This window comes from Chelonia mydas, chromosome 24 (assembly GCF_015237465.2).
Source record: "Chelonia mydas isolate rCheMyd1 chromosome 24, rCheMyd1.pri.v2, whole genome shotgun sequence".
Taxonomy (NCBI): domain Eukaryota; kingdom Metazoa; phylum Chordata; order Testudines; family Cheloniidae; genus Chelonia; species Chelonia mydas.
In genome coordinates this window covers 10,394,880-10,532,108 of record NC_051264.2, presented here as the reverse complement: position 1 = coordinate 10,532,108, position 137,229 = coordinate 10,394,880, and the positions used below count along the sequence as shown (strand labels likewise).

Below are 137,229 nucleotides of genomic sequence, written 5' to 3'. Positions count from 1 at the left end.
CATGGCTTTCCATGAAAATGTTGAACTAGTCTCTGTAGACACGGGAATTACATATCTGATTCCCCACAGGGAATTCCCCTCTTAACTTCATTATGTTTGCCCCTCCCTCAGTGTGGAGTGGACATGCACTCGTCTTTGTAAACTGAGCCGAGATTTTCCAAGCACTTCAACCAAAACCCACTGTTTTAAGTCAAATATAAAACAGGATTATTAACTACAGAAAGATCGATTTTAAGTGATTATAAGTCACAAGTGTAGAGATCAAAGTTGGTTATTTAAGAAATAAAAATAAATTCACAATCTGAGGTCTACAAACTAAGCAGGATTTGAATCAAGCAGTGTCTCACCCAGACAGATGTTACAAACAGGTCATGGATCCTCAGTACACTGGCTGGGACTCTTTCCCGACTCAGAACCACCCTCCTCCACTTCAAAGTCTTTGTCCTCCAGATGTGTTTCCAGGTGTTGAATTGTGGGGGGAGTGACTCCAAGTGATGATGTCACTTCCCCTCTTCTATAGTTTCTTCGCTGTGAGGTGGGTTAGTCCACCCCCAGGGCCTACACGACTCCTCCGAGAAGTCTCAAGGATAGTGGATTCTTTTCTTGATGGGTACTGATGAGTCATTAATCTACCCCATTGTTGTACCTAAAAGGCTGGTTGTGGGTTTTCCCAATCTCACAACTGTGATGGGGCAAGGTCAGATGGCTATAGAAAAGTAGTGGGAGATAGATATATTAGCTCCAGGCTAAACAAATCCCTGGTACCAGGTTAAGTGAAATGGAAGCTGCTCCAGGTCAATTAAGACACCTGGGGCCAATTAAGAACTTTCCAGAAGACAGGGAGAAGGCTAGGTTGATTGGGACACCTGAAGCCAATCAGGGGCTGGCTGAAACTAGTTGAAAGCCTCCCAGTTAGTCAGGTGGGTGTGCATGTCAGGAGCTGTGGGAGGAAGTTGCGCTGTTGGAGAGGCTGAGTAGTACACACCATATCAGGCACAAGGAAGGAGAACCTGAGGTAAGGGTGAAGTGGAGCTTGAGGAAGTGAGGGCTGCTGTGGGGGAAGTAGCCCAGGGAATTGTACATGTCATGTTTCTAAAAGGTCAGCTACCATAGCTGATACTATTAGGGTTCCTGGGCTGGAGCCCGGAGTAGAGGGTGGGCCTGGGCTCCGCCCCCGCACCTTTGCCCCCTGATTAATTACTGAGACTGGGAGACAACAGAGACTGTGCAAGGAAGGATAACTTCTCCTCACCTCCCTCGCTGGCTTATGATGAAAATGGCTCAGTAGACTGTGACCTTGTCTCGAGAGAGAGAAGGGTTACGTGCAGGGTCACAGTGAGCCTCTGAGGCAAGCGAAATCCACCAGGAAACGTGGGACCCACGGAGGCAAGGACAGAGGTTTGTCACAACTGGTGTTAGAAGTGGGGTTTCGTTCCCAGCGTGGCGGAAGAAAGAGATTTTAAAAAAAAAAAGTGCACTGGGGTTTTGGATTTTTGTTTTTTTGTTTTTGTTTGTTTGCTTTGTACCACTGTGGAGGAGGTGGTCAGAGCTCTGGTACAAGCCACAGCAGCCCAGCAGGAGGCCACCCGGGTTCAGGCAATGGCGCAACAGGAGTCTATGCGGCTACAGCAGGAAACCAATCAATTATTGATGAGCCAGGTGACCCAAGATCGTGCCCTCTTGAGAGAGGCGGTGGACCAGCTGAAGATCCTCACCATTCAGGCCCGGGGTCTGACGGGACACGAACCCTGAGGGCCACTGGTTGTCTGCCAAAGATGACGTCAGGAGATGACGTAGAGGCATATCTCCTCTCATGTGAAAGGACAGCTCAGCGTGAGGTGTGGCCCCAGGAGCAGTGGGCCAGCATTCTCGCCCCTTTTTTGTGTGGAGAGGCCCAGAAGGCCTACTTTGACTTGTCTGCCACGGATGCCACTGACTATACCCGGCTGAAGGCAGAGATCCTAGCATGATCAGGGGTAACGGCAGCGGTAAGGGCCCAGAGGTTCCATGAGTGGAAATACCAGGAGAACAAACCCCCAAGGTCCCAGCTATTCGACCTCATACACCTCGCGCGGAAGTGGTTACAGCCCGAGGTGTGCAGGCCAAAGGAGATTTTGTAGACCCTGGTCATAGACCATTACATGAGGGGACTGCCGCCAGATCTCCGCAAATGGGTAGGCCAGAACAATCTGTCCACAGACGATGAGATGATCATACTGGTAGAAAGATGGATGACAGCCAGGGAACTGACCCGACTACCCAAGGAAGGCCCCTTTCGAAGCAAGCACCCGATCCCAACCCTGGAAGGTTGGGCAGCCAAACCCCAGGGGAGTCCTAGGTGGAAGAAGGGGGGGGCCAAAAACCAGCAGGGACCCCAGAAGGAAGGGATTGGCCTGAGTGGGGGGAACCCCGGGACTAAACCCCCTAAACCCCGGGATAGGGGAGTGATTAAAAGCAATTATAGATGTTATGCATGTGGGGAGTGGGGACACATAGCAGCACAGTGTCCCAGCACCGAGGAGCTTATGCAATGTAACTTGGGGGATTGGGAGGTCCCATGCTCCCTTATCCACCTCGCGGAGGTCGCATTAGCCCCACATAATTACACCAGGCCAGTGAGGATAAATGGCGTGGAGACTACAGCGCTTCTGGACTCTGGGAGTGCTATCACCCTCATATCGGGTAAGCTGGTAAAAAGTAGTCAGCTGCTACAAGCCAAAGATGTAGCAGTGATGTGCATGCATGGGGCTGTGAGCCGTTACCTCACCATCCCAGTGGAGACAGAGGTTCAGGGAAACCCCATTGAGGTGACCGTGGGTGTAGTTCCTAAACTCCCATATTCTATAGTCATTGGGAGGGACTATCCAGGGTTTGATAATTTACTCCCCACGGAGAGGCTGGAGGGAAGTGGGGACCCTGAGGACAGCGACTCGTCACCGGGGGAATGTTAACCTCCAATGTTCGCTGAGATTTCTCAGGATCTGTTCTCAGCCCCCTGAAAGACCCGGAAGACAAAAAAAGAGAGGAAGGCCGCAAAGGCCTTGGGAACCCGGATCCTGACCCAGTGCCAGAAGACCTCCCTAGTAGGCAGATGGACACGAGCAGCCAACAGAGAAACTTCCACCGCAAAAGGTGAGCCAGAGGCTACCCCAGTCATGATGGCGGCGAGCTGTTGGAAGAAGCAAAAGCCGGCCCCTGGGAGCTTGGGCAGGTTAGTCCTGGGAGAGAGACTTTTGGGCGGGACCAGGCAGATGACCCCCGGTATGATAACGCCAGGAAAGAGGTGGCCGAGATCGATGGGATACCCGTGGATGGGAAGGTCCGGCGTCCCGGACCTTACTTTATAGTGAAGAAAGATCTCCTGTACCGTGTGGTGCAAATGCAGGAGCAAGAGATACAACAACTTCTGGTGCCACGAAAACATCAAAAAGCCATATTGAGTCTCGCCCACAGTCACCTGTTTGGAGGACACCTAGGGGTAGAGAAAACCCAGGCACAGATCCTGCGGAGGTTCTTCTGGCCAGGAGTACATGAAGATGTCCGGCGATACTGCACCTCTTGTCCAGAATGTCAGTTACATAGCCCTCATCCACACTTGCAGGCTCCTTTGATACCTCTTCCAATAATAGAGGTTCCTTTCGAACGGATAGCCATGGATCTGGTAGGGCCCTTAGAGAAGACAGCTCAGGGCCACCAACATGTGCTTGTTGTACTGGACTATGCAACCTGGTACCCGGAAGCTGTCCCCCTACGCAACACAGCTTCCAAGGCAATAGCTAAGGAGCTAGTACAGATCTTTGCCCGGGTTGGGCTACCCAAGGAGATATTGACTGATCAAGGGACACCTTTCATGTCCAAGTTGATGAAAGATCTCTGTTCATTGCTCCATGTACAAGCCCTACGGACCTCTGCACATCACCCACAAACAGACGGCCTTGTGGAAAGGTTCAGTAGGACCCTCAAGGACATGATCAGGAAAGTGGTTAGCCGGGATGGGGAGCCTTACCTCGAGTTCGCCATCTGGGAGGTTCCGCAAGCCTCCACAGGTTTCTCTCCATTCGAACTACTATATGGGATATAGTCAGAGAAGCCGGGGAAGAGGAGCCAAATCCCAGAAGGAACATAGCTGAGCATGTACTGCAGATGAGAGATCAGATAGCCCGAATTAGGCCCATTGTATGGGAACACTTGGAGAGAGCACAGGAGACCCAATGAACCCATTATAAACACCAAGCGAAGCTTCGATGGTTCCATCCAGGGGATCAGTTGATGGTACTGGTGCCCACAGCAGAAAATAAACTGTTGGCCCAGTGGCAGGGACCCTACGAAGTAATCGAAGCCATGGGAGAGGTGAACTATAAGGTGCGGCAGCCAGGCCACCGGAAATCGGAGCAAATTTACCACATCAATCTTCTAAAACCTTGGCATGATAAAGAGGCATGCTTAGTCATGCAGGAGACCCTTCCCCAGGAGGATAACTTACACGACCAAGTGAGGATATCATCCGACTTGACGCCGATCCAAAAGATCGAGGCAGCCGACATGATTAATCGCAACCGAGATGTGTTCTCTACAAAACTAGGGCGGATGGCTGAGACCTATCACCATATCCGCACGATCCCCGGAGCCAAGGTAACACTGAGACCCTACCGAATCCCAGCAGCCAAAAGAGAAGAAATCAAGGCCGAAGTAAAGAAAATGTTAGAATTAGGGTTTACTGAAGAATCTTACAGTCAGTGGTCCAGTCCAATTGTTCTAGTGCCTAAACCTGACGGTACCATGAGATTCTGTAATGACTTTCGCCGACTGAATGAAATATCCCAGTTTGATGCATACCCCATACCACGCATCGATGAACTGGTTGACCGACTGGGTAGTGCCCGATTCTTGACTACACTGGATCTGACAAAAGGGTACTGGCAGATTCCTCTGACCAAAGAAGCTAAAGAAAAGACAGCATTCTCCACCCCAGATGGGCTATTCCAGTACACCGTCCTCCCTTTTGGGCTACATGGGGCCCCAGCCACATTCCAGCGCCTCATGGATAAGCTGCTGTGCCTCCATACTAGTTATGCAGCTGCATACCTAGATGATGTCATCATCCATACGCCAGACTGGGGAACCCACTTGGAGAAAGTTGAGGCAGTTCTGCGCACCTTAAGGCAGGTTGGCCTCACTGCTAATCCCGCTAAATGCGCAATAGGGCTAGCAGAGGCTAGGTACCTGGAATATATTGTGGGAAGGGGCATAGTGAAGCCCCAAATGAATAAGCTAGAGGCAATTCAAAACTGGCCCCGGCTGACCCGAAAGAAGCAGGTCTGTGCGTTCCTAGGCATGGTAGGCTACTACCAACGTTTTATTCCCCACTTCGCCACTAGAGCAAGTCCCCTAATGGACCTGGTGAAGGCCCAAGGTCCAGACATGGTAAAGTGGACCAACGCAGCAGAAGGGGCATTCACAGACCTTCGGACGGCCCTCTGTAATGACCCTGTACTCATAGCTCCAGAGTTTAACAGGGAATTTATTTTACAAACAGACACTTCCGAGATGGGGTTGGTTGCAGTTCTGTTGCAAATGGTGGGAGAAGAGGAACACCCGATTCTCTACCTAAGCAGAAAGCTGCTCCCAAGAGAACAGAAATACCCAGTAGTCGAGAGAGAATGCCTTGCTGTCAAATGGGCCATGGAGACACTGCGTTATTACCTCTTAGGCCGGCGATTTACTTTTGTGATGGACCATGCACCCCTCCAGATTTCGCTAGCGTCAGAGGCTCACTGTGACCCTGCACATAACCCTTCTCTCTCTCGAGACAAGGTCACAGTCTACTGAGCCATTTTCATCATAAGCCAGCGAGGGAGGTGAGGAGAAGTTATCCTTCCTTGCACAGTCTCTGTTGTCTCCCAGTCTCAGTAATTAATCAGGGGGCAAAGGTGGGGGGGTGGAGCCCGGGCCCACCCTCTACTCCGGGCTCCAGCCCAGGAACCCTAATAGTATCAGCTATGGTAGCTGACCTTTTAGAAACATGACATGTACAATTCCCTGGGCTACTTCCTCCACAGCAGCCCTCACTTCCTCAAGCTTCACTTCACCCTTACCTCAGGTTCTCCTTCCTTGTGCCTGATATGGTGTGTAGTACTCAGCCTCTCCAACAGCGCAACTTCCTCCCACAGCTCCTGACATGCACCCTCACCTGACTAACTGGGAGGCTTTCAACTAGTTTCAGCCAGCCCCTGATTGGCTTCAGGTGTCCCAATCAACCTAGCCTTCTCCCTGCCTTCTGGAAAGTTCTTAATTGGCCCCAGGTGTCTTAATTGACCTGGAGCAGCTGCCATTTCACTTATCCTGGTACCAGGGATTTGTTTAGCCTGGAGCTAATATATCTATCTCCCATTACTTTTCTATAGCCATCTGGCCTTGCCCCATGACACCTAGGACCTTACACTGGAATAGCTACATATTCTCTCACACCCCTGAGAGACGGAGCTACAGCGACCTAACCCCTGGAGAGAAAAGTGCTAGGTCGACAGAAGAATTCCTCCATCAACCTAGCTATCACCTTTGGGGAGCTGGATTACCTACACCGACAGGAGAACCGCTCCCATCTACGTAGGTAGTGTTTACACTGAAGCACAGCAGTGGTGCTGTAGCATTGTAAGTGCAGACATACCCCAAGAAAGGCAAGGGTGGTGATAGGAGGCTGCTAACCTGCCTCTGGGGTGCTGCGGGGGGTGTTCATTAATATCAGGAAGTTGAGCTATGATCACTCATTGACAGAGTCAGCGTCCAGGGAGAGGTGCGGAAAAAGCAGCATATTTAAGAGAACGGAGGAGGCTTGCAAAGGATTTATATGGCAGCCCCAGCCCTCTACACCCAGTTCACCCAAACTCCAACCTGGTCCTATCCACCAGGGCTGTGCTGAGTATGACTCGGTGGCTGAGCCCCACAGGTCTTTGGGGTACAGGACCGTGGAGGTCCTCGGCCCCCTTCAGGATGGAGTGGGAAGGTTCCCTACCTGCCTGGCCTTGGTGGGGGATGGGTGGTTAATGCTGGCTGCTGCGGTTTGGCGCATCGGCGCCCCCTACGTGAGACACCGAGAAGTGAAGTGACTGAACCCGCTGCCAGGCCGTGAGCCAATGGCAGAGCCAGGCACTGACCCCAGGAGTCCTGGCTCCCCGCTGTCTGTTCTTACTAATACCTATCGCCCAACCCAGACCCTGCCACCACCTCTGGTCCTCTGCATCCGCCCCTCCCACCTCCTGCTCCTTCCAACAACATGGCCCCTGACTCTTCCCCCTCCCCTGCCACCTGTCACCATCCTCCCCCCACCCCATCCTCCCTCCTCTCTAACATTGACTTCTGGCTCTCTTGGCCTCAGCCCCTCCCAGCTACTAGCCTCTCTCTGCCCCTCTCCTTTCATCGGCTGCTGCCTTTTGGCCTGTTTCCCTCACAGCAAGAGTGTGCTTTGTTCTCCCCACCTTAACAGCCCCCGCACGCCACCCCTGCAGTTACCGGTCCGTCCTCCTTTGCTTCACCGTTAAACACTGAACACCACAGGTACAACCGCTGCCTGGAGCTCCTCTCCTGCACCTCCACCTCCTGCCCCCTCAGCTGCCTTCCACCCCCTCTGCTCCACTGGACCTGCTCTCCCCACGGCCTCCAACAGCCGCTCCTGGCCAAACCTCAGGACCTGGGCACACCCTGCTGGGCACACCAGGCTCTGCTGCTTTGGACGAGGACTCCCTCTTGCTGGAATTCTTACTCTTCCTGGTCTTCCCTGCCTCTTTCTTCCCTGCCGCTTTGACTGGAGCATCATCGTCTCATTTGGTGCATGGCTATGCCTCCTTCTTACCCGTCTCTGGGAGACTGGCACAGGGCTCCAAGCCAGCTCCCATCTCTTCTTCCCCCTCACCCTTTCTCTGGGTGTTCTGGTCTTCTCACACGATTCCATCTAGCTCCTATGTGCTAATGAACCCCTGCTCTGACTTTCCACGACTCACTCCATCGCAGGCTGACTCTGACCTCACTCCCAGGAGATCTTGCTATCAGCTTCACCGTAACATGGCCTCAACTGAACTTCTGCTCTTTCCTCTCCAATCTCCTGGATCTCTTCCAACTTGTCCTAGCTGAGAACATCACTCTCCTCCTTGTCTCCCGTTAGCTCCTCCCTCTCTCTTGTCCCATCCATCCCAGTGTGTCTGAAGCTTGGTGCTTCTCCCTCCAGAACATTTCTAAGATTTCTCCTTTTCTTTCAGACAGCCAAACCCATCATCCACTCCTGCGCCAGAGCCTGGCTGGTTTGTTATCAGAACATAGGAATGGCCATACTGGGTCAGACCAATGGTCCATCTAGCTCAGTATCCTGTCTTCCAACAGCAGCCAACGCCAGGTGCTTCAGAGGGAATGAAGAGACCAGGGAATCATCTATCTATAACCGCCTCCTCTCCCTAAGTCCCACATCGCCCCATTTCAACCAATTCAAAACATAGCTGCTGTGATCGCCTGCCTGCTTTCTGCTCTGACCCCCTCTTTGAATATATCAACACCACGTTTCATTGCAGTCAAAATCCAGATGTCATGCGCTCGTCTTCAAGGCCCTTTGCAGACCTATGTGTTCGCTCTTGTCTCTTCTCGCAGTACCTCTGGCCTCCTCTGCTTTGCCTATGGGGCTGGGTCCATCCATCTTGTTCCCAGCTCTTTGCACAAATGTTTCCATACCTTCTGCAGAGATGCCCTGTAGGCCCGGATTACTTTCCCTGAGCAAACGTGGAAAGTCACTAATGTCTCCTTTAAATCCCTCCCACAGGCACCCCTCCCACTACACCTACAAAAAATCAGTGAGGCTGAGTAGAGTGACACATGAGGGGAGGTAGCACTTAGTTAATACAGTAATAATAATGATAATTAGTGGTATCATTGCGGATTGTGGCAGCGGAGAGAAGCTCTAGTCATGGAGCAGGACTGTATTGTACAAACACAGAACAGAAAGACAGTCCCTGCCCCAAAGACCTTGCAATCTAACAGCTTGTCTACATGGGGTGGGGTGGGGTTATGAGACAAGAGGGCAATACAAATTATGAGAGACAGAGGAGCACAAATGAGCATGACCTGTCAGCGTGACAGGCCGCAGTCTCATTCATGCGATGATGCTGGAATTAAAAGTAATATTGTCAAATGAAAGTTGATATACAGCTGCAATGGATGTGCGTTACTGTGTCACTCAACCTTTGCTACCCTCGCTGCCTTAGACTGTAAACTCTTTGGGACAGGGATGTGTCTTCATATGTGTTTGTACAGTATCTAGCTGAAGGAGGAAGGTTCCTGATGGGACCTCTGGGAGCTATTGCACTATACAAATAACACACTCCTCCTCCCTGGTATCCTTCCAGGACCAGGTACTCCTAATAATGATGCACTAGTACATTTCTTGAATGCCTTTTATTCCAAAGATCTTGACATACCACGTTCTTATAGGCCCCCGGACATGCAGTCACCTCGGGGGTGGAGGGTGTCAACTGAGAGCAGCACAGCATGCTGCAAATCAGGGGGGAAGGGAAACTTTCCCCAAGGACAGAAGGGCTAGCACAGCTCCTCTTACACAAAAGAGCCAGGGGAGCTGTCATGTCCATGCAGAGCAGCGAGGCCTGGGACAGACTAAGATGAGTTGGTGGCCAGAGTATGAACCTGCGATTCCAGAGGATCTCGGAGTTTAGATCACTAAACCATCCTCTCCCATTTCAGCAAAGAGCATCAGATGGAAGGAAACCTTGCTCTGTCTCTTAATGAATGCATCTGAAAGCTTGGACCAGTAAATAGCAGAGGTTGAAGTTCATTTTAAAGAGGGAGGGGTGATTCACCCCGAGGAAAATCACCCATCCAAAATATCCTTCTTGAGGGCACTGAAGAGTTGCTTTTAATTGACAGTCAGGAGGAATTTCCTGGCCTGCTTCATGTGACTATACTCAGCTGCAGAGCAACAAAATTGACCAACATGCCAGGGCCAGAATGAGACAGGAAATCGTGGTCACTTTGCCTGCTCAAAGCTCTCTTCCGGCTTTTTCACTGAAGCCTATTTCAGGCCCTGCATTACTTTTATTTCCCCTTCATTTCTGATAACATTACAGGAACAGGATGTTTGGCTCGGAGCTGTCAAACCAAATGCAGACCAGTGGTAATCACGAAAGACTCAGCCAGCCTGGGAAAGGCTTGGCATCCTAGGTCCATTCGTCTTCTCCCCGCTGCCTTTCTCCAGCCTTGCAGAGCTGCTGAGTCAGAGTAGCAGCTCCCACAGGCAGCACATCTGTCAGCCAGACTCCAGAGAACTTGCTTAGCATGTTGAGCCAGGACTGAGCGCCCATGCGCAGGGACCATTTGGCTGGTCAAGGACTAAGGGTCCAATCCTGTTGCCATTAAAGTCCATGGGAACTTTGGCACTGACTTCAAGATGAGCCAAATCAGTCCCTTAAAGAGGTCCTGCCCCTGTTTGTGCTCACAGCAGTACAGCCTTGGGCTGCAGTCTCATCAGATTTCACCAGCAGAACAAAGTTAATGTGGTGGTGAGACCCCCCCAGGGAAAACCCAGCTGGTACTGGAAACGGAAGGAGTGACTCAGGCTCCTTTCTCTGAGTCACCACTGGAGAAAAGCCCAGCATGCTGTCAGGGTTTGGTGTCATGAACCTAACGGATGAAATCAAGGTCTGGATCACTTGCAATTCCCATTAAAGAGCTAACAGGATTTTTCTCAAGAGGAGGGGATGTGAAGTCAGTGTCCTGGCCGTATTCCACCTTGGGCAATTTGCAATCAGCTTCCTGAAATAGTTTAAATTGGATACAGGATCCATCATCCCTCTCTGTCCTAAGCCATTGTGCAGTGTTGCTTTGTGCTATTAAAAGCTGCTGTGTCCTACCCCAGAGTTTATGCGTGCAATCTGCAAAGTCCTTTCATACCTTTTAGGATGCAAGGTGGTGTATAAATGCAGGATATTGCTGTTAGGGACAAGTTTCAAAAGGATGCACCCCCCACCCCCAACACCCATACCCCTCTGAGTGATCGCCTTTTAGAGGGAACCTTATTAACCCTGGACAGAGCATCCTGCAGGTCCCCAGGCAGATTCATCCTATTCCCCACTGGTACATGAAGTGTGAGCAGAGTGAGGGGAAATGGGAAGTCGGCCCCCTCCCCCTTCTCCTCTTATATGCTCCCCTCTCTAATCTAACCTCCCTCTCCGCGAGTCACTGGGACTCCCCTTGCATTGCGCAGGTCCCTGTCCTGCCCGAGGCTGAGCCCAGTGCTGATGCTCCTGGGGGGAGGGAGGGGTTAACGCCCAGGATGCGCATGTGTGCACTGCTCAGCATAAGGTCTCACAGGTAGTTTAATTACCTCTGGCCTGAGGCCAGGTCTGTCCACAGTTCTTGTCCTGGCACAGTAGAACCTCCGAGTTACGAACACCTGGCGAATGGAGGTGGTTCCTAACTCTGAACAAACCATTGTCGTTATTCTTTCAAAAGTTTACAGCTGAACCGTGACTGCTTCGCAACTTTGCCGTGTGGAAGAAAAATGCTGCTTTCCCTTTTTTTTAAGTAGTTTACTTTTAACACAGGACTGGACTGTACTTGCTGTCCCGGCTGCTGCCTGAGTGCATACTTCCCGTTCCAAATACGGTGTGTGGCTGACCGGTCAGTTCTTAACTCCAGTGTTGGTCACTCTGAGGTTCTACTGTATAACTCTTGGGGTAGAAGCGGCCCGCTCACCAGAAAAGTTATACAGGGACACGCCTAGTATATACTAATGTAAAGGTGCCCTCTAGTGGTCTATTTGATTCCCCTTCCCATATGGGAATAGCTATACGTACCTTTATAGAGGCCCACACTAGGAGGGGTTCATTTGGTGGTTCAAAGGATTGAGACGATTGTGCTTTCGGGTACGTCTTGCTGGGTGATGAATGTTAAAAAGAAAGCACTGAAAGGCAGGGCTCTGGTGCCAATGAAAGAAACGCTAATAAAGAAAAGAAAAGAAAAGAAGAGAAAAGAAAAGAAAAGAAAAGAAAAGAAAAGAAAAGAAAAGGCATTGGACTGTAGGCCAGACTTGACGTGAGCAATTAACGTGGGGGAGGCCTGTAAAACAGGATTAGGGAGGTAAGTAGATCGCCAGCCTGAACACACAATGTCTGTGCCAACTAAGGGCTTGTGTACACTCATGGGTGGCCAGTGGAGCCCCCCTTAGGGGAGGCTAGCCCCCGGCTCTGTCCCTTCCGCCCGGGGCCCTCCCCCGCAGCCGGAGCCCTGAGCCTCCCCCACACTGCCCAGAGGTGCCCCGAGGACCCCCGCCCACCTGCCTGGAGCTGCCCTGGGCCAGCCACAGCCGTGCCACACCTCCCCTCCCCAGAGCGCAAGCCGCTGCAGGAAAAGCCTCTCACTCTTGTCTGAAGAAGCTTTGAGATGCCTCATACAGGTTCTGGGGCAGCTGTGGAGTTGGTATGTGTTACTCAGCTTCTGGGGCTCAGCAGTAATCTCTCTGGAGTCCAGGGAGATGACTGATGAACCCAGGAAACTGAATAGCAGATACTGCCTCCTCAGCCACCCCGGAACCTGCATGTGGCATAATAAAGCAAAAACTCCCCTAACCTATTATACCCGCCACCCATGTGTACACTTCAAATGCTACAGTCGCACAGCTGCACTGCTCAAGTGCTTCAATGTAGACACACCCTATGCCAGCAGGAGGAGGCTTGGTCAATGGCCAGGGCTCCTGGGTGCTACAGTAATACACCTAATAACTAATGTACAGCGCCTAGCTCCATGGGGTCCTGTTCCACGGCTGTGGCTCCTGGGCGCTGCCAGGCATCTTTTCACCATCCAGGGCCTGATTCCCAGTTACACCAAGGCCTCTTTGCAAATGCTCTGGCAGGGGAAAGGAGCCTTGAAGTGGGTCCCCTTTGCAGGAAACAAGTCCCGTGGGGCACAAACCCTGTTTTGCAGGTCACTTTTAATTTCACTTCTAACTCCGTGGTTAGTTAATTAAGGCTCATTAAGAGCTTGCAGACGCTCAGGTGAAATGGACGATTTAAGTGCAGCGTTATGGTTTGAAGGAGAAGAGTCACTAACTGTTTTGTTTGTACCTCCCCTGCTCTGCCCTGTCTTATGCACATATTGGGCGGAGGGATACCCATTTTACGTCGAATGGGCGAAGGGTTACCCTTTATGCAAATCAGTGATGAGTCTGGTGGCACCACAGCCCCTGACATCACATAAGAAGGCACAGTCAGCCAATCAGCATGTGGCTATAAGATGTGATCATATTCTGTGGCAGACACCCCTGGGGCTAAGACGTTGGGGGACCCTCAGGCAGAGCTGGGGACAGAAGCCGGCCCAGTGTGAATGGGAGTAACTTGCCCTAAGGTGCGGGAGGAAGCCTGTTCCCTGCTGGTGTATTAAACAACCCTCGCCAGAACCATTTCTGCACCCAGAGCTCCCTTGGGAGGGCAGGTGGGTGAGGGAACTGAGTGGCTGGGAGTGAGGACACCTGGGTTCGATGTACGGCTCTGGGAGGGGAGTGAGGTCTAGTGGTTAGATCAGGGTGGGACTTTCACCTTTGATAATGTAACTGTCAGAGTAAGGGATCCTCGCTCAGTCCGAGCCTCAGTTTCCATCTTCTCTCAGCCCCACTGGGAGTCACCAACTTCCTCCTTGATGGCTCTGCCCCATTCTGTGGCACTGGCCTTGGTGAAAAGTTCCTCCTTGCTCATTACTTCACATGACCCTTTGGTGCAGCAGAAATGGCTTCACTTCTGCCCTTGCTTCAAGCCCACGCCCTTCCCCCAAGCCAGCCCATGCTGGCATCTGACGTTCTTGGAAGCCAGAGGAGATGGAGGCTGGGAGGGGGGATCCCCGCTGAGCGGAGGTCTGGAAGCGAGGAAGAGGGAGGAGCTGTGATAGCCCAGGCCGGAGGAGATGGAGGCCTGGGTGGGAATCTCAGCTGAGGGGGAGCTGGATTTCTGGGAGATCAGAGGGGTGCCATTGGCTGGGCCAGAGAAGATGGAGGCTGGGATGGGGCTGGGTCTCTGGGAGGAGCTGCCCAGAGCCAAAGACCTAGACGAGGGTTTCAGCGGTTCAGCATTCCCAGGAACTCACACAAGAACTGGCCTTTCCCTCTGTAAGGCAGGGGCTGCAGCAGCTTGCTGGAGCTGACATGGCCTCACAGAGCAGTGAGGGCATCATCAAGCTGTCGAGGGAGGAGCTGGAGGCCCTTAAAGCTGCCTTTGAGGAAGGGAACCTCGCCGGAGTGGCCTCCAGGCTGCAGGAGATGCTGGAGTCGCTGGAGAGCATCCAGCTGGACGTGGGCATCACGGGTGAGACCGGCTCCGGAAAGTCGTCCTTCATCAACGCCCTGCGGGGCCTCGGTGATGAGGATGCAGGTGCCGCCTGCACCGGTGTGGTGGAGACCACCAGGGAGCCGACTCCATACCAGCATCCCCGGTACCCCAACGTGACTATCTGGGACCTGCCAGGGATCGGCACACCCGATTTCCATCCCGACGCCTACCTGGAACAGGTCGGCTTCTCACGCTACGACATCTTCTTCATCATCGCCTCGCAGCGCTTCACCGCCAGCCACGCTGCTCTGGCCCGCCACATCCAGGCCATGGACAAGAGCTTCTACTTTGTCCGCTCCAAGGTGGACGTGGACCTGGATTCCTCCCTCAGGCGCCGGCCATCCAGCTACAGTGAGGTGGGGGTGCTGCAGGAGATCCGGCAGAACTGCCTGGAGGGTCTGCAGGCCCAAGGCATCCGCTCACCCCAGGTCTTCCTCCTCTCAGCCTTTGATCTCAGCAAGTACGACTTCCACCTCCTGGGGGAGACGCTGGAGAGGGAGTTGAGCCACCACAAGCGGCATGCCTTCCTGATGGCCCTGCCCAACATCTCCCTGCACATCCTGGAGAAGAAGAAGGCTGCCATGCTGAAGCAGATGTGGCTGGTCTCCACTGTGGCCTGCGGTGTCCACGCCACGCCCATCCCAGGGCTCCTGATCTCCTGCGATGTGGACGTCCTCGCCAGGACCCTGCAAGGTTACTGCAAGAGCTTCGGCCTGGACGACGACTCTCTGGAGAAGCTGGCGGCAGAGGTGGGGCAGCCGGTGGGACAGATGAAGGCTGTTATCAAGGCACCACTGGCCAAGGAGATCTCCAGCAGCCTGGTGGTGCAACTGCTGATTCAGGCAGGTGGCAAGGTGCCAAAGCTATCCAAGGAGGTGCTGCGCTCTGTCCCTGTGCTGGGCTCCATGGCATCTGGAGCACTGTCTTTTGCCACCACTTACAAGATGCTGAGGAGTTTCATGGATGAGGTGACTGCCAGTGTCCAGAGGGTGCTGATCAAAGCCTTCGAGGTGGATGCTGAGCAATGAGCCAGAGAGGAGGAGAGAGAAAGATCAAGACACCTTCTATGGGGGGAAGTGGAGACAGGACCCCGACATCCCCAGGAAATCCCCTGAGCTTCCTACCAAAAGTCAGAATTTCATTCCCTAGCTGGATAGAAATACAGCAATGAATTTCTAAAGATTCTGTTGCAGTTGTTACTTTGCTTTTTAAACCTCAAATATCAGATCTGGTTCTCCTCTCACTGACACTGGTGCAAACCGTAAATCCATTGTAAATATGTTGTCATAAACTGGGGTATCGCCACTATAAGTAAACACCTAATTGTAAAATGGGCATAACTCTGTTGTAAACACTCCATTGTAAACCAGGAGGAACTCTGGTGTAAACTGGGAAGAACTCCATTGTACATACATAGTTTAAAGCTGTGAGGAGCGCCATTAGAAGAAAACCAGAGACAGATTTTAAGTGAGTACAAGCAGTGAGGCACAAAAGTTAGAAATGGTTACAAGAAAAATAAAGATAAAACACTTACTAGTGTTTAATTTACCAAACTGTATTAGATTCAAGCAAAGTTTCTCGCCACATGCTCCAGCAGATTACTGACCAAACTCTCAGGTCAGGAGCTCTCCTCTGGAGTCCAACAGCTGTTCTCCTTTGTCTTCTTAGATATGATGCCAGAGACAGACAGGGAGAGAGAAGAGGGGTGTCTTGGGGTGCCTGCCCCTTCTTTTTATAGTCCTGCCCCCCCTTTGAGAAGCATTTCCAGCTGGGAGCAAGGCGATAGGCAGGCTGGTGGAGAAAGAAACTTTCATACTGTTTCTTCGCTACGCTACGCAGATTTTTGTCCCTGCCCACTTCCTCGCCAAAGAATGGCCACTTAGAAGGTATGTCCGTCAGCCTTGTTGACAGATGGCTGAGGCGTCAGTTTGCCCTTTGTCTCTGAGGAATTGTTTAGCTGCTCCCCGGACTAATCTGGGAAACACACTTCACTCATGATTTCAGATTACGTCCATAACTTTACATATAATGCTGCCACGTGCATTTTGCCATGACATTACTGATCAGCAAGTTATCAGGTTTTAAATGATACTTCACAAGGCATACCTTGTACTGACACTCTTCCAATAGTCTGTAGGGTGTGAACACTGGCATTTTCTGTCACAATGGGGCACTGACACAACCCACACATTGAGACACATGGGACTAAGGGATGCTGGTGAGTGGACAGTGGGGACTGGAGCAGAAAGGGTCTTGTACGGCAAAGAGGAGGCTGTGTGATCCTGTGGGGAGTGGAAGCTAGGGGGTCTAGGTTCCAATCCCAACTCTACCACTGACCTGCTGGGTGACCACGGGCGAGTCCCTTCCAGTCTTTGTGCCTCAGTTTTTCTCTGTAAATTGGGATAATGATGCTGATTACTTTTGGAAAGCACAGCACTTCTGATCTGGGGATAACACGCGCTGTACAAAAGTGAACCATTCAAACTGAAAGATGAAAAATGACAAATTAAATAAATTCTTCTGATTGTTCTTAGTGGCCGGAGTCATTTCTGAATATCAAGTATGTGATGGTGTGGGAATGGTCCATAATATTTTGTATTAATATTATGTGTGCCTCAGTTTCCCCTATGTGGTGCATGGCTAACTAGGTAGTGGGAAAAGGTTGTTTGCTCTTTGCAGAGACCCAGTGATACAGGCGTGACTGATGTCTAGCTGTTTGGAGCCTGGGGCCCCAAGCCCATTGAGAGTCCAAGAAGACAATGGCCACTCCAATTGCCCAGACATCTGGAACCTAGTAATTAAAAACCATAGATGGCCCACCCTCCACAAGAAGCCAGCCAGGTGTGACCATCTGGAGAACAAAGGGCTAAGGAGGTGAGGTCAGGTGACAATGTTTGCCCAGGAACCAGTGGTGCAAGTAGAAATCATTTCTTGCTGGTATTGCACTCACGGGAGGGACACAAGGGAGGGCACGTGACCTCCCCATGTGACCCTCCATGTGACTCCTCCCCGCCCTGCCCCCATGCTCTCCCCATCCCCTCCGACACCCCCTTTACCTGTCGAAAATTTTACAACTGTATCTCTTAAACAGATGCAGTTGTAAAATGATGCTTTGGGCCCCTGGTCCTACCTGTACTTCCAGGAGTCATTGAGGACCCAGCAGCAACCCAAATTGAAAACTTCTTAAATGAAAGAAGGAAGGACAGTCACCCCACTTTCCCGTAACACACTATCAGTGCCTCCCTTATGTCCAGACTAAGCGTCTGCCAGCTTGCCTTTATCTAAGTCTTGCTCTCCGCCAGGCGCGAGGAAAGCAAAGACGCCGCGCCCTCTGGGTTTGATGGGAAAGAGGCATAGAACTGTGTGTGCCATGTGCAGCGTGATAGTACGACAGCCCACAGTGTTTTATCATTTTCCTCAGCATGACATACAGGAGGGGCAATCAAAATCAGCCTGGCAGAACATGCATGAGAACTGTCTCTGGACAGATAAGCAATTGATCAAAATCACATTCTCTGATCTCTTGGGGCCAAATCCTGTTCCCATTGAGATCAGAAGGAGTTTTGCTATTGAGTTCAATGGGAATAGGCTTTGACAGTTGGAGAGGAAAGAACAAAACCACTCAAGCAAGGGCTATGTTGCTTATACCGCAGGTATCAAAGGCTGCTGACTCATGTGAGAAAGTCAGCAGATATCTGATCTTTGTCCATTGCAAGGGAGAAATCAGCAATCAATCAGGCTAGAACAGTCTCTGTACCATGTCCAACTCATAAATCCTTCTGCAAAGGATCAAGGAGATATGAAGGCTCCAGACTACCTTAAAGTCCTCAGTCCCTTGGTTAGAATGCCCCCATTAGTATATGTTCATAGTCCAGAGGCTGGAGCAGGAAAGAAGCCAGAGCAGGAAAGAGGCAAACTGGATACGTTTCCAGGCCAGGGCCTTATAGTTTCTGCCAAGTGCCAAGTAAAGGGAAATCTGTTCTCACTGTGAAAGATGGTGTTTGGAGTCACATGGGCAAGTTACATGTCCATCACCCCCTCCCATATTCTAGTTAGAACATTCACAAAAAGTCCATTAAGTGTAGACAAGCATTTTCCAGGGTCCATCGTGAGCTAAGTGTTCCTTAATGGGCCATTCAACTTGACTTGTCCCTTCATGTGCTGGCTAAATACCTTGTGGGCGTTACCACAAGAGCAAACACATAGTAAACATCGCTAATATTCATAACTTCAGATACCAAGATGAATATACATGCATAGAAATAACATAATCATAAGTACCAGCTATTTCACCTACATGACTATTCCCAAAAGAGATTCTGAAAAATCACACCACGTATCTGAGAGCCTATGTGCCAGCACCAGCCCCACTCGAGTTTTGTTTTCTGTTATGTTACAACAGAGATGGAGCCAGTGGCATGACTCCATTTGGCTTAAAAGGGCGAAGTTAATTTTTAGCTGTTCAGGTGTGACTGCACCTTTGGTCAGGTTAATGGGCTGCCATGTTCCTTTGCAGTTAACTTTTTAATGTTCATAAACCTGGTATGTGCTGAGGTGGTTTAAAGCATAACACAGGCTTTTAAGTTTGCAAATCTGTGACCCTCTGCCTCTTTGAGATTTTATTAATTATTATTATTATTATTATTTGCTGGTCATAATGTGGGAGGGTCTCCTCTCTGCCCTCTGCTCATGAGGTTATGTATGTGTCTTGTAGCACTTGTCTGAACACCAACTGGAAGGATTTTTTTTTCAGTAAGTGTGGACTGATTCTTTTCTCTTAGAAGCATGTCATTTTTTCAGGTTCACACTGATTAACACAGAAAACAGGTGGGGCTGTTAAACTTTCTTCAAATTCCATAGAAAATTAAGGTCAGCTAAAGGTAAGCCATTGTTTAAGTTTGTTAGCATATGCATTGTGCTGTTAAAGCCGTATAAAGAATGAATGCCCTCTCTAGCCGCATTCTGCTCCTTTAAGGAGCAGAGTGCAGCCCCACCCCTGGAGCCCCAAGTCTTTCCGGTACCCCGTACCCCCTAAAAATCTCTTGCCAGTACTGAGTACTGGAGAGTATCACCCTACTTGCACTACTGCCAGAAACAAAAACAAAGTATAGAAGAGGGGCCCAATGGGGATGTTAAGGGTGGGCTGCTAGAAGCAAGAGATGCTCCTGCACTGGGACTGAAGTGGGGTCCGAGGGCTCTGTGCTTTGGGCTGACCCAGATGGACCGGGCTGTAACTCTCTGTTCTCTGGCTAACCAAGGACTTGCCATGCTATGTTCCAGACAGCTAATAAACCCCGCTGCTTTCACCATGCTGGCTGAGAGTCACTGCACATGCTGAAGGTGGGGGTGCAGTGCTTCCTTTGGGTGTTCAAGTCTCTCTCAGGTGTTCAACTCAGGCGGACTCGCGGAACGGAGCTCACGGTGTAACAGAGGGATGCTCCGAGGTTCGGCCTAAGGTGGCGGTGAAGCCAAGTGGCTTCCCCTAGTGAGAGTGTGTCCCTAAAGTGAGTCTGATGCACTGAAGGAGTCCTTACAGGGACTGTTCCAGAGCTATGACAAAGGGCAGAGACACTGTTTAAATGAAACCTAAATAGCAAAGTTACTGCTTTCACCTGCCTTGTTATTATAGCCGTGGAGGATCTACAGAGCTCCAGCTTCCTTCTTGGCTTCATCAGGAGCATTCAACTCCACCACCTGAATCAACACTCAGCCACAGTATGCAAATAATCAGTAATAATGCGGTAATGTCAGGCCTGTCACGTACTAGTGCATCAACCCGGAGTTTCCTGGCTGGACTGGAAGAGGCTGTTTTGAAGGGCAATACATTAAGGTACCTAAAACATGAACTAGATCTGACCCTGTTTAGTGTTTTTGCTGGAAACCCTCTGCCCAGCTTCTGCCTACGTGGCTGGAGAGTTCTGGTATTTGTAAGTTGTGTTTGCTTTTATTGAGTGGCTTCACTCTGTATAAATATTAGATTTGCGATTGGTGCATCAGAGGAATAGCTCTGTCTCTCTGGTCAGAAGCTTCTGATGCTGAAATCTGCAGTTAGACGCCTCAGCGACACTGGAACGAGGGACCAGGTGAGTCCTGGGCCTTCCCCTTAGTATGTTCCTCAGTGATGTCACATAGCAGTAGTTGCGATATATCAACACGACAAATAGTAGCTTTAAAAAGCCCAAGACGTTGTTGGTTTCTCTACATCTGTAAAATGAGGATAATGCTCCTGAGCTGCTCTGTAAAGTGTTCTGAGATCCACTCATGAACAGCGCTGGGCATTATTATTACACAGCATCAGCATGGCTCCGTCTGGCTCCCCAGCACACATGAGCCTCAGTGGACTTATCCTCAGAGCACCCAGTGAAGAAGGGACAGTTCTCACCCATTTTACAGCTGGGGAGCTGAGCCCAGAGAGAGCCCATCACCTGCCTGAGGAGAGAGTGATAGAAAGGGGAATTGAACCCTCCTGATCTGAGCCTTAACAAGCCCCCCTCTCGCACTGGGTAGCTGTGCGGCAGGGCCCTTTGGCTGGGCTCATGACGGTGTGGCCGGGCTGTGTGCATGCAGCTTCCACAGCATGAGTGAAATGTGCTGGTGCCGGTTCTGCTGCAAAGCAAAGGGAGAGACTCCTAGAAAAAGGTCTGAGATGGGACTTGGGTACTGATCCCCTCGCTTCCCTTCTCTGGACCTGATCCCAGTGCTGACTGGAGCCAGTGTGAGGCATTCCATTGACTTCAATAGGCTTCAGGTCAGGCTCTATCTGCCTCAGTTTTCCCATCTGCAAAATGATATAATGAGACCTGTCCACCCTACAGGGGCGATGCGAGGCTCAGTTAGCAGAGGGAGTGCAGGGTCAGGGCTTGCTCTGTGCACATGATGAGACTTGGATTCCTCCCGGCGCCCCGTGAAGCACTCCCCCGGTGCTCCCCTCGCAGTACGGCTCCCCTGAGCTTCCCACCCCACAAGCCCATCACTGAGCCATCGCTGAGCCCTCAGTGGGTTCTGAAGATGAAAACTGGCAAAACCCCATTGAACTCAACGGCTGCAGGGTGTTAGTGCCATGGGCAGGTTATGCAGAGAGCCAACATTGCCCACAGCCCTGGGAGCAGGAGATTTGGGGAGGAGCCACCCCCGCCCTCTGTTCTGTGACACTAACTAGCACCAGCCTGGCTGTTAACCAGATGATTTACTGTTTCCCCCGCTGCAAAGTCAACAATGAAGCAACTCGCTCTCCTGCTGCTCCTCATCTCAGTGACCAGGGTGGCGCCTTGCTGTAAGTGGCTGTTTAGTTTTCCTCTTCTGGGAAATAATTCTCCCAAACTCTGACCCTGCCTCTCGGATGATACGTGCAGGGAAAGAGCTGGGCGGGGTTGCTACAGGGAAGCCTTTGCTAATACACAATTGAGACAATAACGACCCTAACTGGCAGGCAGCCTCCGTCCACCCCTAGCTCACAAGGAACCTGCTCCAGTGAATTTCTTCTGTCCATATCCTGGAGCCCAGGTTGGCAGAGGAGGGCACATAAAAGGTATTACTTTTATTACTCTGTGTTACGGTTATGCCTAGGTGCCCCAGTCCTGGACCAGGCCCCTGTGGTGCCAGGCGCTGTACAAACCCAGAACAGCCCCTAATGGCTGACAATCTAAGTATAAAATGTTTCGCTCTGAAGCCGTTCTGGCCCCATACATTGTAAGAGAGAAAACTCCTAACTAACCCCAAGTCACCCCCTGTGCAGCCAAGAGCGTGGGTGCTGCTGAACTGAAACTCGCCATCCGTGACCTGCTGGACAACTGGAAAGACACGTCCTGCTCCCAGAGTGGCCAGAGCTACCAGAGCCTGCCCTGCAGCTGCAAGGAAATTAAAGCCACCTGGGACGAGGCTGGAGGTGAGTGCGGAGGTGTCACAAATTATACCTGGTAGGACACGCTCACAAGTGCTACGAATTACACCTGATAGGACACGCACACAAGTGCTACGAATTACACCTGGTAGGACACGCACACAAGTGCTACGAATTACATGGATTCAGTATCTAAGGATTACTCCTCCTGGTGTATGATGTGCTGGCATTTAAACAATGGTGGGCCCCAAACCAAAATGGAGTCACATGTGCTAACTTTTCCTTAACAGAGGCGACATCCCCAGACCTGCAGAAGCTGCTTTGCCTCTGTTGGGTGCCTGCTCCAGACCCAGTGTAAAGGCCACAGCTGGGTCCAGTCAGTTCAGATGCACCCGCGCTGCTCTGTGCTGGGAGCAGGAGCACCTGTCTGCCTGTGGGCACAGTGGGGAACCGCATTACCAGGGCTGGCTGTGAGACACTCCGCTAGCCCTGCCAGCCCCAGTTGCAGCTGACAGCTCCCTCCTGCTCTAGCCTGTCTGCCTTGCCAGCAAACTCCTCAGGGCTCTCCCAGCCTAAACCTCGCCTAGCCGGTAACTCAGTAAACTCCGGCCCCTGAGCTCTGAGGAGACGTCTCTCCGCAGTGCATGGCCCCTAGCACTGCACAGGACAGGAACTATCTTGACTGGAGCTAACAAGCACCTCAGTTCAGTCAAAGCACGGGGCCGGGTTAGATAAACAGTCAAACCAGTTGACTGGAGTAAAGCGAGAGAGGTTTTAAATGAATTCCCGTAGAAGGGCTCCAGACAGAAAGGGCTCCCAACAAACAAAAGTAAAACTACACTTTCTAATGGCAAAGACGTAACTTCACAAGGTTTGTTCCAGGTGTTTCCCGACCAAACTTCCTTTCCCAGCAGTGGTTGGCTACTTCTTAGTCAGGATCCCCACGAGTCCCAGGTTCTGCTTTTCCTTGTCTCCTCAGGTGAAGGAAACTTCACTTTATAGCCCAATAAGCCTTTGAAATGGATCCGGCCAGTGTTCCTGTTCCTGCTGGGGTGGGTGCCAGGCTGTCTTCGCCCCGCTGGTGATTTTTACAATGCAAACGAGTGACACGAGACCTCAGCTCTCTGCCAGCGCCCTGCTGCTTAGGCCCCTGCCATGCACAGCAGCTGCTGGCAGAGAAAAGCTTGTCGGGGCTCCTGCTGCCTTATCGGGGTCCAGCTGGTCTCCCCTGGCAGAGAATTTCAGAGGCACAAGTGGCACAGAGGCACCCAACTCCCATTGCCCAGCGTGTGCCTCTGAAAACCTCCCCTCCCCTCCCCCATGGACCGTGGTGTGAGTCTCAGCTGGAGGAAGGGCGTGCAGGACTCCGACAGGAGGCCAGAGGCTGCTTTTGGGGCTGAGCCCCTCCAGCGCCAGGTGACGTCCAGGCCAGGGCGGGTGCTCAGCCCCTTTGACAGTCCGAGGGTAGCCAGTGGGAGGCAGATTCTTTGCCTGGCTCAGTTCCACCCATCGTGCAGCCCCCAGATCGAGTCACGGCAGGCTCAGGCCCAAAGGAGGGACATAGCGTGGGGACACGGACAGCAGGAGGGGCAGGGGGCTCTGAATGAGGCCTGGGGCCTTTCCTTAGTACAAATTTCCCCCGGGCCTGATTCTCAGTTACACTTAGGCCTGGTCTGCGCATGGCATCTGTCCCGGTGTCACTGTGTCAGGCCGGGGGATGGTTTTTCCTGATATATTGATACCAATCCTGGCCCAGTGTGAACACAGTTATACTGGGAGAAAGATGCCTTAGACATGGATAGGCTATTTCCCTTCCCCTAGCCCAGTATAAACCCCCTTTAAGCCAGTATAAATTGTGTCCACACTAAGGAGTTGTAGCGCTGTAACTACACCGGTATCATGAAAGTGCTACAGCTCGTGTGTGGAAAGGCTCAGGCCCCATCACCCTGTGCTTTTGGAGTCCCTTTAATTTGCATTCACTTCCCGCTGCCAAGGGGGCTTTAGTGCCCCTGGGAATCGGGCCGCTCTGCTCCCGGGTGCAGGGGCACGTCCTGCTCCAGTGACTCCGGGTTTGCGTCCTGCTGCAGTGCACTAGAAGCTCCTCACCTGGGCATGTTTCCCATTTAATGGCTGGCTCCGAGGGGGCCTTTCCCCGGCCCTGGCTGACCAGCTCGGTGCTCCCCCTTCCCACCCCGCTCCCTGCAGATGGGATTTACGCCCTGCGCACCGAGAACGGCGAGACCTACCAGACCTTCTGCGACATGACCACCAAGGGGGGCGGCTGGACCCTGGTGGCCAGCGTGCACGAGAACAACGCCTATGGCAAGTGCACCACGGGCGATCGCTGGTCCAGCCAGCAGGGGAGCAACATCAACTACCCAGAGGGAGAGGGCAACTGGGCCAATTACAACACCTTTGGCTCCGCGGTGGGCTCCACCAGTGATGACTATAAGGTGGGATCCCCTTCTCCATGACCAATAGCTCCCTGCTGGGGAGAGAGGGTGTGTTAGTGGTTGAATGCACATGGGGAGGTGGGGGACACAGGCATGGGGGTTATATGGAGGGATGGCCCAGTGGTCAAGGCACTAGCATAAGGCTTGGTAGCCCTGGGCTCCATCCCCTGCCCTGCCACAGGCTCCCTGTGTGACCTAGGGCAAGTCACCTAGTCTCTGTGCCTCAGTTCTCCCCCGTACAATGGGGGAAGGTGCTTCTTTGCCTCACAGGGCGGGTGTCACAATAAATATACCACAGCTGGTGGTGTGCCCCGGTCATGGGGGTCTGGGTAAGTACCAGGGTTGAGAGGTTTCAACTGGGTCCTCACTTTTCAGAACCCCGGTTATTACGATCTGCAATCCCAGGACCTGTCCGTGTGGCATGTAACCAACAAGACGCCCCTGAAAGAATGGAAGAACAGCTCCATCCTGAGGTACCACACTGAGACTGGCTTCCTGTCCTCAGAGGGGGGAAACCTCTTCAGACTCTACCAGGTGATGGTGCTGGGCTGGGGGCTTTGAAGGGGCGTGTGCAGGAGGGGCTGGGTGGCTCTGCTGGCCCCAGTGTAGATGGAGGAGCTGGGGTGGGCAAACCCTCAACACTCTATAAGCACTCCATGCTGGGGGACTAGGGGCTGATAATGGGACAAGGATCCTTCCCCTCGACACAGGCCTTTGGAATCTGACTGTGACCTTGGTGTGAGATGAGCTGGCTGGTCTCAGACAACTGCTGGTGTTCACGTCTCAAACCCGCCACCCCCTTGGCACTGACGTGCTGACAGACACAGCAGAGAGGCTGAACGGTCCACGGAGACTGACCTCACCTCACACCCTGGAGATGGGGGGCCAGTGAACACAGGTGCTCTGGTGCTAGACCAAGCCCTCGACCCAACCTTGAGCCCTTTGGGGTTCAGGCGTCCTAGCAGTGGTATTTCCTCAGTGCCAGGGTGGTGGGCAATGGGGCTTGACAAATGGTGATTCTCACCTATTATCACTTACTGCCCACATTGTGCCAGCCCCTAGTAGACTCCCCAGAGACCGGGGCCCCACTGTGCTAGGTGCTGCATGGACCCAGAACAGAACAACAGTCCCTGCCCCAAACAGGCTGCGATAAATCCACCCCAAATGGCACCTTGACATGCCAGATTTCCCTGCCCACTGCTGGGATCACTGCTGTGCCCCAGGGCTGGTCCATGTGAGCAGCAGCAGCCGTGACAGAACAAATCACCCAACGAGCATGTGTCAGTCAAGGCTGCCTTGTCTGTGCTGGAGCTGCCCTGACACAGGGATGGAAACTAACACTGGATGCTCACTGAGCAGGGATTTCCCTACACCACCGCTATGGGGGTGTTTACCCCTCCTGAATTTCCCCAACACCCCCCACCCCGCCCCCAGTTTTGTGAACTAGTTACATGCAGTGTTGCCAATTTAGTGATTGTTTGGAAATGTGAATTGAAATTGAAACATTAATACACATTTTAAAAGCATATACAGTGTATGATAAAATACGTGTATCTGAAAAAGTATAATAGATTTGAAATGTATGAACATAGACTAGCTTCCTTATACAGCTGTTGTTTTTATGACCATGTCAGTGCATTCATTTTGGTGATGTTGGCCAACCTAATAATTTCAAATTATGATTTGTAAACAAAGTCTAAATGAGCTCTCCCTGACAGCTAGTGATGAGCTGGGCAGAAAGGCTTCCGGACCAGATTGTATTTACATTCACACTTAACCTACCCAGGTATCCAGCAAATAGAGCTGTGTTGCCCAGGTGATAGATTTTGGCTGGGGTTGGGTTACAAATGACTTGAATGCAGGGGGTAAAGAAATGTTGTTATTCTTATTGTCTGAGTAAAGGGCAGTAGAACTGTACTTAGCCTCTGCCGATTGAGGGCATCAAGAGAGAGGGTGGGGACAGGTGTTTTGCTTGATGGTCTGCCTGAGTCACAAGTACTGTTTGATCTTCCCCTCTCCACTGTTTAAAGACAGAGCTGATTAGGCTCCATAGAGAGTCTTTTGTTCTGTTAAGTGATCACTACAGCTGAAATCACTGAGAATCAGGTCTAAGTGCTTAGACCTGCTGTGGGACAGTGTTTCTGTGGAAGAGATGGCCCAGTCTGCTCTAGCAGAGAGGTTCCCCCACTGAGAGCTCAGCTGAATTCACTGAGAGCTGGGTGGAACCTCAAGAGACCAACTCGCAGAGGTCACAGTGGCAGGTGGCAGCAGAAGGTGATGGTGCAGGGCCATTGGCAACAGAGCGATGGAGCGAACGGTGGCACAACGAACAACAGTGGCCATGGCCAGAGCGAACAGTGAGCAGCTGGAGGAACGAGCAAGGTGCCTTCTTGCCCCCAACCTGGGAGGTGAACTCATGTGAAAGCACCTCTGAATTCTGAGTCTCAACTGACCAAGGACAACACCGGTGAGTGTTAATGAGACTTTTAAGAATGTTGGAGACACAACACAGTTCATGTGAAAAACATGGCCATGGCATCATACTTTCTATTTAGGCAAGAGATACCACACATTGCAAACTGGAGGTCAATGTTAAGTGCATTGTCACTTGTTCATCCTGAAGTTGAACACTGGTTCTGAACAAGACCAGCAAATGCTCACTATCTTTCTGCAAGAAACTCAACAGACTGGCTAGATGCATGTTGTACAACAGTGAAAGACTCAACAGCTGAAAAAGTGAAGAACTCTCTCACCACATTCAAAAAAATTGCATACATGGCTGATGAACGCACCAGTGCAAATGGTCATAAAGTATTAAGTCATTGTGTACGTTATCTTGATGTCAGTCATAGGCCAGTAGATGCATTTCTAGATGTTCAAGTTATAGAAGACAGATTGGGTACATCTGGGACAACCCACATCTTAGAAGAGTTAAATGCTTGTCAATTGGACCCCAAGCAGATGGCTACTTGTGCATTTGATGGAGCTGCAAACTTCTCTGGAAGACATGGTGGAGCACAAGCTTTGCTCAGAGAAAGGTGTAACCCTAGTCTCTCCTGTCCACACTGCAGAGGCCATCTACTCCAAGTAGCGCTAGTACGAGCTGCAGACCCTTCAAAAGACATTAAAAAAAACTATACATTTAATGTCTTTATTATATTCTTTTTTCAGCAAGAGTCCAAAAAGACTGAATATCTTGGAAAATATAGAAGATACACTGGGACTGAAGTTCAAATTAGTCCAACCTGGGAAAACCCTCTGGCTTTCTCATGAGCAATCCTTGACTGTTGTCTTAAAATTACTCCAGCCATTATTACTGGCTTTGGAAAGTATCTACCAAGATTGGGGAAGCGATAGCTCAGTGGTTTGAGCAGTGGCCTGCTAAACCCAGAGTTGTGAATTCAGTCTTTGAGGGGGCCATTTAGGGATCTGGGAAAAAAATTGGGGATTGATCCTGCTTTGAGCAGGGGGTTGAACTAGATGGACCTCCTGAGGTTCCTTCCAACCCTGATACTCTATGGGATGGATCTAAGTAGTGAGGTTGGTGGATTACTTTTGCTTCTACGTTCAGAGAAGACTATTGCCAGTCTCTCTCTTGTAAGTCGACTGTTGAAACCTCTTGGGTCATTAAACAATGCCACCCAGGCATTTGCTACAACAGTAGTAGATCTTTGTCCAGCAATAGAAGCTACATTTGGATCAATCAGAGAGCTATCCATTGAAAAACTACTGGAAGAAGCAAAGACTTCAGTTCAGAAGTTGACTAATGAAGGCATTTATATTGAATCCTTAAGTGAAGAGGACAAGAAGTGTTTGTTAAGACAACTGGAAAAGTACATAGACTTGATTCTTAAAATCTACAACAGCGACTTCTAGATTCTACTCAACCTCTTTGTCGCTTTTACAGATCCCTGTCCTATGAAACACCGACAGTTGAGTGGAGTGAGGCACGACCAGCAGTGGGGCTGCCGTGTGCTCAGGACAGAACAGATAATTTGAACACAGAGTAGAATATCATACGACGAATGAAAGAAGATTTGACATCAACTTTTTTTTTATCATCACTAATGGCTCGACCCGATCTTTATGTTATGTTTCCTGGGCTGAAAGAAGTAGGAATTCATCTCTTGCTACTAGTCACAATGGCTACAGTCGAGCATTCTTTTTCATCATTGAATAGAATTTCGTGTTCTGAAAGAACTCGCCTTCTGCCTGATCACGTGAATGAACTAATGAGCACATCAGCTGAAGGAATGGAAGTACCAGACACAATAGAAGCCACCAAAGATGAATGCATTGCATTCAAGAAGTTCATTAACAGAGTTGTGCAAAATTATAGCAAGAAACCAAGAAGGATGTAGATGTCGTGCTTCATAGAAGGCTTGAGTAGCCAACTTTAATTTGTGTGACGATATTAAAATCTGATAAAATGGTCATGAAACATTTTGTCAGTTTTTACTATGGTGCCATACAGCCCACCTTCACCCTCATGGTCTCACCCCTCATCGGCCCTGACTCCCCCACCCCATACATTTGAAACGCACATCCCTAATTTCAATTCCTGGGGGAAACACTGTCACTGTGTTTGTGTCTTCCAGAAATACCCAGTGAAATACGGCGCTGGTGTCTGCAAGACCAACAATGGCCCCGCCGTGCCCGTCATCTACGACTATGGCGATGCCCAGAAAACTGCCAACTATTACTCTCCAAATGGCCAAAGTAAGTCTGGCAGTGAGCGTGCCTCTCCCGCCGCACAGCCCTGCCCTGGGCTTAAATTCTCACTCCTGGAGGAATTCTGTGCAAAAAATTAAAAATTCCGCACACAATATTTTAAAATTCTGCAAATTTTACTTATCATGCCCGTTTCAATTATTTTGGCAATTTATTTCAAAAAACCTGTCAGCAAGTATGTCTGTAACAATACAGAAACACGAACATTTCCCCCACGAGTAGAGACTCAAAGAAACCCCTATGACAACCCAGATCCTGCTTCTCTACCTCCTGTCCCCCAGAGCCCAACCGGGGGGACAGACAGTCAAAGCCCCTTCCTCCCAGAGCATAGCCGCATGCCCCCCCAGCCAGTATACATGAACCCCCTACCCCTCAGAGCCCAGCTGCAGGGCCCCCCAAGCCCAGGCACCCGCCCCCCTCCTCCTCAGAGCCCAGGGATCCAAAGGGAGACACAAGCTAATGCTGGGTCCCAGGCAGGGCTTGCACAGAGTTTCCTGCGCGCTGCCTCCTTCCCTTAGCTGCTGGGAACCCTCTAGCTCTCTCCCCCTGCCCCGGCAGTGTCTTCTATGTGCCAGCTGGGCTAGGCTGGATCCAGCAGCCCCTACTGGTGGCCAGCAGCACTGCAGCCCATTTCTGTGGGGGAAAGGAATTTTTGCTCAAAAAACATTAATTTCTGCAAAATTCTGCTTTGCACAGTGCCACAGAATTGCCCCAGGAGTATTTCCCGGAGCCTCCCCCACCACATCTCCCCACCCACAACATGCTATAAAAGCTCCAGGGGGGTTGAAAATAATTACCAGGGCTCTGCCCTGGACAGCTCCCTCTGAATTTAAGCCCTGGGCCTGTTGTTCCAGTCTGGATGATCTTCGTTTTAGAGAAGTGATACTCAGACCTCACAGATTCAGGAGTCAATTAGCGATCAACATTACCCAAAAGAGCCACAGGGGTGTGAATTCATTGTTTCCTTTATTATACTACTATTCATATTTCAACAGTATGACAGGCAAAATATTTATATATTATTCTCACAGCAAAGAAGTTAATAACGTAGTGCCAATTGACAACTTAACTGGTTAATAACACAGTAAAAGCCTCCTGACTGGTTAATGACTCAGATGGGTTAATAATTAAATTACACAGCGTTTTAATATCAGGTGCTGCCAAGAGCCACAGGAGATGCGTTAAAGAACCACCGGCCGCTGGCAAGCTGCAGTCTGAGCATCACCAATTTAGAGAAGGGGAAAACAATGAAACAAGAGAGAGCAAATGGAAAATCCCCAGGAGAGAGCACGGTGTGTGTTCCCCACTTTAACATGCTACATGGTAACTGCACATCATCTTAGGAAGGTAAAGATGCCCTGCAAGTGACAGAGCTGTGACCAGCCCGGCTGAGATTGGTAATTCCTGATCATCTCTGGGTCTGGAGTTCCTGATCCTTAGTCCCCAGGCATTCCCAGTTCACACACAGGGACTTACAGAAGGGGACTGACTGAGATTGGCGCACTGTTCCTTCTCTCTGCCTCTCCATAGCAAACAATGGTCCTGACCTGCCCTTTTCTGTCACCAGCTGAATTCAACCCCGGCTACATCCAGTTCCGCGTGTTTAACGCTGAGAAGGCGGCCATGGCTCTGTGTGCTGGGGTGAAAGTCACTGGCTGTAACACCGAGCATGTGAGTATCTGGCCAGCGTGGGGGTTAGCTGGGGAGCAAAGGCCCAGCTGATCAGCCTTGGGGCTGCCTAGGGTCACTGCCAGAGCTGGCCGGCTGCACAAGAACTGCTTTTAGCTCGGCACTGGCGCAGGGTAGGTCCAGTTTGTGCCCCCTGTGCCAGCAGGGACAGCTGTACCCGTGGAGGCAATCATCCCCCAGGACAGGCCAAGGGGGTGGATGATAAATCTCTCCTCTGGGGAGACTTGCTGGGAGGGAACAGCTCACAGGAGCACTGATGTCAGAAGTTGCTGTGGGCACTTTACACCACTGGGAAGTCTTCCCAGGTGTAATTTCTGCCAGCAGGAGGCCTGCAGCCAAAGCATCTGCCATGGGGAGCCAAGAGTGAATCAAACCCACTCACTGTCTGCTCCTGACCTGTTATACCAATAAATTAAAAACCAGCAGGATCTTATTAAAGGGGAAAAGGCAAAATACCACATTTATTGTGAATACAGAAAGAATCATAGTAAGCAGTTAGTTATAGCTATAACATTCCATTCAACCTCATATTTATTCACACATTCATTCATACATACACACAGACACAGACACACACACACAGGTTCTGTAAGGTTGTTATCATAGTTACCAGCCTTAGAGTTGCTCATGCCAAGCCACTGGCCAGGTGGCCTGGACATGAGGAGGGAGCAGGGTCAGATGCACATCTGATGCTCCTGGAAGTTGGTTTGCAGAATCAGAGCTCAAAGTTCTCACTTTCTAGAGTCCATTTTTATAGGCATTTCTTCCTATGCCAGTCTATGGGAATTGCTTCATCATGCTGATGCTGAATCAATCAGCAGATGTCACATTCCTGACGGCTCCGTGCTGCCAGATGTTTTCTTGTTCTTTGGTTCTCCCATTCTTGAGGCTGTTGGGTGGATTCCAGTCTGCCCTCCGGGGGTCCTCTGGTTGTTTCCACTTGACGCCTTCTTCAGCCGATGGACACTGCATTCTTAGGCTGGCACCTCCCTGATCATTCAGTTATTATCCACACCCAAGCATCCATCCACATACATCCTCTATCTCTATTTTAATCACAATTGTTAACAAAGCGAGATGAATACAACAAAAGGGCGGGGAGTCTCTGGGTGCTGTTTCTGTTGTTACACAGTATTGCTTTGAGACTCTCTCTGTGTGAGTGGTTGTTGTTACAAAGAATTGCTTTGAGAACAGACTCTGTCTTAGAATGTACTAACACAATTAGCAGCTTGCAAGTTTAACACATAGAGGGAGAGAAACAGTACCAAAAACTAAGAGACCTCTTAATTAGTAATACCCTGGAATTTAAACTATGGGGAATCAAACTCATTTGTGATTTTAATATAGAACTTCTTTAATATGATCCAACAGACCCACAGAGGTCCATGGGGCTTGGAGGTGTAGCTGGGGCCCTACCAAATTCATGCTCATGAAAAATGCATCATGGACCGTGAAATCTGATCTCCCCCGTGAAAGCTGATCTTGTGTGGGCTTCTACCCTGTACTATGCAGATTTCACGGGGGAGACCAGCATTGCTCAAATTGGGGGTCCAGACCCAAAAAGGGAATTGCAGAGGGTCACAAGGTTATTTAAGGGGGGTCCCAGTCTTGTGCTGTATCTACTCGGCCATGCTGCCTCCCCAGCTCAAGACTTGATTTCTGTTCTAGGGTGTGATACACACCAATGCAGCCCCTTCCCCAGCAGCCCCTTCTCTGGTGCCTTCACAGATCCACTGATACAAGGCCACAAGGGTCAGTATGATGGATCTCCTAGTCTGACCTTCTGCATAGCACATGCCAGAGAACCTCCCGCAGGGATTCTTTCATCAGGCTTTCTGGCCCTTGCCAATCTTCCCAGTGCAGGTCTCCCCGAAACTCCAATGGTAAGGGATAAATTGTGAGCAACTTGGGGAATGGGCCATGTTTTTGTTCTGTGTTTGTACAGCACCTAGCACCAGAGAGCCTACCCAGGACTGGGACTCCGAAGCAGCACTGCAATGCAAATAATAAATAACAACAACAAAACCCAATGGCCTAAACTGGCCCTGCCCCTTGTGCAAATGTTCACACCAGTACAAAGGGAGTGGCAAACGCTGGCATCTGGGAGCACTTTGAACCCACTTTGCACAAGGGTAAATGACTGCACAAGAGTCAGGGCAATGGAGGCTCTGGTCCCAAGAGTTAGGAAGGGATTTAAACCTTCATGCTTCAAGCCATTAGCTGACCTCTGACTGCAGGGAGTCAGGAGGTGACTTTCTCTGTGGGCAGATTATTTGCCAACTGGCTATAGCAGGGTTCCTTGTACCTTCCTCTGAAGCAGCTGGCACTGGCCTGGAGACAGGAGAGCAGCTGGATGGGCCCCTGCTCAGCTCCTGCCTGGCAACTCCTGTTCTTTCCCCAGCACTGCGTGGGTGGAGGAGGGTTCTTCCCAGAAGGGAACCCGGTTCAGTGCGGCGATTTCCCTGCCTTTGACTGGAACGGCTACGGAACCCATCAGCACTGGAGCGTATCCAAGGAGATGATTGAATCCGCAGTGCTGCTGTTCTACCGCTGAGTCCGGAAAGGCTGGCGTGACCCAGTGAAGGACGCTACTTGGCTCCAGCCGAAGCTGCTCCCTGGGAGGAGAATTATGGCCTCAGCTGTAGACATCTGTGATGCAAATAAAGAATGTGAAGTGGGCTGGGGTCTCAGCGTGATTTACTCCCCTTGAGACACAGAGAGGGCTGAGAGGTTCTGAGCTGTCACTCTTCTCGGGGCTGGATTCTGCCATCCCCTGCCTTCAGAGTGGGGCCTGAGGCTGCAATTCACAACAATCAGCTCAGCAGAGTTGAGGTCAGTTCAGCATCTGCGGCCCTGTTCTCTGCCGGGTCATGGCTGGGTTAGGCAGTGACCAGCCAGCTTTCAGAAAGCAAAGTCCCGTTTATTCACAACAAAAGCATTTCCGAGCAAACATCTCTGAACCCAGTAAACAACATATCCGAGGTCTAGCTCAGCTGGTGGTCACCACTGCCCCCAGGGTGACCATGTCAGGTTTTTAAGTACTTCAGATCCTGCCACAGGTCCTGTCTGGTCACCAATTCAAGTCAGTTCTTGGACCCTCCTTTGATCAGGCTGATCTTTTATACAGTATAGTTACTTTTTTTTTCTTATGCCTTTTGAACCAGGTCAGACCAGTCAATGATATTCCCCAGGTGGGCCAAACTTCACAAGCCTTGTTACTGGCATTGTTTCTGTGTTGGAGATTTGTATTAATTACCCACCTGATGTCTTTGTTTCCTTGGGAAAAAACTTTTATTTCATCCATGGAGCCAGGAATACAATCACTAGCCAGCCCCTACATGTACCGATCACACGGATAAAGTTGATACAAAAGTCTTTAATAGTCCCTGTCTTTGTAGGTCTGCATCTGTCACAGACGTAATTTCTCAAGGTCATCCAGCAATCCATTGACAGAGCCAGGAATAGACCGAAAGTCTCCCAGTCCAATGCTCCATCCACTAGGCTATGCTCCCTCCCCTTGCTATAGGTGGGGCTGGTTGCGCACCCAATTATTATTGCCTCACACTGCCCACAACAAGACCCTGTTCTCAGCTCCATCTAACTTTGCCAGACTTCAACCCTTTGGGCTGGAGTTTTCCATGCCAGCTGTCTGCCTCATGGCAGATTTTTTTTTTTAATCATTACTATTTTCAGCCAAATGGTTCAGCGGTTTGTGAGACCAAGAACATTGTTTTCCCCACGTGATGCCATTCTAACAACATTTTAGCTGAACTGCTCTAGCCCGCCACGGCGTGGAGCTGGGATGGTCTTTGGGTCAGGGATGTGCCTTTTGCCAGCCTGGTGAAAATCAGCCCAAAGTCGGCCAGAGTATAAGCCTTTGGGAAAACTGCACTTCACAGGTGCTCAGTAGAAGCTTCTTTGATTGTGGCAACTAAATTCCCTGAAGATTCCCCTGAGGCAATCAGAGTCCAGACACTCCAAGAAGAGAAAAGAAGGTTTCAACTCCCAAAATAAGTAGTTAAATTCCTCTGATTGTATACACTGTTACTAGACTATAAAAACATACCAAGGAAGATGTGACCCGGGGTGCCTAGGGTAGCCCTCACTGAAAATGCCAAGGTCAGGGCAGGCTGCAAAAAGGAGAGCTGATTCTCCCAAAACTGGTGGGTAACACTGTAGTTATATTCACCAACCATCACAAACTGTGCTCCTGATCCCCGCCACTGGTTATCAAGAAGCTGAAAAAGAAATCACACAGCCCCCTTTATTGCATTCCAGTTGTCTGGCTTCCTATCAGCACATGGGTCCAGCACAGTGAGAAGTTATTTCAAACCTCTGCTCACTATACAAAATGTTCTTCTGACCTACAGGGCCAGTCACATTACCAGGTCAATGTTAGTTTGGATCTTACCCAAAATACCACACTGCCAGCCAATCCTTTAGGACCTAGAACTAAAGGTTTATTATAAAGAAAAAAGAAAGAACAGGAAGAGTGTTGTTCAATAGTAAAGCAGTCACATACATACAGAGACGTCAAAGTCCATATATCAGGTTCTTAGCAGTATTGGTGAGTTTGCTGGCTTGAAAGTCCCTCTGGAATCATCCAAAACTTGGATGGGTCATTCAGTCCTTTGTTCGGAGCTTCATTTTGCAGAGAAGTGAGTCCAGAGGTGAGAAGCAGGATTGAAGACAAAATGGAGATGATGCAGCTGCCTTTTTATATCCGTTGCCAGGCGGCTTGTACTTCCTTTGTCTCAAACAACAACTCATAGCACATGACATGGAAAAACCTTGGAGTCCCCTGTGCATAGGCATGCCCCTACAAGTCCTGCTAACTCTAAGGTGTAGCCCCTGCTCCTTTCAATGGGTTCTTTGTACAGCTGATGACCCTTGACGGGCCATTGAACAGGCTAGGCAGTGATGATGCCAATCTGTCTGGGGGTGTCACCCAGAAACACAGCACAAGTTTTGAAATACAGATATACCCTGTATATCTATAACTCACAATGCAAAGGTGATACAAACATATAAACAAGCCTATCATACTTGGCAAATCGCACATTTCCACTGACATCTTACACAGCATATCTGGCATGATTCATTGCAATTTAATAATATTGGTATTAATAATAATATAAAGTGTCTCACATATTCCATACAGCATCACATAAGGTCTTTTATGAAAGCATGTAATGTTCTAAATTCAATAATTATCATGAGATATGTACATAGACTGTGATTCTGAATCAATGTATTTGTGTCCAGAGAAAATTGCTCATAATCTGTGCTATGAATTCAACTACACCTAACAGCAGGTGGGTGAGCAGTCAAACAGGAGGTGTTGATCATCGTAGTAGTGGAAATCTGGCTACAGGTTTTGCATCTGTTGTTTGGGGAGGGGCTGGTGCTGCTTTGAGTTGGGGGGTCCTGGTCTGTGGAGAGTTTGCTTCTGATGATGAGCTTGGCAAAGTTGGGAATTGTTTAAAGGCAGAAGAAGGGGTTGGGAATGATTTCTTTCAGGATGTGCTCCCCATCAAGGACAGGTTGTAACTGTTTGATGATACGCCATATACGTTTCAGTGTAGCGTGGTAGGTGACAACCCAAGGTGTGTAGTCATTGGGGCAGTATTCTGTATTGAAGCAGGTTCTCTCAGGGTAGCTGGATGGTCCATTCCATGATGAGATTGACTTTGCTGGTGGAGTGTCCTTGTTTGGTGAAGGTGGTTTTAAGTGTGTTAAGGTGTCTATGCCGGATGTTCTCTCAGAGCATGTCCTGTGGTGTCTGAGGGCCTTTGGCTTTCTCTGCCTTTGAATCGAGAACTGCCCCCATGAACTGCACTGACTAAGAGGGAACTAAATTTGACTTGTTGAGGTGGAGCCTGAGGCCCGCCAACAAAGGAATCATTTCAAGACTCCCCACAGCTGGCAGCCCAAACATACAGCATGTGCCCAGCTGTATGAGTTGAGCCAACAACCACTTGGATAGTTCCACAGCCCTCATGGTGGCCAGGAAATGCTGCGCTCTTTCAGAAGATCATCCACACAATGAGGTCATGATCAGTCTCAATGATTCGCTGTCACCATGGTGAGGGATCTCTTTAGCACCAGAAAGCCCAGCAGAGAGCAGACCTGAAGACATGAGCCCTGGAAAACAAACCCCAGAAAGGAGAAGGCCCAGCAGGGATCAGATTCCAGGAAGCAGAAAACCAAGGGAGAGTCCAGGAAGGGGAGAGTGCAGCGGAGCCAGAGACAGAAGGGCAAAAAGACCAGAGGAGCTGGAGTCTGGGAAGCAGCACAGAATGAATCCTAGCTTGGTCATTTTCCCATCAAGGACAACCAGATTCACCCTCATGGCTAAGACAGGGGTAGGGCATGGAGACGCTAGCACTGCCATGGAAACAAATACACCGTGATGTCACAGCATGCTGACACTGTGGTGACTGAGTGGTCACGATGCCTGATTACAATCCTGAAAGTTGTGGGTCTGGCACTTGCTCAGTCTCACAATGAAAGGCCACCGCTAGCTCACCCAGCTGCAAAAAGGGTACCCAATCCATCGGGTTAAGGCACCCAAAGGCAGCTGGACTTGATCCTGGCACGTCCCTCTCCTGTGTACCGTTGGCTATGAAACAGAGATGTCACAACTGCACCTGCCTGCTAAGCCATTGGCTTGGGGGAACTTTAATCCTGGGACTGTAACTTCCAGTGCAATACTGACATAAACTCATGGGAAACCCAAGCCCTCGACCGACCAAAATGGAAATGGACCTTGGGGCAAGGACCCCAGTATTTCCAGATCCAACAAAGACAAAAGGCAATGGAGAAAATGAAAAGGAGGAAAGAATGTGTCACAGCCTGACTCAAGAATCCAGATCCACACCTTCCACTGGGAAATGTCTGACCCAATAGTGCAAGAGCTGGGGATCCCAGATCAGTCTCATTAGCCACCTGCGGATCCTCCAGCAACAACTGGCTATCATTTTATGGAAGACAATCATCCTCCAATGCCAAGGGATCTCTGATGGTGACAAATTTGCCTTTCTCACATGGCTCTGCTGGTGACTCAGCCAGCCTTGCCAGACCCTGTTATCACCAAACATGACAGCAGGTGGCGCCACACATCCAACTGAGTTACTTGAGTGCTTTACCTAAGCCACTCTTAGATCAATAATGGAGCACCAGCCAATTTCCAGTTCCCCAGCCTTGCACCCCTGCTGGAGTATACAGCCAGTATTATACTGTCTTGCACTGCACAGGGATCTGTACAACGCAAGCTCATTAATATAGTTCGCTTCCCCCTCAATGTGGGAAAGATATGCACGAAGCCTTTGCTAGCTGAGCTGAGATTTTCCCAAACACTTCACTCAAAATCCCACTGATTCAGATAAAACATAAAACAAGTTCATTAACTACAGAAAGATTTTAAGTGATTAGAAGTGATAACAAACAGATCAAAGCAGATTATCTAGTAATTACCCAGATTACCAGTCCTTTTCATACAAAAATGATGGCAGCCTCTGCCTCTATGTCGATTGCTGAGCCCTAAATCACATAACAGCCCAGAACTGTTACCCACTACCCCTAAACACTGAGTTATTAGACTGCATGGGGGTCACCCACATATTCACTGAACTGAATCTCTGGGGAGTTTACAGTTGTCATAAATGTAAAGGGAAGGGTAACCACCTTTCGTTATACAGTGCTATAAAATCCCTCCTGGCCAGAGGCAAAGTCCTTTTACCCGTAAAGGATTAAGAAGCTCAGGTAACCTGGCTGGCACCTGACCCAAAATGACCAATGAGGGGACAAGATACTTTCAAATCTGGAGAGGGGGAAAAGGCTTTTGTCTGTCTGTGTGATACCTTTGCTGGGAACAGATCAAGGATGCAAGCCCTCCAACTCCTGTAAAGTTAGTAAATAATCTAGCTAGAAAATGCATTAGGTATTCTTTGTTTTGGCTTTTGAAATTCGCTGTGCTGGAGGAAATGTGTATTCCTGGTTTTGTGTCTTTTTGAAACTTAAAGTTTTGCCTAGAGGGATTCTCTATGTTTTGAATCTGACTGCCTGTAAGATTCTCTTCCATTCTGATCTTACAGAGTTGTTCTCTTATCATTTTTTGTTCTTTTAATAAAGTTCTGTTTTTTAAGAATCTGCTTGGGTTTTTTGGGTCTTAAAAATTCAAGGCTGGTTTGTGCTCATCTTGTTTATTCTCAAGCCTCCCCAGGAAAGGGGGTATAAGGGCTTGGGGGGGATATTTTGGGGAAATAGGAACTCCAAGTGGTCCTTTCCCTGTTCTTTGTTTAAATCACTTGGTGGTGGCAGCATACTGTTCAAGGACAAAGCAAAATTTGTGCCTTGGGAAAGTTTTAACCTAAGCTGGTAAAAATAAGCTTAGGGTGTCTTTCATGCGGGTCCCCACATCTGTACCCTAGAGTTCAGAGTGGGCAAGGAACCCTGACAACAGTCTTGTCCATATCCAAGAGGGGGACAAATGGAAAACTGCCTTTCAGACCTGCTATGGCCACTTTGAATATTTAGTCATGCCACTTTGACTGACTAATGCCTCAGCAATGTTCCAGCACTACATTACCAATGTGTAGGGCTGCGATTTTGTCATGGAGGTCATGGAATCCGTGACTCCCAGAGACCTCCGTGACTTGAGCCCCCAGTGCCTGGGAGCTGCAGGGTCCCCCACCACCCATGGTGGCTGGGAACTGTGGGGGCCCCAAGCTCCCATCCACAGAGGGCAGCAGGGGTGCCCCAGAGCTCCCAACCAGGATGAGGGACAGGGGTGCCCCATAGCTCCCAAATGGCAGGGAGACCCTGAGCTCCTGGCCACCATGGGCAGCAGGGCCCCCGGGAGCTCCCAGCCACTGTGGGCAGTGGGAGACCCTGGAGCTCTGAGCCACCACAGGTGGCAGGGGTGTCCTGAGCTGGGAGCCACAGGCAGTGGGGGAATCTTGAAGCTCTGAGCCAGGCCCCGCTGGTGATGTGGGGAGCCAGTAGCTCCCCATTTTGCCATGCATATTTTTAGTAAAAGTCACGAATAGGTCACGGGCTTCCGTGAATTTTTCTTTATTGCCCATGACCTGTCTGTGACATTTACTAAAAATATGCATGACAAAATCTTAGCCTTAATGATGCTCTATAAGACCTACTGGGTCAGTTAGATGATATATTGATCTTCTCAGATGATCTGGTCAACACACCAATCACAGCCTTACAGTTCTGGAGAGACTATGATACCCAGTCTCTATGCTAAACTTGAGAAGTTCACACCCAGTCAGACCTCAGCTGAGTTCCTGGGTATCATCCTGTCCCTGGAAGGAATCAAGATGGATCCATGCAAGGTCCAGGCTGTCTGTGACTGGGCAGCCCCCTGCAATGTGCGTGACCCTACAATGTTTTTTAGGCTTCACAAACTTTTACCGGAGGTTCATCTTGAATTTTTCAAAATAAGCTGAGCCCCTCTCTGCTCTATTCTGGAAGAATTGCCAGTTCCACTGGTTGCCCAAGGCCCAGCACACATTCAAGCAGCTAAAGTTTGCTTTCACTACTTCTCCAGTATTGGTCCACCCAGACATGATGCAAGTTTTCATTGTGGAAGCCAATGCCCCCAGCACAGCTATTTTGGGCAGTCCTCTTCCAGAAGCATGGAAGCAAGCAATGCACCCCATCGCCTACTATTCACCCCTGCTGAATAAAACTATGAGATCTTGGACAAAGAGCTACTGGCAATTAAGACTGCCTTTGAAGAGAGGCAACAGTACTTGGAAGGGGACCATCATCTAGTCCGAGTGTTTACTGATCACAACAAACCAGAGTGTCTGCAAGGCCAAGGCCCTAAACCAACAACAGCTCCTGTGGGCCCTGTTCTTCTCCCCATTCAACTTTATCTTGACCTATCACCCTAGACCTAAAAATGGCAAGCCTGATGTCTCGTCCCAGAGATATGGCTCCAACCCACAAGGCCCCAGACCAGAACTAGCCCACATTCTCAAGTTCCATAATTTCCTCATTGCGACTCACTGCCAGGATCTGCTCACGCTCATCCACTCTGCCTATGTCTCTCGAACTCCATCCAACAAGATGGCCATTATTGACTGAGAACCACACGGCAACCAGGAGCGGATCACATTCATAAGGGACTACATCAGTGTTCCCCCAGGACCTGTGAGAATGGCGACTCTTCAACTCTGCCATGACTCTGCCCTGGCAGGACACTTAAGGCAATACAAAACCCAACAATTAATGTCCCGGTTCTTCTGGTAGTCCCATCTGTGCCCCACAACAGAGACTTCGTCTCTTCCTGCAAGGTTTGTGCCCACATGAAGATCCCATGCCAAAACACCTCTGGTCTCCCCCAACCTCTGGACACCCCATCTCAGTCATGGGAGGCCATTTCCTTGGATTTTGTGGTGGAACTGACAGAATCCAGTGATTTCATGACTATCCTTACAGTGGTGGATTGCTTTTCCAAAAAGACCTACTTCATTCCCTGCCTGGGTTTACCCTCTGCAGAGGAAATGGCCCAGCTCCAGATAAACAATGTAATCTGTCTTCATGGCTTCCCAGATCATGTCACCTCTGACTGGGGTCCCCAGTTTACTGCCCACTTCTGGCATGAGCCCCCTACATATATTAGGAGTTTATGTGTACCTGTCCTCTGCCTACCATCCTCAGTCAAATGGTCAAATGGAAAGAATCAACCAGATCCTAGAGCAATATTTAGGATGTTACACCAACCATCACTAGGGTGGCTGGTCTTCACTGTTACCATACCCCAAATTCTCATATAATAATGCAGACCAGGCATCCACAGGCCATAGCCTCTTCTTTGTCAACTATGGGTACCCCCACTCATTTCACCCATAACTACTCACATCCTCCTCCAATCCATCAGCCTTGGACCTAGTGCACCACATCCAAGAGGAAGTGAAGGAACCCTGGTGAAGGAAAGGAGGACTACAAAAAGCACAGAGACAAGAATATAAAACAAGGCCCCAACTACTCTGTAGGACAATAAAATGGCTTTCTTCTGAACACCTTTGCATGGACAGACCCACTCAGAAACTAGACTGCTGGTTTCTTCGCTCATAGTCGGTTAGTTGAGAAATCAACCTGATCACCTTCGGGCTCCAGCTCCTTCAATCCCTCAGAGTCCACCTTGTATGCCACACTTCATTTCTAAAATCCTACACTGAGAACACATTTCCCCAAAGAGCCCAATCACTGCCCCCATCAGCACAAGTACAAGGTCTGGAGGAATACGTTGTTTGCAAAGTCCTTGGTTCTAAGATCAAAGAGGGCAAATTATGGAACCTGACTGACTGGGAAAGTTACAACCCAGAGGAATACACTTGGAGCCAGCAAAAAAGCGTTCAAGCTCCTCCCATAGGAGCCACTATGAGAAGCCCGGGCCCACATCACTCTGAGGGGAAAGGGAGGAGGTGGTGTCATGACCCAGGGGTCTCAACTCTTGGTCCACAGGAACAGCCTGTGATGGAATACACCTTTGTATTCACACCCTACACACTAGTGTAATCAACTTTGTACAAGGTATAACTTGTAATGTATCATTTGATGTGACTTGTAATGTGCCAGTGGTCAGTATTGTCCGGATAAAATATTTGTGGCAACATTGTATGTGAAGTTAACAGATTCCCCTGTATGGTGTTCAAAACTCAACGTAACACCAAACTGGTCAAACAGGCCTGTCTTGAACAAAGCAGGGTGTGTTTGCCTTAATTTTCATTTAAGCAGTAAACAGAGTCATCAGGGAGGAAGAAATAAAAAAGGAAGCTCAAACAGGTGGAAAAAACAGCAGGCAAAATCCTTCCACATCCTTCTTTCTCTCCTAATTCCCAGCTGGAAATGTTTTTCAAAGGGGTGCTTGAAACTACAAAAAGGAGCAAACACTCCAAGATACCCCTTTCCCTCTCCCTGCCCATCGCATTCTCTGCACCTGAGAAGACAAAAGGAAACAGCCATTGGAGTTTGGGGGAAGGATCCTGACCAGAAGAGTTTTCTCAGTAATCTTGCTGGAAGCCTGTGGTGAGAATTTTTGCTTGGATCTAACATAGTTTGCTAAGTTCGGTACTAGTGAGCATTTTATCTTTATTTTTTTTGTAACCATTTCTGACTTTTATGCCTCAAGTCTTGTACTCACTCAAAATCTGTCTCGTTGTAGTTAAAATATGTCTCGGTGCAAGTGCTGGAGGAACCAACTAGGGGCAGAGCTCTTCTTGACCTGCTGCTCACAAACCGGGAAGAATTAGTAGGGGAAGCTAAAGTGGATGGGAACCTGGGAGGCAGTGACCATGAGATGGTCGAGTTCAGGATCCTGACACAAGGAAGAAAGGAAAGCAGCAGAATACGGACCCTGGACTTCAGAAAAGCAGACTTTGACTTCCTCAGGGAACTGATGGGCAAGATCCCCTGGGAGAATAACATGAGGGGGAAAGGAGTCCAGGAGAGCTGGCTGTATTTTAAAGAATCCTTACTGAGGTTACAGGGACAAACCATCCCGATGCGTAGAAAGAATAGTAAATATGGCAGGCGACCAGCTTGGCTTAACAGTGAAATCCTTGCTGATCTTAAATACAAAAAAGAAGCTTACAAGAAGTGGAAGATTGGACAAATGACCAGGGATGAGTATAAAAATATTGCTCGGGCATGCAGGAGTGATATCAGGAAGTCCAAATCACACTTGGAATTGCAGCTAGCAAGAGATGTTCAGAGTAACAAGAAGGGTTTCTTCAGGTATGTTAGCAACAAGAAGAAAGTCAAGGAAAGTGTGGGCCCCTTACTGAATGAGGGAGGCAACCTAGTGACAGAGGCTGTGGAAAAAGCTAATGTACTCAATGCTTTTTTTGCCTCTGTCTTCACGAACAAGGTCAGCTCCCAGACTCCTGCACTGGGCAGCACAGCATGGGGAGGAGGTGACCAGCCCTCTGTGGAGAAAGAAGTGGTTCGGGACTATTTAGAAAAGCTGGACGAGCACAAGTCCATGGGGCTGGATGGGTTGCATCCGAGAGTGCTAAAGGAGTTGGCGGATGTGATTGCAGAGCCACTGACCATTATCTTTGAAAACTCATGGAGATCGGGGGAAGTCCCGGACAACTGGAAAAAGGCTAATGTAGTGCCCATCTTTAAAAAAGGGAAGAAGGAGGATCCTGGGAACTACAGGCCAGTCAGCCTCACCTCAGTCCCTGGAAAAATCATGGAGCATGTCCTCAAGGAATCAATTCTGAAGCACTTAGAGGAGAGGAAAGTGATCAGGAACAGTCAGCATGGATTCACCAAGGGAAAGTCATGCCTGACTAATCTAATTGCCTTCTATGACAAGATAACTGGTTCTGTGGATGAGGGGAAAGCAGTGGACGTGTTGTTCCTTGACTTTAGCAAAGCTTTTGACACTGTCTCCCACAATATTCTTGCCAGCAAGTTAAAGAAGTATGGGCTGGATGAATGGACGATAAGGTGGATAGAAAGCTGGCTAGATTGTTGGGCTCAACGGGTAGTGATCAATGGCTCCGTGTCTAGTTGGCAGCCGGTATCAAGAGGAGTGCCCCAAGGGTCGGTCCTGGGACCGGTTTTGTTCAATATCTTCATAAATGATCTGGAGGATGTTGTGGATTGCACCCTCAGCAAGTTTGCAGATGACACTAAACTGGGAGGAGAGGTAGATACACTGGAGGGTAGGGATAGGATACAGAGGGACCTAGACAAATTGGAGGATGGGGCCAAAAGAAATCTGATGAGGTTCAACAAGGACAAGTGCAGAGTCCTGCACTTAGGACGGAAGAATCCAATGCACCTAGACCGAATGGCTCGGCAGCAGTTCTGCAGAAAAGGACCTAGGGGTTACAGTGGACAAGAAGCTGGATATGAATCAACAGTGTGCCCTTGTTGCCAAGAAGGCCAATGGCATTTTGGGCTGTATAAGTAGGGGCATTGCCAGCAGATCGAGGGACGTGATCGTTCCCCTCTATTCGACATTGGTGAGGCCTCATCCAGAGTACTGTGTCCAGTTTTGGGCCCCAAACTACAAGAAGGATGTGGAAAAATTGGAAAGAGTCCAGCGGAGGGCAACAAAAATGATTAGGGAACTGGAACACATGAGTTATGAGGAGAGGCTGAGGGAACTGGGGATGTTTAGTCTACAGAAGAGAAGAATGAGGGGGGATTTGATAGCTGCTTTCAACTATCTGAAAGGGGGTTCCAAAGAGGATGGCTCTAGACTGTTCTCAGTGGTAGCTGATGACAGAACAAGGAGTAATGGTCTCAAGTTGCAGTGGGGGAGATTTAGGTTGGATATTAGGAAAAACTTTTTCATTAGGAGGGTGGTGAAACCCTGGAATGCGTTACCTAGGGAGGTGGTGGAATCTCCTTCCTTAGAAGTTTTTAAGGTCAGGCTTGACAAAGCCCTGGCTGGGATGATTTAATTGGGGATCGGTCCTGCTTTGAGCAGGGGGTTGGACTAGATGACCTCCTGAGGTCCCTTCCAACCCTGATATTCTATGATTCTATGATAATAAACTTGTTTTACTATTTTATCTAGTCCAGTGTGTTTAACTTGAAGTGTCTGGGAAACTCTATATAAATGGGTATATTATTCCCTTAAAGGAATACCAGCCTTAATATATTTGTAGTGTCCAGGAGAGGGCTGGGCAGCGCAGGACATACATTTCTAGGGGAAAATCTGGGATTTGGGGCATGTTGGGGCCACCCTGCAGTATAACCGAGGCTGGTGAGAGCGAGGGTGTAGCAGACAGTCAGGCATGGTTTGCATGCTGGAAGGACCAGTTTGAACTATTACAGCAAGGCATTGTAAAGCACCCAAGGTTGCAAGGCAGGGGTGACACAGCCCCCCACTCTAGACTGCACCCTGGTATGTCACACAGCCACACCCTAGCTCTCCACCTGGCCCCACTAAAGTCAGCAGCAGGAACAGGAAGCTGTCTGAACTGGGCTTGTTCCTGCTCCTGGCATCCCGACCCAGCTTGAATCCTAGCCTATGACTTGTGGCTCCCAACCTCCAGTTTGTCCCCTGCCTCTGATCCCCTGGTAGCCTGACCCGGCCTGACTCTGACTCCTGACTCATGGTTCTGATCTCCAGTTTGTCTCCTGCTTCCGAGCTCTTGGCATCCTGATGTAGCTGACTCTGACTCCTGTCTTGTGACTGTGTGCTCTGGCTCTGGCCATTAGGTCTGGCTGCCCACAACTCAGCCATGACAGCCAGACTAGATGATCAGGTCAGGATCGGGAAAACATTTTTGAATTAGTTAAAGTTGGTTATGATTCCCAACCCTCAGGTGACAGAATCTGTGTCTGCCTCTTGTAGGTGTATATCTGGCCTCTATCACTGCAGTATCTGAGCCCTCACCATTTTCAGGATATTTATAATCACAGTCTGCCTGTGAGGTAGGGGAGGGCTATTATAGGTTAGGGGAATGAGGCCCAGAGAGGCTGTGTCTTTGTCTTTTCTGCCAAATGAGGTATTTTTGTTACAGGGCGATAACTAACGAGCCTCAGTTCTCATTGTAAAACCCTAGTGGAGACAAGGCACAGGCAGATTTTACTGTGACATAGCTGGGTGAGGTCAGCACTCCATGCTTCATCTGGGTTCGCCCTTGTGACGGATTGAATCACAGAAACCCCTTTGGGATTGCCACCTGATGTGCCTAGACTACCTCTGAGCCCGTTTTCCCTGCCAGCTTGGGACTTCAGTATCTTGCCTTGTTTGAGCCAGACACATTTGCCTGCCGCAAACACAGATCCAAGTCTGAACCACATCCCCTTACAAGCTGCAGGCTTAACTAAAAACAGCTTAAGAAGTGCTCCTGTCTCCAGCACTCAGATACCCAGCTCCCAATGGTGTCCAAACCCCAAATAAAGCCATTTTACCCTGTATAAAGCGTATACAGAATAAACTCATAAATTGTTCGCCCTCTGTAACATGGATAGAGAAATATGCACAGCTGTTTGCTCCCCCAGGTATTAATATTTGCTCTGGGTTAATTAATAAGTAAAGAGTGATTTTATTAAATATAAAAAATAGGATTTAAGTGGTTCCAAGTAATAACAGACAGAACAAAGTAAATTACCAAGCAAAATAAAATAAAACACGCAAGTCTAAGTCTAATACATTAGAAAACTGAACACAGATAAAATCTCACCCTTAGAGATGTTTCAATAAGCTTCTTTCACAGACTGGATGCCTTCCTAGTCTGGCCCAATCATTTCCCCGGTACAGTCCTTGTTCCAGCTCAGGGGGTAGCTAGGGGATTTCTCATGACTGCAGCCCCTTCTGTTCTGTTCCACCCCCTTATATATCTTTTGCACAAGGCAGGAATCCTTTGTCCCTCTCTCGGTTCCCACCCCTCCTTCTAAATGGAAAAGCACCAGGTTAAAGATGGATTCCAGTTCAGGTGACATGATCACATGTCACTGTAAGACTTCATTACCCACTTGATGAGAGTGAGAATGGCTACCCTACCTCTGCAGCCCAAGAGATGGGTGGAGGTCCCCCCTGGCCTGTCTCTGAGGGAAGTCACACCTAGAGTGATCAATAGATACTTTACCAAGGTGATCAATTTTGGCTGCTTTGGGTTAAAATTCACTCAAATCTTAGGTGCAAGAATAATGAAATGTTGTTATTCTTATTGTATGAGTAAATCAAAACAAAGAGGTAAAGTCCTCATGGATTATTTTGCTTTGAAATGACTTTTTGTTTAGAAATTTATTTTATTATAGTATACATTATTATATCTCTAATAGAACATTCATAACTGAAACAAAACAATTTGATTTTATAGAAATGAAATGTTTCAATTGATCCAAAATGATTTTTTCTTTTTTTGAAAAATTTGGCTCATGGCAAACACTGGAATTGACCAGTTCACCTTGTTCTGGAACAAAACCCAATTTTGAAAGGTCAGAATTTCCTGCAAAACGGGGATTCTGGTTCTTGTGCAGCTCCACATGTTGCAGAATTCGTGGAGATACGGCTAAGTTTGTGCTGCCACCAAGTAGCACTTTTATCACATCCCACTGAACATCAGAGCTGGCTGGGGGTTGAGCTGTTCATAACAAATACCATTTCAAAGTATAATTTATAACCTTCAGCAACTGCTCTGAACAAATGCAACAAGAGAACCCAGATCTAGATCTCAGTTACTCTTGTTTAAATACAGAATGACCCCACTGGAGTCCATGGAATTTTTCTGGATTTATACCTGAGTAACTGAGATCCAAACCTGACCAGCCTTGGGGTGAAAATCCATTAGAGATCGGGGATCATGCAGACAACTTTCCTTCAAAAAGGTTAATTTTTTCACAAAACAAACTTGATTTTGTTTCAACTACCTCTCACTAGTCTGTCGCTCTGTTGATCTATCTAGGAGTATTCAGCTGTGGAGAAGAATGTACCAAGACAGGCTGGGATCTCAGTGACACCAGCGTGAACAGGGGTGATTTCACACCTTTGCACCTGTGTAACTGAAGGCTGGGCAACTCTCAGTTTTTGTATTGATTTAATTCTTTGGTTTAGAAATTGATCAAGTTAAATCTGTGCACCCCCTGGTGCGGAGATGGACAGAGCCGTCTGAAGGTGCTTCCCAGTATGGTTTATTACTCAGAGAAGCTGATGCAAGGGTGTTTATAATGGGGTAACTGCATCCACACCAGGATGCATGCGTTAAATTGCATCTGTTTCTAAATGGAACTAGTTAAAGCGATACAAATGCGGGGTGGAGCCAACTCTGAGGTCAGACACTGGCCCAGAGAGGCTCTGTCTGAGACTTCGCACTTTTGTTCCTGGGTACCTCGTGGAGGGGCTGGGGTCAGACAGCAGAAAGCTGCTCATCTTCCCTTCCAAGGCCCTTCACAGCCACCTACCTGTCGTCTCCCACACACTGTCGAGATACGGTCTCATAGGCTGTGGGTGTAAGAGGCCAGGGGAGACTAAGCCTCCCCAAACAGCCTGCCCACTGCCTTTGGAATGCGCCCCCTCTGAAAGGGTGGGCGCCCTGGCCTTGGCCCCGGCCGCGCTCTGCCCCGAGGCCCTGGTCCTGCTCATCCTCTTCCCCCGAGGCGCCACCTCTTCCTGTGCCTGCTCCGCCCACATGGGAGCCTCATGGCAGCAGGTGAGGAGGTGCATCCGAGTGGTGAGTAACCAGCTGGCCGGCCAACCGGCAGGCAGGGGGGCCTGGGGTATGGGGCAAAGAGGTGTGAGCAGCAGGCGGCAGGGCCAGGGGAGTGGGAAAAGAGGGGCAAGCGATGGGTGGGGGTGAAGAGGTGCGAGTGGCAGGCGGGAGCCTCAGGGAAGGGGACGAATAGGGCCAAAGGCGGCGCATGGGTGGGGCATATGGGGGAGCAGACTGAGTGGGGGTGGGCCTCGGGGCATGGCCACAGTCTCGATGCTCTCAGCCTCCCCAAATGAAGGAGTTACATGCCATCCATGTGTGGACTCCTGCCTCTCATCATCCCGTGCTGCCAGCCTCCAGCGTCCACTGGCTCCATCTTCAAACAAGCCCCTTGGTGCTTTCCCCAGCCTGCCCCTCCTGCTTGAGGGGAGGAGGAGGAGCTCTCTGAGTATCCGCACAGCCCCTTCATCATCCTCGTTCCTCCGCTTTGCCCTGATTCCTGCAGAAATCTCACCAACCCTCAGGCGGCTGGTGAGCGGAGACCGCTGCCCCTCACCATGACCAGTTCTGTGCGCTCCCCCATCTGTCTGTACCTACCTGTCGTCTCTTGCCCTAGACACAGACTGTGCATGGCTCAAGGCAGGGACCATCTCTCTGTTCAGCATTTGTGCAGCAACTGGCACCGTGGGGTCCAGGCCATGACTTGGGCACCTTGGCACTATGGTAATACAACAACAAGAGACTCACATAGGGCAGAAGTCCCCAGACAGACACCTCACATGGGTGGGCTCTGCCCAAGGGACACTGCCAGCTGTTGATTCACTTGGACAGATTGGCGGGCAGGGGGGACATGGGAGCAGAGATCACAGCCCTGGAGCCTCTGAGCTCAGGAGTGAGGTGGGGCAGGGGGAGTTGTATTGGGGAGGGGGTGATTGTTGGGGGACCACCTCCTTCTCAGCTGGGGTTTGTGCAGGGCAGGCTTTGTGCATGCTCACCAGATCCGTCCCCACAGGCAAGGTACAGCCTGGCCTGAGGGTCTCTTCGGCACCTAAGCACTGAACTGCTCAGCTGTGTCAGGGCTGCGGCAGCTGGGTACATGTTCACCCGGTGTCCAGGTCTGAAGGCAGCACTGCCGCCCACCAGCAGCAGCGCAGAAGTAAGGGTAGCTTGATATTGACTGTTGAGGCACAGAAAGGGATTCTGCTTGTACTTCAGAAACTTCAGGGACACATCTTGCAAACACTTTCATGGCTACTTGATGAGCCATCAACCACTGCTGAGAAAGATACGCTCTACAGAGAAACATGCATGAGCCCAACAGGAAGAAGCGCAGTAGGAAAGGGCTGACTGCATGTAAAAAGGTACATTTAAATTTGATTTACATTTATTTTTGAGGCCCTTACACTTGTTATTTATAAATGTTAGTGTGACTGGTTTCCTGGGGTACAACCTGGACTATGAGCCCTCTGTCTTACCAGCCTGGGCTCCCTCTCACACTGTGATGCTGTTGCTAAGTCACAAACCTCTGTCAGGTACTGCCCTTATGCAACCTTTCACAGGCAAGGACACACCCAACAGAATGCTTCTCCCTGCCATTCATGAACCAACAATAGAGAGGCTCCAGCCAATTCCCCCCAGCCTTGCACCCCAGAACTCTACCATCTTGCGCTAATCAGAAGTCTGACCAGTGTAAGTTCATTAAGTTCACCACTTCTACAAAGGAAAGTGGGCGTGCACCAGCCTTTGAAACCTGAGCAGATCCCAAGCACGTCAACCCAAACACACTGTTTTAGGTAAAATATAAAACTAGATTTATTAACTACAAAAAGATAGATTTTAAGTGATCATAAGTAGTGAGCATAGAGATCAGAGTTGGTTACTTAAGAAATAAAATAAATTCCCAGTCTAAGTCCTATAAACTAAACAGGATTTGAATCAAGCAGTGTCTCACCTGGATAGATAGTACAAGCAGGTTACAAATCTTCAGTACACAGCCTGGAACTCTTCTCCACCCGGGATCACCTCCCCAGTTCAAAGTCTTTGTTCTCCAGATGTATTTCCAGGTGTTGAGTTGTGGGGGGAGTGCCAAAGAGCCACAGTAATATGTCAGCAGCCCCCCATAGGCTCCTGCTCCCAGCGCCTCCTGCCCACTGACAGCCCCGCTGATCAGCGCCTCACCCTCCCTCCCCGCATCTCCTGATCAGCTGTTTCATGGTGTGCCGGAGGATCTGGGGGGGAGGGAGAAGAACGAGGGCATGGCAGCTCAAGGGAGGGAGTGGGAAGGGGTGAAGTGGGGGCAGGGCCTGTGGCAGAGGCAGGGGTTGAGCAGTGAGCACCCCCCAGCACATTGGAAAGTTGGCACCTGTAGCTCCAGTCCTGGAGTTGGTGCCTATACATGGAGCTGCATATTAACTTCTGAAGAGCTGCATGTGGCTCCGGAGCCACAGGTTGGCCACCCCTGGTCTAGGTGCTCCCTCTGAGAAGTCTCCATTGTGTACTGTTCCTGGGATAGTCATTGGGAGTGTGGATTCCCTTTCATGGGCCATCAGCACGTCTGGTTCCTCCACTGTTGCACCTCACAGGCTGTTTGTGGGTGTTCCCAACCTCACAATATATTTCACTAACACACACATAGCAAAATATCATAACTCCACATACAGTGATACACATACAATCCAACAGGATATTAATGTTCAACTGATCAAAACTTTTAAAATGATACCTCACAAGTCATACTTTATAAAGAACATAACATAATTGTATGACAGAGGTGAATATGGGGGTTCCAGGGTGCTGCTTCAAGGTACAGATTCCCACAGTTAGATATTCAAAATAGAAAGAAACTGTACAATAGAAACTGTACCCCTCTTCCCGTCAACTTCCCTCCTCCCCCCAGCAGTGTCCTCTATTTGGGAACTTGAAATGTGGTAACCTTAGACAGGGGGATTTCCCAGCATACTCAGCACTGGCCTCACACTGCTTCTTGGAGTATGGTGGGAGGTGGGGGAGGGTGTGGCAAATGCTGGGCACTTTGGGAAATCCCCCATGGAAAGCATGGAGGAGGGGCTGCCTTTTGCATTCCAGCTTTTAATACAAATTGCTGAGAATCCGAGTCTGGATCCAGAGTGCCCCAGCATCTGGGGTATTAGACTTGGGGCATTGGGATGGGGGAGCCCTACTCACATGCAGGCCCTCACTTGGCGTGGAATCACTGAGATACACGCTGCACTGTGTGCGTTAGCTGCAGTAGAGTATCAGCTAGCAGGATAGGGATCTACCTACAGCCCACACCAACGAACGTCACCTGGCCCTGGGGACCAGCCTTCATGGAACTCTGTTTAGGTCAAGGCTGAGAGGGAGGCTGGCCTTGTCCTTGGGGGGGGCTGGGACATGGTAGCCCTGAGGGCAGTGCCCAGCTCTGCCACAGATGCTCTGTGTGACTTTCAGTAATTCACGTGGCCCCACTTCCCCAGCTGCAAAGTCTCTGGTGAGACTGTGAGCTCTTTAGAGAAAGGGAAGGGGAAGTGGTCAGTGGTATGTGGGGGAGAGCCTGGGTTTGAAAGAGATTTTCTGTCAGAATTGCACAGTGAGGAGTGTTGCTAAGTGCTGAAGGCTGGGATGCCATTGTCTCAGTAACACCGTTCAGGCTGCTCAGTGCTTCTGTGCTAACAGCAGCGAAGGCATCCTGCTCATTCAGCAGACCTCGATGCTACTCATAAAGAACGACCAGCAGCACGGTTTAGTGACAAAGGCAGCTGGCCAGGTTTATTGCCCTCAAGGCACAGTCATAGCGCCCTGGCTCCGTGGTTACAGGTGCACTAACACATGAGTGCCCAGTGGCAAGGAGCAGCTCAGTCAGCAGTGGGAGTCTCTGCTGTCCCCTCAGCCACAAGAAGGGTAAAGGTGAGGTACCCCCACATTTATAGACTGAGACAAACAACTCAGATAAACAACTTACTTACCACCTGAAGTATTCCATGACAGCCATTTGTTACCTTCCCTTGTTCCTGATATCTTGGACAAAACGTCCCTATTCAGTATTCTGTCGAACCATCCGATCTTGTACTAGACTGGGGTGACGCTGTACTAGCCAGAATACATTTACATAAATATCTAGTGCATAGTACACTAGCAACAACTTTGTCAAGTTCAAGTGCTGGATGCTCATCTGCTTTAATACATGGCCTGACTTTGGTTCACAGCCTCTGGTTCAGGCCTCAGATCTTGCACCAGGCTCAGTGCTCCAGGCTCGATCTCTCAACTACATCCCCTGCTCTTTGTCTGTTTATGGGAAGGATCTTTACCCATTGTGATGGGTTGTCACCCGCCAGGGTGCAGTCTGGGAGCCGTGGGAACCGCTGTACCCATCTACTCACCCAGTTTTGCTGGCCCTTTTCTCACACTGCTTTGCTGGTGACACAGAGCCAGCCTCTCCAGGTCCTGTTATCACCCAACACGACAGCAGCTGGGGCCACACACCCAATTGAATTACCTGAGTCTAGGGGCTCGGGCCCTCAGGCCGGGCAGAGCACAAACAGTCTGATGTCCTAGCTCTGTCAGATGTCAGACAAACGCAAGCCTCTTGGCCTAAAGTGGGGAGGCTGGCACCCCAGGGGTGGGGTTGGCAGCAGGAGGAAGGGAGACCCAGGCCCAGCCTACTCCACTGGGTCCCAGCCTAGTATCCTAACAGTAGTGGAGTATGCCATTGGCCTTCTTGGCAACAACGGCACACTGCTGACTCATATCCATCTTCTCGTCCTCTGTAATCCCCAGGTCCTTTCCTGCAGAACTGCTGCTTAGCCAGTCAGTCCCCAGCCTGTAGTGGTGCATGGGATTCTTCCTTCCTAAGTGCAGGACTCTGTACTTGTCCTTGTTGAAACTCATCAGATTTCTTTTGGCCCAATCCTCCAATTTGTCTAGGTCACTCTGGACCCTATCCCTACCCTCCAGCGTATCTACCTCTCCCCCCAGTTTAGTGTCATCTGTGAACTTTCTGAGGGTGCAATTAATCCCATCATCCAGATCATTAATGAAGATATTGAACAAAACCAGCCCCAGGACCAACCCCTGGGGCACTCCACTTGATACCGGCTGCCAGCTAGACATCGAGCTGTTGATCACAACCCATTGAGCTTGACAATCTAGCCAGCTTTCTATCCACCTGATAGTCCATTCATCCAATCCATACTTCTTTAACTTGCTGGCAAGAATACTGTGGGAGACCATATCAAAAGCTTTGCTAAAGTCAAGATATATCACATCCACCGCTTACCCCATATCCACAGAGCCAGTTATCTCATCATAGAAGGCAATCAGGTTGGTCAGGCATGACTTGCCCTTGCTGAATCCATGTTGACTGTTCCTGATCACCTTCTCTCCTCCAAGTGCTTAAAATGGTTTCCTTGCGGACCTGCTCCATGATTTTGCTGGGGACTGAAGTGAGGCTGACCGGTCTGTAGTTCCCATGGTTCTCTTTCTTCCCTTTTTTAAATATGGGCACTATATTTGCCTTTTTCCAATCCAACCTCCCCCAGTCGCCACAAATTTTCAAAGATAATGGCCAAAGGCTCTGCAATCACATCAGCCAACTCCCTCAGCACCCTTGCATGCATTAGAACTGGACCCATGGACTTGTTCATGTCCAGCTTTTCTAAATAGACGTTAACCTGTTCTTTCACCTCTGGGGGCTGCTCACCTCCTCCTCATACTGTGTTGCCCAGTGTAGCAGTCTGGGAGCTGATCTTGTCTGTGAAGACCGAGGCAAAAAAAGCATTGAGTACTTCAGCTTTTCCACATCATCTGTCACTATGTTGCCTCCCCCTTTCAGTAAGGGTCCCACACTTTCCCTTACCTCCTTCTTGTTGCTAACATACCTGTAGAAACCCTTCTTGTTACCCTTCACATCCCTTCCTAACTGCAACTCCAGTTGTGCCCTGGCCTTCCTGATTACACCCCTGCATGCTCGAGCAATATTTTTATACTCCTCCCTAGTCATCTGTCCAAATTTCCACTTCTTGTAAGCTTCCTTTTTGAGTTTAAGCTCACCGAAGATTTCACTGTTAAGCCAAGCTGGTCGCCTGCCATATTTGCTATTCTTTTTGCACATTGGGATGGTTTGTTCCTGTGCCCTCAATACGGGTTCTTTAAAATACAGCCAGCTCTCCTGGACTCCTTTCCCCTTCATATTAGTCTCCCAGGGGCTCTTGCATATCAGTTCACTGAGGAAGTCAAAGTCTGCTTTTCTGAAGTCCAGGGTCCGTATTTTGCTACTCTCCTTTCTTCCCTTTTTCAGGATCCTGAACTTGACCATCTCATGGTTACTGCTGCCCAGGTTGCCACCCACTTCTACTTCCCCTACCAATTCTTTCCTGTTTGTGAGCAGCAGGTCAAGAGGAAGATGACCCCTAGTTGGTTCCTCCAGCACTTGTACCAGAAAGTTGTCTCCAACACTCTCCAAAAACTTCCTGAATTTACTTTGCTGAGTCAGCGGCGTATTAACGCCTAGGCCGACAAATTTGCAGGGGCGGCAAATTTATAATAGCAGCCAGAGGCTGCTTCCCCCGGTGCCGGTTTGCGCCCTCCGCCCCCGGCCTCACCCCAACTCCACCCCTTCCCCGCCCCCTCCCTGCCCCTATTGGTCCCCTTCCCCAAATCCCTGCCTTGGCCCCGCCTCCTCTCCTGAGCGCGCCGCGTTCCTCCCCTTCCCCCCTCCTACGCGAAGCTGTTTTGCACACAAGCACTGGCAGGGAGCAGGGGGAAGCAAGACCCGGCGGCGCGCTCAGGGGAGGAGGCGGAGCGGAGGCAAGCTGGGTGGGGGGGGGGGCGGCAATTATTTCTGAGCCTAGGGGTGGCAAAATCATTAATCTGCCACTGTGCTGAGTAATATACATTTAAACAACAGTTAAACCTAGTCCAGCTAGTGGTTTCTATAATATCTCTGTAGATGATTGCATACTCAATTGTCCATATTGGTAGACTGAAATTAGTTGACCCGTCTGTTACATATAAAGCAGTTCATTTTTCTTTCCTGATGCCTGGGCGTTTCTTTATTGTGTACTGATAGCTTCTGGTGTCTGTGGGATGCACCCTTAAACAGCTTATGGTTAACATCATAAAGTTTTTGCTTGTTTGCTTTAATTTCTCTGGTTCTCAATAACCCACATTTGATATACAGATTAATTTAGCTTGTTTACCCTGTAATAGGGACAAAGTCTTCTATAACACAAGCTATGTTTTTGTTCTGATTTTTCCCAATTTTTAGCTCAAATATAATTGTTACAGATGCTTTTGCAGTTTTTGCATAGACATTCATTTTTACTTCCTTACCATGGTGCATTACTTATTTTTATACTAAATGTAGTGCTTAACTACTAAAATAGATGCTTGCACTCTTCTGTGAGAAGGTGTATTGCTTTCCCCTGCTGAGCACTGTTTTAGCAAAACGGTTACTGTAGTAACAGAAGTTTTTACCCAAGCTTTTTAGAGTTAATTTGCTAGTCATACCAATTCAACTTTTGTTAACTGTTTGGAAGCATACTTTAACAACCACTACTTCCATTTAATATAACATAAAAGAAAAAAAGTATAAAAATTAAACCAAAATGAATTTTAAATGCAGGTCTATGCACACACTTTGAGGGTACTAAACTTTCATGGCATTTGGTTTTGTCTGGGAGACAAAACTGGTTGAAACTGTTTGGTTAACTTTAACATTTTGCAACATAACCAAACACAGTATATATATTGTTCTATAACTACATTTTAATATTTAATAAGGGCTCAAACAAGTTTATAAAAACCCTAAAAAGAAACTGACATTTTGTTACTATTAACTTTGCATTAATATTAAGGTTTCCCCTTACATTATTTCCTTTTAAAAAAAGGAGGACTTGTGGCACCTTAGAGATGAACAACTTTATTTGAGCATAAGCTTTCGTGAGCTACAGCTCACTTCATCGGATGCATTCATTTTTTTTCCCCACTGAATGCATCTGATGAAGTGAGCTGTAGCTCACGAAAGCTTATGCTCAAATAAATTTGTTAGTCTCTAAGGTGCCACAAGTACTCCTTTTCTTTTTGCGAATACAGACTAACAGGGCTGCTACTCTGAAACCTGTCATTATTTCCTTTTGTGATGCATGGCTAGAAAGGGTTAAATAGCTTGCAGGCTGAATGACCTAAAGACCACCTTTAAAGTCATGTTAAAAAGATATGCAAATGATAATTAGGGCCATTCATGCTAAATAGGCTAGAACTTTGAAATGCAAACCTATATTGTTAGAAGTAATACAAATTGTGTGTATCTTAGATGCTACCCCTAAACAGACAGTTCCTGTCTGTCACTATAACTATTGATTCAGAGATCAAAAGGGAATATTAACATTTGGATAAATCTTGGGTAAAATAATGTCATTGACCATATGTCTCTTTGAAGTTTGTAATAGACTGCCTAATGGATAAATTGCCCTATGTTAATCTGTGTAACTAATTACTGGAGGTGTTTAGAAAGCAAAAGGTTACAGCAAAAGCCTATTGTTTAACCAGGGCTGTGTGGTTAAGTGGATGCTAGGACACTGTATAAAAAGACCCTTGGGTCCTGATCCTGTTCATCTCAGATCTGCTTAGGCTTCTTCAGGGGAAGTTTGAATCGCAAGACTGAGGTCCCAGTTATGCTGGTACACCCTGAATATGAGATTTGGATGTTGGACTATAACCTATGAACTGAATTCTAAAGGAACTCTTTGCAACTACAAAGCTCATCATCTCTGCTGTGAATCTGAACCTCAGTGAATTGAACTCATGTCTGTCTGTATATTGATCTTTTAACTGTACTCTCTCTCTCTCTCTCTTTTGTTTTTTAATAAATTTTAGTTTCGTTAATAAGAACTGGCTGTAGCGTGTCTTTGGGTAAGATCTGAAACATTCATTAACCTGGGAGGTGACGTGTCCAATCCTTTGGGGTTGGTACAACCTTTTCTTCTACATGATGAAATAAGATTTACAGAAATTTTCATCATATTTGACGTGGGTACCTGGATGGAGGCCGGAGGCTGGATCACTTTAAGGGAACTGTGTTGTTTGGACTTCTGAGTAACCAGGAAGATAATAAAGAAGCTGTTTCATGCTGGCTTGGTAAATCTAAGTATTGGAATATCCACCAGCTTTATGGGAATTGTCTGCCCCATTCTTTGCAGTTCACCCTAATTGAGTGACCATAGCTGGGTCCCCCCCCCCAGGTCACACCAAAAAAATAGTCACATGACTCACTCAGCATACAACACAGGACAACGTAATACGTACATACAAAACAAACACAATTATTTTAATAATGCTATTAAATTGCACAGAGAAAAGCTGATATGTCAAATATTAGTCAGTGGTTAGGATTAGAAGCAGAGTTAACATTTCTGTTACTTGGCATGTCATAACTAGAACTTTTAACTTTTAAAACAAAGAGAGAACAGAAGTAGGAGGTGTGGGGGGAAGAGCAACCTAGGAAGAGAGGGAAACCTGAGCAGAGAGAGGTGAATTTACTCTGTCAAGTTTTATCTTAAACCACAGACAGCCCCAGCAAATTTAGCAAACTGAGAAAGGATATAAAGGAAAACGTAACTGGTAGGTAAAAATATTTGAGAAAGAAGATTACATTATTAGCTCTAAGCAGAGGAGTGAGGCTCTGTGGTTTAAGCAGTTGGGAACTCGTACCTCTGGTTTTTATCCTGGCTCTGAGAGGAGAGTGGCAGTTTTTACCTCCTCTTGCAAAACCTGAATTTGTTCCTCCAATGTCTGTTGCTTTTGTTGCTTTTTCTAACTTTTTTGTTTGTTTCTGTTACTTGCCCTGCCAATGTTGGGATGTGTTGTCTTAACCATTTAACAGCCCTGGCCACAGTTTGCAATATTATCCATTTCTTACTGTTGTTATTTTTCAGGATGACAGTCTTTGCCCTAGCCTTACAGATTCCAGTCCATGTTTCCCCACTTTGTTTTTTAAACTCACATGGACCTTTTTCTTTCCATTACCCAGCGTGTCTAAAACTTATTAAAATCTGTGCATTGAAGGGAGCGAAATAGGGGATTCCCTAGCTCATAATTTTCTGTCATGTTAGGTTACAATCCCTACAGAGGGCAGCTTGTCACCTACTGGCTCAGTGGTCAGGGTCACGGGTGTTGCTAAGTGCTGAAGGCTGGGATGTTGTTGCTTTGGTAACGCCGTTCAGGCTGCTCAGTGCTTTTGTGCTAACAGCAGCGAAGGCAGCCTGCTCGTTCAGCAGACCTCGATGCTACTCATAAAGAACGACCAGCAGCACGGTTCGGTGACAAAGGCAGCTGGCCAGGTTTATTGCCCTCAAGGCACAGTCATAGCGCCCTGGCTCCGTGGTTACAGGTACACTAACACGAGTGCCCAGTGGCAAGGAGCAGCTCAGTCAGCAGCGGGAGTCTCTGCTGTCCCCTCGGCCACACAAAGGGTTAAGGCGAGGTACCCCGACATTTACAGACAGACAAACAGCTGGGATAAACAACTAATGTACCACCTGACGTGTTCCATGACATCTGTTTGTTACCTCCCATGGTTCCTGATGTCTTGGACAAAACCACCCTATTCAGTGTTCTGTCAAACCATCTGGTCTTGTACTAGACTGGGGTGCAGTATATCTACATAAATATCTAGTGCCTAGAATACTAGCAACAACTCTGCCAAGTTCATGTACTGGATGCAGATCTGCTTTAAAACATGTCCTGACTTTGGTTCACAGCCTCAGGTCTTGCACCCGGACGCGTGCACCAGGCTCTCTCTCTCTATTACAAAGGGAGGGGTGCTCAGAGGTAGCTTGGGACCCCCTTTGGGATGCAGACCCCCGTGCTGGCTCTGCGCCCCTTAGTTCTGATGGGGAGGGGGAAGGGAGTGAATTAAAACACTCACTTTCTGCAAGTTCCTGCTAGGACCAAACAGGTGTTCACAGAGCAGCACTCCGCTCCCACAGTGGCAGTTCCGCTTCGGCCCCCAGGAAATCCCTTGATTTGCATAGTGGCGATTCACCCAGCTGTGTTATGGCCTGAACAGCACCCAGCCCCGACTGCACAGGGGCCAGCGACTTGTCACTCTTGGTGCTTAAGGTCTGTGGTGGCTGGTGATAGAGGAGGGGTGTGCATGGAGGCAGGCAGATATGTGCCTATGGAGACTGACTGGGGTTGGGCTCCAGTCTCTTTGGGGACATAGGTTTCAACCCCACAGCCGCCTAGGTAGGGAGTGTAGCCTAGCAGTTAGGCACTAGACTGGGACTCAGGAGCTGGGAGTTCAACCCCAGTTCTGCCACTGCTCTGCTGGGTGACCCTGGGCAGGCCGCTTCCCCCTCTGTGCCTCAGCTGGCCCATCTGTAAAAGGGGGGTAATGGTTTGGGATCTAGCGAGGAGACATCCTCTGTTCAAATGGGGGGCTGTTGGAAAGAAATGGGGCCAAGCTGCATTTTCAATGTTTCATTTTTAACACCATTTGCCTCTTTGTTTTGACCAGCCTCCCGTGTTTGCTCCTCACTTGAACGAGCGTGGCTGAGTGCCGCTCGCTCCCCTGGGGGTGACTCAGGAGCGACTCCACGCCCAGTCCCGGGAGCAAACCCAGCAAGAGCGAGATCAGAGTCAGGCCTGTAACGGGCTGACTGGGAACCCAGCATAGTTACTGGCATTACAGACGGGGCAGACGAGCTGGGCAGGCCGGGAGTGTCGGGGTGGGGGTGGCGGTTGGGGAGCCAGGGGGGATGCAGATCCTCTGGGGTCATGTGCAGGGTCAGCAGCTGAACGCTGGCAATGTGCAGAAAGACCAGAGGGAGACGAGTATCAGGGGATAGCCGTGTTAGTCTGTAGCCACAAAAACAACAAGGAGTCCGGTGGCACCTTGAAGACTGACGGATAGAGCTTCTACATCCATAGTGGCCAGGATGGTGTTTTCAGGAAGATCACCAATGCATTGTAGTTTCCTCAGAAAGTCGATGAGCACCCTAGGCCAGATCCGCAGTGAGTGTAAATCACTCCATTGACTTCACTGGAGCAGAGACAATTTACAGCCACTGGGGTCTGGTCCTCTGTGTCTCGCCTGGTATATACTAGAGCCAGGACAAGGCTGAGCCAAGATCCCCTGCCTGTGCCTGGGGGTGGCTCCACATGTGGGTCAAAGATCTCCTGGCCCCAGGAGAGGCGGGGGGTAGCACCCCACCCCCGGGGCTGCGGCAGCCCCATCCCAGGCTGGCTGTGAGGGAGTGCTGAGCTCCCCTCAGCTGGCTCCGGACCCTGGGTTGGGCATAAGGTGACCAGATACCAAGTGTGAAAAATCAGGATGGCGGTGGGGGGTAATAGTGCCTATATCGGGGCTGGGGGATAACAGGTGCCTATATCGGGGGTGGGGGGTAATAAGTGCCCATATAAGCAAAAGCCCCAAATATCGGGACTGTCCCTATTAAATCAGGACATCTGGTCACCCTAGCTGGGCGAAAGGTGCAGCCCCTGAGGCAGCAGAAGTGGAGCAGCCCTTGTGCGAAAGGGAAAGCCGCTTCCTTCCCCTTTCCCCAGCAGAGAGGTTATGCAAAGGGGAGCATGTTTTGCTGCAGTGGGTGTGTGGGTCGGCTCCTTTCACAGCGTCCAGGATGCTGGGGAGGGCAGAGCTGCTTGTGCTGGGTGAGTAGGGACTGGGGGGCTGGGTGTTGGGGGGCCATGGGGGTGGGCAGGAGGGCTGGGTGATTGTACTGCAGTCCCAGGGCGCTGACAGCCCATGCAGGCTGCACGGGGGAGCAGCTGTCCCAGAGGAGTTTAGTGAGATTCAGAGGGATTCCCCCTGCTGCGGGAACAGAGAGGGGGACTCAGTCTCCATGGCCCATTCAGGCCCTGGCCAGTCTGCAGACAGCCCCAAGGGGGCAGATAGTGCCAAGGAATGGGCCATTTTAGCTGTGCGTATGAGGTTTGGTGACGGCCAGGGAAGACATTTCACTGTCCGAGAGAAGGCGAGACATCAGCCCCATTCACCGAGCCGCAGAGCTGGGGACGCCAGGGGAGCAGCATGTGTCCTGCCCAGCTCAGTGTGGGCTCCCCTGGGTTTGCTGGCTTCATAGAATCATAGAATATTAGGGTTGGAAGGGACCCCAGAAGGTCATCTAGTCCAACCCCCTGCTCGAAGCAGGACCAATTCCCAGTTAAATCATCCCAGCCAGGGCTTTGTCAAGCCTGACCTTAAAAACTTCTAAGGAAGGAGATTCTACCACCTCCCTAGGTAACGAATTCCAGTGTTTCACCACCCTCTTAGTGAAAAAGTTTTTCCTAATATCCAATCTAAACCTCCCCCATTGCAATTTGAGACCATTACTCCTCGTTCTGTCATCTGCTACCATTGAGAACAGTCTAGAGCCATCCTCTTTGGAACCCCCTTTCAGGTAGTTGAAAGCAGCTATCAAATCCCCCCTCATTCTTCTCTTCTGCAGACTAAACAATCCCAGCTCCCTCAGCCTCTCCTCATAAGTCATGTGCTCTAGACCCCTAATCATTTTTGTTGCCCTTCGCTGGACTCTCTCCAATTTATCCACATCCTTCTTGTAGTGTGGGGCCCAAAACTGGACACAGTACTCCAGATGAGGCCTCACCAGTGTCGAATAGAGGGGAACGATCACGTCCCTCGATCTGCTCGCTATGCCCCTACTTATACATCCCAAAATGCCATTGGCCTTCTTGGCAACAAGGGCACACTGCTGACTCATATCCAGCTTCTCGTCCACTGTCACCCCTAGGTCATTTTCCGCAGAACTGCTGCCTAGCCATTTGGTCCCTAGTCTGTAGCGGTGCATTGGATTCTTCCGTCCTAAGTGCAGGACCCTGCACTTATCCTTATTGAACCTCATCAGATTTCTTTTGGCCCAATCCTCCAATTGAGATCTGAGATCTTCACACTCTGGGGAATGAAGAGAGGTGGGCTCTGGTACCGGGAGGGATCTTGGTCCTACAGAGGGATATGCCATGGCCAGTGCCAGTGAGGCAGTGGGGCCGGGCACAGTGGGGTGGGGCGGGTGAGCTGCTGGGGTAGCTGGGATGTGCTGCCAGCAGGTGTCTCATGTGTGACGAACCGGGCGCAGGCCCGGCAGCGCTCCGAGTCCATGGACTCACCCTGAGCCCATCCCAGCCGGGATCTGGTCTGTGCTTAGCCCCGATGGTGCAGCTCTAGGAGTCTGGATGCCTGGGCTCTCTTCCCCGCGCTCCCCCAGACTCTACAGGAGGCCTTGGAGGAGCCCCTGGCCCGGGTGGGCTCCACGTCCCCATGTACAGGGGAGGTGAGGGCTCTGACCGCCTGGGGAGCAGGCTCCCTCCCTAGATTGTGATGCGAGAAGGGACCTCAGTGATCCCCGCATCTGAGCAGCTGCTTGACACAGGCCAGAGGACTTCCCATAACAGCCCCCGCGCTGGTGTTGCGGGAAACAGACTGCACTAAGCCTCACTCCTTCTCATTTCTTTTGCAGCCCTTGGCCTAGCTGGTGAGTCCTGCTCATCTCTGAATATTCCTGCTAACATAAACTGCAGGGGCCCCAACCCCTAACGTGCAGGTACCAGGGGTGCTGCCCCTGCTCTCTAATACTAGACAGCACCTGGGTACCAGGAGGTGCTGCTGGGACATTACCCCACTGCCCCCTATCACCAGACAGTACCCGGGTACTGGGGCTGCCGTGACATTACCCCACTGCCCCCTATCACCAGACAGTACCCGGCTACGGGGTCTGCTGTGACATTACCCCACTGCCCCCTATCACCAGACAGTACCCGGCTACGGGGTCTGCTGTGACATTACCCCACTGCCCTCTATCACCAGACAGTACCCGGCTATGGGGTCTGCTGTGACATTACCCCACTGCCTTCTATCACCAGACAATACCCGGCTATGGGGTCTGCTGTGACATTACCCCACTGCCTTCTATCACCAGACAGTACCCGGCTATGGGGTCTGCTGTGACATTACCCCAATGCCTTCTATCACCAGACAGTACCCGGCTATGGGGTCTGCTGTGACATTACCCCACTGCCCCCTATCACCAGACAATACCCGGCTATGGGGTCTGCTGTGACATTACCCCACTGCCCCCTACCACCAGACAGTACCCGGCTACGGGGTCTGCTGTGACATTACCCCACTGCCCCCTATCACCAGACACTACCTGGGTATGGGGGGCTGCTGTGACATTACCCCACTGCTCCATAGTACCTGACAATACCTGGGTACTGGGGGTGCTGCTGTGACACTATCCTACTGCCCCTAGTACTAGACAGCACCTGGGTACCAAGGGGGCACCATTGGGACATTATCCCACTACCCCCTAATGCTAAACAGGACTTGGATGCCATGAGGCACTACCGTAACATCGCCCTCTGCCCAGTGCTAAACAATACTTGATAACCAGGGGCACTGCCCAGGCAGTCAGGTGCCTAACCCCTTTGGCAATCCCAGCCTAGAGCGTACCCCTGCGCAGTTCCCTGGCTCCAGCCTCCCGTGCTGAGGCCATGGGGCTCATCTCCTCCTTTACCCTGAGGTCAGCTCTGTCCTGTTGTCTCCTCCCTCTCTGCCGGCCCTACAGCGACTGCACAAAAGGCCACGCTGACCCTTAACCCTCCATGGAGCACAGTGTTTAGGGGGCAGAGCGTTACTCTGACGTGCAGCACATCCCGCTCTCCTGGACGGAGTTTCTCATGGTATCACAACGACAAGTCATTCAGAAACACAGTAAAAAACAGCTTCAGAATTGAAAAGACAAAGATGAGTGATGCAGGTAGATACCAGTGCAAGGCTCCTGGCTCCGGGCAAAGCGACCCCGTTCTGCTGACCATTTCTGAAAGTGAGTCACGTAACAGCAGGTCGGAGCCTTTCTGCTCTGCTCTGATCTGTGGGGCCCTGTGGAGCTGCTGCCCACTCTGCAGTGGGGCAAACCCAGCTCCTGAAGCAGTGAGCGGAGGGAGATGCTGCCAGCTACCTGCCCACAGCTCCACTTGGGGTCTGGCAGAGATCTAGCCTGCAGGTCAGGTGGCCACTTTTACTGGATGGAAATTAGGGAAAACCACATGAAAAATAAGGGACAATTTAAGAAAACACCATTTCCCTTAGCAGAGCATGTTGTTCTCCCATGTGTACATTTCTCCTGCCCTCCGGAATACAGTGCAATTGTCGTAAGCTTCAATTTAATAATTCAAATGGTCAAGGGGTGTTCCTTAAAATAAGGGACGGGTGGTCACACCCTACTTGGAGGTCCCCCTGGCTGCAGGAGAAAGGCCTTGGGGCACCTGCCCCCAGCTCACTGGAGCCGGAGCAGCAGTGGGGCAGGCATGCTCCCGTCCCTGCAGCCTGGGGAGGCTGCTCCTGGCTTGGGCTGTGGTGGGGGATCAGTCAATAGAACCTGGGTTTGCTCCCAAATTCCACGCTGCAGGCCAGCGGGCACAGCCCCCTCCTTCCCCCTCTGGGAACTGCTATCCCACCTCCTCTGATGCTGTTTCCCTCCCGAGCTCTCTCTCCAGAGCCCTGACCCTGTCTCCTGCCTCCCCCTCGCTCAGCCTGGACTCACCCCTCTTGCGGTTCTTTGGCTCGCCTGCCCCTCCTTACCAGGGCAACTTAATGTCTGTCTTTCTCTTGGCTAGAAAGGATTTTCTTGTGGTTCACTTTTACCTGCGGCCTGGGGAACTTTTTTGCCTGACTCTCTCTCTCCCTCCCCGCAAAGGGTGAGTGTGACTTGCAGCCCACAGCCTGCAGAACTGAGCGCACTGAGTTCCCTGGTGCCGTGATCTCCTGGAGCTCCTGCTCTCAGCAGAGGCGGATTAAGGTCTCCTGGAGCCCTGGGCTGGAGCAAGTGGGGGGGAGGAGCCCGGTGCTGGAGCCGTGGCCCAGCCCCTTCTGCCATGGCCCTGCCCCCATTCCACACCCAGCCCAGCTTTGTCCCTTCGCCCTGCAGCCCCCACCCATTCCGCCCATGGCCCTGTCCCATTCCACCCTTCCCCCATGGCGCCTCCCCCTGCTTGCTCCTTTCCACCCCTCCGCCCACCCCTCATTTCCCCCCAACCCTGCGGCCCCGAGACTGGAGAAGTTCTGTGCCTTGGGGCCACGGCGGGCAGCAAGAGCTCCTCCAGCCCCATGGCCATGGCAGGGGGAGATTTTTCTGCGGGCCCCAAATTGGCTGGGGCCCCTGGGCACGGGCCCTGTTGGGCCATGCAGTAACCCGCCATTGGCTCTCGGTGTCTCTCTTTCAGAGTGGCTGATTCTCCAGGCCCCTTACTATGCTGTGTTCGAAGGGGACCCACTGCACCTGAGGTGCTACGGATGGAAGGGAGCAAAGGTATCTGGGATAAAATATTACAGAAACGAAACATTCGTTACTCCACCCTATGTGAACTCAGAGCTGTCCATCAAACAAGCAAGGACAAGTGACAGTGGCAAATATCACTGCACAGGATCAATGAAAACTATATTAATGATTACTGAAGAAATTTCTCCTGCGGTGTTTATTTCTGTCCAAGGTGAGGAATTTTTGTGAGTGGGGGGCTGGGCAGAGGGGGCAGTTCCAGCACACAGGACATACTCAGAGCTGAGCCTGGTGCATCTTCTGTCAGTGGTGCAAGGTGTGACCTCGCACGTACAGTGTGTGCGAGGTCATGTGGTGCAGAGGACGCCGTCACTATTGCTTGAGCCCGGCACCTCTTTCTTCACACAATAAGCAGTGGAACGTCCTGCCCCAGCTTCCTTGGTGGGGAAGGCTTTGCCTTTACCTAGCTGCCATTAGGAGAATCATAATTTGGCCAAGTGACTTTAGTCCTAAATCTGGTCTCCCCTTGCTTTGACATTCGCGTAGCTGCACTGGCTGCTACAAATGACATCCCCAGGGGTAAGTGAGGTCAGAATCGGGCCCTTTATTTCTAGCTGTAGGAGCAGGAGCGTTACAGCGCAGCAGGCAGGGACGGGCGTCAGCGTAAAATGGATCCATTTTAGGAATGTGCTGAGGTGCCGGTTTGATTTTAAAGCTGAGATCTAACAGACTCGATTTGCCAATGTGATAAGATCTGTAGCCAGTATTGGAATGGAACCTAAACAGGATAACCCCTTCTACAGAGTCCCATGAGCGCTTAGCTTACTCATTGTAATGCTAGGTTCTTTTCAGGTCAGCTTTTACCTGGGCCAGTATTTCTCAGAACAGGTCACTTGGTTATTCTTAACCAATCAACAGTTTATTAATTCACTCCGGACCACACCAGTCTACCATTAACACGGCACCAGTCAAGTGTACACACAACCAGTGTTCTAGGCATGCACTGAACACACCAATACACTCTTACAACTGTCATAGACTAGCATTGAGGCTCAGCAGGTGTACCGAGGAAGAGCACAGATCACCGAAATTTCTTATTACATTTATTTACATTCATCAGTTCTTTAGTCCCTCTGATACATTTCTCACACTTCCAGGATTTCTCCAAGGAGGAAGGGTGCGCTTGTCTCGAAGGCACTTATAAGGCTCAGCGTGTGGCCCCTGCTAGTTAAATAGTTTGGTGTGAAAGGCACAAATTTAAAATACCAAAAGCGATTGCGTAAAGGTACTGTTTTAAATCTCTCTTAGGCCAGTTTGCCTGGGCTTAGGTCAGAGACCCCTGCGCATGGCATTAGTTAGTGAGGGCTCACTAAAGAACGCAGACTCAACCAGCTAATCTGCAGTTTGTCATATTCAAGAATAGCAGGAGAAACACAATATTTGAAATGAAATCTCACCACTTCTCCTGACCCCGGTAACCCTGACATAGGGGAGAGTCTGTTCCACCCAGCTGGTCTGGGCGTCGGGTCACACTTCTGGATTCAGCAGCTTATTGTTAGGTTCAGTCAAATCTGCTTCATGCTGTGACCATGATGTGTGGGAGAGGGGAGAGAGTCTTTCCCACATGGGGGTTTAGCAAAGCTCTGAGGTCCACATGTGCTCACAGAGTATAGCCCCTCTTATTTCTATCTGGCCCTGGTAAACAGGCACTCAGATTTCAGCTCTCCATTTTTCAGCTGCTTCCATCAGTATCCAGCAGATGGTGGTGGGACATGACAAATTTCTTGGATGCTCCGATGCAGTGGAGCCTTGTTGTTCCCTCCAGGATATTAGAGAGACAAGGAGTGTGGTGAAATAGTTGCTTTTATTGGACAAATTTCTCTTGGTGAGAAAGACAAGCTTTCGAACCACACAGAGCTCTTCGCCAGGTCTGGGAAAGGTACCGAAAGTGTCACAGCTAAATACAAGGTGGGACAGATTGTCTAACATCAAGAATTAACACATTTCAAAGGACCATTCAAGGGGAAGTGGCCAGTTAACACCCCTCCCTTCATAGGGGGAGGAAACTGTAGGGGGGAGGTTAGGGTGTTGTAGATTCTTGTAATAAGCCATAAATCCAGTGTCTCTATCAGTCCATGATTTTTAGTGTCTAGCAAAGTTCTGAATTGAAGTTTCCAGGCTCATCTTTTGAAGGTGTTGTGCAGGTTTCCTTTGGGGACAAGGACTGAGAGGTCAGATATGCAGTGATCATTCTGTGAAAAGTGTTCACCCACAGGTGATGGGGCTTTTTTGTCTTCTGTCATGTTTCTGTGTGAGTTCATTTGAGAGCGTAGTGCAGGGGTGGGGAACCTACAGCCCGTGGGCTGGATCTGGCCCACTGCTTAATTTCATCTGGCCTGTGGCAAGTCTCTGGCCTGTGGCAAGCTCCTGGAAGCAGCCACCATGTCCCTGTGGCCCCAAGGCAAAGGGGTGATCAGGGAAGCTCCGCGTGCTGCCCCTGCCCTCAGCGCTGGTTCTGCAACTCCCTTTGGCCGGGAACTGCAGCCAATGGAGCTGCGGGGGCGGCCGCCTGGCCGTGCCTCTGCCTACAGACCGGACATGCCATCTGCTTCCTGGAGCCCCACTGCACCGCCGGCTGGGAGCCACTTGAGGTAAGTGCCGCATGGCCGGAGCCCGCAGCCCGAACTCCCTGCCCCAGCCCTGAGCCCCCTCCCGCACCCAAACTCCCTCCTGGAGCCAGCACCTCGAACCTCCTCCCATACCCCAACCCCCTACCCCAGCCTTAAGCCCCCTCCTGCACTCCAAACCCCTCATTCCCAGCCCCACCTCAGAGCCCGCACCCCCAGCCGGAGCCCTCACCCACTCCTGCACCCCAACCCCTTGCCCCAGCCTGGAGCCCCTTCCCACACCCTGAATCCCTCATTTCTAGACCCACCCTGGAGCCTATGGGAAGCCCCAAGCCTCTGTGCTCCCCCGCGGGGCTGTATGTGGCCCACAACTGAGTTTTTCTGTGGGTCAGTGGCCCCTGATAAAAAAAAGGTTCCCCACCCCTGGTGTTGTGATTGTCTCATTTCACCCACATAGTTGTTATTGGGGAATTTAGTGCGCTGAATTGTAAGCACGAAAGCTTGTCTCTCTCAAAAACAGAAGTTGAGCCAATAAGAGATATTACCTCCCCCACCTTGTCTCTTCGATGCTCCTGTTAGCCAGAAGGTTTCATTCTTTCCATGGATTGTATTTCAGTATTAGCCTGGACTATGGACTGGGCTCCCCGCTTTTACATGCTTATACCTCTTAACATTCCTGTCTCTGCTTGTGCTATACAATAGTTGTCACTTCTAGAGCGCAGCAACCCATTAGAAAGGAAACAAACAACCTCTTATAGTCCTCTAAATCAATTGACACGGGTCAGACATTCTTCGATTGTATCTAATACCTTTCACGTCACATCTTCCAGGGATTATCATTGGATATGACAGGTTTCAGAGTAGCAGCCGTGTTAGTCTGTATTCGCAAAAAGAAAAGGAGTACTTGTGGCACCTTAGAGACCAACAAATGTATTTGAGCATAAGCTTTTGTGAGCTACAGCTCACTTCATTGGAAGCAACAGACTCCAACGAGAGACTGCTGAATATGAGACATTGCATCAGAGGAACAAGACAGATTATTCATCCAGAGATAAATCAGGCAAACAAATGTGCAGTGGGGCTGGAGGTGAAGGCAGGGTAGTTTGGATTTCTTGGGGAAACAGGGGGTTTATCCCATTTGACCTTCAGTTTTCCGGGTCTCCCAGTCAGTTGGCTCTAGTTGATTTAACTCCCACAGCTTCCATCCTCCTTCTTGGCCCTTGGTTCACACATAGGAGACAGAGGGCACTCTGCATGAGAAAAGGAGTAGTTATTCCTGTCAGTCGCCTGGCAGGGGGTTTCCTTAGCTAGACTGAAAGAGATGGGAGTCAGCCACAAGTGAATGATGGGAGTCTTTGGTTTGGTTGGAAGATTCCTTATCATAGATCAGAGCTTCCTTTCCTGGGAGCTGAGTATTTTAACTTTAGCCTAATTAATGCACCCCAGACAAGATGTCCCACCTGTTGGGATGGGACTACTGACTCTCATTGGCTTTAGCTCTGAGGGGAAGCTAAAGCTTTGGAATATGCATAAGGGTGAGTGGTGACAATCTTACTTGCTGCAGACAGAAGGGCAGAGAATCAGTGGCAGATTAGCCACTGGGCCAACGGGGCCCATGCTCAGGGGCCTGGGCCAATTGGGGGGCCCCTGGAAAAATGGGTGCGCCCATGCCCTGATCCGCTCCCCCCACTCGACCAGTGCTCCTGCCGGGGAGCAGGGGAAGCCCCTACGCCCCGACCCCACTCCCCAGCATGAGTGCCGGGGGGTGAGTGGGGGTGGAGTGTGACTTCAGGCAGAAGTGGTGGGAGGGGCCCCCACTTGCTCTGGTCCAGGGCCCCACAAACCCCTAATCCACCTCTGCAAAGAAGGAGCAAGAGCCATAGCTGCTAACAATGTATGTTTGAGAAATATTTTAATATCTGTATGTCTACACAGAGCAAAGCAAGTGGGGTTGGATAAACCTACAATGAAAGACAATACCTAATAATGACCTCATAGAATCTCAGGGTTGGAAGGAACCTCTGGAGGTCATCTAGTCCAACCCACAGCTGAAAGCAGGACCAATCCCCAATTTTTGCCCCAGATCCCTAAATGGCCCCCTCAAGGATTGAACTCACAACCCTGGGTTTAGCAGGTCAATGCTCAAACCACTGAGCTCTCCCTCCCACTCCTCACAAATGATCATCTGGCACCTGCTACCTGTCTCCCTCAGGGGGGCCTCAGAAGACAGAGAACAAAACATGCATTCAAACGCAAACAACATTATTTATTAAATAACGGGAGCCAATAAATAAATATCAAAGTGGGCTCAGAAATCCTGCCCTCCCCACCTCTGAAACCAGCCTTAGACCACAACAAACAACCAGCCCCCGCAAATCTCAGAGAGCTGACAGGGAGAGAGAACAGCCCGGGGTCCTGCTCTGGCATGACTTCCCCATCCATCTGCACAGAGTCCTGGCCCTACCTCCCCTTGCCCAGCATTGCAGGATCAGCAGTTCCATCTCTGGAGCTCCCAGCTGCCACGATGGGAGATAAAGCAGGAGAAGGTCCCTCCAAGGAGGCCTGTTCTGATGTGGTGAGAGGCTTTAAAAACCAACAGGAAGTCAATGACGGGCTGTTACAGGGGATCAGGACTCCAAATGAGAGTGAAATGTTCTCTCACAGGGAAACAGGTTCATTGTGATGGGAGATTTTAGGGATGGGCAGGGGGTAGATCCCTGTCTGTAGTAGTTTCCAAAGCCTACCCTGGGCTCTGGCGTTGAACACTGCTGGTGACCAAGTTTGATCTGCTTCTAGAGTTGTTTTCGTCTCCAGTGCTGAGGGCAGCAGGCTCAGGTGACCCCACAGAAGGAAGCCCGGTGACCCTGAGGTGTGTCACAGAGCTCAACCCCCAGAAATCGGACACATTGCTTCAGAGATTCTTCTACAAAGACAGCAGGGACTTGGGAGGATCTAGGAGCTCCATTGACTACCACATCCCAGTGGCAGGGCTACAGGACTCAGGATATTACCATTGTGTGGTGCGGACGGTGACCTCAAGTGTATGGAAATGGAGTCCCAAGTTAAAGATTGCTGTTAAACGTGAGTGTCTGGGGCAGGGATGGTGGGGTCAGGTTCTGAAGGTTCCCACCTACCTGGGATGGAAAGAAAACTACATGGAACCTATGCCGAGCTTTCTGTGGCTTCTGAGCCCACACGGGGCCAACCTGCCCCTGCCACAGTCCAGTGGCATTTGCAGGCTGAAATTTGAGGTGCAGAGAAGACCCTGATAAATTCCATGATGCAAAATAGAGCTTCAGACCCCAGGACACAGGAACGGCGGCTGGAGTTGAATCAGCTCTGCTCGCGTAGGGCCAAAAGAGCACAGCACGTCAGCTCGTGGGAGAACCCGACCAGGGTGGGGGATGCTGGGGGCTGAGCTCGTGTGAGAATCTGGCCCTGGATACAATGAAATCTTGGCAGAGAACTTGATGCCAAAGCAATGGCTTGGAGACCTCAGGGAGAGGGGCCAGTTGACATTGTCTTAGATTGTTCTAATTTGCTACTTTGACCCAGTTGAGGGGATAGGTGGGACTGACCCAAATAAAGAGCCTGGTTTTGCTCCCATTGGAGTCAATGGAAAAACTCCCCTTACTACAGTGAGAGCAGGATCACGGCAGAGCCTAGACTGACTGATGGTGCAAAGTGGATCTGGGCATGTTTTTGGCAGGCAGATTAACCCTCATGTGTCACGGCTCAAGATGATTTGACTATCAGCGACCAGGCTGGGTCCTGCTACGAGGGCAGATTATCCCCCAGCTGCAGGTTCTGTGACGGGATCCCCAGGGTGCAGCCTGGAACTGTGGGACCACTGAGCCCCCTAACTCTCCAGCCTAGGCTGTCTCTCACAATGCTTTGCTAGTGACAAGCAGCAAACCCCTTCAGGTGCTGTGATCACTCAGCACAACAACATGTGGAGCCCCGCACCCAACTAGATTGCATGAATGCTCCCAGAGCCACTCATGAATCACACAGAGAAAGGCACCAGCCAAATCCCCCCAGCTCCCAGCCTTGTACCTCAGGAATATACTGTCTTTCACTGCTCAAGACGAGCCTTTGCACTAGCATTTGCAATATATACACTAGCCTTTGCAAACCTGAGCAGATTTACCACACACTTCATGTGGGCCCATGACCCATAGTGTTGTGGGCCTGGGCCCTGCATTCTGTCCCCTCCCCAAATCAATGCTCTACACACAGGACCCCCATCCTTACCTGGGGGCAGAAGTGCTGATCTGTCCAGATGGCACCGAGCCCATCCCTTGGGTCACCGCAGCACGTCCTGCCCTCCTTTGTCCCCCTCTCCCACAGGAATCCCAGTGTCCCGAGTCTCCATGGAGGTCCAGCCCCTCGGGGGGCAGGTGATGGAAGGGGAGAGGCTGGTGCTGAACTGCTCTGTGTCTCTGGGCACGGGGCCAATCACCTTCTCCTGGCACCGGAAGGGCTCCAGTCAGGCTCTGAGGACAGAGACTCAGGTCTCACAGAGGCTTGTCTATGAGATTCCTGCAGCCACGGAGACCGACACGGGGGAGTATTACTGCATGGCCTCCAACGGCAATGCCCCAGCACCAAGCCCAGGGGTGAAAGTTGCTGTGAAGGGTGAGCCAGGTCCCAGCTGAGTGATGGGGTGACAGGGGCTTTACCCCTGCCCCGGTGAGCATGAGAGACTCTCCTTAGGCATAAGGTCAGCAGAGGGGCATTGGGGGGATACTGGTGCTGGCTTGGGCCTGCTGCGAGGCCCATGGCTGTAGCAGCTGGAAGCCCTAGGGAGGGATGTGGCCTCCGCATGAGGCTGTGAATGGAGCTGGTTGAAATACTTTTGTCAAACTCCCCCACAGGGCAGAGAGGCCCATCACACGCACCCAGAGGGGTACCTCTGCCGACTTCCAGCCTCCCCGCCCTGCAGAGATGGGGCATGTTACACTGCGCCCTCGGGTGGGCTGCTGGCAACCGGGAGAACTGGGGATTGGGCTCTAAATGTGCAAGCCTCTCCTGCCTGAGGCGAAAGCCCCAGCTCGGCAGCCATGGCTGTAGCAGGCCCAGACACCACTAGAGGGGCCAGAGCGCCAAGCTGGTGGGTGTGGGGTACGCTTGTGCCCAGTGGGATCGCAGCTCGCTGGGGAGGTGGCTGGGCCTGGCTGGGCCTCCGCGTTTCGCCCCCGCCAGCAGGTCCGGCTCCTAGGCGGGAGGGGCACCGGGCTCTGCACGCTGTCCCTGCCCTGAGCACTGGCTCTGCACTCCCGCGGGAACCTGCAGCCAATGGGAGACGTGGGGGCAGTGCCTGTGGGCGAGAGCAGCGTGCAGAGCCACTTGCCACACCTCCGCCTGGGAACTGGACGTGCTGGCTGCTTCCTGGGCACAGCGCAGAATCAGGACAGGCAGGAAGCCTGCCTTAGCCCCCCGCAGCGGCGCCGCTGACTGGGAGCTACCGGAGGGAAGCCTGTGCCCCAGCCCCACACCCCAACCCCCTGCCCCAGTCCTGAGCCCCCATCAAACCCGGAGCCCCCTCCTGCATCCCAAACCCCCTCATCCCAGCCCCACCCCAGAGCCTGCACTCCTAGCCCACAGCCCTGACCTCCTCCACACTCTGAATCCCTCTGCCCCAACCCCCAGCTTGGAGTCCCCTCCTGCACCCCAAACCCCTCATCTCCGGCCCCACCCCAGAGCCCGCACCCCCATATGGAGCCCTCACGTCCCTCTGCACCCCAACCCCCTGCCTCAACCTGCAGCCCCCTCCCACACCCTGAACCCCTCAGCCCCAGACCAGAGCCCACACCCCCAGATAGAGCCCTCACGTCCCTCTGCACCCCAACCCCCTGCCCCAGCCCAGTGAAAGTGAGTGAGGGTGGGGGAGAGCGAGCCACTGAGGGAGGGGGAATGTAGTGAGTGGGGGGCAGAACCTCAGGGAAGGGGCGGGGTGGGGGGCGGGGCGGGCCTCAGGGAAGGGGCAGGGCTTGGGTGTTTGGTTTTGTGTGATTAGAAAGTTGGCAACCCTAGAGCAGCCTGCTGCCTCAGTGACACGAGGAGTAAATGGGCCGAAGCGCCAGGTCCTCAGAACACGATGGTCCTTCCCTTCGAATGACCTGATATCTGTACAGGGCAGTGCCAAGGAGCCCAGCCAGGTCCCCGGCCCATGGCGCTGGGCACTACACAGACACAGAGCCAGGAGACGCTCTCGCCCAGAGAGCTCCTAATCCTAGTGAATTCCCCGCCCCTCCTCTCAGCAACCTGAGGTACAGGCTGAGCCCTGACCTGCCCCGATTCTCTGTCAGTTCCAGTGTCCCTGCCTCGCCTGACTGTCAGCGCGGCCAGCGCCTGGGCCGCCATCGGGGACGTGGTGGAGATCCGGTGCGAGTCACCCCGCGGCTCGGCCCCCATCCTCTATCGGTTTCATCACGAGGGGGCTGTTCTGGGGAACAGGATGGTCAATTCCCAGGGGCCGGGATCCCTCGCTCTGAATGTGACGTCTGAGCGGGATTCTGGGACCTACTTCTGCGAGGCTGATAATGGCATGGCCAGTGGCCCCCAGCGCAGCGCCTCCTTCCACCTCTCTGTGCTCGGTACGCCGGCTCCACATGCTCTCTCTGGGGTGGTGGGAGGGCGGGATCTCTGCCTGTAGACCGGGGTGATGGTGGGACGAGCTGCGGTGGTGACTGTGGGGAGCGGGACATGGCAGCATCCTGCCTCCCACACGTAGGGGTTCCTCAGTGCTGCCCTGGTGCTTCTGTGTTGTGGGCAGGATGGGCCGCTCGCTGGGCTGCGGGACTCTGCTCTCGATCCCCACATTGTGGTAAGGGAGCCCCCTTGGGTTGACAAGGTCCAGACACCACTACCTCTGGAGCCTCTTCTCTGCTGTGTGGCCCAGCCTGGGTTACCCCTTTCTGGTGTGTCTGTGACGGAGCATCTCTCCACCCCCAGCCTTGCTCTCAGGCCGTCTCCCTTGTGCTTGCAGTGCCCGTGTCCGGGGCCACCATCGCCGCGGATCGCATGGGGCCAGAGGTCATGGCTGGAGAAAGCCTGAATCTCAGCTGCTCGGTGGAGTCCGGCACCGCCCCCCTGTTCAAGTGGCTTCACAATGCTGAGGAGCTGGCTGCAGTCTCGGGGCTTGGCCAGCCCACGGCTGTGGGGCACACGCTGCATTTCGGGTCTGTACAGCTGGGCCATGGAGGGAATTACCAGTGCATTGCCAGCAACCAGCTCAGCCCCCAGAGAGTCTTCCAGGCCCCCAGCGAGATCCTGGCCATCACCGTGAAAGGTACCTGCAAAATGTGGCTCAGGGACAGGGGAGAGAGAGGCCAGGCTGGGATCTAGAGTCAGGTCCAGTTCACGTTCAGGTTCGTAATTCAGATTCCAGACCCCATCGGGGCTGCCCGTCCAGGGGGAACGCCCTGGTCAGTGTGTGTTACGTGTCCCCTCTGGGCCTGGTCCACAGAGGAGCTGGGTCCAGTACAGCCCTGCTAAAGAGACTTGGCTCAAGGTGTAGCAGCTCCTGCTCTCAGCTCTGGAGGTTCCCAGTCCAAAGCCTGGTGTGTCGGCCAAGATGGTGGCCATCACAATGACACCAAAACCAGATGGGCTTGCCTCGTGCAGACTTAGACACAGGCTGCAGAGCTCTCACAAGATCAGCTGTTCCCATGAGATTCCAGCTACACTGGAATGGAAGGAAGCTGGGTTTGGATCTGACCCAGAACCAAAGCTACAGAAGCAGAGATTAAAATCTGAGCCTCCTGCACCTTAGTCCTTACCCAGAAATGGAAGGGCTCTGATTGCTGGTGGTGGCCCTGTTCTCTCTGATGATCCTTACAATAGTGACCAGAACAGAGCTTCTCTTTGCTAGATCCCAAAGAGCAGATCATGGTCACTGGCCCCATGCTCTAGTTCAAACAGGAATTATTTTGGGGGGGTTCAAGGGTCTGTGCTGTACAGGAAGTCAGACTCGATCACAGAGGCCCCATCTGGCTTTGAAATCTATGATTTATATAGATGGGGAAACTGAGGCACAGAATGGGGACAGGACCTGCCCAAGGCCACACAGTGAATCAGAGGCAGAATTGAAGAGAACTCAAGTGCCTGGCTCCCGGTCTGAGGCCTGACCCATTGGACTGGGCCCTGCGCCCTGTGGTCACTGGCAGAGGTGTGGTTTAACAGGCTCAGTTGGTTTCTGTCGGGAAGTCTCTTCTCCAGGAGCACTGTGTTTATCTGGGCATGTTCCCTTTGTCTTCTCCAGAGCACGCAAGCCCCCGGGTGGCTGTGCCTGTGACTGTCTCCTTCCTGTTCCTGATGGGTGTCACTGCGGCTCTGGTGTTCTACTTCAAGTGCTGGAAGAAAGCAGGTGTGTGGCTCCTTCCACAGCGTGCGGCTATCACAATACATCGGGTGCTCGGAAACTCACGACCGTTTCTGAGTTTCTCTGGGAGTCTCGACCATGCAGCCGCTCCCGGGGAAAGGGAGCTTGAAATGGTCAGAGCCAGGGCAGATTCCAACTTCCTGCCAAATTCACACCATGAATTCTAGACCTTTGTCCCCACGCTTGCTCTGCTGTAATTTAGGCCTTTTGCCAAACCCATCCCACAGCTTTAGCCCAGGAGGCTCCTGAATGGGAAAAGGCTGATCCCTTCCATCACATTTGGTGTCTTGTCTCCTGTAATGAATCACCTATGCCCCCTCCCTTGCATTCACTCCCCCTGAGAGTGACCCAGACCTGATGGCCAAGGTGACACGTCTGGAGAGATTAATGCATCTTTTTCTCACTTGCTTTGCAGAAGGAATGGTTTTCAGTGCCCCGGAGAGGTGAGTCGGGCACAGACGGGGTGAAGCATGTTGGGGTGTGGGGCAGGGGAAAGGATGGGTTCAGTGTTGCTTTGATTTAAATGGGTCATGATTTAATTATTAAGTGATCCATTGGTTTCAGCTCTTGGCTCTCCTGGCTGCTTCCCCTCCTTTTTATGTGGGCTCTCTGGACCTGACTCTATATAGCACGTCCACCTGAAAGCTTTGGGGCCCGATTCTCCTTTGCCTTGCACCTTGTGGGTCATTGATCCCAGTGCAGTGTGGGTGTAAAGTGCCATCACATCAGAGCAGCAGCGTTTTACAGCCACACTGTGCTGGTGCAGAAGGACACACAAGGGATAGGGCAGCAGAGAAAGGCAAACATGGCACCTACCTTTAAAAGAGGGAGCAAAGAGGACCCGGGGAATTATAAACCTATCAGCCTAACTTCGATACCTGGAAAGATACTGGAACAAATGATTAAACAACCAATCTGTAAGAACTTAGAAGACAAAAGGATAATAAGTAATAGCCAATGTGGATTTGTCAAGAACAAGTCATGCCATACCAACCTAATTTCCTTCTTTGACAGAGTTACTGGCCTAGTGGATGGGGGGAAGCAATAGAATATAAAAACGGTCATACTGGGTCAGACCAATGGCCCCTCTAGCCCAATATCCTGTCTTCCGACAGTGGCCAATGCCAGGTGCCCCAGAGGGAATGAATAGAACAGGGCAGTTATTGAGTGATCCACCCCCTATCGTCCAGTCCCAGCTTCTGACAGTCAGAGGCTAGGGACATCCAGAGCATAGGGTTGCACCCTGACCATCTTGGCCAACATAGGCACCGACTCAGTGGGTGCTCCAGGGCTGGGGAATAACTGGCTAGGCAGTAGAACTCCTGAAAAGCATCTGGGGGTTGTAGAGGATCACAAATTGAATGTGTCAACAGTGTGATGCCTTGCAAAAATGGCAAATCTCATTCCGGGAGGTATTAACAGGAGTGTTGCATGCAAAACACGCGAGGTAACTGTCCCGCTTTACTCAGCACTGGCGAGGCCTCAGCTGAAGTACTGGGTCCAATTTTGAGTGCCATGCTTTAAGAAAGATATGGACAAATTGAGAGAGTTCAGAGGACAGCAAGAAACCTGGCCTATGAGGAAAGGTTAGAAAAACTAGGCATGTATAGGCTTGAAAAAAGAAGACCGAAAAGATCAGTCTTCATATATGTTAAGGGCTGTTATAAAGAGGACAGTGGTCAATTGTTCTCCATGGCCACTGAAGGCAGAACAAGATGTAATGGACTTAATCTGCAGCAAGAGAAATTTGGCTTCGATACGAGGACAACTTTTCTATCTCTAAGGGGAGTTAAACTCTGGGAGGTTTAAGAACAGGTTGGACAAGCGCTTACCAGGGATGGTCTAGTTTCCTTAGTCCTGCCTCAGGGTGGTGGACTGTAGTTGACCTCTCAAGGTCCCTTCAGCCTGACATTTCTGATTCTATGATATTTTTGTGCACAACTTGACTCACCTTGAGGCAAAAGGGGAGGCATCAAAGTGACAGATTGCTCCTGAATATTTGGGTCCCCACTTGTTCAGTGGTTGGAGACAGCACGCTCACCGCCTGCTTGTTATGCGATGTAAGAACCAGTTTTTCATTACTGAAGCTGGCTCCTTGGATTTTCCTAGCCTCTCCACTGTTCTCAGCTTCCAGCGGTAACCTTCGTCACAGGGTGGGCAGCAACAACATGTGGTCTGGTAGATTGCCTAGGAAGGTGGTGGAATCTCCATTCTTAGAGTTTTTAAGGCTTGGCTTGACAAAGCCCAGGCTGAGATGATTTAGTTGGGGTTGGTCCTGCTTTGAGCAGGGGGTTGGACTGGATGACCTCCTTAGGTCTCTTCCAACCCTGATCTTCTATGATTCTATGATTATGTCTTGGAGTCAAAATATCTGGTTCCACAGGAGCATATTGCTTGGAAACAGCTCTTCTCTGCCTGTTCCGAGACAATCTGCGCCTCTGGCTGAGCAGAGGCCAGCAGGCTGATGTCTGTTCATCCATCCCCAGAACCCTGTGGCACTCAGGAGAGGACCCCGTCCCAGAAAAAAGGGGCTACAGCAGAGAATCCCAGCAGGGGAGGAGCCAAGAACGCCAATAGGCCTTTATTAAGGATGTGGTTCTACAAAGTTAGTTGGCGTTGGTCCTGCTTTGAGCAGGGGATTGGACCAGATGACTTCCTGAGGTCTCTTCCAGTCCTAATATTCTGTGATTCTATGATTCTATGAAAGGGGCATGGCTCAGTTGGCAGGGCTTATTCAGGGTTTTTGCCTGCCAGGAATGGGGTGGCCGCAGAGGGCCAGGTGCATTTCTGACACTAGATTCACACAACAGTCACATTTAGTGATAGGATGGGGAGGGCCCAGGACCCAAAAGCCGCAGGACCCCTCTCCCCTCCCCCTCTTCCCCTGGAAATGTTCAGGGCTGCATTCTCATTACGCTCAGCCCTGTCACCCCTGGCCCTGCCCTCAGTGTGTATGAGCTCTGGCCCTCTGCGTTTTCGTGCCTTCTCCATCTCGTGCGTCTCTTCCTCTCTCTGGTCTATGTCTGCCCTGTTCCACTGTGTTCACTGTGTCTTCCTATACCCAGGGACACACGGCTCCCAGCCCAGCATGAACCCCCTGGCCAGGGGCTTCCTCCACTGGGGAGCTTGGGCCTCCATGCTGAGGAGCCATCTTACGGCAATGGTAAGGGGCAATAATCCGGTGACATGATGCTGCTGGAGGCCTACTTGTGGCCGACACCAGAGAGAGGAGGCGGTGCCCCTGCCCCGAGGCACGGGCACTGGGTGCCAAGGCTGTGGAGAGCTGCCCTGGTGCTGTGGCTGTGCAGCTGTCTCTGCTGTTGTCCCACACAGCCTGTGGTCCCGCTGGGAGGCACTGGTCAGACATGGCTCTGTGACCCCGGCCGCTGTTCCAAGGGAGCCACGGTTAATACCAGTGTGTGGTTAATACCAGGGCCTTGTTGGCCTTGTCTGCACTAGAGCAGGATTCTCTGCCTTCCCCAGGCTGGGGTCTCCATTTCCATACCAGGCCCCTCAGAGCCCCGATCCCTCCCAGCTGGGACCCTGCCCCGCAATCCAGTGAGCAATGAGCGCGTCCCTGGCTGAGAACCCTCAGTGCCAGAGAACTGAGCTGACCCCTTGGAATTGAGCTCGTTTGGGTGCAAACAGCTCAGTGTGTCCATGCTGGGTCAAGCTGAGCCTTTGCACGTCCCCACTAATGCCATCCTTTCAATTGCAACGCCCACTGAGTACCTATCCCACAATCCCTGGCATGGGGCTGTGGTGGGAAGACAGTTTGCACCATTTCAGGGAGCTGGCTCCAACCTGGCACCAGGTGGCTGTAGCCTGGTCGGATCCCAATGAAATGTGGCAAGTCGGCGTGCTGCTGGGATGCCCTCCGGGAGTGGGCAGCAGGCACACTATAGCAATTGCAGGAAGAGCAGATGGTGCCTAGCGCAGGCACTTGCTCTAGGGGCACAAGGCATACGTGAGATGTGGCTTTGTTTTCACAGTGTGTCCCCTGAAGCCGGAGAGTGGAGATGTGGAGTATACAGTTGTCAACATCAAGAAAAGAAGTGTGGGTGAGTGGAACAAGACGGTGTCTTGCCTCAAGAGGCAACAAAGGATTTAATAGAGATGTAAGGGATGAGACAGGCAGATGCAGCTAACGTTTCACTCACTTGCTCTGCGACTCTGCAGGCCAATTAACTGGTCCCAGGTGAAAGCCCGTGCAGTTATACAGGTGTAATTCGTAAAGTGTTAAAAGCCTGAAGTAGCTGAGAACTGAAAAATGGATGGTAACAGACTGTAATTCGCAGTGATTTTACCCTGGTGAAATCCTGAAGAACAAAGAGCTCTTGCTCCTGCTTGTAGCTGTTTCCATGGCCTCACTCTGACTCAACAGACACTCGAGGCTGCAGAGTGACACAGAAACAATCCTGGAATCTGGTTGTCTAGATTGTGCCACTGATTTCTGTCTGTGTGTGCACAGGGGCAGAATGAACACAGCAGATGATCAGCAGGGATGTGTTCCTTGAGGGAGGAATTCCCTCCACACACGGCTTGGGCACCCCAAGTCGCATTTACAACCTAAAAGGCAACACAGGGTGTATTTCACCCATACAGATCACTTCTCTCAATCCACCCTAGAAATCCATCCCCTTGGGAGTAGTGCTAGCTGTGTAAATGGCACAGCGACAGGGCAGGACAGTGAAAGACAGGAAGCTGGGGAATACCACATCCGAGTCACTTAAAGGGACGCTGTCAACTTGAATTTTTTTTAAATTGACTAATTTCAAACAATTCTGTTTTGGGGGAGAGCCCCCTTTAGACAGTGCATCCCGAGTCGAAAGGAAGAGGGATTCTGTGCTCCCCTATTGATGTTAAAGGGGGTCTCCTCAGTTAGTCATTTTCTTCTGTGCTTGACTGATTGTTCAAGGAAATTACTGTTTGAGTAACCCCAGTCATGGCTCATCAGTGTAGTTTGAACCTGAGACTTTTAGCAGTAAAAGCATGGGCCTCTATCATTTGACCTAAAAGAGTAAGTCCATAAGCTGGTAGCAGTAGTAGGCTCTTGTCCTCTGTGTGGAGCAGGCATTAGTAGGGGGGACACAGCCCATGTAGCCAGAGTATCACACTGTCAAATGATAAAATAAACACAAAAAATGGAAAAAAGTATTTTCTCTACACTAACTTCTTATAGTTTCAGTCATCTCAGGTGTTACTCATAATGTAATAACTACAAAACCAGCAGATAAATGTGATTTGCAAGTTGAACATGTCCCTTTAAACCAGCAGGAAATACTGAGCTGGGTGAATCTCAAGGGCTGGAATTGGGATGCTTTTCTGAATCTGTTGGGTGGAAATTTCTCCTGAGGTTTCTGGCTCTCCTGGCATCCGGCTCAGGCCTGGAATACTGTGGGAGTGGTGTTTCCTTTGGCGTTTTGGCTCCTGTGTGTCCATTTCCCATCAGAGTCCAGAAGCACCGAGGCAAACGCAAACATGAGGAATAGAATCATAGGGCTGGAAGGGCCCTTGAGAGGTCATCTAGTTGAGTCCCGGGCACTCATGGCAGGACTAAGTATTATCTAGACCATCCTTGACAGGTGTTTGTCTAACCTGCTCTTAAAAATCTCCAATGATGGAGATTCCACAACCTCCCGGGGCAATTTATTCCAGTGCTTAACCACCCTGACAATTTGGAAGTTTTTCCTAATGTCCAACCTAAACCTCCCTTGCTGCAATTTAAGCTCATTACTTCTTGTTCTGTCCTCAGAGCTTAAGAAAAACAATTTTTCTCCCTCCGCCTGTGACAATCTTTTACATACTTGAAAACTGTTCTCATGTCCCCTCTCAGTCTTCTCTTTTCCAGACTAAACAAACCCAGTTTTTTCAGTCTTCCCTCATAGGTCATGTTTTCTAGACCTTTAATCATTTTTGTTGCCCTTCTCTGGACTTTCTCCAATTTGTCCACATCTTTGCTGAAATGTGGAGCCCAGAACTGGACACAATACTCCGGTTGAGGCCTAATCATCGCGGAGTAGAGTGGAAGAATTACTTCTCGTGTCTTGCTTACAACATTCCTGCTAATACATCCCAGAAGGATGTTTGCTTTTTTTTGCAACAGCTTTACACTGTTGACTCATATTTACCTTATGGTCCACTATAACCCCCAGATCCCTTTCTGCAGCACTCCTTCCTAGGCAGTCATTTCCCATTTTGTGTGTGTGCAACTGATTGTTCTTTCCTAAGTGGAGTACTTTGCATTTGTCCTTATTGAATTTCATCCTATTTACTTCAGACCATTTCTCCAGTTTGTCCAGATCAGTTTGAAGTTTAATCCTATCCCCCAAAGCACTTGCAACCCCTCCCAGCTTGGTATCATCTGCAAACTTTATAAGAGTAGTCTCTATGCCATTATCTAAATCATTTATGAAGATATGGAACAGAACCAGACCCAGAACTGATCCCTGTGGGATCCCACTCATTATGCCCTTCCAGCATGACTGTGAACCACTGGATGGATGGGAAGAATGGGAAAAGTGATTTTGGCTTTAGAGACCCTTCAAAGGCTTGCTCAGAACTTGGTTCCAGAAGCAGGTGGTGGGCTGGCAGTGCAGGGCTCTGACATCTTGAACAGGTTCACCCTGCTTAGCATTTATGTCGGTGGATGTAACTCCCCAGGCTGGGATCTGGCCAGTGCCAGGGGGCAGAGTCCTGGGATCCCGAGCAGCTCAGTTTTGTGTCTCACACCCATCCCACAGCTGGGGCTGGTCACTGAGGGGCTGGACTGCTGGTGATGGGGGCTCAAGGGGTGAAAGTTAATGCCTAGTCCTGATCCCTTCCTGTTCCTCTTGCAGATAAACCCAAGGGAACTCTGCCAAGGGACAACGTAAGTGCAACACCCCCCCCCCGCCCCCCGTTCTGCTGCTCCCTCCCTGCTGCTCTCTGGCCTTTGTCTGCCTCTGTCACCTCACTCACTGTCCATGTGCCCTTTCCAGGAGGAATACTGTGTCAGCTACTCTGTGCTTGCGGACCCCAAGCCCACCTGGGAGTCAGCCGCAGGAGTGAGGTCTCCACAAGGGGGATCCCTACCCGCCAATGACATTTATGAAAATGTTCCCCACCTGTGACCTGCGAGAGACCCCAGCCCATCCCCTGGCCCAGCCTCGGGGAGCCTGACTGCCTCGTTAACCCTTCACTCCCCTGCTTGGCATGTAGGGCATGGAATGAAGCTTGTCCCTGGCTGGTGCCCTCTGCGTTGGGACTGACAAGCCAGAGCAGAGAAGGAGGCAAATGCTCTGGGTCTGCCTAGTGCTGCTGCTGCCTAGTGAGGCGTCGCAACCAGATGATTTGCTGAGGGGCCCGGGCAGCAGCCCTGATCTCTGTTATCCCTGTGATGGGTCTGTGCCTCTCAGGTATCCATCCCAGGGGGTTGCCGACTTGGCTGTTGTGCATGGAGGATCTGACCCAGTGGGACTTGTGACAATTGGGCTAGTCCGCCCTGCCGCCAATAAAGGTTGCATTTGCTACATGGTTTGTCTTTGAGAGTCTTTCATTAAAATGGCTTTATGTACAACCCTTGTCCCCAGGGACTGACCCGCGGGAAGTGCCCTCTGCCTGTCCTGCTCACCTAGCTCAGTGCTTCCCAGCCAGGCATGACCCTGCGCAAGGACATGCTGAATAGAAACTCATCCAGGGCTTGATCCTGGAGAGAGCAGGGTCAGTGTAATACCCAGGGAGAAAGTCTGTTCACTAGGGGACTGCAGCAGCCTGTAGCTGGGAGAGAGATTTTCCATCCTGCTTGGCTATAAAGATTTCAAGGAGCAGAGAATCCTCAGGAGAGTGACCCGTGCCCCATGCTGCAGAGGAAGGTGAAAAAGCCTCTTCCAATCTGCCCTGGAGGAAAATTCCTTCCCAGCCCCAAATATGGCAATCAGCTAAACCCTGAGCATATGGGCAAGATTCACCATCGAGATACCCAGGAAAGAATTCTCTGTAGTAACTCAGATCCCACCCCATCTAACATCCCATCACAGGCCATTGGGCCTATTTACCATGAATATTTAAAGATCAATTAATTGCCAAAATCATGTTATCCCATCATACCATCTCCTCCATAAACTTATAGAGTTTAATCTTGAAGCCAGATAGGTCTTTTGCCCCCACTGCTTCCCTTGGAAGGCTGTTCCAGAACTTCACTCCTCTGATGGTTAGAAACATTCGTCTAATTTCAAGTCTAAACTTCCCAATGACCAGTTTATATCCATTTGTTCTTGTGTCCACATTGGTATTGAGCTTAAATAATTCCTCTGCCTCTCCGGTATTTATCCCTCTCATATATTTATAGAGAGCAATCATATCTCCCCTCAACCTTCTTTTAGTTAGGCTAAACAAGCCAAGCTCCTTGAGTTTCCTTTCATAAGACAGGTTTTCCATTCCTCGGATCATCCTAGTAGCCCTTCTCTGTACCTGTTCCAGTTTGAATTCATCCTTCTTAAACATAGGAGACCAGAACTGCACACAGTATTCCAGATGAGATCTCACCAGTGCTAAAACCTCCTTATCTCTACTGGAAATATCTCGCCTGATGCATCCCAAGACCGCATTAGCTTTTTCCATGGTCATATCACATTGGCGGCTCATAGTCATCCTGTGATCAACCAATACTCCAAGGTCCTTCTCCTCCTCCGTTACTTCTAATTGATGCGTCCTCAGCTTATAACTAAAATTCTTGTTATTAATCCCTAAATGCATGACCTTTCACTTCTCACTATTAAATTTCATCCTATTACTATTACTCCAGTTTACAAGGTCATCCAAATCTTCCTGTAGGATATCCCGGTCTCTCTCCAAATTGGCAATACCTCCCAGCTTTGTATCATCCGCAAACTTTATTAGCACATTCCCACTTTTTGTGCTGAGGTCAGTAATAAAAAGATTAAATAAGATTGGTCCCCAAACTGATCCCTGAGGAACTCCACTGGTAACCTCCCTCCAGCCTGACAGTTCAACTTTCAGTGTGACCTGCTGTAGTCTCCCTGTTAACTAATTCCTTATCCACCTTTCAATTTTCATATTGATCCCCATCTTTTCCAATTTAACTAATAATTCCTCATGTGGCACCATATCAAACGCCTTACTGAAATCTAGGTAAACTAGACCCACTGCGTTTCCTTTGTCTAAAAAATCTGTTACTTTCTCAAAGAAGGAGATCAGGTTGGTTTGGCACCATCTACCTTTTGTAAAACCATGTTGTATTTTGTCCCATTTACCATTGACTTCAATGTCCTTAACTACTTTCTCCTTAAAATTTTTTTCCAAGACCTTGCATACTACAGATATCAAACTAACAGGCCTGTAGTTTCCCAGATCACTTTTTTTTCCCTTCTTAAAAATAGGAACCATGTTAGCAATTCTCCAGTCATACGGTACAACCCCTGAGTTTACAGATTCATTAAAAATTCTTGCTAATGGGCTTGCAATTTCAAGTGCCAATTCCTTTAATATTCTTGGATGAAGATTATCTGGGCCCCCCGATTTAGTCCCAGTAAGCTGTTCGAGTTTCGCTTCTACCTCAGATATGGTAATATCTACCTCCATATCCTCATTCCCATTTGTCATGCTACCATTATCCCTAAGATCCTCTTTAGCCTTATTAAAGACTGAGGCAAAATATTTGTTTAGATATTGGGCCATGCCTAGATTATCCTTGACCTCCATTCCATCCTCAGTGTTTAGCGGTCCCACTTCTTCTTTCTTTGTTTTCTTCTTATTTATATGGCTATAGAACCTTTTACTATTGGTTTTAATTCCCTTTGCAAGGTCCAACTCTACTTGACTTTTAGCCTTTCTCACTTTATCCCTACATATTCTGACCTCAATAAGGTAGCTTTCCTTGCTGATCCCTCCCATCTTCCACTCCTTGTAGGCTTTCTGCTTTTTCTTAATCACCTCTCTTAGATGCTTGCTCATCCAGCTTGGTCTACAACTCCTGCCTATGAATTTTTTCCCCTTTCTTGGGATGCAGGCTTCCGATAGCTTCTGCAGCTTTGATTTAAGGTAATCCCAGGCCTCCTCTGCCTTTAGATCCATAAGTTCTTCAGTCCAATCCACTTCCCTAACTAATTTCCTTAATTTTTGAAAGTCAGCCCTTTTGAAATCAAAAACCCTAGTTGCAGATTTATTTTTGTTAATCCTTCCATTCAGTTTGAACTGAATTAGCTCATGATCACTTGAACAAGATTGTCCCCTACAACCATTTCTTCTATGAGGTCCTCACTACTCACCAAAACCAAATCTAAAATGGCATCCCCTTGTAGCCAGACAGCCAGCCCCCCCGCCCCCCCTCAGACCAGCATTGCTGGAAACACACGTAACAGGGCACTCAACATAAATTCCAGCACAGCCTTTGAAGCTGTGAGAAGCACAGGTGTGCTGTGACAATGTGCCTCTGGGAACATATACAACGATTAGGCTCACAGCAGGCAGAGGCGCTGTGACAGACATGGCTCTTAGCCCCTACTAAAACAGCATGATGCACACACACCAACATCCTAGATGGGAAAATATTTACCCTGATAAAAGAAGTGTCCAGTAGTCGAAACTTATTGTTTCTCCCTTGCAAGTGTGAACTACTCTTGCGAGAGCTGGCGTCACCCTGACAGACCAGCCCCAATTTGGCATAGAAAGGAGAAAGAGAATAAAGGAGTACAGAGGTATAAGTAGGGGACCTACAGCACCATGATTTTTGAGTGCTTTTCACTATCTATCTGCTGGTCAGATAAGTGACAGCCTCCCAAGGCTTCTGCAGCTAAGAGGGTCCCTAAGCCTTGTCCCTTATTCGTCTTTCCGCGGAATTGAGTGACCGATCCTGGCTTGGCACCGCTGGAATCGAGAGATGCAAGGAGGGTAAGAAGCACCCACACCTGATCTCCTATCTTTAGTGTACACATATTTTGAAATAGAGCTCTATACTTTGTTTTCTTTCTTTGGGATTGTGGCTTCAGTTTTGTAACTTGTTTGTGTGTGTAACATCTCTACATTTAAATAAGTAGGCACTAGCAATTTTGTAACCACATGATTAGAATCTAGTTTAATAAATTTTGGTAACCATTTGTGCATAAGCCTGACTTGTTTCTCTGGTTTACTGTAAAGCAGCCAACACAATTAAAGAACCTCAGCCGTTTTGGCTATAAAGCCTGGCCATTAGGTGAGAGTACTAAGAGCCTAGCGTTGAGTTGTGCCGCCTCCACGGGGCAAACTCTTGGGGCACCTGTCAGTCAATCCTGGCTGCCCGCTGCGAAGGAGCTCTGAGCTCTAGCAGTTTAAGTCACGGATGGTATAAAACGGGCATAGCTGGCACCTCACCAAACATCCCTGGCCATCGGCTAACAGATTTGGCGTCACGAACAGGATTGTGATATAGGCTGCACTACAGTAACACAATGAAACCAGTCATGATAAACACCACAGAATTCCCTGAGCTAGAGAAAAGTTTGACCCAAGAGGGATGGGAAAATCCTCTGTGGAGCAAAGAACTGCTGGAGAAATATTGGGGAAAACCAGCAGAGATCTGGCAGCATTTCTGTAACTGGAGAACTGCCTGCAAGATGAAGAAAGGGAAAGGAAAAGGTGCTTGTATATGGCTGCTTACTAACATTTGGCAAGCTGCCTGTAAAGATTATCATAGTCTGGCAATAGAATTTAATAGGCTACAACAGGAAAGGGACACACTGCGCAAGGAATGCCAGAATTTAGATACCAGAGTAAGAACACTGAATAGGGATATGGAACATCTTCAGAAAAGATTACTTCCCTTAATTGAGAAAGAAGGGATAGAACGAAGGGAAAAGCTGGAGACTAAAACACGCAGAATCAACCGGGCTAAAGTTGAGACTGCTCTCTGGCGAGACCCTGAGGAATGGGATGGAGACATTTGGGATTCAGCAGATGAGTCCCCCTCCTCTGAGGAGGAAGGTCCCTCTGTAAAATTAAGACCAGCTATCACACATCACAAATCAGAAGAACATGAGGGAAATTTGAATGGGGCAGAGCTGGATGAAGAAGGGGATGACAATGATCCATCCACCTCTTCAAAAACAAAGAAGGGAGGTAAAAAGGGAAAAGGGAGTAAAGCTCCAACACACTTTACCAAAATTACCACCCGCCAATATACTCCCATGGAATTAAAAACAATCCAGGGAGATTTTGCTAAAAAGCCTGAGGAAGGTATAATAGAGTGGCTGGTCCGCCTCTGGGACACTGGGGGTGGATATATACGCCTGACAGCCCAAGAAACTGAGCGCCTTAACTTAGGTGCAGGAATATTCCTGGAACACTCAGAGGGGAACACCCCTAAAACACTCTGGTCTCTGGCTTGTCGATGGGCAAGAGGAATTTACCCAGCAGACCGAGATGAACCCACAGTAATGCACTGGACCAAAATAGATGAGGTAAAAGCAGTTCTATTAACTGTGGCTGTCATTAGCATGCTTGGCCAAAACCCTCAAGAGTTAGCCTATGAAAGTCCATGGGAGGGTCAGGTAAAGGTAGATGATCTCAGACCCCTGCTTACGGGAGCTCCGAGTAACCATAGGGCTGTGGCACTGTCTTTTAGATCAGAAGCTGCAGCACATAACAGTGCCTTTCGGGCACTGCTAAACCTTCTGGTGTCATACTTTAGAGAATTCGGAGACATCAGAGCACTGACAGGCAAAGCTAAGATGCGTTCCTTTCAGGGAAACAAGGGGGCACCATCTAAAGGACATAAAAACAAGCGAGAGCCAACCCAGGAGGAAAAGGAGCTTAGAGCCAAGTTGTGGAGACAATGTCTGGCTTTAGGGTATCCCAGAGATGTGATAAATGGACTGCCCACAGAGCGGCTAAAATTATTCACCACCTTTAAAGGAGCTGACTGGGAGACAACTAATGCTACTCCCAGTGCACCTCTGCAGCTCTCTCCTCCTTCCCCACCTGCAGACACCCGGTATACTCCATTGCTGCAGCAACGGCAAGAGTTACCAGAGCAGGGAAACTAGCTTGCGGGGGTCAATCTCCTCTCCTAATAAACCAGCTTAAATCCAAAGAGGAGAAAACAACAGCAAAAGACCCCCGGATACATGTAACTGTAAATGACAAACACATTGTTCCTTTCTTAATGGACACAGGGGCTCAAATGTCCATGATTAAGGGAGAAAGTTTTCATGGCTCGCCACCTACTGGCCAAAAGCAGGTACTTGTTACAGGAGTAAATGGCAGTACCATAACTTACCCATTAGTTAAGATAAAACTGGATATCCCATTGCAACCCCACCATCAGCCCCGAAAATATGAGGTGATTTTGGGCAATGCCAACATACTGGGCATGGACGTTTTAAGAGGAAAGAAGGGAAGGATTAATGGGGAAAGATGGGCTTTTGGAGTCAGTTCTGTTCCTCATGCCACCCACCTGGAAGAGGAAAGCCCTCCCCACTATTCTGTAAACTTACTTAGCAGCACGCCTGCTCTCCCGCCCTCAACAGTAACAAACATAAAGCAGTATAATGTCCCAGCTGAGGCCATAAGCCCTGTTACTGACCTGATCAAAGATTTGGAACAGCGAGGAATTTTAATTCGTACCCACTCTCACTTTAATTCTCCTGTGTGGCCCATCAAGAAACCAAATGGCAAATGGAGACTCACTATAGACTATAGGAAGCTAAACAGTAACACTGGACCATTAACTGCAGCAGTCCCTAGCATAACAGATATTGTAAACACCATACAAACCTGGGATAAACCTTGGCTAGCAGTATTAGATGTAAAGGACATGTTCTTCATGGTCCCTTTGCAACCAGCTGACCAGGAAAGATTTGCTTTTACTTGGAAAGGTGTACAATACACTTTTACCCGAATGCCACAAGGGTTTAAACACTCACCCACTATTTGCCATGGGGCACTGGCAAAGGTCCTAGATGACCTTATACTGCCACCCAATGTACAAACTGTGCAATACATTGATGACATCTTAATAGGTGGGAAAACCTCAGAAGAGGTACAGGAGGCTATGAATCAAATCAAAGAAGCACTAGAAGCCCTTAATTTAGAGTTACCAGCTGAGAAATGCCAAGGTCCCTCCCAAGAGATAAAATTCTTAGGTACTGTATGGATGGGGGGTAGGAGGTCTGTGCCTAATGACACTGTGCAAGAGCTAAATCAGGCACCCTCCCCTGAAAGTAAAGATCAATTGAGACAGATTTTGGGAACCCTGGGTTTTGGAGAAAACATGTACCTGGCTTTGCCATTATAGCCAGACCATTGTACAATTTGTTAAAGAAAAGTGCTGCCTGGGAATGGGCTCCTGCCCATGAGGAAGCCCTCAGGCAACTGATAGGGGAGATACACACCTATCAGGCTCTGGGTCCCATACATCCTGAAGCCCCATTCCATTTGTACCTAACTGTGGGAGCCACTGGAATGTCTTATGCTCTCTGGCAAGAAAGTGACGCTGCTCCCAGACGACCAATTCAGTTTGGTTCCAAGTCATGGCAAGGGTCACAGGCTAACTACACGCCTTATGAGAAGGTGCTTCTGGCAGCTTACACAGCCTTGAGAGAAACTGAGGAATTAACTCAGGATAAGGACATCACAATTCACACTCCTCTTCCAATCATTAAACCTATATTGGAAGGGAAAGAGTTACCACCTGGTGCAGCACAAAAAATGACTGTCCAGAGATGGGCACTTTACATACACCACAGGGTAGGTAGTGCAGACACTGCACAAAACCCCACTATGATTCAGGAATCCCTATGGAAAGTAGGAATGCCTGATGAATACCGCCTACCTCCACAGCAGTCTCCCATTAAGGATGCTGCCCCATTTGATCCTTCTAAGCCTGAGGGAGTATGGTTCACTGATGGCAGTGCCAGGCTGGTTAAAGGAAAATGGAAGGGAAAAGCTGCAGCAGTGCCTGCAGACACCTCTGCAGCACCCCTAACTGCTGAAATTGATGGGTCAGCACAACTTGCAGAATTGGCTGCAATTAAACTGGCCTGTGAAGCAGGAGCCACCGCAGTATATACGGACTCCTATGCGGTATGGGCAGGTGCCACTCAGTGGATCACTAACTGGAAGAATAACCACTGGGAAATAGGAGGTAAACCAGTATGGGGACTGGAATACTGGAAGTGGTTATATCAGCATGCCCTGCAACAACCCCTGTCTATAGGACATGTCTCAGCTCATCAGAGGAATAATACCCCAGCTGCACAGTTAAACAATTTAGCCGATGCAGCTGCCCAGCTCTTTACCACACAAGTAGAATGGGAACGCTTATATTCATGGTTACATGATAATTTAGGACACACAGGAAGTGATGAGTTAGTGCGGCAAGCACATATCAGGGGGTGGCCTATCACCCACAAACAGGCTAGAGACCTGGTGCAAGCCTGCGCTATTTGTGCTGAGACTAGAAAACATATAGCAGAAGGACAAAGGTTTGCCAGGCTAAGAGATGGAAAAACACTATGGGCAACCTGGCAGGTCGATTATGTCGGACCACTGCCCACTACAAGGCAGAGGTGGAAATACATCTTGACTGGGGTAGAAATTGTTTCAGGGATTGGTTTTGCATATCCAACCCGATTGGCAACAGGGTTGTCCACAATTATGGGACTAAACCGCTTAACAGCAATTGTCCCAATGCCTCAAGAAATCCAATCAGATAATGGTTCGCATTTTAAGAATAAACTTATAAGGGAATGGACCCTTAACCATGGAGTCCAATGGACCTTCCACCTTCCATATCGACCTCAATCTAATGGCATGGTCGAGCGCTGGAATGGGTTGCTAAAGAATCACTTGAAGCCTACTGATGGCACATGGGGAGACAGACTGGACGAAGTGGTGCTGAGATTAAACAACAGACAGACTCCTACAGGAAGTCCAATCAGCAGGGGATTCTTCCCTACAGGGAAAGCTATCTCCCCTGCCAGAACACCACTGCACAGTTCCAAGTATGCTCCCGGAGACACTATTGTGATTAAACACCCAGCCCTGGGAACCTTTACCTGCGTTTTGCACGCCTATAAAGAGAAAGGTGTATGGAGTGCCTTAAATGCTGATAAAAGATTAATAACATCCAAGACCGGCTGACCATGTGATTTATTGCAGGAATGGTCCCATGGTTCCGAGCAACCTGCCAGCTAACCTGTCAGCAAAATGGACCATTCAGCAGACCTGTTTGATCACTAGAGACTACTATGGACTGTTGATATATTTGCCATTACTTATAATAGCAGGTGTAATTTTTGCTTTTGGTTTTAAAATAAGTTTTTTTAGCTAAAACCCGACCCACCCGAGATATGTTCCTGCAAGCCCTCATGATCCTTCTGTTGGCTCCAGTTACCTTGGCAATACCAGAACATCCTCTTCGGGGAGCAATCCAAACCATCGCCTCAGCTGCTGGTGCTACAAATTGCTGGATGTGCACCTTGCTAAATTCAACCAATGGACTGGGAATTGAATTTGTACCACTCAGCCTAAATGATTGGTGGAACAAAAGCGACATCTTTCGGTGGGGACCACCAGCATGGTACACCACCAACCCTCGCATTGACTCGGGGGGGGTGGGACAATGGCATCGCACTGTTTGGGGACGGCCTGTGGAATATGTAATGGGATACACTTGGGATTTTCCCTCTCCCCGTTTTTACATTCAGTTATAAATACTGTTTTAACCATTTTAATTATTGTAATTGTTTTTTGTGTAACTTTATGTATTATGAAGCGTTTGATTCAAACTGCTCTTTCCTCCACACAAATCAGATACCTAGAGCTAAAAAGGGATCCTAACCAATTCCGCGAACCCTCATCCTCTAATTTGGTTGTTGGGTATTTCTAGATTTCCCCAAGGAGGGCAAGAGGTGCTGGCATCACCGCCACCTTGCAATCTGGGATGTAGTGTGGTGCATCAGGGGGTGGAATGTAGCCAGACAGCCAGCCCCCCCCCCCCCCCCCCCCCCCCCCCCCCCCCCCCTCAGACCAGCATTGCTGGAAACACACGTAACAGGGCACTCAACATAAATTCCAGCACAGCCTTTGAAGCTGTGAGAAGCACAGGTGTGCTGTGACAATGTGCCTCTGGGAACGTATACAACGATTAGGCTCACAGCAGGCAGAGGCGCTGTGACAGACATGGCTCTTAGCCCCTACTAAAACAGCATGATGCACACACACCAACATCCTAGATGGGAAAATATTTACCCTGATAAAAGAAGTGTCCAGTAGTCGAAACTTATTGTTTCTCCCTTGCAAGTGTGAACTACTCTTGCGAAAGCTGGCGTCACCCTGACAGACCAGCCCCAATTTGGCATAGAAAGGAGAAAGAGAATAAAGGAGTACAGAGGTATAAGTAGGGGACCTACAGCACCATGATTTTTGAGTGCTTTTCACTATCTATCTGCTGGTCAGATAAGTGACAGCCTCCCAAGGCTTCTGCAGCTAAGAGGGTCCCTAAGCCTTGTCCCTTTATTCGTCTTTCCGCGGAATTGAGTGACCGATCCTGGCTTGGCACCGCTGGAATCGAGAGATGCAAGGAGGGTAAGAAGCACCCACACCTGATCTCCTATCTTTAGTGCACACATATTTTGAAATAGAGCTCTATACTTTGTTTTCTTTCTTTGGGATTGTGGCTTCAGTTTTGTAACTTGTTTGTGTGTGTAACATCTCTACATTTAAATAAGTAGGCACTAGCAATTTTGTAACCACATGATTAGAATCTAGTTTAATAAATTTTGGTAACCATTGTGCATAAGCCTGACTTGTTTCTCTGGTTTACTGTAAAGCAGCCAACACAATTAAAGAACCTCAGCCGTTTTGGCTATAAAGCCTGGCCATTAGGTGAGAGTACTAAGAGCCTAGCGTTGAGTTGTGCCGCCTCCACGGGGCAAACTCTTGGGGCACCTGTCAGTCAATCCTGGCTGCCCGCTGCGAAGGAGCTCTGAGCTCTAGCAGTTAAAGTCACGGGTGTGGAGAGGCTCTTAGTGCTGCCATTGGGGCACCTGTCAGTCAGTGTTGACTGCCCGCTGCGAAGGAGCTCTGAGCTCTAGCAGTTAAAGTCACGGATGGTATAAAACGGGCATAGCTGGCACCTCACCAAACATCCCTGGCCATCGGCTAACACCCCTCTAGTCGGTTCAGCAACTACTTGATGAAGGAATCCATCAGCTATCACATCTAGGAAAATCTGAGCCCTATTATTATTACTAGCACTCATCCTCCAGTCTATATCTGGGAAGTTAAAGTCTCCCATGATCACGCAGTTTCCATTGGTATTTACTTCATTAAAAATATTAAAGAGGGCTCTATCCATATCCAAATTAGATCCCCCAAATAATTCCTAGAGCAAAGCTTTTAGAGAAACATCCAGTCTTGATTTAAAAATTGTCAGTGATAGAGGATCCACAATGACCCTTGGTAAATTGTTCCAGTGGTTAATTACCCTCACTGTTAAAAATGTACACCTGATTTCCAGTCTGAATTAGTCTAGCTTCAACTTCCAGTCATTGGATCATATTATAACTTTCTCTGATAGACTGAACAGCCCATTATTAAATATTTGTTCCCCATGTAGATACTTATACATTGTAATCAAGTCCCCCCTTAGCCTTCTCTTTGTTAAGATAAATAGATTCAGTCTTTTGAATCTAGCGCTATAAGGCATATTTTCTAATCCCTTATTCTCATGGCTCTTCTCTGATCTTTCTCCATTTCATTAATATCCTTAATTGTGGCCATCAACATCAACATTGTGGACACCAGAGCTGGACACAGTATTCAAGCACAGGTCGCACCAGTGCCAAATGCAGAGGTACAATAACCTCTCTGCTCCTACACGAGATTCCCGTTTATGCCTCCCAGGATCACATTAGCTCTTTTGTCCATAGCATCATGTTGGGAGCTCACGTTCAGCTGATTATCCACTACGACCCCCAAATCTTTTTCAGAGTCACTGCTTCCCAGGGCAGAGTCCCACATCCTGTAAGTATGGCTTGCATTCTTTGTTTCTAGATTTACACATTTACATTTATCCATGTTAAAATACGTAATGTTTGCTTCTGCCAAGCTTATCAAGTGATCCAGATTGCTCTGAATCAGTGACCTGTCCTCTTCACTTATAAACCACTCCCCCAATTTTTGTATCACCTGCAAACTTTATCAGTGATTTTATGTTTTCTCCAGGTCATTGATAAAAATGTTATATAGCGTAGGGCCAAGATCCATTCCCTGCAGGACCCCACAGGGAACACACCTGTTTGATGATGATTCCCCATTTACAGCTAAATTTTGAGACCTACCAGTTAGCCAACTTTTAATCCATTAAAGTGTGTCATGTTTACCACTCAAGAGAGAGATCTTGGAGTCATTGTGGATAGTTCTCTGAAAACATTCACTCAATGTGCAGTGGCAGTCAAAAAAGCAAACAGGATGTTGGGAATCATTAAGAAGGGGATAGATAATAAGACAGAAACTATCATATTGCCTCTATATAAATCCATGGTATGCCCACATCTTGAATACTGCATGCAGATGTGGTCACCCCATCTCAAAAAAGATATACTGGAATTGGAAAAGGTTCAGAAAAGGGCAACAAAAATGATTAGGGGTATGGAATGGCTTCTGTATGAGGAGAGATTAATAAGAGTGGGATTTTCAGCTTGGAAAAAAGACAACTAAGGGGGAGATATGACAGAGGTCTATAAAATCATGACTGGTGTGGAGAAAGTAAATAGGGAAGTGTTATTTATTCCTTCTCATAACACAAGAACTAGGAGTCACCAAATGAAATTAATAGGCAGGTTTAAAATAAACAGAAGGAAGTATTTCTTCACACAACGCACAGTGAACCTGTGCAACTCTTTGCCAGAGGTTGTTGTGAAGGCCCAGACTATAACAGAACAAGATAAATTCAGAGAGGATAGGTGCATCAATGGCTATTAGCCAGCATGGGCAGGGATGGTGTCCCTAATGATTTAGTTGGGGATTGGTCCTGCTTTGAGCAGGGGGTTGGACTAGATGACCTCCTGAGGTCCCTTCCAACCCTAATATTCTATGATTCTATGATCCTAAGCCTCTGTTTGCCAGAAGCTGGGAATGGGCAACAGGGGATGGATCACTTGATTATTACTTGTTCTTCTCATTCCCTCCCACTGTCAAAAGACAGGGTACTGGACTAGATGGACCTTTGGTCTGACCCAGTATGGCCATTCTTATGAACGATCAGTTGCACACATACAAAATGGGAAATGATTGCCTAGGAAGGAGTACTGTGGAAAGGAATCTGGGAGTCATAGTGGATCATAAGCTAAATATGAGACAACAGAGTAACACTGCTGTAAAAAAAGCAAACATCATTCTGGGATGTATTAACAGGAGTGTTGTAAGCAAGACACGAGAAGTAATTCTTCTGCTCTACTCCGTGCTGATTAGGCCTCAACTGGAATATTGTGTCCAGTTCTGGGTGCCACATTTCAGGAAAGATGTGGACAAACTGGAGAAAGTCCAGAGAAGAGCAACAACAATGATGAAAGGTCTAGAAAACATGACCTAGGAGGGAAGATTGAAAAAATTGGGTTTGTTTAGTCTGGAGAAGAGAAGATTGAAGGGGAGACATAATAACAGTTCTCAAGTACATAAAAGGTTGTTACAAGAAGGAGGGAGAAAAATTGTTCTCGTTAACCTCTTAGGATAGGACAAGAGGCAATGGCCTTAAATTGCAGCAAGGGAGGTTTAGGTGGGACATTAAGAAAAACTTCCTGTCAGGCTAAGTTCCCTGTAAGCTGTGCGGGTGTGCAGAAGTCTAGTCAGTGCTGTGCAGGCACTCAGGGAACCCGCCCAACCGACCTGCTGTGGCAGGGACACACCATAGGTGCCGACTTCCCCTCTAGCTAGGGAGTGCTCCACTCCCTGCTCTGCCCCAGGCCCTGGCCACCACTCCATGCCTTCCCCAAGTCCCCACCCCACCTCTTCCCGCCCCTGCTCCTCCCCATCCCCCCAGTGTTAGACCTGCAACAGGGGCCTCCCTACGGGATGGGGGAGCAGGCAGGTACCAGACACAGTGTTGGTATATAATACTCTAAGTACTCTTCATTGCTTACAAAATAAACCTCATTCACTTCACACTCATACTCCAAACATACTACACCAGAGTCTGAAGATCAGAATGACGTCCCAATGGCCAGTCAAGGTTCAGTCGGATCACAAGATGTGGGGAGCCGGCAGAAAAGCCACATATATATCTAAACAGAGCTCTGGATCGTTGAGAGACTCCAAATTGCAAATGTGTCAAGCCTCCATTAGTCTTTTGTCTCTGTTGTCTGTGCCTTTCACCCACAACTCCATGGAGACAGTTCCAGGCAGGCCGCCATGATCCAAGTGTGCCATTTCCTCCAATTCTTATACATTTTTATAGCAATACAGCTGATGTTGTTTCCTAATCTGCTGATTCTTTATATATTTCCCAGGGACATAACAAAGTTGTTTTGTACAAACAGTTCTTGACCACTTGAAAGCTTAAGTTCTTGCTTCAGTTGCCAACATGCAACACACGTATTCATGTCAAGCACACTCCGTCATAGAATCATAGAATCACAGAATATCAGGGTTGGAAGGAACCTCAGGAGGTCATCTAGTCCAACCCTCTGCTCAAAGCAGGACCAATCCCCATCTAAATCATCCCAGCCAGGACTTTGTCAAGCCTGACCTTAAAAACTTCTAAGGAAGGAGATTCCACCATCTCCCTAGGTAACGCATTCCAGTGCTTCACCACCCTCCTAGTGAAAAAGTTTTTCCTAATATCCAACTTAAACCTCCCCCAGTATAACTTGAGACCATTACTCCTTGTTCTGTCATCTGCTACCACTGAGAACAGTCTAGATCCATCCTCTTTGGAACCCCCTTTCAGGTAGTTGAAAGCAGCTATCAAATCCCCCCTCATTCTTCTCTTCCGCAGACTAAATAATCCCAGTTCCCTCAGCCTCTCCTCATAAGTCATGTGTTCCAGTCCCCTAATCATTTTTGTTGCCCTCCGCTGGACATTTTCCAATTTTTCCACATCCTTCTTGTAGTGTGGGGCCCAAAACTGGACACAGTACTCCATATGAGGCTTCACCAGTGTCGAATAGAGGGGAATGATCACGTCCCTCCATCTGCTGGCAATGCCCCTACTTATACATCCCAAAATACCATTGGCCTTCTTGGCAACAAAGGCACACTGTTGACTCATACCCAGCTTCTTGTCCACTGTAACCCCTAGGTCCTTTTCTGCAGAACTGCTGCCTAGCCATTCGGTCCCTAGTCTGTTGCGATGCATTGGATTCTTCCGTCCTAAGTGCAGGACTTTGCACTTGTCCTTGTTGAACCTCATCAGATTTCTTTTGGCCCAATCCTCAAATTTGTCTAGGTTCATCTGTATCCTATCCCTACCCTCCAGTGTATCTACCTCTCCTCCCAGTTTAGTGTCATCTGCAAACTTGCTGAGGGTGCAATCCATGCCATCCTTCAGATCATTAACAAATATATTGAACAAAACCGGCCCCAGGACCGACCCTTGGGGCACTCCTCTTGATACCGGCTGCCAACTAGACATGGAGCCATTGATCACTACCCGTTGAGCCCGACAATCTAGCCAGCTTTCTATCCACCTTATCGTCCATTCATCCAGCCCATACTTCTTTAACTTGCTGGCAAGAATACTGTGGGAGACCGTGTCAAAAGCTTTGCTAAAGTCAAGGAATAACACGTCCACTGCTTTCCCCTCATCCACAGAGCCAGTTATCTCATCGTAGAAGGCAATTAGATTAGTCGGGCATGATTTGCCTTTGGTGAATCCATGCTGACTGTTCCTGATCACTTTCCTCTCATCTAAGTGCTTCAGAATTGATTCCTTGAGGACCTGCTCCATGATTTTTCCAGGGACTGAGGTGAGACTGACTGGCCTGTAGTTCCCAGGATCCTCCTTCTTCCCTTTTTTAAAGATGGGCACTACATTAGCCTCTTTCCAGTCGTCCAGGACCTCCTCCGATTGCCACGAGTTTTCAAAGATAATGACCAATGGCTCTGCAGTCACATCCGCCGACTCTTTTAGCACTCTCGGATGCAGCGCATCCGGCCCCATGGATTTGTGCTCGTCCAGCTTTTCTAAATAGTCCCGAACCACTTCTTTCTCCACAGAGAGCTGGTCACCTGCTCCCCATGCTATGCTGCCCAGTGCCGTAGTCTGGTAGCTGAGCTTGTTCGTGAAGACAGAGGCAAAAAAAGCATTGAGTACATTAGCTTTTTCCACATCCTCTGTCACTAGGTTGCCTCCCTCATTCAGTAAGGGGCCCACACTTTCCTTGACTTTCTTCTTGTTGCTAACATACTTGAGGAAACCCTTCTTGTTACTCTTAATATCTCTTGCTAGCTGCAACTCCAAGCCCTGGTCTACACTAGGACTTTAGGTCGAATTTAGCAGCGTTAAATCGATGTAAACCCGCACCTGTCCACACGATGAAGCCGTTTATTTCGACTTAAAGGGCTCTTAAAATCGATTTCCTTACTCCACCCCTGACAAGTGGATTAGCGCTTAAATCGGCCTTGCCGGGTCGAATTTGGGGTACTGTGGACACAATTCGACGGTATTGGCCTCCGGGAGCTATCCCAGAGTGCTCCATTTTGACCGCTCTGGACAGCACTCTCAACTCAGATGCACTGGCCAGGTAGACAGAAAAAGAACCGCGAACTTTTGAATCTCATTTCCTGTTTGGCCAGCGTGGCAAGCTGCAGGTGACCATGCAGAGCTCATCAGCAGAGGTGACCATGATGGAGTCTCAGAATCGCAAAAGAGCTCCAGCATGGACCGAACGGGAGGTACGGGATCTGATCGCTGTATGGGGAGAGGAATCCGTGCTATCAGAACTCCGTTCCAGTTTTTGAAATGCCAAAACCTTTGTCAAAATCTCCCAGGGCATGAAGGACAGAGGCCATAACAGGGACCCGAAGCAGTGCCGCGTGAAACTGAAGGAGCTGAGGCAAGCCTACCAGAAAACCAGAGAGGCGAACGGCCGCTCCGGGTCAGAGCCCCAAACATGCCGCTTCTATGATGAGCTGCATGCCATTTTAGGGGGTTCAGCCACCACTACTCCAGCCGTGTTGTTTGACTCCTTCAATGGAGATGGAGGCAATACGGAAGCAGGTTTTGGGGACGAAGAAGATGATGATGATGAGGAGGTTGTAGATAGCTCACAGCAGCAAGCGGAGAAACCGGTTTTCCCGACAGCCAGGAACTGTTTCTCACCCTGGACCTGGAGCCAGTACCCCCCCAAACCCACCCAAGGCTGCCTCCTGGACCCAGCAGGCGGAGAAGGGACCTCCGGTGAGTGTACCTTTTAAAATACTATACATGGTTTAAAAGCAAGCATGTGAAAGGATTACTTTGCCCTGGCATTCGCGGCTCTCCTGGATATACTCCCAAAGCCTTTGCAAAAGGTTTCTGGGGAGGGCAGACTTATTGCGTCCTTCATGGTAGGACACTTTACCACTCCAGGCCAGTAACACGTACTCGGGAATCATTGTACAACAAAGCATTGCAGTGTATGTTTGCTGGCGTTCAAGCAACATCCGTTCTTTATCTCTCTGTGTTATCCTCAGGAGAGTGAGATATAATCCATGGTCACCTGGTTGAAATAGGGTGCTTTTCTTCAGGGGACACTCAGAGGAGCCCATTCCTGCTGGGCTGTTTGCCTGCGGCTGAACAGAAATGTTCCCCGCTGTTAGCCACAGGGAGGGGGGAGGGTTGAGGGGGTAGCCACGCGGTGGGGGGAGGCAAAATGCGACCTTGTAACGAAAGCACATGTGCTATGTATGTAATGTTAACAGCAAGGTTTACCCTGAAAGAGTGTAGCCAGTGTTTTATAAAATGTGTCTTTTTAAATACCGCTGTCCCTTTTTTTTTTCTCCACCAGCTGCATGTGTTTCAATGATCACAGGATCTTCTCCTTCCCAGAGGCTAGTGAAGATTAGAAAGAAAAAAAAAACGCACTCGAGATGAAATGTTCTCCGAGCTGATGCTGTCCTCCCACACTGACAGAGCACAGACGAATGCGTGGAGGCAAATAATGTCAGACTGCAGGAAAGCACAAAATGACCGGGAGGAGAGGTGGCTGGCTGAAGAGAGTAAGTGGCGGGCTGAAGAGAGGGCTGAAGCTCGAATGTGGCGGCAGCGTGATGAGAGGAGGCAGGATTCAATGCTGAGGCTGCTGGAGGACCAAACCAGTATGCTCCAGTGTATGGTTGAGCTGCAGCAAAGGCAGCTGGAGAACAGACTGCCACTACAGCCCCTGTGTAACCAACCGCCCTCCTCCCCAAGTTCCATAGCCTCCACACCCAGACGCCCAAGAACACGGTGGGGGGGCCTCCGGCCAACCAGCCACTCCACCACAGAGGATTGCCCAAAAAAAAGAAGGCTGTCATTCAATAAATTTTAAAGTTGTAAACTTTTAAAGTGCTGTGTGGCATTTTCCTTCCCTCCTCCACCACCCCTCCTGGGCTACCTTGGTAGTCATCCCCCTGTTTGTGCGATGAATGAATGAAGAATGCATGAATGTGAAGCAACAATGACTTTATTGCCTCTGCAAGCGGTGATCGAAGGGAGGAGGAGAGGGTGGTTAGCTTACAGGGAAGTAGAGTGAACCAAGGGGCGGGGGGTTTCATCAAGGAGAAACAAACAGAACTTTCACACCGTAGCCTGGCCAGTCATGAAACTGGTTTTCAAAGCCTCTCTGATGCGTACCGCGCCCTCCTGTGCTCTTCTAACCGCCCTGGTGTCTGGCTGCGCGTAACCAGCAGCCAGGCGATTTGCCTCAACCTCCCACCCCGCCATAAACGTCTCCCCCTTACTCTCACAGATATTGTGGAGCACACAGCAAGCAGTAATAACAGTGGGAATATTGGTTTCGCTGAGGTCTAAGCGAGTCAGTAAACTGCGCCAGCGCGCCTTTAAACGTCCAAATGCACATTCTACCACCATTCTGCACTTGCTCAGCCTGTAGTTGAACAGCTCCTGACTACTGTCCAGGCTGCCTGTGTATGGCTTCATGAGCCATGGCATTAAGGGGTAGGCTGGGTCCCCAAGGATACATATAGGCATTTCAACATCCCCAACAGTTATTTTCTGGTCTGGGAATAACGTCCCTTCTTGCAGCTTTTGAAACAGACCAGAGTTCCTGAAGATGCGAGCGTCATGTACCTTTCCCGGCCATCCCACGTTGATGTTGGTGAAACGTCCCTTGTGATCCACCAGAGCTTGCAGCACTATTGAAAAGTACCCCTTGCGGTTTTTGTACTCGCCGGCTTGGTGCTCCGGTGCCAAGATAGGGATATGGGTTCCGTCTATGGCCCCACCACAGTTAGGGAATCCCATTGCAGCAAAGCCATCCACTATGACCTGCACATTTCCCAGGGTCACTACCCTTGATATCAGCAGATCTTTGATTGCGTGGGCTACTTGCATCACAGCAGCCCCAACAGTAGATTTGCCCACTCCAAATTGATTCCCAACTGACCGGTAGCTGTCTGGCGTTGCAAGCTTCCACAGGGCTATCGCCACTCGCTTCTCAACTGTGAGGGCTGCTCTCATCTTGGTATTCATGCGCTTCAGGGCAGGGGAAAGCAAGTCACAGAGTTCCATGAAAGTGCCCTTACGCATGCGAAAGTTTCGCAGCCACTGGGAATCGTCCCAGACCTGCAACACTATGCGGTCCCACCAGTCTGTGCTTGTTTCCCGAGCCCAGAATCGGCGTTCCACAGCATGAACCTGCCCCATTAGCACCATGATGCATGCATTGGCAGGGCCCGTGCTTTCAGAGAAATCTGTGTCCATGTCCTGATCACTCACGTGACCGCGCTGACGTCGCCTCCTCGCCCGGTAGCGCTTTGCCAGGTTCTGGTGCTGCATATACTGCTGGATAATGCATGTGGTGTTTAATGTGCTCCTAATTGCCAAAGTGAGCTGAGCGGACTCCATGCTTGCCTTGGTATGGCGTCCGCACAGAAAAAAGGCGCGGAATGATTGTCTGCCGTTGCTCTGACGGAGGGAGGGGCGACTGACGACACGGCTTACAGGGTTGGCTTCAGGGAGCTAAAATCCACAAAGGGGGTGGCTTTAAATCAAGGAGTAGTTCAGGCAGGAGTTCATGGAGGGTTCCAATAAGAAATGGTGCACCTAAGTTACTGTTCTTATTGGAACAAGGAGGTTAGCCTGGCTTCTGATTGATACATGGCTAGATTTAGCTCGCTGCACCTTCTCTGTGAGTGACTGCAGTGTGACCTAGAGGAATGAGTCCCCTAGACAGGGGAAGAGGCAAATGAGTACAAAACAAATCCGGTTTATTTCTTGTTTTGATCCACTCCATCTATCTTTTACATCTTTGGCTGGCAGCAGACGGTGCAGAAGGACTGCATGCCATCCACATCTCATGGCTGCTCGGCAGAAGATGGTACAATAGGACTGCTAAGCAATCCATATCGCCTGCCTGCTCACCATAAGACGGTTCAATAGGACTGACTGCCGGACTTAAGAGAATGACCTGGTCAAGTCACTAAACATTTAGCCCCTGCGCCCATGTCTGCCCAGGCGCTCCTGATCGACCTCACACAGGCGACCAGGAGCACCTCGGACATGACGAGGACGGCTACCAGTCGTACTGTACCGTCTGCTGCCAGAAGGCAATGGGTTGCTGCTACTGTGTAGCAATGCAGTACCGCGTCTGCCAGCACCCAGGAGACATACGGTGACGGTTACCCGAGCGGGCTCCATGCTTGCGGTGGTATGGCGTCCGCACAGGTAACTCAGGAAAAAAGGCGCGAAACGATTGTCTGCCCTTGCCTTCACGGAGGGAGGGAGGGAACGGGGGCCGGACAATATGTACCCAGAACCACCTGCGACAATGTTTTAGCCCAATCAGAGTGCTCCATTGTGACTGCTCTGGACAGCACTCTCAACTCAGATGCACGATTGTTTGCCATTGCTCTGATGCAGGGAGGGGCGACTGAGGACACGGCTTACAGGGTTGACTTCACGGAGGGTTCCAATAAGAAATGGTGCATCTAAGTTATTGTTCTTATTGGAACAAGGAGGTTAGCCTGGCCTCTGATTGATACATGGCTAGATTTAGCTCGCTGCACCTTCTCTGTGAGTGACTGCAGTGTGACCTAGAGGAATGAGTCCCCTAGACAGGAGAGGAGGCAAATGAGTACAAAACAAATCTGGTCTATTTCTTGTTTTGATCCACTCCATCTATCTTTTACATCTTTGGCTGGCAGCAGACGGTGCAGAAGGACATATTGCCTACCTGCTCACCATAAGACGGTTCAATAGGACTGACTGCCGGACTTAAGAGAATGACCTGGTCAAGTCACCAAAAATTTAGTCCCTGCGCCCATGTCTGCCCAGGCGCTCCCAGCCGACGTGGCCAGGAGCACCTCGGACATGACGAGGACGGCTACCAGTCGTATTGTACTATCTGCTGCCACAAGGCAAGGGGTTGCTGCTACTGTGTAGCAATGCAGAACCGCGTCTGCCAGCACCCAGGAGACATACGGTGACGGTTACCTGAGCGGGCTCCATGCTTGCGGTGGTATGGCGTCCGCACAGGTAACTCAGGAAAAAAGGCGCGAAACGATTGTCTGCCCTTGCTTTCACGGAGGGAGGGTGGGAGGGAAGGGGGGACTGACGATATGTACCCAGAACCACCCGCGACAATGTTTCAGCCCCATCAGGCATTGGGATCTCAACCCAGAATTCCAATGGGCAGCGGAGACTGCGGGAACTGTGGGATAGCTACCCACAGTGCAACGCTCCGGAAGTCGACTCTAGCCTCGGTACTGTGGAAGCACTCCGCCGAGTTAATGCACTTAATGCACTTCTGTGGGGACACACACACTCGAATATATAAAACCGATTTCTAAAAAACCGACTTCTATAAATTCGACCTTATTCCGTAGTGTAGACATACCCCAAGTGTGATTTGGCCTTCCTGATTTCACTCCTGCATGCCCGAGCAATATTTTTATACTCTTCCCTGGTCATTTGTCCAACCTTCCAAATCTTGTAAGCTTCTTTTTTGTGTTTAAGATCAACAAGGATTTCACTGTGAAGACAAGGTGGTCGCCTGCCATATTTACTATTCTTTCTACACATCGGGATGGTTTGTCCCTGTAACCTCAGTAAGGATTCTTTAAAATACAGCCAGCTCTCCTGGACTCCTTTCCCCCTCATGTTATTCTCCCAGGGGATCCTGCCCATCAGTTATATATATATGTATCCCAAACTTCCTGTCAGGCCAAGTTCCCTGTAAGGCAGGGAACCCTGCTTGTATCCCAGCACTGGAGCTTCCTATATGCTGTGAAACAGCTGTTTGCGGCGGCTGGGAGGTGCTGGGAGGGAGTTGGTCAGTGGGGCTGCCGGTAGGTGAGAGGTGCAGGGGGCAGGGGGAGCTTGGCCTCTGGTATGCTGCTGAGCAGCACCTGCGTCTATAACGCCCCTCCCCCCAGCCCCAACTCAGCCCCAGCCCAGATCTGCTGCAGCTAGGGGAGGGGTGCCTATCACAAGGCCACATGGGTGAAGAGGCGGTGGCTGAGGGGGCACAGAGACACATAGTGACTGGGGGAAGGGAGTGCAGGGACACATGGGGATGGGGGGAGGGGCTGGCAGAGGGGGTGCAGGGCAACATGGGAAGAAAAGAGTGGCTGAATGTGGGCACAGGGACAGATTGGGGAGTGGGAGTCTGAGTGGGACTGGAGGGACACATGGGGAGGGGGACGGGGTGCGAGGACACATGGGGGTACAGGGACAGATGGGGATGTGGGGAGGGGCTGGCTGAGGTATTGCAGGGACACATGGGGAGAAGGGGGTGGCTGAATGGGGGCACAGGGACAGATGGGGGAGTGGGAGTCTGACACTGAGGGAGTGGAGGGACACATGGGGACAGGGGCAAATGTGCCTGACTGAATGGGAGAGGCTAGGGTCAGCCAGGTCTGCATGCGGGAGGCTCCCTACCAATCCCTCCCTGCCCCCCACAAAAAACCTGTTCCATATTTCTCCCACCCACACCCAACAACCCTCCAGATTCACTCCCAGGCTCATTGCCTCTCCCTCAGCTCCTCCATTACTCCTGACTCCCACAAGCCTTTGCACTGTTTCTGAGGGGGGTGGGAAATATGGCTCTGTATTGTAGTTTAAATCATAGGCGCTGACTTCCCCGCTTTCCCTGGGTGTTCCACCCGCCCTCTGCCTCCAGCCCCGCCCCGACTCCACCCCTTCCATACAGCCCTGCCCCTGCCCTGCCTCCTCCCACCCCTGCCCCATCCCCATTCCAACCCCTTCCCCAAAGTCCCTGCCCCTATTCCAACTCCTTCCCCAAATCCCCGCCCCGCCTCTTCCCCGCCTCCTCCCCTGAGCAAGCCATGTTCCCGCTCCTCCCCATCCCTCCCAGCACCACGCCGCCAAACAGCTCTTTGGCAGCGGCCGGGGAGAAGCACTGGGAGGTAGGCGGAGGAGCGGGGACGCGGCGCGCTCGTGGCGGGGGAGAAGGAGGAGGGGCGGGGCGGCGGCGTGAGGGAAGCTTGGCTCCCTCCCTACTGTTCTTGTCAACTGCTGGAAATGGCCCACCTTGATTATCACTACAAAAGGTCCCTCTTCCCTCCCCTGCTCTCCTGCTGGTAATAGCTCACCTTTCCTGATCACTCTTGTTACAGTGTGTATGGTAACACCCATTGTTTCATGTTCTCTGTGTATATAAAATCTCCCCACTGTATTTTCCACTGCATGCATCCAATGAAGTGAGCTGTAGCTCATGAAAGCTTATGCTCTAACAAATTTGTTAGTCTCTAAGGTGCCACAAGTCCTCCTTTTCTTTTTGCGGATACAGACTAACACGGCTGCTACTCTGAAACCTGTAATAAGGGACTGTCTGTTGGCAACCCTAGGGTGGGACGCACAGGATCCCTGTCCCTCTGCAGACACTAGTGCAGACACTAGTGCAGAGCAATGGTGAGCTGGGCCCAGAGCTTCGCAGCCCCCTCTAGTGGGGATCTCTGGGTGAGTGGCTCTGGCTGACAATCCAGCACCAAGTGTATCGTCTATGGCGGAGCCTGGAAGTGCCACTAGCTTTGCTGTTCATGTGGGTTCAAAGAGCTTTGGTGCCACCTAGTGGATGCTCCCACCAATGCCTCTTCACAAAATGCTCCTTATTCCCCATGGCCCAGATCCACAAGGGTATCTGGGTACTTACTCCCACTGATTTCAGTGGAAGTTAGGAGCCTAAATGCCTTTGAGGATTTGGGCCCTCATGCCAACCTGAGGATATGTCTACACGGCAGCTAGCAGTGTCATTTTCAGCCCTGGGAGACATACCTACAGCAACGCTGGTTGAGCTAAACACAGAAGTGTAGGCATGGTGGCGTGAGCGTGGTACAAGATAGCAGCCCTGAGTAAATCCCATCTGAAACATATTCAGGCAGCTACGCAGTCCTGCTGCTCTCACTGCCGTGGCTATGTTGCTGTTTTTAGCATGCTAGCACGACCAGAGCTAGCATGGGTGAGCCTGGATCTAGTGTGGGTATGTCAAGCTGAGCTGGAAATTACCCCTCCAGCTCCAGTGTAGACATATCCTGAATGGGGGAGGTTTAAATGTCTCCATGCTACACACAGTGGAGAGGGAGAGTCCTTTTAAATGAGGGAAGTTGGGGGCCAAGTATCCTTTAAGTGAGTCCTTAAACACCAAGGTTTTGTCTGTTCTACATGTGAAGCATCCAGGGCACGTTTCACATGGTTTCCCCCCAAGATCCTTGGCATAAAGGTCCATGCCCCATCTGTTGTGCACCTGTCTGCAGCTCTCCACCCCAGAGATAGCTGCATTTTGGACATGTCACTCCCACTACCTGCAGTGGGAGCTGCTGTGCCTGCCTGATGGCGGTTTTCATCCCAAAGTCCTTGTCCCTGGGAACTTCCAATCAAAGGCCCCAATCCTGCAGGGAGCCCTAGAGTAGGGGTGGAGTAGGGGGCAAGGATCCGTCTGTAAATTACATTGAATAAAGAGGAGGTCTAATCCCGCACGGCTCTTAGAATCATAGAATCATAGAATATCAGGGTTGGAAGGGACCCCAGAAGGTCATCTAGTCCAACCCCCTGCTCGAAGCAGGACCAATTCCCAGTTAAATCATCCCAGCCAGGGCTTTGTCAAGCCTGACCTTAAAAACCTCTAAGGAAGGAGATTCTACCACCTCCCTAGGTAACGCATTCCAGTGTTTCACCACCCTCTTAGTGAAAAAGTTTTTCCTAATATCCAATCTAAACCTCCCCCATTGCAACTTGAGACCATTACTCCTCGTTCTGTCATCTGCTACCATTGAGAACAGTCTAGAGCCATCCTCTTTGGAACCCCCTTTCAGGTAGTTGAAAGAAGCTATCAAATCCCCCCTCATTCTTCTCTTCTGCAGACTAAACAATCCCAGCTCCCTCAGCCTCTCCTCATAAGTCATGTGCTCTAGACCCCTAATCATTTTTGTTGCCCTTCGCTGGACTCTCTCCAATTTATCCACATCCTTCTTGTAGTGTGGGGCCCAAAACTGGACACAGTACTCCAGATGAGGCCTCACCAGTGTCGAATAGAGGGGAACGATCACGTCCCTCGATCTGCTCGCTATGCCCCTACTTATACATCCCAAAATGCCATTGGCCTTCTTGGCAACAAGGGCACACTGCTGACTCATATCCAGCTTCTCGTCCACTGTCACCCCTAGGTCCTTCTTGTGCCCACCGCTCCCACTGATTTCAGTAGGGCCTCTGGGCACCCAAGCAATGCAGGGGCTGAGTCCCAAAATGAGAAGAGCATGGTGCAAGTGATAGTCACTGCTAGGACACAGAGCCCGTTCTTCAGGGAGGACACAGGGGGTCCTGCAGTGGTAGGGGGGCACCCTGTAGGCAGGGGGTGGGGGAAGGCCTCCCATGCGCTGCCCCTTTGCTGAACAGTTCTTAGGAGAATAATCCCAGTTTTTATAGAAACCCTAAAGAGCCAAATGGCAGCAGCCTTGTTCCTGAGCCCAGCAGCACCATTCATGAGAGGAGTTAACTCCCCTGCCGCTCCAAACCCCCTGGGTGTGGGAGTGTCAGGGGCAGCAGGGCATCACTATGGTGCCCCTGGGCTCCAGCTGCCAGAGGACATGGGGAGCCTAGAGCCACAATGCCCTCCGCTGGAAGGGGGCAGGAGAGCAGGAGGGTCAGTACCAACCCCAGTGCATGGGCTAGTGAAAGCGGGCAGTGGGGAGCAAGGGATGAAAACTCCAATGTCCGGCAGGGGCCCAACGGGGGTGGGGGCAGACCATCCCTGCCCCCTGACTGGAGCTGGCTGGGGTAATGGCAGGGCACGCTCCTCAGGAAAATTCTAGTTGCCCCCTTGATGCCAGGCCCTGCTGGGGGCAGGTTGTGTGCCTGACCCTGGGTGAAGGAGGGTGCCACACCCTGGTGGGGGTAGGTGGGGGATGCCAGGACCTAAGAAGGGTGCCACGACCTGGCAGGGGCAGGCAAGAGTGCTAGATCATAAGGGGGTTGACAGGCCCTAGTAAGAGAGTGTCAGGCCTGGCGGGGGTAGATGAGGGGGGCCGGGCCGGGGGGGTGGGGCGCGCTGGGCCTGGCGGGGATAGATGAGGGGGGCCGGGCCGGGGGGGGGGGGCGCGCTGGGCCGGGCGGGGGTAGATGAGGGGGGCCGGGCCGGGGGGTTGGGGCGCGCTGGGCCTGGCGGGGGTAGATGAGGGGGGCCGGGCCGGGGGGGTGGGGCGCGCTGGGCCTGGCGGGGATAGATGAGGGGGGCCGGGCCGGGGGGTTGGGGCGCGCTGGGCCTGGCGGGGGTAGATGAGGGGGGCCGGGCCGGGGGGTTGGGGCGCGCTGGGCCTGGCGGGGGTAGATGAGGGGGGCCGGGCCGGGGGGTTGGGGCGCGCTGGGCCTGGCGGGGGTAGATGAGGGGGGCCGGGCCGGGGGGTTGGGGCGCGCTGGGCCTGGCGGGGGTAGATGAGGGGGGCCTGGAGGGGTTACACGAGGGGGGCCGGGCCGGGGGGCGGTAGGTGCTGGGCAGCGCTGCGGGGACTCCGGCCCCCGCCCTTTAAAGCTGGCGGCGGCGGCCGGGCCCGCCCCACAGGGCGGATCCGGGCCGGGCCGATCAGCGCCGCCCCGCGCCGGCAGGAGGCGGCCGGGCCAGGCGGTGGCAGCGGAAGATGGCGGCGGCGGGCGCCGGGGAGGCGGGCCCGGACCGGGAACTGGACGAGCTGCTGGACAGTAAGGGGGTGGGGAGGTCTGGCGGGGCTCATATGGGGGCAGGGGGCTTCCCTCCTTGGGGACCCCGTCACAGGGCAGGCGGGTGTCTAGACCCTAGAGGGGCCTCGGGGGCCCCTGTCCCCAGTGCCTGAGCCCGTGAGACGCCCCGCCTCGCTGTGCTCGCAGCCCGCAAGGCCCAAGGGGCTCAACCCCCCCCGGCAGCGGCTGGAGGAGCCGGTGAGGCTGGGGTGGGTCCCCTGCTGCGCCCTTCATTGCCCCCGGGCTGCTCCTTGTGCTGGGGCTGGGATTTCAGGGCGGTGATGGGCCTGTCCGCTAAGACTCTGTGGGGAGCGGGTGTGTAAAACGGTGGTAAATAAACGTCGTCTTGGACGTAAGATGGGGTGAATTGCGGCCCGGACCCCTAACTTTTGGCTACTGGGGTAGAAGTTACAGTGATTCCTCAGGGCTGTGGGAGCCTGGTCTGTGCCCGGGGTAGGGGTTCGCAGCTGGGATGGAGGATTTAGTTGGGGATCGGTCCTGCTTTGAGCCGGGGGTGGGACTAGATGACCTCCTGAGGCCCCTTCCAGCCCTGATAGTCAACAACAGCTGGTCTTTGACCCACTTGGCTCTCTCAAACTGCCCGGTTGGCCTCTGTCAGTATCTGCATTTGGAAAACTTCAGGGAAGATGCAGTGGGTGACCCTCTTCCCAGTTCTCTTGCAGGCAGTGCAAGGGCGGGGAGTGCTGGTCAGAGGGATGTGTCCTCTGGAGGAGAGGTGAAAGTTCCCAGCCATCTGTGCTTGTTATGGACTCCCTGGCTTTTCACAAGAGCCTGGCCATTTACTCTACTGGGGCTGAGATGCTGCTTAACTAATTATAGGGTGTCATCTCAGATTTCCTTGTGGCTTCATTTAGATACAAGATATTTTGTCGCTCATTTGTCTTAAGTTTATTTAAGTGGCTGTTAAACAGCTGCCAAGCTTCACCCCAGAGGCAGTGGCATTTCAATGGTTTCTATTGTTGGCATTGGTGGGGGTGGTTTATTTTATATTGCAGTAGGGCCCAGAGGCTAACCAGACTGAGCCCCATTGTCCTGGTGCTGTGTATAAAAAATGGCAACCCCCGCCCCACAGAGCTTACAACCCAAAAGCCAAGGCATAAAGCGGGGATGAGACAAACAGGCAATTTGTGTTGGGGGAAACAAGGTAACAAATAGTAAGATCTGGGTAATTCATAGTCAGCCAGGAGCAGGGATCACACTGTAAATGTCAATTCACTAACTTTCTTTATGTTTGCAACACAATCTAAGCTTGGACCCAGATTGCTGTTACAAGAATCTGTGAATCCTTAAAGGGACACTGTCACACTAAAGTATAGTACTAAAAAGTTTTCTCGGCTAGGTAGTAACATCTCCGATCACTAAACTGAATGAATGCTAAGAATTTAGGGCCCAGTTCCGCAAACACTGAATACCCGGTGACTTCGTTTATAGTCCTGCTCTCCTTGGGGTCAAGTCCGTAGCCAGTGGTGGTGAAGGTAAACGTGCTTTCAGGACTGGAGCCTTCCTTCTCATTCTTTATGCTCCTGGTGGTTGATCTGCACGCCTCTCTGTTTGAATATTGATGCAAACCAGTCAGGTGGACTTCTGGTTCGTCGTGAGTTTCTGACCGATTTCCTGTGAGGTTTTCTGGTGCCAGCCTCGTGCCACACAGCTTGGTTCAAACAAATCATTTTTTTAAAAATGAACTTTAAATATTTCACTAGCTCTCAGATTTTTCTTAAAAAATCATCTTTCACAAAATCTGAATGTTGGGTTAAATTTAACCTCATTGGGTCCCTTTAACCACCCCTCACCTTGGTGCCTTGTGTCAGTGCATCATCTTGAGCCCTGGAGAGACGGGGAACTTGCCCCACAAAACTGGGTCTGCAGGGATTATGGCCATGTTGCCATGCAGCGGTGTGCGTAAATTAAAGTACCACGCTTAGGATGAGAACTGGACATTCATCTCCCTCTACCCTCAACTGCAGTAACTCTAGGATTTGGAATCCTCTGTGCCATGAGGGTAGTGGCTGGCAAGCCAATGGGTTTAAAGGTCAAGTATGACTCCGTATAAGCTGTCTGAGGCTTCTGAGCATGTGTCTACACAGTATTTTGGAGCGAGCCTCCCAGCCTGAGCTGACAGCTGTCTACACAACTATTTTTAGAGTGCTAGGGTGAGCCCTGCTAACCCAAGTCTGTCAACCCAGGCTGGGAGGCTGGCTCCAGAATGCTGTATAGACCCACCCTCACTGCAGCATGAGTGTCTTAAATGCTTTCTCCTTGTCACAGTGTGCATGGCTTTCCCTGGGTTGGCTGCCTCGGCTTCCTAGTGGGCTTGGTGTAACCCCTCCTGTCTCCCTCTCTTCTGTGGCCTGCATGGTTATAGCCACTCAAGTGAACTCTCCCTGCTTCTGTCTTTAAGGTGCACTCGGTGATTTTGAGAAGACCAAACCGGTACCACCGCCTGCCCCTGCTGCTGGAGCGGGGGATGCCTGCAGCTCTGAGAAGTCGCCAGGCGATGCAGCCCAAGTATGAGCTCGGAAAGTCCATCTGAGTGCAGGGTGGAGAGGGCTTGGGGAGAAGTTCCCCTTGCTTTACAGATCCGGTAGAGTCCCTTGCTCTTGTGGGCTGGGCTCTTGTCTGGGGATTCTTGGCGTCCCATTCTCCCCCCACTCCCCATCCCACCAAGCCTTCCTCCCAAATATGCTGGCCAATCAGGGCTGTAGCTTTGACTGCTGGTCTCTCTTGGGGATGAGTAGAGTGGCTTGGTCAGAACTCTGCTGTCTCAGGAACTGCCTGTCCTTGATCCCTGTCACTGTGGTTGTGATTGGCCAGAATGTTCTTGTTGCCCATCCACAGAATCAGGTCTTGGGAGCCATATGGCAGGGCTGTTCAGGGTCCAGCCCTTTGTCTCTGGAATTCACGCTTCCTGTGGATTGGTCGGGACACAGTGGAAGCTGCATCTGTTCAGTCCAGTTCAGTAGCTGGAAGGGCACTCCTAGTGGGTGGAGGTGGTGGGGATTGGGCTAGTCTGGGACCATTCATTGCAAAGGTCACTGTTTCTGATTATTGTGACTTACCCAGATACAGCTGTAGTTGGGACCATGTTTTTGGAGGGGTTTTAATGACTAGAGCGGGATCTGGGAGTCAGAGCTCCTGGCTTCAATTCCTAGGTTTGTCACTGACTTGCTGTGTGACTGTAACACTGACAGACCCCGGTCATTGGCGGGCAGAATCCAACCTGGAATCTCTGGAGCTAAATGCATGAGCCTCTGCTGAATGAGCTAAAAGCCATATGGCTGTTAGCTAAGGCTATAAAGAACACTCATAATCTCTCTCTCGCTAAGTGTTCTTGGTGCCACTGAATGGGACAGAACACCACACCCAGGAGGTGTGTGGGTTACATGAGCAAAGGCATGTCGCGTCCCCTCTGGGTGTGAACTTCCCTGCCTGTAAAAAGGTCCAAATCTCTACCTCAATTTCGAACCCAGCCTAAACACTTTGAATGCTTTGATTTATTCTGTTTTTACAAGTCTTTGTTCTTGCTGTGTCTTTGTGTTTCCCATTCCTGGGAGCAGAACAGCAATTGTGCAGGAACCTGTTCCCAGGAGACTCAGCTCCGTTTCACAGACTTGGCAAGCTTGGATCAGCACTGGAATTGTCCTGTGGTCCTTCCTGGGCTTTGGTCCTGCCCAGGTGCCCAGGAAACACCCATTTGCATCTCATGGTCCCTGTGGGAAGATTTTGTTCTGAGTGGGGCACAGAGCTCTGTGACACCATGGTTTGCTTGCTTCCTTCCAGCACTCCCTCTTTGCCTCCCAGGAGAAGTTCTTCCAGGACCTGTTTGACAGCGAGCTGGCGTCGCAGGCCACAGCAGAGTTTGAGAAGGCCATGAAGGAGCTAGCTGAGGAAGAACCCCACCTGGTGGAGCAGTTCCAGAAGCTGTCAGAGGCCGCTGGCAGAGTTGGTGAGGAGCGGGTGTGGCACTGTTACCCTTTGCGTGGCGTTGAGTCTGCTGGAGGGGGAGATATCTGGATTTAACATTAGGGGAGTTAGCTACCCAATGGGTTAGCACAGGGGCCTGGGAGTCAGGACACCTGGTTTCTGTCACTGGCTTGTTGGGTGGCCACAGGGTAGTTTCTTCTCCAGGTGATACCTTGCTACCTCTCCGTGGCACGGAGTGGCTTAACTGCCGGTTGATGGGCTGAGAGACCATCGGATGGCTTCAGGGGAGCACTGTAAAACTCGCTGTAGTATTGATTGTCCAGCACAGGCAGTGGCTGTGCAAGCGTCTCATGTGCTGCCTCATTAAGGTGCATCCACCCTGACCAGAATGGGAAGAGGAGAGTTCTGGCTCCATGACCCATCAGCCCTTGACTCCTCAGGCCGCCCTTGAGGTGGAAACTTCCACTAGTTTTTTTTGCAGAGTGAAATATATGAAACGAAGGGACAGTCTAGGGCCTTGGGTTAGGAACATGGGAGTGGCCCAACCTGGGGCCATTAGGTGCAGTGTGTGTTTCCAACAGTGGTTGGTATCAGCTGCTTCAGAGGAAGGTGCAAGAAATCCAGCAATTATGGGACAGCCTGTCCCATGCACAGCTAGCTCCTGAGCCCAATAGTCAGTGACTGGCTTGTGCAGAGGGTGAATAGCCCTTGCAAAATGTTATTTTTAAATATTTACTAGTCTAACGCTGGCTATGCTCATTATCCATGTAAAGTCTTATCCTCTCTGATTCTCCCTAAACTCTTGGCCTCAGTGATAGTCTGTGGAACTCACTGCTACCCAGTATCCATGGCTCATGTGAAAAAAAGTGTCCTTTTATCAGTTTTGGAATTGCCAGCTGTCAGTTTCACTGTGTAATCCATCCACATGATTTCTGTGAATGAGATTCCCTCTTTAAGGAACAATATTCAGATATCTTCTTTTATGGTGCAAACTCAGATTACTTACCCATGCTACAAAGAATCTGTTTGAATCTGACCCTAAGGTATGCTTCGAAACCCAACTCCTTCTGACCACAAATAGCACCAGGAGAGCAAGGTATTAAAATGGAGCATTAAAAAAAATCAAACCACTACCACTTCACTTAGTGATGCTCGCTGTCATGCCGGAGAGGGCCAGGAATAATTGTAGTAGAAAACATGCAGTCCTGGCACATAATACTGAGATGGAGTTTGTTCACTTCGAAGCCTTGCAGAGCTGCTAAAAGCTTAGGGCGTAGCTGCACTAGAAAACCTTTACCACTTTAATTTGGCTAGGTCTACACTAGCATAGCTGCACTGGCAAAGCAATTCCAGCATAACTGTACTAGCAAAATGCTCCTAGTGTGGATGCTGCTTGTCCTGGCAAACCTGTGTTTTTGATGGTATAGCTTATTCCACCATCAGCATGCTTTTACCAGCCCGACTGTATCTACCTAGATGCTTTTGCCAGCACTGTTATGTGGGCCACAGTGATGTTAGCAGAAGTTTGTAGCATAGACTTTACCTCATACCCATACAGATAGAGCAGCAAAAAACAAAACAAAAAACGCTCCAGCGTCGGTGCAGTTATACTGGTTTAAATGCTTATCTTAGTATGCTTATTCCAGTTCAGGAAGCAAAATCAGCTGTCCTTGTATAAGATACCTTTGTGTAAGTATAACTGAGTCCACGCTATTGGTTGTGTTGGTGTAACTTGATGGGTACAAAATCACCCCCAACCAACATTGTTTTATTGGTGTAACTTTTCTAGTGTAGACCAGCCCTTACAAGCATCTAAAGAGAGCAAAAAAAAAAAAAAAAACCATGCAAAGCAAATCTGTCGTCTTTAAACAACGCTTCCTTTCATGTCTGGGCCATGGGTTCAGGTGCAGAGGAGCACAGGCTGATGAGGAGTTTGGGTTTTCTCTGTCTGTAAACCTTGTCCCTGACCCATGCCCTCATCACGTTCCTAATCAAAGGGCAGAAGAGAGTTTACACAAAGCTGAGCATGTTGCCCACAGCCCCAGGCAGCCTCTTCCCAGTGACTGTCAGGGTCTTGAGACTCCAACTTGCTCCACATGTGCAGGGAGACCAGAGTCCGCCTTGCAGATCTGAGGGTATAGAGATTTGCCCTCATTTCCAAGGAGCAGCAAACATCTGATCAGCAAGGCACCGTGGTCTGCTGGTCATTGCACCCCCTGAGAGTCTGGAGGGCTGAGTTCTCCCATTTCTGCCTTGCTCTGTGACCTGGGTAAGTCATGTCCTCCCTCTGTGCCTGCAGAATTGGGTATGATAATCCCGAGGCACCTTTAAAGAAGCTCTTTGAGGTCTGTGGGTTGAAAGAGCAGCAGAGAAAGTGAAGTATTGTTATCACGAAGGTCGCCTGGGTCTGCAGTCCCGTCTCTGCTATTGGAAATTCTCTCTATTGCATACATAGAAGCACTAATAACTTGGAGCCGTAATTTAACCTGGTAATAACATGGGTATTTGTCTGATCTAGCATCTCTCCCCCGATCTCCATAGGAAGTGACACGACATCCCAACAAGAATTCACCTCCTGTCTGAAAGAGACGCTCAGCGGCTTGGCTAAGAATGCCAATGACTTACAGGTAAAGCATCCGCTGAGGTTCCCAGAGCCTGGTCATGTTCTGACCCAGTTCAGATGAGTCAGATGACTGGGTTCAGATGACCCAGTCCAGACCCTGACTCCTCTGGGGCCGAGATCCTGAAGGGAAATAGCTTGAAAGATGCCAGAGGAGGAAGCAGCAGGTTGCAGAGGTGTTTGGGGCACAACAGTCTGGCTTCTGCATCACAAGAGAGCATTCACTTGTCTTGATGGTGGCACAGTAGGGGGTGCTCCTCCCTCTATCAGGGATGTTCTCTGTGCACTAGTCCTTGCGCTGGTTGCCTGCACTCTTTCCGACCCCTGTGATGTGGTGGATGCAAATCTCCTTATTTGTGGCGTTTGGTTTCCCTCTCCAGAACTCCAGCATGTCGGAGGAAGAGCTGGCGAAAGCCATGGAAGGCCTGGGCCTGGAAGAAGGCGACGGTGAGGGGAATATCTTACCCATCATGCAAAGCATCATGCAGAATCTCCTGTCCAAGGATGTGCTCTACCCCTCCCTCAAAGAGATCACGGAAAAAGTAAGGGGCTGGGAGCTGGCAGAATGGCACGACCCCGCCCCAGCCTCGAGGGTCACCATATCTCCATGTCCTTTGCTCCTAGTACCCTGAGTGGCTGCGCAGCCACCGCGACACCCTGCCTGAAGAGCAGTTTGAAAAGTACCAGGAGCAGCACAGCATCATGGGTAAAATCTGCCAGCAGTTCGAGGCTGAGCAGGCTACAGACAGTGACGCCGAGCAGAAAGCTCGCTTTGAAATGGTGTTGGATCTCATGCAGCAGGTGAGCATGTCCTCTTTTAGAGCCCAGCTTTGGGGGCCTGCACCCCCTTTCTAGCCGTGAGCTCTGCTGAGGGGTCTCAGTCCTGGCGTGTCAATTGGGATGGGGCTTTTGAGAGCATTTTTCCACTAGGAACCAGACTGAGAGCCCAGACTCGTGTCACTCAGGCCACAGAAGCACTGTTGGTGACACCCCAGCTCACTCCTGACCTCTGCTGGGCCAGGATCCAGCCACTGAGGGGCGAGGCTTTGCCTTTCCTGAGCCATCCCCTCACGCTGGGCTGTACAGCTGGACACATGCTGCTTGGAGCTACTCTCCCTTAATGCTCTTGTCTCTCTTGCAGCTCCAGGACCTGGGGCACCCTCCCAAGGAGCTGGCTGGAGAGTCGGTGAGTGTGGAACGTACATTCCTCATGTAGACACGGCCTGAATCCCAGCCCTGATCTCAGCACCCTTAGCCCCCATTGCAGTCAAATGGGAGTTTAGAGCCCTCTGCTCCTGAAGGGATTGGGCCTCTAGTCTTCAGGCTCATCTAGGAGTCTGCTGGGAGATGGTAGAGCTGTCAGGTAGCCCTGGACCCTTCTCTAGCTGCTCCACTATTCTTTCCTTTGGTTGGTATCTAGCAACAGAAGGCAGCACCTCCTTGCTACTGACTAGATCAGTGCTGAGAGCCTTTTGGGCTGGCAGGGACGTGAAAGGACTGACTTTCCCGATGGGATCAAGCAGTGTCTTGATGGGATACAGGAAACCTTGGGGCCACTGCATATTCCTGGCAAGGAGAGCTCTCTAGCGGCTAGAATCTGAACTCAGTTCTGTGTGCTGGTTTGACTCCTGGCTCTGACACCCGTGTGCTGTGACCAGGGGCAGTCCTTTCGGTGGCTCCATTCTCCAGTGTAAAATGGGGGTAATGCTGGTTCTGGGGAGAATGGGACATGTGCAGCTTCGTTAACGTCTGGAGGGCTTTGATGAGGTGCTGCCGGGGACTAATTCACACTTCTGTAGTCATCTGCTGTACTGACAGGTAGAGGCCTAATTACTCAGGTGTAACCCTTTGTCACCTAGTGGTGCTTATTCCCCTGCTGGCTGGTTCCAGCCAAAGGAAAGAATCAGGTGGGTCTGCCCAGGAGAACAGTGATGCTGGATTTTAAAAGGAAAAATCTTCCTGAGCAAATCCACCAGCTGCTGTTTCTGTGCACCCTACTCAGACTTGTGCCTCTGGTGGGGAGGGTGAGTGGCTGGGGATAGGTCAGTGGTTAGAGCACGAGCCTGGGATGTGGGAATTCCCCCCTCCATCACAGACCCCCTTCTGGAACTTGGGCCAGACATTCAGCCTCTCCGTACCTCTGTGAAAGCAGGGGTAATAAGGTAGTGAGGTGCTTTGAGATCCACTCATGAAGAGCCCGATACATGAGCAAAGCGTTAATTATTTCTTGTTGGGATGCCATGCTGGGCCAGCACTGACCTGGGCCCTGCTTCACTGAGCTGGGAAACTGTTCCAGGGACCTCGATTGCACGTAGCATTCGATTTCTGCTTCTCCGTGCAGCCAGCAGTATTGTTCCTGACCAGACTGCTCTGCTGCCTTACCGCCATTGTGCCCGTGCATTGGCATGCCTCTCCCAGAGGGCCAGGCTCTGCAGCTGGGAGCAGGCCTCTGGGGCAAGTCCATCTCCAAGGCTCTGCACTGGGGGCTGGGGTTAGAGGTGGCTGATCCAGGGCCAGTGCAGCGTTTGTGGCTTTCTCCTCACATTGGGCAGCATCTGTTGTAGCCAAGCCTGGCCCAGGTAGATCTGAGCTATAGACCCTGTCCCTGATCTCACAGCTGGTGCCTGGGACATGCCTGGGGTGTATAGATGTGCGGGGCTATATGCATGGGACAAGCTCTCCCTTGCCAGAGCTGGCTCCTTACAATGCTCCTAGGTGTCTTTGCACTGGGCATGTTGGGCCATTTGCCTACTGTTGGTCTAGCACCTGCAATGTCCCTCAGTGCCAGGAGCACTAGTTCAGAGGGATCGCTCTGCCCTTTCATGGTGTTGTCAGAGCAAGCTGGTAGAAATGTTGGCAGCTGGTCTGCACTCGTGCTCTCACCATTCGGACCAGCGCTGGCACTAGCCCGGCAGTGGGAGAGCTCTGGAGCGTCCTTGGAGCAGATGAGCAAGTTTCCAGCCCCACTGCAGCATTGTTAGAGCTCATGCCCCTGGGAGGCTGCTACAGGGCTTGTCTGCACACAAGCTGTAGTGCTTAACTGTCCAGGTCTAGTTAGTAGTGCGGATGCAGTTAGATCGGTATAAAGGTGCTTATCCCAATGTAGCCTATGCCCAGAAGGGAAGGGGAATAAACAATTCCAGGGGAAGGCACCTCTAGACCAGACTTCCCCGCTCGGGGCTGTCCTGGTATCACTATATTTGTAAAAATCTCACATGTTTAACTGGCATCGTTATACTGGTATGAAAGGTGTGTGTAGACCAGGCCATGGCCGTTCTGGAGTAGTCTGGGACTGCTGGCTCTCCCCTGCTCTCTAGCTGTGCAGTGAATTGCTCTCGAAGGCTCTCTGCCCTCCAGTTTGCTGGGCTTCCCCAGGTGCTGAGACAACCGCTTTCCCAGCAGCCTTCCCACCGGGGAAGTTTCTGCCTGGGGCACTTTCTCACAGAAGAGGGCTTAACTAGGGGGGTGGGGATGGGGAGAAAGCCAGCAGTGCGCTAAACCCCATGTCCTCCTGGATTCTGATCACATGCTCATCTCTCATCTTCCTCAGAGTCTTTTCCCGTTGCCAGCGATACCTTGAGGGGGTAGGAACAGATGCCCCCTGTGGAATGCTGTGTGTGGGGCTTAGCGCTGGTCACTGGCAGGCCCTAGCACTAACAGAGCCCAGGAGCCAGAACAATCTGTTTGCGAGCGCGGCAGGCGCAGTGACATTTCGAAATGTCTGCGACTTCCAGAACAGCCGTGAATCAGCCCCAGGCTCTTCCCCTTAACTGGGCATTACAGAGCAGCTGACGCTGGGTGGAAAAACAATCTCTAGGAGCTGTTCGCTGGCACAATACATTGCCTGAGAATAGGCTGTTCTTAACCCTTCACTGACCATGGAGCTGCAGCCTCATTGAGGGTGGAGGGGAATTATGTTCCCCAAGCCATGTAATCTTTAACCCCTTAACTGCTTGTCCTCTGCCTGCCTGTGCTGCGATTGGTCTAATGCTGTAGCTCTTGTCTAGGCAGCATAACACTCTGAGGTCTAGCACCTTGTCCCTCTCCTAGGAGAGCTGGAATTCCTTTGGGGAAGGTGGTATGACAGGAATAGGACCCAGGAGGCCTATTCCAGGTTCTTGCTGATTGGGAGACCCTCTTAACCTGTCGGTGGCTCAGTTTAGCCCTCCAAAACAGGGACAATGCTATGCATTGCACCACTGCCCTCTGCTGGCTTGAATGAGAACTGCTCAGTGTGTCATAGGTGCTACACTGCTGGAAGATGGAGAGTCTCATTTAGCGCAGGTGAAGGGGGTGGTACTTTTGCCTTGAAAGACATGCTTAGAAGGACTTTGGTTCTGAGAGAACATGGATCTTCCCCTACATCCCTTGTCAGTTTCTTGCCCATAATCTACCTGGAGCAATAGATTTTACTTTGTCCATTGCCTGTTTTGCTCCCAAATCCACATGGTGTGATGGGGGTTCTTGGGAGAGGATTTGGGGGCAAGGCTGGCCCAGGCTGTTTGGAAGGTACCCTCATGCCAGGGCTTGCTGCGGAGCCCATGCACAGTGGGCTGGGTGCCAAGTGTCAGGATCTCTGGCAGCCAGAGCGAGGAAGCTGTGAGCTTGTGTCTTTACTGCAGTAGGAATTCAAGGCCGCCTTAGGGTGCATTCCTGGGGATCAGAACAGAGTACATTTCAAAGCCTGCCTATTTGTAAGCGTAGCACTTAGCAGCTGGGCTGAGACGTGACATCACCCCTCCTGTCTGAAAAGCAAAACCTTAGGGTCCATTTGGATCAGGATCTGAGCTTTGCTCCTTGGGCCCCTCTCTGCTTAGCTGTTAATTCCCTAGAGTTCTCCAGGAGCAAACAGAGCATGTGGACAACTGGCTGGGGAAACACCTGCTTGATAGTACCTTTCTCTGTTTGCATAAAATCCATGGGATCTTGGCATGTTACGCTGTGATTGGGTGGGACTTTGCTCCCTCCCCTTGGATCATATGGCTGTGGGGTGGGAGAAGGGGTGTAGGAGAGGATCCCTGAAGATCTCCCTATCAGTGCACCAGAAATTGCCCAGCACACCTGGATTGCAGAGGCTTGGGGTTGTCAGGACAGCTTTAACCCAGCCACCTGGGTGTGGGAAGGTCCTAAAGGAAGCCAGCAGAATTGCTGGAAGGTCAATGTCACCATGTAAGTACCCAGTCCAGCTGCTTCTTGCACCGCACTGCCCAGACTGTGATGTAGGGCCACTCCTAGGGGCCAGGGATACAGCCACTGTTCCGACTCCCCCTCCCACACACCCTGAGGAGATGGGTGTGTCCTGCGGCCTGGTGCTCAGCGGGCAGACAGCTGGCTGGTGTTTCCACACTCCTCCCCAAACCGACTTGGCCCAGGAGCTGAAGCAGGAGGAGCTGCTGAACTCTGTCTGACAGCACAGCGACAATTCACGGCATGTAATGCTTTATTGATATTCACACTGGTAGCAGCCCAGAGCACTTTGCAGGCACAGCCTTGCGACATCGCTGTGTGGTAAGGTGGCGACGTCCCGATCTGCAGGCAGAGCTGCTGTGTCATTGGCACCCCAGATGGCTTTTGGGAAGTGCAACTTCTCTCGTGATGGCACGTTAGCAGCTCTGTTGGGGGCAGAGGCGTGTGTGTGTGTCTATGTGTGTGTGTCACTGCTGGGTTTCTGCCAACTAAAGGAGAGGGCCATGGAAGCTCCTTGCAGGGGCGGCTCTCAGCGTTGGATGTCAGCAGTGGACCCTGGCTAGCAGGCTGCAGAGCAACAAGTCTGGGAGGGGAGCCAGGCCAGGCACTGAGCGAAAGGTCATCCCGCCTGGGGGCAGGAGGGAGGGACGGCTGTCAGCTTGCTCACCTCTGCTGGAGGAATAAGTGAAGCATAAAGGGAGGCTGCAGGAACAGAAGGGGTGGGGGGGAAGCTGTTCTGCGAAGCAGGGTCGCTTGCGCTCCCTTCTGATGTACTCTAACCCTTTATTAAGGCAATAAAAACACATAGGTCCACTCTGCGCCGTGGCCAGAGATCCTCTGCAGTCACTAAAGCTGTACTCCGGACAGTTCTTTCTAAGAGGGAGTGTGGCCTAGCAGATAGGGAGTCAGGGGAGCTGGGTTCTGTACCTGGCTTTGCCACCTGCTGAATGACCTTGGACAGGTTGCTTCCTGGCTCTGTGCCTCAGTTTCCCCTCCCACCCTGTGGCTATTTAGATTGTAAAACAATTGTGAAGGATGGTGTCAGTGTTTGCACAGCACCCAGCCCGCTTGAATACGAGTAATGAGTAACATCCTATAGGCAGGCAGGTCCATAAAGGCTTGGTACCAGTGTGGGGTGGAATGCTACCGTGGTGCTGGGACGGAAGGGAGGCAGCGGTGGGTGGCTTGAGGCAGCTGGACAGTGTGTGCCATGCGCAGCTAGGCGACCAGCGTGACACAAGGAGGCAGCTGAACCTGGATGCTCCTGGCTGGAGAAGGGGGGCATCAGGATTTCCATTACAGCAGGAATGTAACTGATGTCCGTACTGGGCCATCTCCCTGCTGGAGTGCAACCTGGGCACAGTGCTGACCCCCACCCCCAGCTGGTCCATCTGCCCAGCTCTTTGATGTCATGTCTGTCTAGCTCATGGTTGGCTGGAGGCCAATACAGGCTACAAATGGGGGTTAGACTCTTGCAGTTGGTACCTAGGTGGGATGAGGACTTCAGCTGATGCGGGTGCAGGTGTGCATGGGGAGCTTGTGCTGCCACTGCCCAGGTCACACCTGCTGTATGGATAAAGCCTCTGCTGGCTTAGAGCCTCTTCCGTCCAAGTGCCCATCAGGTTAGGCCTGGTAGCTCCCAGGTGCATCAGTATTACTCCTGCCCCTACCCCCCACCTACTGGGGCGAAAGGAAGTGGAGCCACAGACGCGACGTGAGTGTGAGTAGTCTTGCACTGAGCCAGCAGCAGAGCCAGACTCCGGGCTCCTGGATTCTAACATCTTGCCCACATGCTACAAGAGGTGCTGGACAGACGGCACTAGGCTCACAGCCAGAGGCTCTGGCCTAGTCGCACCGAAGCCGGACAGCGGGTGGCCATGCCATGCCTTCCCACGTGCTAACCCTTTCCCTCCTTTTTCCCCAGCCACCTGGGCTGAACTTTGACCTCGATGGACTCAACCTGTCAGACACAGCCAGCGCCGGAGGTGACCAGTGTCGAATCATGTGATTGCCACCCACGCCAGCCGACCAATAAGAAGGGGTGATGGGTGTAGGTTGGGGGACAGCCCCCTGGAAAAGCTGCAGTGCCTAGAGCATGCCGGGTTCTTTAACGTATAATTAAAAATCCAGATAGGATGGCCTCAGTCTGTGACTTTCAGAAAGTCTTACGAGATGCCAGTTGATGAGAGAGTGTGCCCTGCAGAGACGCCTGGAGTACTCTGACCATGTGGTTCCTCCCTGGTGCCTCTGGGCTAGGAGTCCCCCAAACTGGTGCTCTCATTCTTTATAATTAGCCTTTGGGGTGCTGGAGTCCTGGTGGAGCGGCCCCAGCTGTTCAGGGGCCCCTCACGGCGGGGGTGGGGGAGCAGTTGCCTTTTGACTGTGTGGTTTGAAATCTAATCCTCGTTCAAAGGGATAACCAGTCCCCTCGGCCCAAGAGATTCTTATCCAAGTCTCTTCCTGCTGCATCCGGTCCCCTACGACAGGCAGGGCTGGGGGGTCTCACTGCTGGTTCTAGGGAGTACTGCAGAAGCTGAGTCCTGGGCTGGTCTCGGCCTCCCCTGCGCACAGGCTCTGTTAGTGACTGAGCCAGCCCAGGTGGGCAGCGCTGCCTTGAGGGCAGAGAGGGGAGGTGGAGCTGGAGCTGGAGTGGTCTCGCTGAAAGTTCCTTCAGGGGGAGGTGAGCAGCTTAGTGTAAGTGTATTAGGGTTGTGGGGCCCTAAAAGGGCCTTTGTCACTCTTGTGCCATTAGCAGCACTTGCACGCGCTCACTGGTGCTGCTGAAATGGGGAGCCAGGCCTGTACTGAACTCTCTGTTCCTTTTGTCACGCTCACTCCCCTTGGCTCTGGTTTCAGCTGGCAAGGGCTTTCTGCTAAAGGCCGGTGCCCTGCCAGTGGCCGTCTCTGCTGGAGCAGCCGCTGTCTAACTCTGTCCAGCGGCGGAGCATACATTGCACGTCCCCTTCCTCAGACCCAAACTCTAGACCCCAGTATGCCAGCACAGTCACTGCCCTGGTCCCCAGTGACAGCTTGCTGCATCCAGTTATCTCTCTACTGCAAGTCAGATTCCTCTGACCACTGATCCCCTCTGAATAATGAGACCGGTGCAGGCATCCCAGGGACTGAAGATCTGTCAAGAATTTACGCTGCCCAGCTGGATTTGCTATCAGCTAACATCCAGCCTGCAGGCCCCACACAGTATGTGCCTGTGAGCTCCCCTGCTGAACTTCTCCAAACACCTGCTTAAAGGCATCTGCACTGAGCCCCCTGCGAGGGAAGCTAACACAGAATAAATTGCCACCTGCACACAGCTGTCTCTCCTCTCCCTCCTCCCAACTCTCTAATAAACACCTGGTGTTAATTAACTCAGATCTGTACCTTTCTCTCTGCCAGCTGCCAGGGTGACAGGTGGGGACTGCATTCTAGGGGAGCAGCTCAACTTGGCCCTGGCTAAGCTTAAGAATGCAGACTCCTTCAGAGCGGCTTGTGAAAACCCTGCTGGCTGCTTCCAAATCCTGAAAGGGTGCTGCCCAGCGGGGCCCTCCGGGTATCTGGGCTTACCAGGGGGAGCTGGAGCAGAAGTGATTGCCAAGGCAACACTGGCAGCCATCAACTCTGTGGTGTGATTTCCCCCCCCGCCCACCCTCCATTGGCAGAACCTGATTGTACACAATGGGCTGTCTAAATTCCCTGAATAAAAGTGGTGGCAATTTCCCTGGCTCTGTCCTCCATGTCTGTCTCGGTGGGGTGGGGGATCTGCTGAATGGGGAAATGAAGGGGCAAGGAATAGAACACAGACACCTGTGGGGAGGAGTTGCAAGCTTCTCCCCACTCCTTGAATCCCGCTCTCCCTAGCCAACTGTACAGAGCAATACAACCAGGCTCACCCCTGGTAATCCCTGCCCAGGACAGGGACACCTTGGGCTCCTGCTCAAAGGCTCCACTTCTCCCTATGGGGCCCTCTAAGGACATGTTGGGGAGGGGAACGTTTCTTTCTGAAAGAACTGGCACCTGAGACTGCTAATCTGGCAGCAAGGATATTTAATCTGTGCGGGGGTGGTACTGTGTGACAGGAGAGTAGCTAGCGCTGTGCCTGTGTTTAAGAAGGGGTGCGGGGAGGGAGGGAGTGAACAGGGCAAATACAGACGTATTCGTCTGACCTCAGTAATAGGCAAGGCTGTAGAACAAATGGTGAAGGAAAGAATAACTTTGTGGCGGTAAAGGGGTAGGGTGACCAGATAGCAAGTGTGAAAAATCAGGGCAGGAAGTGGGGGGTAAATTGGCGCCTATATAAGACTAAAGCTCTGAATATCAGGACTCTCCCTATAAAATCAGGACATCTGGTCACCCTCTAGAGGGGATGTAATGCAACAAGGGTTAACCCTATGGAAATCATGCCAGACTAACCTGATTGCCGCCTTTGAGAAAATAACTGGTGGGTTTTTTGTTTTTTTTTCAGATAAGGGAATTGCAGAAGATCCAACATACTTGGATTTCAGCAAAGCATTTGACTGGGTGCCAGCTGGGACACTGTTAGTGAAGTCAGGGGAGATGGGTTGTGCTAAAAGGCGGATTATTGGACTGAAGGGAGGTGACTACTGGAGTTTCTCAAGGAGTGCTCTTGGGGCCAGTCTTTGTAGTAATGACCCTGGCAAGAAAAGTAGGAGCGTGCTACTGAAACTTGCTGCTGATACGAAGTTGGGCGTCGTCATCAATGCAGAGGAGGGCTGAACTGATAGGCAGGAAGATCTGGATGACCTTGAGGCCAGGAGTGACAGAAATGGGAGGAAGTTCAATAGTGCAGAGTCATGCACTTAGGGTCTAATCAGAAGAATATCTACTACCAGCCAGGGCCTCATCAGTTGGAAGCAGGAGGAGGAGAGAGCCCTGGCTGTGTGTTGATCACAAGATGACTATGAGCCACCAATGATACGCAGCAGCGAAAAAGGCAAATGCAATCCTAGGGCATATCAGTAGGGAGAGAGAAGTATTAATACCATTGTACAAGGCCCTGGGGAGACCTCAGCTGGAATACTGTGTCCAGTTCCTGTCACCCATGTTCAAGGAAGGTGAATTCAGACTGGAACAGGTGCAGAGAAGAGCTACTAAAATGATCAGGGGACAGGAGGGCCTGTCTTAGGAGACTGGAAAAGCTTGGCTTGTTTAGCCTAGCAAAAAGAAAGCTGAGTGGGGCTATGATTGCTCTCTATAAATACAGCGAGGGTTGGAGGAGATCCCAGGAATGGGGAAGAGCTATTGAAGCTAAAGGACAATGTTGGCACAAGAACAAATGGGGATAAACTGGCCGTGAACAAGTTGGAAATTAGAAGAAGGTTTCTAACCCTCAGAGGGGGAAGATTCTGGAACAGCCTCTGCTTAGGAATTGGGGGCTGGGAGCAAACAATTTTAAGAGAGAGCTGGACAAATGTAGGAGCGTGATTTTGTGATGAGGTTGCATGTGATGATAGGGGCAGGGCTCAGCAGCCCTGGGCCTCACTTCTTATGTCTCTAAAAGCTCATGTTTCAGTATTTCTGCAGGCTGCCTGTAGGGGTCAGGAAAGGATTCTCCTGCTACCCCTGCAATGTATTCTCTGATTTTTTGTTTTGTTTTATATCACCTTCCTCTGAAGCACCAGGGATAGCCATGGCTGGGGGTGGGACATTGGACAGGGAGGGCCTGACCTCTGAGGTGGCATCAGCATTCTCTCAGGTGCTTGGCTGGCTGGTTCTCGCTCACCTGCTCAGAGTCTCCCTGATTGCCATATGTGGGTGTGATGGGTTACCCCCTCCACACACACTCTGGGGTGCCACCTAATGTACTGGGGTACCACTGAGCCTCCCTGTTTCAGCAGCCTGGGCTCCCTCACCCTGTCCTGCTGAGCCTCCTCTAGCACACACACAGGTAGGGACACGCCCAGCTGCAGAAAGACACAGATACTGAAATAAGAACTGCATGGAAAGGCTTTCAGCTAGGGAATTGTCCAGCACTCAAGTGCACTCCCCTCTGGAGAGTAAACCCAAAATTGTATTGTTTTGCGCTGCACCGAGAACTGTACAGTGTAAGCTAATTGAAATTTGCCCCCTGCCTCAATGTGGAAAGAGATAAGCACACTTTTGGCCCCCCAGTTATGAATTCCACAAACTGGTTTAGAGATAAACAAAAACAAGTTTATTAACTACAAAAGATAGGTTTTAAGTGATTATAAGGGATAGGAAACAGAGCAAAGCAGATTACGGAACAAATAAAATGCACAAATTAAGCTTGATACATTAAAGAAACTGCTTACAAGTAGTAATTTCTAACCTTAAAGGCCAGACACCTTTTCCAGCCTGGGCTCAGCTATTCTGCCCCCCCCCCCCTTCTCTTTGTTTCTTCGATGTTTCCAGCAGTCATCCTGGGCGGGGATTCAGTGAAGAAAGAACCTAGATTAACTCACTTCCCTGCCTTAAATAGGATTTACATATGGCGGGAATCCTTTTTTCCCCAGTTTGATCCCCACCCCCTATTAGTGGAAGGTAGTCCAAGATGGAATCCAGTACCAGATGACATGATCACATAACCCTGCAGTGTCAAAGCAGCCATGAGTGAAGGTTATTTGCAGCATCCCTGGAAACTTCTCAGGAAGGTGGGAGATTAGCATCTTCAAAGTTCTAGTGTTCCCCCTAATGGCCCATCCAGGCTGATTGCATTTTGTCTGGTGGGCGTTCCCCAGGTATAAACACAGTTGTAATAGGTACATAGCCAATATTCCCAACTTCAGATACAAAAATGATACATGCCTACAAATAGGATAATCATAGTCAGTACATCATTACCTTTCCAATGATACCTTACATGTCCCATCTTGCACAAAAAAATCTTAGTTATGCCATATTCATATCATGACCGTATCTCTATGGTATAGTGTCACAGTGGGGTCAGGCGGGAATTTCCCCCCAACTCAGATTGGCAATGACCTGGGGGAGGGGGGGTTGCCTTCCTCTGCAGTATGTGAGCCACTTGGCAGAATTATCTGGGTATTTCTCATGGAATCATTTCCCTGCCATTGCAGGGGCCTCGGACACTGGTGCACCTTGGTCTCTCCTATTCTCTGCATGTGGCACATCATCTCGTCTCGTGCGGGCTGGAATACTTCAGTCTACTTTGGTTGTTGGGTTTAGTGTGTGGGTGCTGGGTGGGGTTGGTGGACCGTGAGATACAAGAGGTCAGATTAGATGATCTGGCCACCCCTTCCGGCTTTAAACTCTGACTCTACTTACCAGTGGATTGCAGTCACCTCTCGGGTGGATCGTGACCGCTGTTTTAATTGTGAGCAGTTCTTAAAAAACCCGTGTGACCGGGTCCTAGGGGGGAGCCAACTATGGTCACTCAATTAGCGTGAACTGCAAAGAATGGGGCAGACAATCCCCGTAAACCTGGTGGCTATTCCAATACTTGGATTAACCAAGGCAGCATAAAACAGCTTCTTTATTACTTTACTGGTTACTCAGAAGTCCAAACAGCACAGTTCCCTTAAAGTGATCCAGCCTCCGGCCTCCATCCAGGTACCCACATCAAATATGATCATTTCTGAAAATCTTGTTTCATCATATAAAAGAAAAGGTCCTACCAATCCCAAAGGATCAGACCAATCCCAAAGGATTAACCTCCTAGGTTAATGGATGTTTCAGATTTTGCCCAAAGACACGCTACAGCCAATTCTTATTAATGAAACTAAAATTTATTCAAAAAACAAAAGAGAGAGAGAGTACGGTTAAAAGATCAATATACAGACAGACATGAGTTCAATTCACTGAGGTTCAGATTCACAGCAGAGATGGTGAGCTTTGTAGTTGCAAAGAGTTCCTTTAGAATTCAGTTCATAGGTCATAATCCAATGTCCAAATCTCATATTCAGGGCGTACCAGTATAACTGGGACCTCAGTCTTGTGACTCAAACTTCCCCTGATGAAGTCTAAGCAGATCTGAAATGACAGAATCAGGACCCAAGGATCTCTTTTGACAAGTTGGAATTCTTCAGGGAACAAAAGGTAATTAGGATGACTTTGAAGGAGATCCATCACCGGTACTTAGCTATACAAATTAACATAAGGTCGTTTGCTTGTTCCTCCACCATTCACAGATTATTTGCTATACATTTCAAAGAGAGATGAATACAGAGAAATCCTGCGTTTGCAATTCATTTAAATGCTCGGATGTTCTTTTGACCTCTGAATTATCAGAGTACAGCATAGACAGGGACTGTTGATTACATTGTGGACCCTACTCACACATATGTAAATACACAAAACACAAACATTATCTCCCCACAGGTCTTTTGAGGGTTATTTATTTTGCAGGATGTTTAACCCTTTCTAGCCATGCGTCACGCCCTGTTTAATGCTGATTACTGATACCCAGATGAAACTCCAGGGGCTATTTGAGGATGCGGAAAGGAATACCCGCAGGACAGGGCTGGTCAATGCTCCCAGAGGTGTGTGGGGATCTTTAATGATAGCCTGGGAGTACAATGGAGTAAAATCTCATTCTGTGGGCAAGTTAGTGATAGAAATGGAAGGGGGGTGGGTGTCATTTCAGTGTGTTACCTTCTGTGGTGCAGTGGGGGCAACTCGCTCCCCACCCCCTCACTCCAGGTCCTTGAGTGGTAGAACTGTTGATAATAGGTCATTGGAAATGGGTCAAGTAGGGAGTTGTTCGAAAGCCTGTTCTCCCACTAATATAATGGTACCAACCAAGACAAACCTAGAACAATTGCACAGATGTATATTTGAGAATGTTTAAAAATCAGGATTTTTTAAATTCTACTTTATGCAGGGATGCATTGCTCACACGTCAAGGAACACTGGGCTTTAGTAATCCTCAGGAAGTTAGCCTCAGCATGTCGGAGTGAAAACATATATTCCTCAGTGTTGTCCCTCTTTAGGCCACCAGCACGAGATGTTTTGTCGCCCTGATCCTCATCTGCATCATACTCACACATCTCCACACAAAGCAGGCTGCTGGCCAAACTTTTGCAGGGTGGTGAGCATCTGGTGTTGGCACGTGAGCGTTTGATTAGCTGAAGGATTGATTTGGGAGTGCAGGGTGTTTCATACATAACTGGTGTGATCAGTTCATCCTCCAAGACCCATCCCTGCCCGATAGGAGAGGGTAGTTTTGGATGTGCTTGATCATCCTGGAGCCATTTCATTGCTTGATAATTTGCCCAATTGATAGCAGGTATAAATGCACCCCTTGCAGAGGTGAAAGTAACTTAAAGGACTTACCGGTACTCTGGAGTCCTGAGCAGGGGGCGTGACCTCAACTGGAAGAGGGGGAGCCTTTAGAGGCCCGGGCCCTTTAAATCGAGCTTTAAAGGGCCCGGGGCTCCGGCTGCTATAGTGGCGGCTGGGAGCCCCGGGCCCTTTAAATCACTGCCGGGAGCTACCAGCCACCTGAGCCCTGCTGCCAGAGCCCCGGGCTAGCAACGGCGGCCGGGGGCTCTGGCGGTGATTTAAAGGGCCAGGGGCTCCCAGCTGCCGCTACCGCAGCGGAGCCCTGGGCCCTTTAAATTGCCACCACTACCCCGGGGCTCTGGCAGCGGGGCTCAGACGGCAATTTAAAGGGCTTGGGGCTCCGCCCGCCGCTGCCACCCCAGGCCCTTTAAATCTCTACTGGCTCCAGCAGCAGGGCTCTGGCGGTGATTTAAAGGGCCCAGGGCGGTAGCAGCGGCCGGAGCCCAGGGCCCTTTAAATTGTCCCCGGAGCCCCGCTGCCGCTACCCCAGGGCTCTGGCAGCGGGGTTAGGGTGGCGATTTAAAGGGCCCAGGGCTCCGGCCACCGCTACAGCCCTGGGCCCTTTAAATCGCCGCTGGAGCCCCCAGGGTCCCGGCCACCTCTGCTACCCAGGGGCTCCAGCAGCGGGGCTCTGGCGGCAATTTAAAGGGCCCTGGGCTCCAGCTGCTGCTGGGAGCCCCAGGCCCTTTAAATTGCCACCTGGGGAAGCCGGGCCGGTACAGTGTACCGGCTCGTGCCGGTACTCCGTACCAGGGCATACCGGCTTACTTTCACCTCTGATCCCTTGTCAGTGGCAGTTTTTCTCTATTTGTCTGTTTCTTGGAAGACGTCCACCGGTGTAACTTTGCAAGTGTCGTAATGTTGGTCTTCAAATGGTAAACTTGGCATATGGACACCTCCGGTGCATTTATCAGTCACTCATCAGTGACTGTCTCGGCCATTCTGAGCACCTTCCGAGCAAGGAGAGAGTCTTCGGAGGCTGAATCAAATGCCTTTCCGGAAGATAATTTGGTCTTTCCAGCCAACCTTCCAGCAGTGTCACACCTGGAAGGAGTGGCAACCTGGCAATGTGGCGGCTTTGCATGGTCTGAGTGATAGGAACACAGCTCTGAGGGATATAGAGCGAGTCTGTTTCCCAGCAGCAGGCAGAGAAACAGAATCTTGTAGACGTCTTGGGTAGCGTCTCACAGAGAGCACTAGAACGTCTGTCTTGTGCAGAAATCCAGAGTTTAGAAGCACCTCTGTCTGTGGCATCGATGGTATGTAAGATAACTGTAGTGTCACCTCCTCATAGGAACTAGGAAGAAATTCCATTGATCAGTGCAAGGCAGCAGCTTCACCAAGCATCCACAAAATTCTTTGAGCAATGCTTTGCATGCTTTCCTGCAAGATATGCAGCTAACATGTCCTTCGTGCGAGTATGAGACTAGTTTCTTCATTGTGACACTGGAGATTTTCGTGGAATCGATGATCTGGACAGGAGCAATGCTATGGAATATCTTTTTGGACAGGACAGGACTGGACAGGAGCAATGCTATGGAATCTCTTTTTGGTAATATTATTAATTGATTTCTCTGCATACATGTCAAACATGAGGCAGACTTCATCATAGGTTCAGTAGTTTCTCCGTAGCCTCATAATGAAGTGTTCAGCCGAATCTCAACAGGTGTATTACGTTTTCAGTTTGTTGAGAGATTCTACCTGAGCCATACCCTCTATGATTGCTATACTGAAAGGCCTCTGTCGGCATAAGGTGCTGGTCACATTGTTAGTAGCCGCTGGCTTGGAAAGACCACGCAAGGTGTGCATTAGGACATGTACTGTAGGACAAAATGCTTCTCTGTAAAAATTTAGCAGCTGGAAACAGTCTTCATATTACTGTTGACATCAGCACTTTCTTCTGCTTTTGCAGCTTTTGTGCTGTGATTCATCTCTGCATCTAGCATTGCTAAAATCTATGTCCATATCCTACAGTTCATCTTCAATAAATGCTTTGAGTTGTTTGGCTAAGCCTCTGTCCCTCTTCAGTCCTGTTCAAAGCACATTTCTTTGTACTGAGCCTCTGCATCAGCCATCGTCACCACTGCTTTCCCATCCAGTAGAGGCTCTGTGAGGCAATTTACGAACTCCGGCTGAGTTGCACAATTTGCAGTAGTAAAGTCAGTAGTTGTTTCCAATTTTTTTTTACCTTTTGATGCAAGAGATTACAAACATTCTTGGTACAGGACTCGATGCGATCTGCAATCTCATATGCCTGGGTGTCTTTCAGGTCAATGCACCTACTCCACTTTACTTTCTGTGCATCGTTTTTGCGAAGAGTGACTGCTTCATACAGTTTCTCACCTGTCTCCCATGTTGACACTGTGCTTAATGGATGCTTTCTGGCTTCCAGCTTACTGCAGAAGAAGCAGGTGTTCTTCTCGAAAAACACGAAAAACACGATCTAATATAAGGCAAGTCTTGCCCAAAGCTGGCCTTGTCTCAAAGTCTTCAACTTTTTCTTGATGCTTGATGTACTTCCTCTCCAAGCTGGCCAATTTCAGTTTATGGGTGCATGTAAAGTGACACAGAGCGTTGTGTTTAGCCAGGTTCTTCACAGTGGTATTTGCCAAAGATTCAGCCACTAGTCAGTACTCTTTGTCTCCCCATTGATCAAGACCAAAGTAAAAGCAAGGATTTTGGAATAAATTCCTTTGGGATTGTAATGAATCATGTTACATAATGTACATTAGGTATGCGCATACCATTTGCAGATGGATTCCAGTAACTTCTGCTGGATGCTGACATCTTAACCAGTGCCTCCTGTTCAAGCTGTCCTATAGTGATTTGAGTGTGAGTGCCATCCTCACGGCAGGCTGTGAAGAAGCAGGACACAAACCCCACATTGGCTGTGAATGCTATACTTAGCATTCACCAACTCTTTATTAAGTGTAAACTCCTCATGGCCTATAACAGCCTAACCATGGAGTCACAGACAGTCCTCTTGGGTACTCTGACCTATCTCACCAGGCACGTAAGCTTACCTTTTGTGATAGAGGGTCCCTTACCCCAAACATCCCAGCAATATTCAGGTTACATCCAGTCCCAAAGGACAGGTCATTGCACTTTAGGTCTCACATCAAAGGCAAGGTTTGTAGCCAATCCTAAATAAACTATCCAAAGATGTATTAACCAGGAAGAGGAAAGCCAGAAGCTGGGAATGGACGACAGGGGATGGATCACTTGATGATTACCTGTTCTGTTCATTCCCTCTGAAGCACCTGGTGTTTCTCACTGTCGGAAGACAGGATACTGAGCTAGATGGACATTTGGTCTGATCCAGTATGGCTGTTCTTACATTCTTATGAAATGAAAGTTATTTACAAGGTTAAAGCAGGTAAACATAGACACACAAATGAGTTCCAATCTTAAATTTCAAAAAGTAATAGAAGCTTCTAGGACAAAGCAAGCTCTATATGTCCTTTAGGGCTAACCCAGGCCAAGCCCTGGAGATCTTTCGCTTATGCTTAGTAATCCTTGCCTCTCGGGGTACGTCTACACAGGGACCAAAAGCCCACAGCGGGCCCAGGTCAGATGACTTGGGCTTGCAGGGCTCGGACTCTCGGGCTGAAAGATTGCTGTACAGCTGTTCAGGCTCGGCCTGGAGACCAAGTTCTGGGACACTGCAAGGGTGGAGGCCCCGGAGCTTGGGCTCCAGCCTGAGCCTGAATGTCTCCACAGCAATTTTTAGCCCTGCAAACCCGAGTCAGCTGACCTAGGCCAGCTGTGGCCGTGCCGCAGGTCTTTTGTCCCTGTGTCACCATACCCTCAGAGTCATAAGCATAAAAGATACAGTTCCTCCTTGTTGGGGCTTTTTATTTCTTCCCCCTTTCTACTTTGAGTTGCAAATTCAGCTCTTGGGAGGAACTCACTTGCATGTCTTCTCTTTGCTGACTGCTTTCCCTCCTTGCACCCCAAAAAGTCTTTTGTTATCTGATGTTCCACAACAGTTGGGTGTCACTGGGCCTTCTGTGTGGGGCAGGAGATAAAGCCTCCTGCTGGACTCAGATTTCACACTAGTTATTTTGTCTCTTTCCTTTCTGGTGACTTGCAGATGCTTTCCATGCCAATCTTTCAATAGGGGATATGGATGTTATAAGTGAGATTAATGCAGGCAGCAGTTGACAAGCCTTCAATAAAGTCTAATCACTTAGCATATTTTTATAACTCTAATACCTATTTTAACAATATTAACCCACGGGGGAGCCAGACCAATTCCAGCTCTGTGTGTTTGTCAGCGTTCGGCTGAGACATGGGGCCTTTG

The 137,229-nt window shown here is 50.4% G+C and overlaps 4 protein-coding genes and 1 long non-coding RNA gene across 12 annotated transcripts; all 5 read left to right on the top strand.

The window, feature by feature from the left end:
• Positions 1–13,374: 13,374 nt before the first annotated feature.
• On the top strand, positions 13,375–15,503 carry LOC102939959 (interferon-inducible GTPase 5). The gene is made up of 2 exons (XM_043535458.1): positions 13,375–13,395; positions 14,159–15,503. Exons 1-2 carry the CDS (start codon positions 13,375–13,377, stop codon positions 15,395–15,397), a joined length of 1,260 nt encoding a protein of 419 aa, XP_043391393.1. The 3' UTR covers positions 15,398–15,503.
• A 4,842-nt stretch (positions 15,504–20,345) lies between these two features.
• LOC102937661 (intelectin-like protein) lies at positions 20,346–33,779 on the top strand. 3 transcript variants are annotated; one of them, XM_027828348.3, is made up of 8 exons: positions 20,347–20,452; positions 21,579–21,642; positions 22,105–22,254; positions 24,415–24,662; positions 25,038–25,196; positions 29,261–29,381; positions 30,961–31,064; positions 33,484–33,778. In XM_027828348.3, exons 1-8 carry the CDS (start codon positions 20,402–20,404, stop codon positions 33,634–33,636), a joined length of 1,050 nt encoding a protein of 349 aa, XP_027684149.2. In that variant the 5' UTR covers positions 20,347–20,401; the 3' UTR covers positions 33,637–33,778. The 3 variants fall into 3 exon arrangements, with proteins under 3 accessions (XP_043391391.1, XP_027684149.2, XP_043391392.1); XM_043535456.1 differs by lacking the exons at positions 30,961–31,064; positions 33,484–33,778 and adding an exon at positions 30,548–30,716 and having other exon boundaries at positions 20,346–20,452; XM_043535457.1 differs by lacking the exon at positions 22,105–22,254 and having other exon boundaries at positions 33,484–33,779.
• A 28,020-nt stretch (positions 33,780–61,799) lies between these two features.
• LOC102940399 (Fc receptor-like protein 3) lies at positions 61,800–85,098 on the top strand. 5 transcript variants are annotated; one of them, XM_037882853.2, is made up of 14 exons: positions 61,800–61,897; positions 63,721–63,735; positions 64,828–65,019; positions 66,485–66,751; positions 71,961–72,245; positions 73,515–73,802; positions 75,476–75,763; positions 76,156–76,458; positions 77,431–77,535; positions 77,966–77,993; positions 80,616–80,713; positions 81,543–81,611; positions 84,390–84,421; positions 84,531–85,098. In XM_037882853.2, exons 1-14 carry the CDS (start codon positions 61,867–61,869, stop codon positions 84,660–84,662), a joined length of 2,133 nt encoding a protein of 710 aa, XP_037738781.1. In that variant the 5' UTR covers positions 61,800–61,866; the 3' UTR covers positions 84,663–85,098. The 5 variants fall into 5 exon arrangements, with proteins under 5 accessions (XP_037738781.1, XP_037738780.1, XP_043391405.1 ...); XM_037882852.2 differs by having other exon boundaries at positions 64,828–65,085; XM_043535470.1 differs by having other exon boundaries at positions 64,828–65,085; positions 84,707–85,011.
• Positions 85,099–88,381: 3,283 nt separating this feature from the next.
• LOC122463748 lies at positions 88,382–94,043 on the top strand. Its single transcript, XR_006287356.1, has 2 exons — positions 88,382–88,440; positions 93,685–94,043. It is a non-coding gene; the product is annotated as an uncharacterized LOC122463748 (long non-coding RNA).
• Positions 94,044–111,724: 17,681 nt separating this feature from the next.
• PEX19 (peroxisomal biogenesis factor 19) lies at positions 111,725–129,925 on the top strand. Of its 2 annotated transcripts, none has more exons than XM_037883312.2 (9): positions 111,725–111,880; positions 114,321–114,427; positions 115,721–115,865; positions 118,385–118,470; positions 118,844–119,005; positions 119,088–119,264; positions 119,605–119,649; positions 125,575–125,635; positions 128,110–129,925. In XM_037883312.2, the coding sequence occupies exons 1-9, from the start codon at positions 111,820–111,822 to the stop codon at positions 128,379–128,381; spliced, it is 1,116 nt and encodes a 371-aa protein (XP_037739240.1). In that variant the 5' UTR covers positions 111,725–111,819; the 3' UTR covers positions 128,382–129,925. The 2 variants fall into 2 exon arrangements, with proteins under 2 accessions (XP_037739240.1, XP_037739239.1); XM_037883311.2 differs by having other exon boundaries at positions 111,726–111,880; positions 115,700–115,865.
• Positions 129,926–137,229: the final 7,304 nt, after the last annotated feature.

Coding starts and splice junctions, on each gene's coding strand:
- LOC102939959 (XM_043535458.1), top strand. CDS start 13,375: ATGGGAGTAACTTGCCCTAAG. Junction 13,396..14,158: donor TGGGAGTAACTTGCCCTAAG/GTGCGGGAGGAA, acceptor TCTGTAAGGCAG/GGGCTGCAGCAGCTTGCTGG.
- LOC102937661 (XM_027828348.3), top strand. CDS start 20,402: ATGCTGAAATCTGCAGTTAGACGCCTCAGCGACACTGGAACGAGGGAC. Junction 21,643..22,104: donor GACCAGGGTGGCGCCTTGCT/GTAAGTGGCTGT, acceptor CCCCCTGTGCAG/CCAAGAGCGTGGGTGCTGCT. Junction 29,382..30,960: donor TTACTCTCCAAATGGCCAAA/GTAAGTCTGGCA, acceptor TTCTGTCACCAG/CTGAATTCAACCCCGGCTAC.
- LOC102940399 (XM_043535470.1), top strand. CDS start 61,867: ATGCTGGGGAGGGCAGAGCTGCTTGTGCTGG. Junction 72,246..73,514: donor GTTAAAGATTGCTGTTAAAC/GTGAGTGTCTGG, acceptor CCTCTCCCACAG/GAATCCCAGTGTCCCGAGTC. Junction 75,764..76,155: donor CTTCCACCTCTCTGTGCTCG/GTACGCCGGCTC, acceptor TTGTGCTTGCAG/TGCCCGTGTCCGGGGCCACC.
- PEX19 (XM_037883311.2), top strand. CDS start 111,820: ATGGCGGCGGCGGGCGCCGGGGAGGCGGGCCCGGACCGGGAACTGGAC. Junction 111,881..114,320: donor ACTGGACGAGCTGCTGGACA/GTAAGGGGGTGG, acceptor TCTGTCTTTAAG/GTGCACTCGGTGATTTTGAG. Junction 119,650..125,574: donor AGGAGCTGGCTGGAGAGTCG/GTGAGTGTGGAA, acceptor CTTTTTCCCCAG/CCACCTGGGCTGAACTTTGA.